This window comes from Phascolarctos cinereus, unplaced genomic scaffold, assembly GCF_003287225.1.
Source record: "Phascolarctos cinereus isolate Bilbo 61053 unplaced genomic scaffold, phaCin_HiC Scaffold_9;HRSCAF=440, whole genome shotgun sequence".
NCBI classification, from domain to species: domain Eukaryota; kingdom Metazoa; phylum Chordata; class Mammalia; order Diprotodontia; family Phascolarctidae; genus Phascolarctos; species Phascolarctos cinereus.
Window position 1 is genome coordinate 249,977,526 of NW_027556402.1, and position 144,179 is coordinate 250,121,704.

The 144,179-nt window shown below is 37.9% G+C and overlaps 7 protein-coding genes and 4 pseudogenes across 7 annotated transcripts; all 11 read right to left on the reverse strand.

The window, feature by feature from the left end:
- Window positions 1-6,471: 6,471 nt before the first annotated feature.
- LOC110200710 (olfactory receptor 5B2-like) lies at window positions 6,472-7,396 on the reverse strand (annotated as a pseudogene).
- A 9,913-nt stretch (window positions 7,397-17,309) lies between these two features.
- Window positions 17,310-18,266, reverse strand: LOC110200762 (olfactory receptor 5B2-like). The gene has a single exon (XM_020976169.1). It carries the CDS (start codon window positions 18,264-18,266, stop codon window positions 17,310-17,312), a length of 957 nt encoding a protein of 318 aa, XP_020831828.1.
- A 9,062-nt stretch (window positions 18,267-27,328) lies between these two features.
- LOC110200761 (olfactory receptor 5B12-like) lies at window positions 27,329-28,419 on the reverse strand (annotated as a pseudogene).
- Window positions 28,420-40,130: 11,711 nt separating this feature from the next.
- LOC110200714 (olfactory receptor 5B2-like) lies at window positions 40,131-41,060 on the reverse strand. Its single transcript, XM_020976126.1, has one exon. It carries the CDS (start codon window positions 41,058-41,060, stop codon window positions 40,131-40,133), a length of 930 nt encoding a protein of 309 aa, XP_020831785.1.
- Window positions 41,061-51,871: 10,811 nt separating this feature from the next.
- On the reverse strand, window positions 51,872-52,990 carry LOC110200713 (olfactory receptor 5B2-like). The gene has a single exon (XM_020976125.1). It carries the CDS (start codon window positions 52,799-52,801, stop codon window positions 51,872-51,874), a length of 930 nt encoding a protein of 309 aa, XP_020831784.1. The 5' UTR covers window positions 52,802-52,990.
- A 13,135-nt stretch (window positions 52,991-66,125) lies between these two features.
- Window positions 66,126-67,297, reverse strand: LOC144455374 (olfactory receptor 5B2-like; annotated as a pseudogene).
- A 5,088-nt stretch (window positions 67,298-72,385) lies between these two features.
- LOC144455137 (olfactory receptor 5B2-like) lies at window positions 72,386-73,522 on the reverse strand (annotated as a pseudogene).
- A 19,163-nt stretch (window positions 73,523-92,685) lies between these two features.
- LOC110200760 (olfactory receptor 5B2-like) lies at window positions 92,686-93,684 on the reverse strand. The gene has a single exon (XM_020976168.2). The coding sequence runs from the start codon at window positions 93,640-93,642 to the stop codon at window positions 92,686-92,688; it is 957 nt and encodes a 318-aa protein (XP_020831827.1). The 5' UTR covers window positions 93,643-93,684.
- A 12,663-nt stretch (window positions 93,685-106,347) lies between these two features.
- Window positions 106,348-107,304, reverse strand: LOC110200715 (olfactory receptor 5B2-like). Its single transcript, XM_020976127.2, has one exon. It carries the CDS (start codon window positions 107,302-107,304, stop codon window positions 106,348-106,350), a length of 957 nt encoding a protein of 318 aa, XP_020831786.2.
- Window positions 107,305-119,423: 12,119 nt separating this feature from the next.
- On the reverse strand, window positions 119,424-120,374 carry LOC110200759 (olfactory receptor 5B2-like). The gene has a single exon (XM_020976167.1). It carries the CDS (start codon window positions 120,369-120,371, stop codon window positions 119,424-119,426), a length of 948 nt encoding a protein of 315 aa, XP_020831826.1. The 5' UTR covers window positions 120,372-120,374.
- A 19,848-nt stretch (window positions 120,375-140,222) lies between these two features.
- Window positions 140,223-141,191, reverse strand: LOC110200758 (olfactory receptor 5B2-like). Its single transcript, XM_020976166.1, has one exon. It carries the CDS (start codon window positions 141,189-141,191, stop codon window positions 140,223-140,225), a length of 969 nt encoding a protein of 322 aa, XP_020831825.1.
- Window positions 141,192-144,179: the final 2,988 nt, after the last annotated feature.

Sequence of the window (144,179 nt, forward strand, 5' to 3'; positions counted from 1 at the left end):
CTCACAGAATTTCCTCTCATTCTGTCTCTCTGTCTTTGTCTCTGTCTCCCTGTTTCTATCTCTCGGTATACATCGGCATCTTTGTCTCTGTCTGTCTCATTCTCTGTCTTTCCTATCACTCCGATAGGAAGATGCTGTTTTACCCATTTTAAAGTTGAGGAAACAGAGACAAACAGGTTTTAAGTGACTTGCCCAGACTATGTTGGAACTACGGTCTTTCTGACTCTAGTCCCAGCATTCTACCTACTCTACCAAACCTGCAGCTTTAAAGTTTGCCAAGTACTTTAAATACATTCAGACATTTGAATCCCACAACAACTTTGTGACATACATGGCTAACAGGAAAACCAATCTGACCTTACTAAGTAGAGGGGCACAGTATCCAGGTGTACAGAGGTGATCATCCCCATTCTGCATTTAGAGCAACATGTCGAGTCGTCACTTCCACACTTTAGGAAGGACATTGACAGGCTAGAGATTCTCCAGGGGAGCTCAGCCAACATGGAGAAGGACTTTGAAATCTTGTTATATCAATATTGGTGGAAGGAACTGAGGGTACTTCATGTAGAGAAGATAAAAGATGAGTGTCAGGGAAGGGGTTGGGGTTAACATTATCTTTAAGCATCTACAGAATTAGCATATGGAGGAAGGATTTGACTTGTTCTATTTGTATGCAAAGGGAAAAATCAGGAGCAAAGGCAGAAGTTAAGAAAAAATAGGTTTAATGTAAAGAAAATATTCTAAAAATAGTGTTGTTCAGAAGTGGAAGGGATTGCTTTGACGTATGCTGCTGGTTTTCTCTGTACTTAAAGTCTTGAAGGAAGAGCTAGTTGACCACTTGTTTTACACACTCACAAGCACATAATATATATTAGGATAACACACATATTATATATAACATCTGCATATTATATAAACGTATATAATGTATGTGTATCTATGTGTGTATAATACAGGCCAGAGGAGATAAAGGCAAAAAGTGTCTGTTTCTCATTTCATGGGAAAATTTGTCTCCTAGCTGTTCTTATTGTTACTGTGACTATGGATAAGTCATCACACTTTGACTTCACTTCACTCAATCAAAAGAGGATAAAATTCAAGGTACATACATCCTAAGGCTGATCTGAGTACAGAAGTAGATAATTCTATAAAATGCTTTGAAAATCTTAAAACTCCATGTAAGTGTTATCTACTGTCATTATTTGAATTGCTAGCACTACTGCTACTACCTGTGTTATCTGTTAGAAATCCTCTTGAGGTGTTTTACTCCTAGGATACTATGCAACTCATTTGTTCATCAATAAAGAAAAGATAATAGAGCAGATTATCTTTGAGATCCTTTTCAGCTCTGAATTGATAATCCTATGATACCCTTAACCCATGTTAATTTTAAAGATTTTCATTAGTCTTCAAACACTACAGTAAAAGAACTTTTTTTTAACATAGTTAATTTTGTACTTATAATTCAGGACAAAATAAATGATTAAAACTTTATCTCATAAACTATTAGAGGAGTAGAAAAATCTATTTTTGCAACTAATACAATGAAAGACTCTCTTTTATCATAATAGGACCTATATTAAATAGAATGCAAGCAACCCACTTAGAGTCAAGATTTATAGTAATGTTGGTCTTATATGTTAGTCTTGAGCCAATTTCCTAATTAATATTAGTGAATCAAATATAGATAGACATAGTCTGACAGTCCTTCTCATTGATGTTGTCAAGAGTGGGTCCTCTTGAGTTCCCGTGTCTAGAAAGAGTTCTTCTTGGTCACAAGGGCAGAAAAAGCGATTCATTTTCTACTCAGAAATGCCCAAGTTTTGGTAGATAGTGCTATTTGGAAAGAACACTTGATTGGAAGTCTGAAGACTGAGGTTCTAAAGTTACTTGTATATGCAATAATTTTTTATGTGATTTCACAGAAGTTAAACTCTCCTGGGCTTCTGTCTTTTCATTTAGAAAACAGGATTATTTCTTTCAATATGGAGGTAACAGGGGAGTTGTGAAGAAAGTTTTTGCCAAAATCAAGTGCAATAGACATGAGAGTTACCATCATCAGCACAAGTTATTGGGCTTTTACATGATAATGGGTTAATGGGTGCTATGAAAAACACAAAGACATAGAGAAAAGAAAAGAGAGGAGCTACTCCACTCCAATGTCCCAGTATGTCAATGTGGTGTAGTGCAGAGGGCTTTGACCTTTGACTGAAGAAGATGTGGATTTAAATCCCACCTCAGACCATTATAAATTATATGCAATTGTATACCTTTGGACACATCTCTTAAGTCACTCAGCCTCAAGTTGCTTACCTGTAAATGGGCACTAAAAATATTGGTATTAATCTCACAGAGTTTTGGGGAGATTAAAATAAGAAATCATTAGAAAGTACTTTGCAAGTTTTAAGTGCATTTTTTTAGTTGTTTTAGTATTGTCCAACACTTAGTAATCCCATTTGTATATAAATATGAGCTGTTATCATTGAGGGCAAAGATTAGATCTCACCTAAACTTTGTTATTAACCCTGTCCCTCAAGAATTTAATGCAGTGCCCTGCATACAGTATCCCTTTTATCAACATTATTTAACTTAATTGTTAATAATTAATTTGTAATTTAATAATTTTAATTGCTATATATTATAATTTAATATTTACTTGCATTTAGTGGCACTACAGGGATGTCACGTTGCTCACATTGCTCCTCCAGTTACTTGAAAGTTAATGACCTTGAAAAGCTGCAAGTAGAAGAAAACAACTGGTGTTTATAGAGCACTTGGATGTCTGAACATAATTTACATGCATGAACTCATTTAAGCCTCTACACAACCATATGAGAGAAGTACAAGGTTAATTATGAGCACTTTATGGCTAAAAAAGGGATTAAGTCAAGTGACTTACCCATGCGGAAATAGTGAGTTAGCATCTGAGACTGAGAAGGTTTGTATCCTGTTCTTCCTGCCACAAGGTCCAGTGACATTTCCTCTATATCACATTGCTGTCTATAAGAGTACTATAGTCTTAGATTGGACATCCTACAGCCTAGCTGGCCTGATATGGGGAAAGGTGGCAAGGACTCCAAAGATAAGAGTTAGCCACAAACTTTAAATTCAGTTTGTCTTGACGTACAAGACCTAGGAGTATGAGATCCTATTGGGAAAAACAAACCAACAAAAACAAACAAATAAACAAAAATAAAGCTCTTCCTTAATCACTGGGGCAGAGTTCAAAGGTTCCTGGTGGCAGAGATGTCCCTTCTGTTCACTATTGCATCATGGACAGCAGTAGAGCCAGCAATGCCCACCTTTACCTTCCAGTCGGCTCAGCCTTATGAAACAGAAAAGAAACTGGATGAATGAATGAATGAATGAATGAATGAATGAATGAATGACTCAGGGAATTTGACCCACAAGCTGGCACCACAGCATTGAGCCCTATGATAACATATTTCGCTGTCAGTAGCCAGAGTCAGGGAGGAGGCTGGGACTTTACGCAGACCTGGGAGCCTTGCAACCCTTGGGAGATGGGGCTCCCTCAGAGACACCTGGCAGCTCTGCTGCCAACTCATGAACAAAACAAGCCATTAAATTCTGCCCTGGCCATGGGGAAAGAACCATTTTCTCATGGCCACGGTGTCCTTCTTAGCTTGTTGTCAGCAAAGTGAAGAAGAAAGGGGCCTGGACGGGGCAAATGACAAAAGCTGCTTCTACCAACCTTCTAGCTATGTGGCATTGGCCAAGTCACCACATATCTCCAAGTCTCAGTGTATTCATTTTTCAAATGGGTATAATAATGTCAGGCTTGAAAACAACCAAAAGGTCTTGGTGAAGATCAAATGTGATACTGAATATAAAAGAGATGTGGAGTAGTGAAAAGATCTTGATGATATGGGGTAGTGGAAACGTCATTGAAATTGGTGTTAGAAGATTTGTTATGGAATTGATGGTCATTGTGAAACTTTTGACAAATCACTTATCCTGGATGAACTTTGATTTCCTCATTTGTAAAATGCAAATAAACATATATGCATGCTCTAATATTCTCAGGACTGAAAACAGTAATTTGTAAATTACAAAGGATATTTTTACCATGAATATTATTGCCTTTTTTTTCTTCATTAGGCAATGAGGTTAAGTGACTCACCTAGGGTCACACAGCTAGTAAATGTTATGTGTCTGAAACCAGATTTGAACTCAGGTCCTCCTGAATCCAGGGCCAGTACTCTACTCACTGCACCACCTAGCTGCCCCTATTGCTCTTTTTTTTTTCTAAGCAGCTCAGAGCTCCCAAATGCCCTGTGTCCCCAAACTGAATCTTGTCCTGTCTTACTCTACTTCATAGCTATGGTCCTTGAGGACCTGTGTCTGAAATGTTCTAGTTAAATGGTAACTGGGGGGAATACTGTAGTAATCATTTGTCATCGTTTAACCTTTTGACAAGCCCCAACCTACTGTTCTTCAATATGATATGCAGAGAAAGATTGTAAAGAGTACAGTGTGGTAGATTCAAAATTTATTGAACACTGAGAACCAAGAAGGATTCAATTATGGTTCCTTGTCAACTTGGAAGGTGACCTGTCCTAATCCTATCCCTGCTAGTATCTCTCTCCCACACTGAAAAACATTTTTGCATTCAGTGTCTGTATGTTGTATGTTCCCTTACACGTGTAGATGTAGTTTTGCTCAATAGGCTTTGACTCCTAATAAACACAGTATCTTCTTTTTGTCTTGGTATAGCCAGAACTTGGCCTGGGCACAGTGAGTTTGATGTAATATTTCCACACACACCAAATTGTTGTGTTTATGATTGTGACAATTCTGAATCACTGTAGAAAAAAGCCTAAAGTGCTTCAAACACATGTATGCTTGTGGTCACTGGGGAAAAAGAGATTTGTAACAAAACTGAGTAATTATTTACTGCTTCTGGCACCAATAAGATTTAGTGAGCTCCAACTCCTTGGATTATCATTGTGAACCTCTTGATTTCTCATAAAGTCATTAGCTTTCATTTGCTCCATTCTAACTTTTAAGAAAGTATTTTTTTTCAGTGTGCTTTTAGACTTCCTTTTAGATTTCGCCAATTCTGGTTTTTAAGGCATTTTTCTCCTCATTGGCTTTTTAGACCTCTTTTGCTGTTTGGGTTAGGCTCTTTTTAAGGTGTTATTTTCTTAGCATTTTTTGGGGGGTCTCCTTTAGCAGGCTGTTGACTTGTTTTTCACGATTTTTTTTTGTATCACTCTTATTTCTCTTCTCAGTTTTTCCTCTACTTCTCTTACTTGCTTCTCAAAATCCTTTTTGAGCTTTTCCATGGCCTGGGGCTGATTCATGCTTTTCTTGGAAGTTTTGGATGTAGGAGCTTTGACTTTGTTGTCTTCTTGTGGTTGTTATGTTTTGATCTTCTTTGTTGCCAAAGTAAGATTCTGTGGTCTGACTTTTTTTTGTGCTGTTTGCTCATGTTCATAGCCAATTACCTGAGTTTCAAACTCTTTGTTAAAGTAGGAGTCTGCTTCCAATGTGGAGAATGTACTGTCTCAAGTTGGGGGGTTTTATGCAGCTATTTTCCAAGATATTTCTAGGGACCTGTGAATTTTCAGTTCTTCCAAGGTGGTATGATCAAGGGTGAGGTGTTTACTTCTTTCCTGGCCTGTGCTCTGGTCTATGAGTGACCACAAGCACTCTTTTCTGCCTTGGAACTGTGAGGAAGATTCTCTCCATACCTCCACCACAAATTCCACCATGCCAGAGCTCCTCCTTGCCCCAGGACCACCACCGAGAACTGTGACTCAGATCCAAGCATGTACAAAGCTAGAGAATCCTGCATGAGCACCAGCAAATAGAAATCCTTACATTCTCCCTCTGATCAGCCACACAATTCCCACTCTCTCCGTGGGGTAAGAGCTCCAGAAACAGCTGCCATCCTGGGCCTGTGTTGGGAATGGGGCCAGACATAAGCTCCTCTCTCACCGCAGTCACACTGACCTTTCCTACTGACCTTCTAAGTTGTCTTTGGTGTTTGTGGGTTGAGAAGTCTGGAAATCTCCAAAGCTCCTCTAGATTCAGTCCATGAGGCCTGCTCCAGGTTCATTGAGGCCTGGTCTTTGCCTGAGCTGCCACGCTGAACTTTTGCTCCCCTGCTAGCCAGGCACAATACACCTTCCCAATCAACTACCCAGGTTGTCTTGGGCTGAAACTTTGTTTCACTCTGTCTTTTTGTATGCTTTGTTGTTCTAGAATTTGTTTAAAGTCATTTTTACAGGTATTTGGAGGTGTTTGGGAGAGAACTCAAACAAGACAGAATTCAAATTCATATCCAAATCTATTACACTTTTCTGTTAAGTAATGCTAGCTTTGAAAAAGGTTGGGTTCCACTTCTCTGTGCATGTTAAATAACCTGATTTAAGGGTTGGATCCCAGAGTAGGGAAGGTTCAGATTGAATTTGCTCTCTAAGAGAAAAGATGATCCAGTTGAAGTTGTTATCCCATCAGAGCTTTCTTGAAAGCATTCTTGACCTCTTTGTTTCTAAGACTATAGACAAGAGGGTTCAACATAGGGATGACCATGGTGTAGAACACTGAGACCATTTTGTCTGTGTCCATAGAATGGCTTGAGCTGGGTTGGAAGTACATGAAGATGATTGTCCCATAAAATATGGAGACTGCTATAAGATGGGAAGCACAAGTGGAGAAGGCTTTCTGGAGGCCTTCAGAAGAATGAATCTTCAGAATGTTGATGAAGATTAAAAAGTAAGGAGTGAAGATGACAAAAAATGGGAAAAGGGCAGTGAATGACCCTATAATAAAGACTACTGACTGAATAAGATGAATATCAGAACAAGAGAGAACTAGGAGAGGGGGAATATCACAGAAAAAATGATGGATCACATTGGATTTACAGAAGGAAAGGCTAACACTGTTTCCTATGACTATGGAGGAGGTCAAAAAGCCACAGATATAAGCACCACTGGCCAGATATACAAATACTGTTGAAGTCATGGTAGTGCTGTAATGGAGTGGCTTACACACAGCTGCATGGCGATCATAGGCCATGGAGGCTAAGAAGAAATTTTCAGTACCAGCAAAGGCTCCAAAGAAGAAAAATTGTGTAGTACATCCATTATAGGATATAATCTTGTTCCCTGTGAGGAGTCCAGCCATCACCTTGGGACTAATAGCTGAGGAGTAGCCAAAATCCACCAGAAAGAGGTTACTAAGAAAAAAGTACATAGGGCTATGAAGGTGGGAATCCCAGGAGAGCAGAGCTACTATCCCCAGGTTCCCTACCAGGGTGATGAGGTAGATGAAGGTGAACATTATGAAGAGGAACCTGAAGCTCTGGGGCATCTGTTAATCCTATGAGGATGAACTCATTCACTTCAGATCTGTTCTCCATGGATGTCATTTGAGAGTGACATCAATCACCCGCAGCAAAAGAGGAACCATCAGAAAAATCCACTCTGCATGATTAATGACTCCAAGGTATAACATATGGTCAGAGACACATTTTATTTGAGGGACAGAAATACAGAATTAAGGGGCTGAAATCATAAAGGGAGTTGTCCTACCTCAGCTCCCTGAAAATCATTGATCCAGTTTCTCATACAGGGAAAGTATTAATTCCCCTCTAGTTGCTGTCTATTACAAACTTAACAGTTTCCAAAGTGGCATTTTCCACTTCAGGAAAAAAAAAATACCTTTTTATCTGGCAAAAATCAGCATAAGAAGTGTTCTTATTGTTGCTTAGGTTTGGAGAACTAGATCTTTTCTTATGAATATCCTTCACTCTGTTAACGAGAGAAAAGAGGAAGAAAGACAAGAGGGATGAATAAAATAAGAGGAAAGTTAAAAGACAGAGAAAAGAGGAAAGGATCAAAGAAAGCTGGCTGAGATTTCTTGGGATTCTACTTAGTGTAAGGTCTATGCAATGGCCTGAAGTCCCCAGTTCCTGAGGAAGAACTATTACCAGTTAACACCAGTTGCATAGTTTGGGGAGTTATTTGTCCAAAAGGCTTTTGGTGAATCACATAACAATATGATTTCTAAATCTGTTTCCTTCACACTGCCTGCCCCCTTTTCAATTCTCTACCACTGACACTGTGTAAGCTAGGTGGCCATAAACAGGGACACTTTATCCTTTCATACATTTTAAGGTTTTCAAGGTCCCAGAGAAATCATCAATCTTTGGTTTAGATTCTTTAAAGGCTGAGCTAGAATCCTGCCTACAGGAGGCCTTTCCTGATCCATCTCAATTCGAGGGCCTTCCCTCCTTTGACTATCTCCAATTTATTCCTGAATATAATTTGTTTATGTGCTTTCTATGTTCTTTAGAGATAGTGAGCACTTTGAGGGTAAGAACACTATTTCACTTTCTTTGTTTTCTCAGTCCTTAGCATGAAGCTGGGCATATAGTAGGCACTTAATAAATGTTTATGGGCTCATTGATTAGCCAATAGTAACCCTCCCTTTCTGAACTAAACTAAGGTGGCCTTTGGGCAACAGAGAAATATGTAATCCATTTCCAGACTCCTCCATAAATCTTTACAACTTGGAAGAACATGACACAGTTATGTTTCACTGACCCAGACTCAGAAAACTTAATTTCATCAGTACCACCATGACACATTAGAAGAGAGTTTTTTTTCTCTCAGAAGTTCTAGGCTGCCATATGCTTTCTATAGCAAGTTATATCATGGCAAAAACATAGCAAACATCAAAGAATCTTAAGTCATGATGGTTCTTCAGAGGTCATCTACCTCAACTCACATCTGACCAGTAATCACCTCTACAAAAGCCTGCTAAAAGGCATGAAAGATTGAAAAAGGGAAGAACTTTATAAGGAGGGAGAATGAAAGGTAAGAGTTATATAACTCTAGCAGGCTTTTGGGGTCTCCAAGGTATTATGCCTAACAAGTAAGGTGGACTAGAATCTCTAACACAAGAAATCAAATCTTGTTGCCAAGTTAACATTTAGACTAAAGGGCTAGGACTCATAATGGAAATGTGATTCTGGAAAGATTTCTCCCCTATTTGAAAGAAAAGATATGAGTAACAGCGGGCTGTTCTGTTTTTTTTTTAAAGGCCTATATACTCATATGAGGAAATACAGGAACCAGAATGAGGCAACATGATGGAAAGCATTTCTACTGTTATCAGTGTAACAGGATACTTTTAATATGCAGGATCTATATTGGAAGAGCTAGATCAGCAAGTTGGTAGACATTATAAACTTGGCATGAAGAAATAATATATTAGTGATGGAAGACTTTATCTGGGAATCTGCTAGGATGTCGTATCTTAATTTGTCTCTCTATCTCTGTAATTCTTTGTCTTTGAATTTTTCTCTTCCTCTCTCTGTCTCTCTGTCTCTGTTTTTTGTTGTCTCTGTCTTCTTGTTTATCTGTCTGTCTATCTATCATCTACCTATCTATCTATCTATCTATCTATCTATCTATCTATCTATCTATCCATCTATCTATCTAAATACCTAACAATTCTGTGTCCCTTTTGTCAAAGGACAGCTATTGAATTCTTGAAAGAAAATGATACATTTTTTTCCATCCAAAGTTCAAAAGTGAAGGAACCAGCATGAGAAAATCCTATCCTGCATTTGATTCTCAAAAAGCATGAGGAATTGTTAGGAAAGATTAAAATCAATGGGAATGTTATAGGAGTTGGAGGAAAGTAACTGAATCATCTTAAAGGAAAATTAGCATTTTTCAGTCATACGCATTAGATTTGGGGAGAGAGAGGAAGAATAAAGTAACATCCTCTGAGTTAATTCTATAGGGAGTTCAAAACTTAATATATAGAAAGATCTTAAGTATGTGATTCTAAAAATAAAAAAAGAAAAATTGTCAAATATGTAGACTTTGATATGAAAAAAATTCAGCAAAGGGAAAAAAAAGAGGTAACCAAGGCTGAGTGTAAGAGCAGATTATATGTTATAGTAATCGAGCCAGAGTTGTGCCATGGCTGAAGGTGAGGTGAGGGAAGCCCAGATATGTAAAGACTTGCAAGAGCTGGGGATTTTTGAAAAATTCGCTATTTGGGGACCAAACAGTAATAATATAAAGAATTGGACCAATTCACAAGTTGAAAAGTGACAGGACAAGTACAATGAGTGACAAAGAAAGGCAGAGATGCTCAATTTATATTTTGCTTTTCTTTTCTGTGACAAGGAGAGTGTTCTTTGGATTCGAAAGAAGTGAAAACCTATTTTTTTTTAGAGGGAATTGATACTATAGATAATAGGAATTAGCACTGATATTAGTGAAGGGAAGGAAAGAAGCATTGATATAGTGTTTAATAAATGCAAGGGCTATGCTAAGTGTGCACTTTATTAATATTATCTCATTTGATTCTCACTACAACCTTGTAGGTATTTTTATTTTAAAGTTGAGGGAACTGAGCAAACACTGATTAAGTGATCAGGGTCACATCCTAAGTATGTGAGGTTAGATTGGAACTCAGGACTTCCTGACTCCAGTCCTAATGCTCTATCCACTGTACCAGAGCTGCCTCTTTAAAGTTTACCAAGTACTTTAAATACGTCGAATCATTTGATCCCCACAACAACTTTGCGAACCGGAAAACTAATTTGACTTTACAATGAATGGAGGGGAACAGTAACCAGGTGTAAAGGGGTGGTCTGCTGTACTCTGAATTTGGAGCAACATGTTCAGTTTTGGGTTCTACTCTTTAGGAAGGACATCGACAGGCTAGAGATTCTCCAGAGGAGTTCAGTCAGCATGGAGAAGGACTTCAAAATCTTGTCATATTGGGATTGGTGGAAAGAATGGAGGGTGTTTGGTACAGAAAAGACAAAAGATGGGTGTCAAGGCAGGGGTTGGGATCCGTTATATTCAGGTATCTGCAGGACTGTCATGAGGAGAAAGGATTTGACTTATTCTGTTTGTTCTGAAAGGGAAGAACCAGGAGCAAAGTGCAGAAGTTAAGTAGAAACAAATTTAGGTTTAATGTATGGAAAACATTCCAGAAACATTGCTATTCAGAAGTAGAAGGGGCTGCCCTGACATGCGCTGGATTGTCTCTCACTGAAGTCTTGATGGAAGGGCTAGCTGACCACTTGTTCAATATGTGTCATATAAATTTACAGATATTTATGACATATATATATATGTATATATGCATGCATGAATTATATATGTCTGTATGTGTGTGTGTATATACATACATACACATACATACATATTTATGAATGAGAGGGAAGGGAGAGACCTAGCCAGAGACAGAAAATATTCATTTCTCATTTTATGGAAAAATCTGATGTTTAGTTTTTCTTTATTGTCACTGTGACCATGAATAAGTCACCTTAACTCTGAGCCTAACTTCACTCATATGTCAAAAGACAATAAAATTCATGGCACCCACATCATGGGGTTGCTCTGATCAAAGATGGAGATAACTCTGTAAATTGCTTTGAAAACCCTAAATCTTGTTATGTTATTTTACTTTTGTTATTTTAATTACTCACAACACTTCTGCTGCCTGTGTTATCTATCAGAAATCTCCTTGAGGTCTTTTACTCCTAAGACATTATGGACTTCAGTTTGCTCATCAACAAACAAAAGATATTAGACTAGATTACCTCTGAGATCCTTTCCAGTTTTAGATAGATGATGTAATGATATTTTAATCTGTATTGATTTTAAAGATTTTCATTACTCTTCATAGAGACACAATAAAAGACCTGCTTTTTTCCTAATGTAGTTTATTTGGGACTTATGGTTTAGGATAAAATGAATAATTAAAACTTTATATCATGGACTATTAGAGAAGTAAAAATAAACTCTATTTTTGCAACTAACAACAATGAAGATTTTCCTTTAACATAATAAGAGGTATACTAAAGAGAATACAAATTGCCAACTTAGAGTCAAGATTTAGAGTCATGTTGGTCAAAAGCCATTTTGGTAGTCAATACTACCAAATTAAATATGTGTAGACATAGTCTATGTCTCTATGATAATCATTATTATTGATTAGCTCAACATTGGGTCCTTTTGCTTTTCTATGTCTAGAGTGAGCCCTTCTTCATCATCAGGACAAATAAAATGATTTTTTTTTCTATTCAGAAATGTCTAGGTGTTGGTAGATAGTACTATTTTGGAAAGAACACTTGATTAGGAGACTGAAGACTTGGGCTCTTAAGTTGCTTGGATTTGGACTAATTTTCTCTTTGATTTCACAAAAGCCAATCTATCCTTCTGGGTCACTATCTCCTCATTTGAAAAATGGGATTAATATTTCTTTGGGCATGGGGGTTACATGTCGTGAATGTAAGGGAAATGTTCACCAAAAATCAAGTGCTATGGAAATGAGAGTTACCATGATCAGCACAAGTTATTGGACTTATACATGATCATGGATGAATGAGAGATCTGAGAAACACAAAGACATAGAGAAAAAAGGAAAGAGGTGCTATAATAATATGAAGTAATGGTGTGGGGATGTGTTGTAGTGGAGAGCTCTCAGATCTTTGAGTCAACAAGATGGGGATTTAAATCCCATCTCAATCCTTATTGATTGCATATGTCTAGACAAGTCACGTAAGTCATTTAGCCTCAAGTTACTTACCTGTAAAAGGAAAATAATGTTAATAGTATTTATCACAGAGTTGTTGGGAGATTAAAATGAGAAAACTGATGCAAAGCTCTTTCCAAACGTTGCACTCCTATAAAAATGGGAGCTATTATCATTGAGGGCAAGGACTATATCTCTTCTAAATTTGGTTTTCAATTCTCCTCAAGAATTTAATGCAGTGCTCTGCTCACAATATCCCCTTAATCAACATAATTTAAGGGTTCATTAGAACTTTACACTTGCCCATCCCTCAAATTCCTCCTTCAGTTACTTAAGGAGGATGACCAAGAGAAGCTCCAAGGAGAAGATAATCACTGGTGTTTAAAGAGCACCTGTTTGAACACAATTTCCATACGTGACCATATTTGAGCCCTAAGACAACTCTGTGAGAGGAATAACACCAGTGTAATTGTACATATTTGATGGACAAGGAAAGGGAAGAAGTCAAGTAACTTGCCCATTGCTAAATAGTGAATTAGTGTCTGACAAATCTTCCTGCCTTCAGGTCCAGAGATGTTTCCACTGCAGTCTTGGACTGGATATCCTAGAACATATCTGATTTGAAATGGAGAAAGGTGGCCAGCACCCAAAGGGGAGAGTTAGCAAAGAACTTTATAACTGAGGTTTGAACTTGAAGTCCCAAGCCTAGGAAGCATGTGATCCTATTGGAGAAACTTTTCACTAATCATTAAGGCAAAGAGTTCAAATGTTACTAGTACCAGAGAGGTCACTTCTGGCCATTGCTGTGGCATGGATATCAGTACAGTTAGCAATGCCCCCTCCTATGCTTCATTAAGCTTAGCCTCAGGAAACAGAAAAAGAACTGGATGAATGAATGAATGACTCAGAGAATTTGACCCACAAGCTGGTTCCCCAGTATTGAGCCCTCTAGTAGAATTTTCAGTATCAGTAGTTGGAGTTAGGTATGGATCTGGGACTTTATGCTAACATGGGAGCCCTGCAGCTCTTAGGAGATGGTTCTCCCTTAGAGATCCTAGCAGCTTTGCTGCCCAAGTCATGAACAAAACAAGTCATTACATTCTGCTCTGACTGTGGGGAAAAACCATTTTCTCATGGGTACTTTGTCAATCTTAGCTTATCATTAGCAAAGTGAGGAAGAAAGGGACCTGGACAAGGACATTAACAAAACCTGGATGCTAGTCCTTTTTCCACCATCTCCTGGCTATGTCACATTAGCCAAGTCACTGAACATCTCCAAATCTCAGTCTATTTGTCTTTGAAATGGGTATATGAATATCATACCTGAAAACAATCAAAAGATTTTGGTGAAAATCATGTGTGACATTGAACATGAAATAGATGTGGAGTAGTGAAAAGATCTCCACAAAGTGAGGTAGTAAAGAGATCCCTGAACTTGGTTTTAGAAGATATGAAATGGAATTGGAGGATGCTGTGAAACTCTAGTCAAGTAACTTATCGTAGATGAACCTTGATCTCCTCATTTGCAAAATGCAAATAAGCATATTTGCATGCCCTAATTCTCAGGTTCATTGTGAGAATGGTAATTTGTAAGGTGGTATGATCAAGGGTGAGGTGATAACTCCTTTCCTGGACTGTGCTCAAGTCTATGAGTGACCACAAGCACTCTTCTGCCTTGGAACTGTGAGGAGGATTTATTCTGCATGACCACTACAAGCTCTACTACACCAGAACTCCTCCTATCCCCAGGGCCACCCCCCACAACTGTGTCCCAGATCCAAGCAAGGGCAAAACAAGAGAATCCTGCCTCAGCACCAGCAAAGAGAGATCCCTGCAATCCCCCTCTGATCAGCCACTCAAGTCCCTCTAAGTCTGTGGCCCGAGAGCTCCAGAAGCAGCCATTACCCCAAGGCTGTGCCAGGACTGGGGCCAGACCAATCTCCTCTCTCACCACAGTGCCACAGACCTTTCCTATTGACCTTCTAAGTTGTCTTTGGTGTTTGTGGTTTAAGAAGTCTTGAAACCACCACAGCACCCCTTGATTCAGTCCTCTGAGGCCTGCTCCAGATTTGCTGAAGCCTGGTCTTTGCATGGCCCACGCTGAACTGAGCTGCTCTCCCAGTACACAAAATAGATCTTTCCAATCAACCATTCAGGTTGTCTTCAGCTGGAAATTTACTTCAATCTGATGTTTTGTGGGTTCTGCTGCTGTAGAATTTGTTTTGAGCCATTTTTACAAGTATTTGGAGGGGTTTGGAGGAGAACGCAAGCAAGTCACTCCTTTTACTTTGCCATATTGGCTCTGTCCACCCCAAAGGTGAAATCTTGAGAAGGATAAAGTGAAGGTACACAGAGGCTTAGAGTCACAGGGCTCCCAGTGGTCATTTAATTTAATTCATGCTGAAAATCATATCCAGTAAGTGTTTACCCTACGTGAAGACCTACAGTGAAGAGAATTCTTCTGCCAATTTTGAATTGCATCATTTGTTTGGAAATATTTTCCTTGCATTGAGCCAAAATTTGCCTCGGGCATTCCAGATATTACTCCCTATTCTACCTTCTAGGGCCAAGCAGAATATGTCTAATCATTCTTCCACAGGATACATCTTTAAGTACTTTACTCACTCACATTTAACTTTTCATTCTCCAAGTTGAATATACTAAATTCCTTAACTGTTCCTCATATAGAATAACATCTAGTAAATATTCTGTATCCAAAATGTGAGTCCCAGGACTGAATAAAATACTCTGATGAACTCTGAAAGGATAGCAATATCATCACCTACCTCATTTGGAGTAAAAGATTTATCAGTGTGGTTGTGTATGACATTGGCATTTTTGCTTCCGAGTCCTACTATTGATTGGTATTATACTAGTATCCCAGTAATACCAACTAGACTTTTTTTCAGAGGAACCATGCCTTCTTAATAGTAACCTCGGGCCAGTTGATTTGAGTCCAAAATAATTCAAATCCCAAAAGGGAGATGGTATGGAGTCAAAGTAGGGGAAAGAATACCAAATACATGCCAAAGTCCTTCACACACTACTAAAACTTCTGGGCTCAGATGGACCAAGTTTAATCCTAATAAAATGATTGGTAAAAATGATTTCTTTCTCTTTTATTAGCTCATTACCATCACAACAAAAAGCCACAATAAAGAGAAAGCAAGGCACAAAGGTTTGAGCACAATAAATTTATTAGCAGAACTAGCAATAATAAATAAAAGGCATATAAAAATCCTCGTTAGCCAAGGATTCATCTGAAAGTTGGAGAAGATCTTTTCTATAGTTAGTTACATAAGATATAAGATACAGTCTAGTAATTCAAACTAAAATAGGAATGTTATTGTTCACACAAAGATTAATGATTGGCTTTGCTTGCCTTGACAGAGAGCAGGAATATCTATAACCTAGGCAACAGGGAAAACACAGCATTGACTAACATCTAGAAAGTCTGGTGGTTGGCAATCATCCTGTGACCAGGTTAACTACTCTACTGCAAGGTCAGTAAAAGTTCACAGATTTGAGTCTTTGTGGCTGGACTTTAGGCCATAGGAATAGGAAAACTAAAATCTTACAACTTTTACAAATTAGGGCTGCACAATTAAGTCTACATTTGATATACAAACATTTATTCTAATGATTAGATATAATTCTCAATTAATAATTTCCAAATAACACAAAATAAAGAGGGGTATCAATTTTCAATTTCACTTTATCCTCCAAAAGGTTTAGCATAGTATGTTGCTAAGTTTCTCCTAGTATGGTCAGGATAGCTCTCCAGCTCCTATAATTCAAGTTACCATATACTAGATAGCCTTTATTTCAACTCACAGAAAAAATCAAAAGATACATTAAAAAATTCTTACAAAACCCGCATTCAGACACACAAACACATAAAGCACCCAAGAACATATTAGATAGAATGCAATTGATATTGAGGTTGGTATCAGGATTCTACACTGATATTACAGTGAAATACTTCTCAGTATTAAAGTTCTTTCCAAGCCCTACGGGGCACCTTGTGATTTGGTTTCCTTTCTAAAAGCAGTTATACTGCAGTAGTGTGCTACAGCCAGATCTAAATGGCCCATAAAGTGATCATCGAATTTAAAGTGGGAATATTGAGACCATATAAATCAGTAAATTCTATGAATCAGGATTTAATTTATTGTTTTGTTGATGATCTAGACTTTAGGAAGTGATGGAGAAAATAATAAGGCAGATTAAATTTCAAAGTATGTCATGTACACATCTTTTTTTCCCCCCAGAGACACAGTCCTTAAGCATTTAACAGCACACCTCTCATTTAGGGGATGCTGAAGAAGCAATGACATTAACATTAAACCTACACCTTCCAAGAAACTCAATGGATCTGTTCTTCAACTACTAACCTGTTCAGAAATGATGGAGCTAATCTTCCTTTTTCTAGGAGGATAACAACTAGAATCACTATATTGCACTTAGATTCTGTATGTGTAGACATAAACACTTATCATTCATTCCACATAACAATCTTACAATTTAGGAGATATTATTAAGGCCCTTTAAACATGAGGAAATAGGCTGACTTTAAATGATTTACCAAAGGTTATATAATATGAAAGTATCTGGGACAGAATTTAAATTCATGTCTCTCCTAAGCCCTAATCTATGACACTTTGGAATAATGTTACCTTTGAAAAAGTTTGGATTCCCCTTCTCTGCACATAAGAAAAATGACCTGACTTGGGGGCTGGATCCAGTGGGCCGGTACAGATTGACTTTTCTCTCTAAGAAAAAAGATGATCCACTTGAAGTCTCTGTCCCCTCACAGCTTTCCTAAAAGCATTCTTGACCTCATTGTTTCTAAGACTATAGACAAGAGGGTTCAACATAGGGATGACCATGGTGTAGAACACTGAGATTATCTTGTCTGTGTCCATGGAATGGCTTGAGCTGGGTTTAAAGTACATGAAGAAGATTGTCCCATAAAATATGGACACTACTGTGAGATGGGAAGCACAGGTAGAGAAGGCTTTCTGGCGGCTTTCAGCAGGACGGATTTTCAGGATGGTGATGAAGATTAAAAAATAAGAAGTAAAGATGACAAGAAATGGGAAAAAGACAGTGAATGACCCTACGATAAAGACTACTGACTGAATGAGATGAATATCAGAACAAGAGAGGATTAGGAGGGGGGGAACATCACAGAAAAAGTGATGGACTATGTTGGCTCTACAAAAGGAAAGGCTAAAAATGTTTCCTATGACTATGGAGGAGGTCAGAAAGCCACAGATGTAAGCACCACTGGCCAGATATGCACATATTGTTGAAGTCATGGTAGTGGTGTAATGTAGGGGCTTACACACAGCTGCATGGCGATCATAGGCCATGGAGGCTAAGAGGAAACTTTCAGTGCCACCGAAGGCTCCAAAGAAGAACAACTGTGTAGCACATCCATTATGGGAGATGACCTTCTCCCCTGTGAAAAGCCCAGCCATCACCTTGGGAGTAACAGTTGAAGAGTAGCCAAAATCCATCAAAGAGAGGTTACTGAGGAAAAAGTACATGGGGGTGTGGAGGCAGGTATCCCAGGAGATCAGAGCTACTATCCCCAGGTTCCCAACCAGAGTGATGAGGTAGATGAATGTGAACATTATGAAGAGAGGAACCTGAAGCTCTGGGGCATCTGTTAGTCCTATGAGGATGAACTCATCCACTTTAGATTTGTTCTCCATCGATGTCATTTGAGGGTGATGTCATTCACCTGCAACAAAAGAGTAACTGCCACAAAAATCCACTCTGCATGATTAATGAGTCCGAGACATAAAGTATGGTCAGCTACACATCTTATTTGAGGAGCAGAAATAATGGACCAAAAGCATAAAGAGAGTTGTCCTTGCAGTTACTCTAGCTTTCCAAAATTCATTGATCCAGTTTCTCATAGAGGGAGAGTCTCTCTCCAGTATTAATTCCCACCTAGTTTCTGTCTATTACAAACTTAACAGTTTCCAAAGTGCCATTTCCCACTTCAGGGAAAAAAAAAGCCTCTTCTCTGGTAAAAAAAAAAAATCAGCATAAGAGGAGGAGTTATTGTTGCTTAGGGCTGGAGAACTAGATCTTTTTTTATGAACATCTTTCACTCCAATAATGAGAGAAAAGAGGAATAAAGACAAGAGGGAGGAATAAAATAAGAGGAAAGTAAAAAGACAGAGAGAAGAGAGGAAAGGATCAAAGAAAGTAGGTTGAGATTTCTTGGGATTCTATTTAGTCTGGGTCTCATTGTGGCTGTAACATCTATGCAATGGCCTGAAGACACCAGTTCCTGAGGAAGAACAGTTACCAGTTAACACTCTTTGTCTAAAAGGCCATAGGTGGGTCACATAACAATATGTATGATTTCTAAATCTGTTTCCTTCACACCACCTGCCACTTTTCAATTCTCTACCACTTACATCGTGGATGCAGAGGTGGCCACAAACAAGGACACTGGACACTTTATCCTTTCATACTTTACAGTTTTTGGGGTCAAAGAGAAATCGTCAATCTTTGGTTTAGATTCTTTCAAGGCTGAACTAGAATCCTTCACAGAAGGCCTTTTCTGATCCATCTCAATTCCAGATCCTTCCATCCTTTGATTATTTCCAATTTATTACTAAATATAATTTGTTTATGTGCTCTCTATGTTGTCTAGAGATGGTGAGCACTTTGAGGGTAAGAACTCTATTTTACCTTTCTTTGTTTTCTCAGTGCTTAGCATGATGCTGGACAGATAGTAGGCACTTTGTAACTGTTTATGGGCTCATCGATTAGCCAATAGTAACCCTCCTTTTTTGAACTAAGCTAAGGTACCCTTTAAGCATCAGACAAATGCATTGTCCATCCCCAGACTCCACCACAAATCTTTACAGCTTGGAAGGACATGACACAGTTATTGGAATAGAGTCAGGGTGTGCCAAGGCTCAGGGTGAGCTGTGGGAAGCCCAGCTAGCTAAAGACTACCAGGATCTGGGGACTTTGGAAAAATTGACTATTTGGGGACCAAACAACAATAACATAAAGAATTGGAACAATTCACAAGTTCAAAAGTGACAGGACAAGTACAATGAGTGACAAAGAAAGGCAGAGATGCTCAATTTATATTTTTCTTCTCTTTTCTGTGACCAGGAGAATGTTATTTGAATTTAAAAAAAGTGAAAGGCTGTTTTTAGGGGGAGTTGATACTATAAATAATAAGAATTAGCACTGATATTAGTGAAGCATTTACATAGTGTTTATTCAGATCAAGGTCTGTGCTAAGTGTGTATTTTATTAATATTATCTTATTTGATTCTCACTACAACCTGGTGGGTATTTTTATTTTAAAGTTGAGGTAACTGAGGCAAACACTGCTTAAGTGATCAGGGTCACATCCTAAGTATGTGAGGTTAGATTGGAACTCAGGGCTTCCTGACTCCAGTCCTAATGCTCTATCCACTGTGCCAGAGCTGCCTCTTTAAAGTTTACCAAGTACTTTAAATACCTTGAATCATTTCATGCCCACAACAACTTTGAGACATGCATGACAAACCTGAAAACTTACTTGACTTCACAATGAATGGAGGGGTGCAGTAACCACGTGTACAGAGGCGGTATGCTGTATTCTGCATGTGCAGCAACATGTTCAGATGTGAGTTCCACTCTTTAGGAAGGACATTGACAGGCTAGAAATTCTCCAGAGGAGTTCAGTCAGCATGGAGAAGGACTATGACATCGTGTCATATTGAGATAGGGAGAAGGAATGGAGAGCGTTTGGCGTAGAAAAGATAAAAAAGGGGTGTCAGGGCAGGGGTTTGGATTAGTTACATTCATGTATCTGCAGGACTGTCATGAGGAGGAAGAATTTGACTTGTTCTATTTGGACCCAGAAGGAATAACCAGAACCAAGTGCAGAAGTTAAGTAGAAACAAATTTAGGTTTAATGTCAGTAAAACATTCTGGAGACATTGCTATTCAGAATTGGAAGGGGCTGCCCTAACATGCACTGAATTTCCTCTCACTTTAAGTCCTGTTGGAAGGGCTAGTTGCCCACTTGTTAAACATGCGTCATATATATTTACACTTATATGACATATATGAATACATATAGATATGTGTATATATGTGTATGTGTGTGTATTGTGTGTCTATATATGAATATATGTGTAGATATGTGTATGTGTTCATGAATATATATATACATATATGGTTATATCTTCATATATCGTTATACATATACATGCATGCACATATATACATATATGTGTATGTGTATATACATATACATGTATATATGTATACGTGTGTGTGTGTGTGTGTGTGTGTGTGTGTGTGTGTATGACATGGAAGGGGAGAAACCTAGCCAGAGACAGCATTTATTTCTCATTTTATGGGAAAAAAAATTGATACTTAGCTCTTCTTTATTGTCACTGTGACCATGGACAAGTCACCTCACCTCTGAGCCTAACTTCATTCATATATGAAAAGACAATAAAATTCATGGTATTCACATCATAGGACTGCTGTGATCATAGATGGAGTGTAAATTGCTTTAAAAACCTTAAAGCCAGTTATAAGTTATTTTATTGTTGTTATTTTAGGTAGTAGCACTGCTCCTGCTACCTGTGTTATCTATCAGAATTCCCCTTATGGTCTTTTACTCCTAGGACACTATAGACTTCATTTTGCTCTTTAATAAGGAAAAGATATTAGGCTAGATTATCTCTGAGATGCTTTCCAGTTTTAGATAAATAATTCAATGATACTTTCAACCTGTATTGGTTTTAAAGATTTTCATTATTCAAAAAAAGACAATAAAAGAATCTTTTTTTTTTCTAATGTAGTTTACGTTAGACTCACACTTTAGGACAAAATAAGTAATTCATATTTTACATCACAGACTATTAGAGAAGTAGAAATAAAATCAATTTTTTCAACTAACAACAATGAAGATTTTCCTTTAACATAGTAGCTATACTAAATAGAATAAAAACCACCAACTTAGAGTGAAGATTTATAGTAAAGTTGGTCTCATACATGACAATAATGAGCTATTTTTGTAGTCAATATTACTTAACCAAATATGTACAGACACAGTCTGTGGGTCTATGGTAATCATTCTTATTGATGAACCCTGTGTTGGGTCCTCTCACTTTTCCATGTCTAAAGAGAGCCCTTCTTCATCAGCAGGGCAGACAAAGTGATTTTTTTTTCTATTCAGAAATGTCTAGGTGTTGGGAGATAGTACTATTTTGGAAAGAACACTTGATTAGGAGACTGAAGACTTGGGCTCTTATACTGCTTGGATCTGAACTAATTTTCTCTGTGATTTCACAAAAGTCAATCCATCTTTCTGGGTCACAATCTCCTTATTTGAAAAACGAGATTAATATTTCTTTGAGCATGGTGGTTACACATAGAGAATGTAAGGGAAATATTTACCAAGAATCAAGTGCTATCGATATAAGAGTTATCATGATCAGCACGTTATTGGATGAATGGGTGCTCTGAGAAACACAAAGACATAGAGGAAAGAGTAAATAGGTGCTATTATAATGCAAAGTAATAGTGTGGGGATGTGTTGTGGTGCAGAGGGCTTAGATCTTTGAAGCAAAAAGATGGGGCTTTAAATCCCATCTCAATCCTTATTAATTGCATATGTCTAGACAAGTCACTTAAGTCATTTAGCCTCAAGTTACTTACCTGTAAAAGGAAAATAATGTTAATAGTATTTATGTCACAGAGTTGTTGGGAGATTAAAATGAGAAAACTGATATAAAGCCTTTTCCAAATGTTTCAATTGTATAAAAATGGGAGCTATTATCATTGAGGGCAAAGACTATATCTCATTTACATTTTGTTTTCAATCCCCTCTCTCTAGAACTTAATGCAGTGCTCTGCACACAATATCCCTGTCATCAGCATAATTTAGGTATTCATTAGAATTGTACAGTTGCCCGTCTCTCAAATTTCTCCTTCACTTACCAAAGGATGATGACCAAGAGAAGCTCCAAGTAGAAGATAATCACTGATGTTTAAAGAGCACTTATTTGAACATAATTTTCATACATGATCTCATTTGAACCCCAAGACAACTCTGTGAGAGGAGTATCACAAGTGTAATTGTACATATTTGATGGATAAGGAAAGGGAAGAAGTCAAGTGACTTACCGATGGGTAAGCAGTGAGTTAGTTTCTGACGTAGAGAAAGTTTTTGTCCAAGTCTTCCTTACTCCAGGTCCAAAAATGTTTCCACTGTAGTCTTGGACTGGATATCCAAGGTTTGAAATGGAGAAAGGCAGCCAGCACTCAAAGGGGAGAGTTAGCTAAGAACTTTATATTCCAGGTTTGACCTTGAAGTCCCAAGCCTAGGAAGCATGGGATCCTATTGGAGACACTTTACACTAATCATTAGGCTGAAGAGTTCAAAGGTTACTAGTGGCAGAGTGATCAATTCTGGCCATTGCTGTGGCACAGATGGCAGTAGAATTAGTAATGCCTACTCCTACCCTCCATTAAGCTTAGCTTCAGGAAACAGAAAAAGAGCTGGATGAATGAGTGAATAACTCAGGAGATTTGACACCCACAAGCTGATTCCCCAGCATTGAGCCCTCTAGTAGAATTTTTCAGTATCACTTGTTGGAGTCAGGGATGGGCCTGGGACTTTATGCAAACACTGCAGCCCTGCAGCTCTTGGGAAATGGTGCTCCCTTAGAGATACTAGAAGCACTGCTACCAACTCATGAACAAAACAAGTCATTAAATTCTGCTCTGACCATAGGAAAAGAAACATTTTCTCATGGGTACTTTGTCAGTCTTAGCTTGTTGTTAGCAAAGTGAGAAAAAAAGAGACCCAGACAAGGCCATTGACAAAAGCTGGGTGCTAGCCCTTTTTCCACCGTCTCCTGGCTATGTCACATTAGCCAAGTCACTGAACACCTCCAAGTCTCAGTCTATTCATCTTTGAAATGGTTATACTGAACTCATACCTGAAAACAATCAAAAGATTTTGGTGAAAATCATATGTGATATTGAACATGGAAGAGATGTGGAGTAGTGAAAAGATCTCCACAAAGTGGGGTATTGAAAAGATCCCTGAACTTGGTGTTAGAAAATCTGAAATGAAATTGGAGGTTGCTGTGAGACTCTAGTCAAGTAACTTATCCTATATGAACCTTGATCTCCTCATTTGCAAAATGCGAATAAGCATATCTGCATGCTCTAATTCTCTGGACCATTGTGAGAATGGTAATTTGTAAATCATAAATGATATACTTATGTTGAATATTAATGTTATTCTTTAAGAAAAGAAACTACTCAGAGCTCCCAATTGACCTGTCTCTCCAAACTCCATCTTATCTTGTCTGCTTCATAGTTCTGGTCCTTGGGGACACATGCCCTAAAGGTTCAACAGTAACTGAGGGGAATACCGTAGTAATCATTTGTCATAGTTTAACCCTTTGACAAGTTCTGTCTTCCTATTCTTCAATATAAGATGCAGAGAAAGACCATAAAGAGCACAGTGTGGAAGATTCAGAATTTGTTGACTAGGTAGACCTATGAAGGATTCAATAATGTTTATTGTCAGCTTGGAAGGTCATCTCTCCTAATTCCCTACCTCCTTTTATCTACATAATGCTGAAAAAAATCTTTTTTTCATGTACTGTTTATATATTTTATGTTTATTAACTTGCATGTGTATATGTAGTTTCATCCAGTAAAATTTGTCTCCTAAAGAACACACTCAATTCTTTTCGTCTTGTTGTAGCCAGAACTTGCACTGGGTCTAGTAAGTTTGATGTAATGTTTCTACATACGCTAAAATTGTTGCGTACGTAATCATGTCAGTTTCAGATTGCAGCATAGAAAGGCCTAAAATGCTTCATTCATGTACATGCTTGTCATGGAGGAAAAAGAGCTTTGTAACATAAATGAGTAATTGTTTGCTGCTTGTAGCACCAATAAAATTTGGTGAGCTCCAGTTCCTTGAATTGTCGTTGTGAACCCCCAAAAAGTTTGTGAACCACTAAATGGGAGACATGGCTCTAAATCATTCTACCTCTACTCTTTAGAATTATTCTGGATCCAAGTCTAGCCTCTCCCAAAGTAAGTCCTTAGTACATATTTCTTGAATTTCTAAAAAAATTGAATGGCAATTGGGTATGGAAATCTGTCTTACCCTACAGGAAAATAGGGGGAGAAGGGGACAAGAGAGCAGGGGGGTGATAGAGAGGAGGGCAGATTGGGAAAGAAGGTAATCAGAAGCAAATACTTCTGAGGAGGGACAGGGTCAAAAGAAAGAATAGAATAAATGGGGGGCAGGATAGGATTAAGGGAAATAGAGTTAGTTTTTCACAACATGTCTACTGTGGAAGTGTTTTGCATAACTGCACATGTACAACCTATACTGAGTTGCTTGCCTTTTCAATGAGGGTGGGTGGGCAGGGAGGAAGGGAGAAAATTTGGAACTCAAAGTTTTAAAAACACATGTTTTAAAAAAAATGTTTTCACATGCAACTGGGAAATAAGAAATACAGGAAATGGGGCATAGAAGTCTATCCTGCTCTACAGGAAAATAGAAGGGGAAGGGGATAAGAGAAGGGAGGGGGGAGAGATAGAAGAGAAGGCAGACCAGGGGAAGGGGTATTCAGAATGCATGCTATCTTGGGATGGGGGAAGGGGTGAGAAATTTGGAACTTAAAAACTTGTGGAAATGAATATTGAAAACTAAAAATAAATAAAAAATAAAAAAATAAAAAAATAAAAAAGACTCAAAAAAATTGAATGGAAGCTCAACTATCTCACAAATACCCAATATGTAGAGTAGTAATGATGTCTACCAAATGTATATTCTTGAAAACCTTCATATTCTCCCCTGGCAATAATGATTATGATTTTCTTCAAAGTCTATTGTGTTTATTGAAGGGAATCATGTGACTTACCCTTGTATGGTGTACTGACAACCATAAAAAGTAGCAATGAATAGCCAAATGATGAAAAAGCATCCATTACATGCAAAATACTGTTCTAGGTACTGGGGATACATATTGAAAAACAAAACAGTCCCTGATCTCAAAGTCTTACATTCCAGTCAGAGAGATGACACGTATAAGTCATTTTAGATGCAAGTATCATATGAAGGATCAACCTTCATTGACAGAGCATTTTCCCATTTGGGAACACATTTCCATAGGGATTATATTTCTGGATAATGGAACAGAATTATTTTTAATTATTATTTTATTAATTATTTCTTAAATTAATTTTGGGGCAACAGCAACAATAGAAGTAGTGGCAGGGCTGAAAATGCCGGCTGATTGGAGTCTAAAATAATTCAAATCCCAAAGGAAGATGTGGAGTCAAGGTATGGGAAGAGACATCAAATACTTTCCAAAGTCTGTCATGCCTCATCAAGACTTCTGGTTTAATTAAACCATGTTTAATTCTGGAAAATGACTTACAAAAAGTTCTTCTTTCTCTTGTTAGCTCATTACTGTCACAACAAAAATCTTTGATAAAGAGTAACTGAGGCAGAATGTTCTGAGCACAATCAATTTATTAGCGAGACTAGCAATTGTCAATAAAAGGGATCCAAGGCTTTTCACTCGCCAAGGATACATCTGCCAATCAGAGTAACTCTTTCATAGACTTGGTTACATAAGGTGCCAGAAGCACTCCAGTGATTCAAGCTAAACCGATTGTGATTGGTCACACAGAGAGGAAGGAAAGGCTTTGTTTGCTTTGACTCAGAATAGAGATTTCCATAATCCAGGGAAACAGGGAAAACAGAGAGTTGACTAACATCCCCTGGAAAATCTCATGGTGACCAAACATTCTGTGACCAAGGTGACTCATCTCACCACATGGTAAGCAAAAGCTCAGAGATGTGAGTTTTTATTGTTTGACTTTAGCCCATAGCAAGTGAAGTTAAAATCTTACAAATTTTACCAATGAAGTCTGTACCATTATGTCTACATTTGATGTAAATATATTAGTTCCAGGGATAACATATAATTCTCACAAAATAATTAATAAATACTACAAATAAAATGAAGTATCAATTTTCAATTACACATTATTACCCTTTTAATACAGATGTTCTTGGAAAATCAACAAAGAAATTGTTGGATTTTGAGTGTGAACATTTGGACCATAAAAAATCAGTAACTGCTACAAACCAGGACTTAATTAATTGTTTTGTTGATTATCTACAATTCAGAAAGTGATGAAGAAAATAATAATGGTCTTAAATTTTAAAGTGTAATGGATCCTTTTTCTTTTTTCCTTTTTCCTAAGAGTGGGTTCTTAAGAATTTAGCGGCATACCTGGTTTAAGTGCTGCTGAAAAAGTAATGCCAATACTATCAAATCTACGCTTTCTGAATAACTCAGGGGCTTTGCCCAAGTACTATGCTGTGCAAAAAATGATGTAAATGATCTTCCGCCTTCTAGGAGGATGATAGTAAGATGTGCTATATTGTGCTTGTGTGTGTTTGTATATGTTCACATACATCATTCATTCCACAGAAAAATCTTACAAGATTAGAAATACAATTAAGTCTCTTTAACATGAAAAAACTGAGGCTGAGACTTAAAGTGACTTGCCCGAGATAACAAAATATGAAAATGTCTGAGACAGAATTTAAATTTGGGTGTCTCTTAACTTCAGGTCTTTTCTACTGCATAATGTTACTTCTGAAAAAGTTTGGGTTTCACTTCTTTGTGCATAAGAAAAATAGCCTGAGTTGGGGGCTGGATCCCAGAGTGGGGAAAGAAGAGATTAGATTTTCTCTCTAAGCAAAAGGATGATGTAATTTAAGTCTTTGTCCTCTCAGGGCTTTTCTAAATGCACTCTTAACTTCTTTGTTCCTCAAACTATAGACCAGAGGGTTCAACATGGGAATGACCACGGTGTAGAACTCTGACACCATTTTGTCAGTTTCCACTGAATGGCTTGAGCTGGGTTGGAAGTACATGAATGTGATTGTCCCATAAAATATGGACACTGCTGTGAGATGGGAAGCACAGGTGGAGCAGGCTTTCTGGCGGCCTTCAGCAGAACGGATATTCAGGATGGTGATGAAGATTAACAAGTAAGGAGCAAAAATGACAAGAAATGGGAAAAAGACAGTGAATGACCCTAAGACAAAAAATACTAACTCAATGATGTAAGTATCAGAGCAAGAGAGAACGAGGAGAGGGGGAACATCACAGAAAAAGTGACGGACCACATCGGATCTACAAAAGGAAAGGCTAAATGTGTATCCTGTGACTATGGAGGAGGCCAGAAAGCCACAGATGTGAGCACCACCAGCCAGAAATGCGCACACTGTTGAAGTCATGGTAGTGGTGTAATGTAGGGGCTTACACACAGCTGCATGGTGATCATAGGACATGGAAGCCAAAAGGAAACTTTCAACTGTGGCAAAGGCAATAAAGAAGAAAATCTGTGCAGCACATGCATTATAGGAGATGACCTTGTCCCCCTGTGAGGAGCCCAGCCATCACCTTGGGGGTAACAACTGAGGAGTAGCCAAAATCCACCAGAGAGGTTACTGAGGAAAAAGTACATGGGGGTATGGAGGTGAGAATCCCAGGAGATCAGGGCTATCATACCCAGGTTCCCTACCAGGGTGATGAAGTAGATGAAGGTGAACATTGTGAAGAGAGGAACCTGAAGCTCTGGAACATCTGTTAATCCTGTAAGGATGAACTCATCCACTTCAGATCTGTCCTCCATGGATGTCATTTGAAAGTGAGGTCCACAACCTGCAACAAAAGAAGAACAGTCAGAAAAAAATGAATTTTGCGTGGTGAATGACTCCAAGACATAAAACATGATCAGAGATACATCTTATGTGAGGGCTAGAAATAAACAATTAAGGGACCAAGAATACCTAGGTCGTTGTCATGCCTGTTATACTAGGTCCCCAAAATTCACTGATGCATTTTTCTCATGCAGGGTCCCTAATGTATTGCTTCTCACCATTTTTCAATCTACTAAAAATTTGCCAATTATCAAAGTGGCATTTTGCTCTTCAGGAAAAGGAAGTGTCTTATTCTGTGGCAAAAATCAGCATGAGAAGGGAAATTGTCATTGGTCTGAGTTGGAGAACTAGATCTTTTCCTATAAATATGCTTAACTCTGATGAAGAAGAGAGAAAAGAGGAATGAAAGGGAAGAGAGAGGAATTAAATAGGAGGAAAGTGAAAAGACTGAGAGAAGGGATCAGAGCAAGTTGGCTAGAATTTCACTGAGATCCAGCTTTTTGGTGGAATTATTGTGGCTTCAAGGTCCACTCTATACAATGGACTGAAGTCATGATTTGCTGAGGAGAAGCAGCTGCCAGTGGGTACCACTTGCATAGTTGTGGGAGCTGTCTGTAAAAAAAAACGACTGGTGGATCATGTAACAGCAAATGTATGTTTTCTAAATTTGTTTTCCCCCATAACCTTTCCTTTTTCAGTTCTACACCACTGTCACTGTGGATGCAGAAGGTGGCCACAAACAGGGACATTTTGTCTTTTCATTCACCGTATGCTTTTCTGGGTCCCAAAGAAATGAGACGTCTTTGATTTAGGCTCCTTCAAGTTTGAGCTAAAACCTCATCTACAGCAAGCCTTTGTTGGTCCATCTCCATTTCAAGGCCTTCCCTCTTTTGATTATCTCCAGTTTTTCCTGGGTATTTCTCATTGGTACAGTTATTTGCACGTTGCCTAGAAATTGTGAGTTCTTTGAAGGTAGGGAGTATATTTGACCTTTCTTTTTATTCTCGGTGCTTAGCATGGTCCTGGGCACATAGTAGGCACTTGCTAAATGTTTATTGGCTCATTTATTTAAGTGGTAACCCTTCCTTTATGAACAAAGCTATGATGGCCTTTGCACATCAGGTAAATACATAGTCCATCCCCATACTCCACCATTAGCATTTACAACTTGCAAAGACCTACCACAGTTACGTTTCACTCACTTGGGGTATTTAGTTTCATCTCTATCACTAGGGAAAATTAGAAGCAAGTTTCCAGAAAATTTATAAGTAGGCTGCTACATGTTATCTGTATTACCTATCTATAATATCTTGGAAAAAATCATAGCAAACAGAATCAGAGAATCTCAAGTCAATATAGTTCCTCAGAGGTCACCTACCTTAGCTCACATCTTACCTGTAGTCATTTCTGCAAAAGCCTGCCAAAAAGCATGTAAGGTTGGAAAAGGAGGAGAGATGGTTAGGTAGGAAGAATGAAAGATAAGAGACATACAGCCGTGGTAGTCTACAGGGGTCCCCTAGGAATTATGCCTAACAAGGAAGGTCAACTAGAATCTCTAACACAAGAAAACAAATCTAGCTAACAAGGCAACATTTAGACTGGAGGGAAGAGATTCATAGCTGGATTGTGGTTCTAGAAGAGTTTCTCCCTTATTTGAATGAAATGGGATAGGTAACAGCAGGCTGGTCTATTAAAAAAAAAAGACTAGATATTAATATGAGGGAATCCAGGAACCACAGTAGGGAAATATGATGAAAAGCATCTATTCCAATAGTAGCATAACAGTATCCTGCCATAAATACAACTAATTGGAAGAGGAAACGGATCAGGAATTTAATAAACATCAGGAACTTAGCAAGATGGAATGACATATTAGTGAGGGGGGCCTTCAATTATTTGGGCATTTGCCAGAATGTTCTCCCTCTCCCTCTTTGTCTCCCTCTTCCTCCCCCTCTCTCTTTTTCTCTCTCTCTCCATATGTGTGGGTGTATATATACATGCATACGTACGTACATACATACATACATACATACGTACGTACATACATATGTGACTGTCATTGTCTTGCTCTTTCCCCATCTCTCTGTATCTATCTGCAGATTTACTATCCACCTTTCCTTGTTTGTCTGTTTTCACCTTTATCTTCTGTTTCTCTCTGTCTCTCTGTCCCTCTGTTTATCTATCTACTACCATGTATCTTTATCTACTTTTATATCTCTGTCTCTCTCCTCAAAGAATGGCTACTGATTTCTTGATGACATTTTTATTCACCAAAAGTACAAAAGTGAAGGAACAAACATAAGGAAATTGTATCCTACGTTTGATTTCACAAGGGATGAGGAATTATTAGGTAGGATCAAAATAAAAGGGAATTTCATAAGAAAAGAGGGAAAGTAATTAAATCATCCTAAAGTTTGAAATAGATAAAGAAAGGAGAACTAGCAGTTGTCAGACATACTCATTAGGTTTGGGGAGAGTAAATTCCAGGCATTCCAAATGAAGGATAAAGTAGCAACTTAGGGATTAATTCTACAGGAATTTTAAACTTGAAGGGATGGAAAGATCTCAAGAATGAAAGTTTGACAATACAAGAAGAAAAATTGACAATCAGAAAGACTTGGATATGAAAAAAACTGTAAAGAAAAAGGAGGGGTAACAAAGGATGAATGCAAAAGCACATCCTTTCTTGTAGTAAGTGTCAGAGAAGTGCCAGGATTCAGGATGAGGGAAGCCCAGAAAGTTTAAAGACTACAAAACAGTTTTAAACTGGTCATTTAGGGAAGCAAGGGATAATCAAATAAGGGGACTGATTCTTAATGTTAATAAGACAATTACAATGAATGACAAGCAGAGGCAGAGCTGCTCAATTTGACATTTGTTTATATTTTCTCTGACAGAATGATCTTTGAAATGATAAAAATAAAACAATTACAAGTAACAGGGAGTTGATAGTAAAAATAAAAGGAACTAATACCTATATTAGTGGAAAGGAGGGAAAACACATTTATATAGCATCTATTATGTGCCAGGCAATGTGCTCAGTACTTTATTATCCCATTTTATTTTCACAACAACCCTGCAACATAGATGCTGTTATTATCCCCATTTTAAAATGGAGGAAACTGAGGTGCTTAGGGTCACACAATAAGTGTATGAGGTTGAATTTGAACTCAGGACTTCCTGTCTCCAGTCTCAGTGCTCTATCCACTCTACTAAAGCTGCATCTTTAAAGTCTTTGCAAACTACTTTAAAAGCATTGAATCATTTGATCCCCACAATAACTTTGTGACATACATGATGAACAAGAAAACCAATCTCACCTTATTCTGAATGGAGGGGCACAGTACCCAGGCATACAGAGGTGTTCATCTACATTCTGCATTTGGAGGAACACATTCAGTCATGGATTCCACACTTTAGGAAGGACATTGACAGGCTAGAGGTTTTCCAGAGGAGTTCAGCCAGGATAGAGAAGGACTTTGAAATCTTGCTATGTTAGTATTGGTGGAAGGAACTGAGGGTGTTTAGCTTAGAGAAGATAAAATACGATGTCAAGGCAAGGCTTAGGATTAAAGTTATCGTCTAGTATCTGAAGGCCTGATATATGGGGGAAGGATTTGTTTTGTTTTATTTGTACCCAAAGGGAAGAACCAGGAGGAAAGATGAGAAGTCAAGAAGACACAAATTTAGGTTTAACATAAGCAAAATGTTCCAGAAATAATGTTTTACAGATGTGGAAGGCACTGCTTTCAAATATACTGGATTTCTCCTCACTTGAAATCTTGTAGGAAGGTCTAGTGGACCATTTGTTATCTACAAATTGACAAAAATTAAGTGAAATAAACATGAGAATTACCATGATCAGCACAGGTTATTGGGTTTATAAAGGACATGCACGTACATATATACATGTATACACATATGTGCATATGCACACTCACACATACACTGTGTGTATACACACAGACACACACACATTTTATATATATATATACATATATATATGTATATATATATATATACACATATATACATATATACACATACACACTTATATTATAGAGGGGAGGAGAGGCAGAGACAGAAAAGTTTTATTTCTCATTATATGGGAAATTTTGACTCCTAGCTCGTCTTATTTTCATTGTGACCATATAGAAGTCACCTCACCTCAGAGCCTCTGTTAACTCATATGTCAAAAGAGGCTACAATTCATGGCATCTGCATCATAGGATTGTTCTGAGAAGAGGAGATAATTCTGTGAAGCTCTTATTAAGTGTTATTTATTGTTGTTATTTTAATTACCAACATGACTGCTACTACCTGTGTTATCTATCTATCAGAAATCCCCTTGAGGTCATTTACTCCTAAGATACTATGGACCTCAGTTTGCTCATCAGTGGAGAAGAGATATTAGACCAGATTATCTCTGAGATCCTTTCCAGCTCTAAACTGATGATCATATGATACTTTTAACATGTATAATTGGAAGATGTTTATTGGTCTTCCTAATACTACAGTAAAATAACTTTTATTTTTCCTAATGTGGTTGATGTGGAACTTACAAATAAGGACAAAGTAAATAATTAAAACTTTATAAACTATTAGAGGATGAAAAAAATCTATTTTTACAACTAACTACAATCAAGGATTTTCCTTTAACATAATAAGAACAGTATTAAATAGAATACAAACAACCCACTTAGAGTCAAGATTTACAGTCATGTTGATCTCATATGTGATATTTTTGAACCATTTTGGTAATTGATACTATGGAATCAAATAGTGTAGACATAGTGTATGATAATCTTTCTAACTGATGTACTCAAGGTTGGACAGTCTTAAGTTCTCAAGACTACAGAGAGCATACCCAGTGGATCTGAGGAAAGAATTTGCCAAGAATCAAGTGCTGTAGACATAAGATTTACTGTGATCAGTGCAGAATATTGGGCTTTTACATGATAATGCACAAGGCACTATGAAAAACATGAAGACATGGCAAAAAAGAGGATAAAGGTGCTACTACACTATAAAATACCACTATGGCAATATGCTGTAGTAGAGAGGGCTTTGATCTTTGAGTCAAGAAGATGTGGATTTCAATCCTGCCTCAGAGCCTTGTTAATTGTATATATCTGGACAAGTCACTTAAGTCACAGCCTGCAGTTATTTAACCTTTAAAAGGGGGGTAATAATAATAGCATTTATCTCACACAGTTTGGGGGAGATTCAAATGAGAAAATTGTCATAAAGCACGTTGCAAATGTTGAAGTGCTATATTTTTGTTATTCAGTCACGTCAATTGAATCCAACACTTCGTGTGACCCCATTTGTGTATAAAGGTGGGACTATACTCAACTAAACATTGTTATCGACCCACTCCCTCAAGAATTTAATACAGTGCCCTGCACACAGTAATCAATATTATTTAAGTGTTCATTAGGGTTACACAGTTGTCCATACCTCAAGTTGCTTCTTCAGTTACTATCTGGTGATGAGCTTGAAAAACTTCAAGTAAAAGATAGTAACTGGCATTTATAGAGAACTTAGATGTTTGAACACAATTTCCATACATATTCTTATTTGACCCCCGAGACAACCCTATGAGAGAAGTACCACAAGTGTAATTTTATACAGTTTATGGACAAGATAATGGAAGTCAAGTGACTTATCCATGGGGAAACAGTGAGTTAGCATCTGAGATAGAGGCTTTTAGGCAGGGCTTCCTGCCTCAAGGTCCAGCAATGTTTCCAATATACCATGTTACTGTCTACATGAGCACTACAGTCTTGGATTGGACATCCTACAGCCTAGCGGGCTTGATATGAAGAAAGGTGGCCAGGATTCCAAAGAGGATAATTAGCCAATAACGTTATATTCAAGGTTTGGCCTGGAAGTCCCAAGCCTGGGAAGTATGTGGTTCTATTGCAGAAACTCTTCACTAGTCACTAGGGCAAAGAGTTCAAAGGTTCCTAGAGGCAGAGTGGTCACTTCTGGCCATTGCTGTGGCATGGATAACAGTAGAGTTAGCAATGCTCACTCCTACCCTCCATTCAGCTCAGCCTCAGCAAAAAGAAAAGGAACTTCATGGATGAGGGAATGACTCAGGGAATTTGACACCCAAGAGGTGGTACCACAGCACTGAGCTCTGTAATGGAATGTTTCAGTGTTGATAGCTGGAGTCAAGGAAGAGCCTGGGACTTTATGCAGAACTGGGAGCCCTGCAGCTCTTGGGAGATGGGGCTCCCTCAGAGATGCCTGGCAGCTCTGCTGCTAACTCATGAACAAAACAAGCCATTAAATTCTGCTCTGACCATGGGGAAAGAACTATTTCCTCATGGGCACTTTGTCATTCTTAGCTTGTTGGTAGTAAAATGAAATAGAAAGGGACCTGGGCAAGGCCATTGACAATAGCAGGATGTTAGCCCTGCTTCTGCTATTTCCTAGCTAGGTGATATTGGCCAAGTCACTGAACATCTCTGAGTCTGGGTGCATTCATTTTTCAACTGGGTGTAATAATCTCAGACCTGAATACAATCAAAAGGTTTTGGCGCAGATCAAATATGATACTGGACATGAAAAAGAGATAGGGTAGTGAAAAGATCTCCATAAAGTGGGGTAATGAAAGATCCCTGAATCTTGCATTAGAATATCTGGGACTGAATTGGAGGTCACTGTGAAAATGTAGGCAAATCATTTATCCTGGTTGAACCTGGACTTCCTTATTTGTAAAATCCAAATAACTATATTTGCATGCTCTAACTCTCAGGACCATTGTCAGGATTGTAATTTGTAAATTATAAATGATCTTATTATCATGAATATTACTGCCCTTTTTTTTTAAATCTACTCAGAGCTTTCAATTTATCTATTGCCTCAAACTCCATCTCATCCTGTCCCTCTCTGCTTCTTAGCTCCAAGGACACATACTCTTATGGTTCTGGTTCAGTGGTAAGTAGGGTAGTGTTGTAGTAATCATTTGTCAAGGTTTAAGTAGAGCCTTCCTGCAATTCTTGAGGACAAGATGCAGAGAAAGACAGTAAAGAGCCCAGTGTGACAGATTCAGAATTTTTTGAAGACTTAGATTCAAGAAAGATTCAGTGTTGGCTCATTGTCAACTTGGAAGGTGGTTTCTCCTAAGTTTCTGCCTTCTGTATGTTCCCCACAGTGCAAAACCAACTTTTATTTACTATCTATATGTTTTATATTCACTTATATATGTATATTTATTTTCACCCAATAAATTTGTTTCCTCATGGACAGAAATTATATTCTTTTAGCCTTGATATACCCAGATCCTACACTGGCCCTTAATTAAAGTAGTGGTCTAATAAATTATTGTGGAATTCCACTGATTTGTCAGTGGCCTGCACAAACACTTATTGTCATCCTTATCAACTTCCCAGATAGAAAAAATCCAGGCAGGACAACTAACACACCAAGCAATCTATTCAAGATTCAAAAATATCTCTGCAGGCCAGAATTTCCAATTAATCTAAAGGATGAAATTTTGAAAGGAAACATGCTTGTTACTTGTGTTACTTGCAGTTCAATATGTTGCCTCCCCAAAATTGAAGCTCATGTTCTGAACTCCCACAGACCAGATTCAGGGGTGTGTGTGTGTGTGTGTGTGTGTGCGTGTGCGTGTGCGTGTGCGTGTGCGCATGCACGTGCAAGCGTGTGTGTGTGTGTGCATGCCTTAAATAACTAAAATGATAAATTTTGCCCCCAAAACTCATAAGAAAAATTCACACCATTCAATTGCAAATTAAAAAAAAATAATCTACATGTAATTTTGAAAAATCTAAATACAAATTTCTAAAACTTCAATTATTACAATTACTTTGTGTAAGACATTATAGAAACATTAAAAGAAGGTACTCCTTTCTGAACTCCTAGGGACCTGCATCTTCATCTACATCCCTACCATTTTTGCTCTGCTGTGCCTTCTACTGCTAATGTTGCCCCAACCTAATACACACACACACCACTCACACAGACACACATGCACACATGTGAATGAATGGACACACACACACAGAATCTTCTTTCAATCTTGTAATCAGATCATTACCTCTATTATCTCTGAAAAAGCAATGGATAGCTAAATGGTTTCACTCTTTATATGTAGGAGTTCCCCAAACAAACCATTCTTCCCCAGCCCCCACAGCCCTGAAAATGTCATCTCCCCCTACAATTACACTTAAATAGAACTTTGAGGCACTTTGCACATACCATCTCATTTGATCCTAACAAAATCTCTGTGAGACAGGAGTTATTATTATCTTATTTTAGACAAGAAGAACCTGAGGCTGGGGGAGGTTAAGTGACTTGGCCGGAGTCACACAGCTAGTTAATGATGATGGAAGCAATCAAACTTGGGTCTCGTTAACTTCAATTCCAGATCTCTCTTGTCAACATGACTGAGCTGCTTATTGAGTCATAAAATTGTTGTAGTATGGACTGTCTTGCTTTTGTATTTGTTTTCCTATGGCTAAGCAGATTGCTTGGCATGTAATAATATCTAATCAATTTTTTTCATTCATTCATCTTCCATGAAGCAAACATGTTAAGGGCTGGGGAATCAAAGACAAAAGTCATAGATCCTGCCCTTCACTGGGGACTATTACCAATAGTCAACATTAAAAAAATAAGTTGGCTTCATTAGATTAATGAAGAAGGATATTAATATTGTTAAATATACCTTAATATCCTTATCATTTCACATTCCATTTAAAATTTATTGTGGCAGTGGCATAATGCTGCATTGTTTTCATGCTTTGGAATCTTGTTTATGATGGAGTGTGAGGATATAGGCAAATGAGCCAAAAGGTACAAGTTTGCTATGTCCCAATAGGGCCCCAGGTATCTGGAAGCAGTGAACTGTGAACACGAGCCAGGTATCAAACAGCCAGGGAGATTCTTGAGAGGGATAGAGGAAGGAATCACAGACTCTTAGAGTCAGAGGGCTCCAGACATCATCAAATCTATTCCATACCTGAAAAGGTATATTCTTTATGACACACCCAATAAGTGGACACACCCTATTGAAGACCTCCAGTGAAGAATTATTCAGTGTGAAGCACCAATTTGGAATTGCTCCATTTGTTAGGAAAAAATTTCCTTTTCTCAACTCAAAATTTCTCTGTGTTCTCCCTTCAAGGGCCCAGCAGAATGTGTCTAATACCTATTCTACAACACACATTATCAAATACTTGACCTCCACACACTTAAATACAACTTCTCCATAATAAATATGATAATTTCCTTAATTGTTCTGAGTATGGAATAATATCCAGTAAATCCCCTCTGTGCATCTTTCAAGTAGCAATGTGCTTCCTAAAATGTGGCAACCAGGATGGAAGAAAATATTGAAATGTTCCCTGAAAGGGGGCAGCTAGGTACTACAGTAGATAAAACATTGGGCTTGAAGACAGGAAGATTTGATTTCAAATCCAGCCTCAGGCATTTACTAGCCATGTAAATTGGCAATTCACTCAAACTCTATTTGCCTCCTCATCTGTAAAATGGGGACACACTGGAGAAGAAAGTGGTAAACCACTTTAGCACCTTTTCCAAGAAAATTTCATGAACAATGTCCATGGGGTGACACCGACTTGGACACAGTTGAACGAATGAACAACAAAAAACTCTGGAAAGGGCAGAGGATAGCAGTACCATCACCCCCTCATTTGGGAAAAATGGCTCCTCAATGTGGTTATATATGGCATTAGTATTTTTGCTTCCAAGCATACTGTTGACTGATACTCTACTAGTAGCCTGCTAATACCTACAGTACTTTTGCGTATGAACCATTCCTTCTTCACAGTAATCTGGTACCAGTTGACTTGAGCCCCCTAAATTACAATTTACAAATGGAGAGTGGGTAGTGTCCAAGGGCAAGAAGAACCACCAAAGACCTACTCATATTTGAGTGTCAGTTACCACATGTGTGAAATCTACAATTGTTTTCAACTTGAAGTCCAGGCATAAGCCATTTCAAAGTCTCTCACTACTCACCAAGACTTTTGGGCTCACATGTTTAATCTTGGGAAATTACCTTCAAAGAGGAATATTCTCATTCTCTCTCTCTCCCTCTCTCTCTCTCTCTCTCTCTCTCTCTCTCTCTCTCTCTCTCTCTCTCTCTCTCTCTCTCTCTCTCTCTCTCTCTCTCTTTCTCATTAGCTTATTACCCCTGAATAGAGTTGCTCCTGAAAAATCAACTTAGGTGCTAATAGTATAGTATGTTCCTAAGTTTCTCCCAATGTGGCCAAGATGGGTCTCCAGCACTTATAAAATAATTCAAGTTACCAAAAGCTGTCCAGACTTAATTTTATCCCACAGACAAATCAAAAGATGTTTATAAAACCTCACAGGAGCCTCTTTTTGGACACAGAAACATATAAAACACCAAAAGAACCTATTAGCTGGAATGGAATTCATATTGAAGTAGGCATCAGGATATTAAACTGACATTGCAATGAAATAAGTCTTTCCCACAGACTCAAAGTTCTTTCCAGGCTGTTAGGACCATTCTGTGGTTTATATTCCTTCCTAAAGTTAGTGATACTACAGTGGTGTTCTGAAGCCCGCTCCAAATGCCTTATAAAGAGATAATTACATTTTGAGTTTGAGTATCTGGACTGTAGAAATGAGCAAATGCTACAAATCAGGACTTACTTTATTGTTTTTATTGTTTTCAGAAAGTAATGAAGAAAATAAAAACATAGATTACATTTCTTTTTTATTATTTTTTTTAATATTTTTAAATTTTTTTTTTTTGGTGAGGCAATGGGGTTAAGTGACTTGCCCAAGGTCACACAGCTAGTACTTGTCAAGGGTTTGGTCTGAAGCTGGATTTGAACTCAGGTCCTCCTGACTTCAGGGCTGGTGCTCTATCCACTGCACCACCTAGCTGCCCCCATATATTACATTTCAAAGTATACCAGGTATACAATTTTTTTTCCTGAAGGGCTTGTTCTTAAGCATTTACCAGCTTGTCTCCCATTTAGGTGCCACCAAATAAGCAATGCCACTAACATTAAAGCTATATCTTCCAAGCAGTTCAGTGGGTTTGCTCTTGAAGTACTAAACTATTAAAAAATATAGCTGATCTTCCCCTTTCTAGGAAAATAGCTGCAATTGTGGTATTGCGCTTAGATTGTCTGTGTGTGTGCATATGTGTGTGTGTGTGTGTGTGTGTGTGTGTGTGTGTGTGTGTGTGAGGGCATCTAGATGGTGCAGTGGATAGAGCATTGGGCTTGGAATCAAGAGGGTTCTTCTTCACGAGTTCAAATAGAGCCTCAGTCGCTTGCTAGCTGCGTGTCCCTGGGCAAGTCTCTTAACCTTGTTTGCATCACTTTCTCCTCTGTGCAATGAGCTGGTGAAGGAAATAGGAAACCATTCCAGTATCTTTGCCAAGGAAACCCCAAATGAGGTCATGAAGAGTCAGGCACAAGTGAACAACAACAAGACAACACACACACACACACACACACACACACACACACACACACACACACACACACATTATTCTGTCCAAATAATAGTCTTATGAAAATAGGGAATACTATTACCATTAAACATGAGGAAATGGAGGTTGGGACTTGATTAGGGCTATACAATGTGAAAGTGTCTAAGACAATAAAAATTCAGGACTCTTCTCACACCAAGTACATGACATTTCTACTACAAAATGTTTCCTTTGAAAAAATCTGGATTATACTTCTGCATACATAAGAAAAATAGCCTGACTTAGGGACTGGATTCCAGAACGTGAAAAGTGCAGATTGGATTTTCTCTCTAAGAAAAAAAGATGATCTAACTGAAGTCATTGTCCCCTCATAGCTTTTCTGAAAGCATTCTTGACATCTTTGTTCCTAAGACTATAGACCAGAGGGTTCAACATGGGGATGACCATGGTGTAGAACACTGACACTATTTTGTCTGTGTCCATGGAATGGCTTGAGCTGGGTTGGAAGTACATGAAGATGATTGTCCCATAAAATATGGACACTACTGTGAGATGGGAAGCACAAGTGGAGAAGGCTTTCTTGCGGCCTTCAGCAGAACAGATCTTCAGAATGGTGATGAAGATTAAAAAGTAAGAAGCAAAGATGACAAGAAATGGGAAAAAGACAGTGAATGATGCAAAGATAAATAATACTGACTCACTGATGTGAATATCCGAGCAGGAGAGAACTAAGAGAGAGGGAACCTCACAGAAAAAGTGATGGATCACATTGGACTTACAGAAGGAAAGGCTAAATGTATTTCCTATGATTATGGAGGAGATCAGAAAGCCACTAATGTGAGCACCACTGGCTAGAAATGTACACACTCTTGAAGTCATGGTAGTGGTGTAATACAGGGGCTTACAGATAGCTGCATGGCGATCATAGGCCATGGAGGCTAAGAGGAAATTTTCAGCACCAGCAAAGGCCCCAAAGAAGAATAACTGTGTGGCACATCCATTGTAGGAGATGATCTTGTTCCCTGTGAGGAGCCCAGCCATCACCTTGGGGGTAACAGATGTAGAGTAGCCAAAATCTACCAGGGAGAGGTTACTAAGAAAAAAGTACATGGGGGTGTGGAGGCAGGATTCGCTGGAGATCAGAGCTACTATCCCCAGGTTCCCTACCAGGGTGATGAGGTAGACGAGGGTGAACATTATGAAGAGAGGGACCTGAAGCTCTGGGGCATCTGTTAATCCTGTGAGGATGAACTCATTCACCTCAGATCTGTTCTCCATGGATGTCATTTGAGAGTGTTGTCATTCACCTGCAACAAGAGAGGAACCACCAGAAAAATGAATTCTGCACGTTGAATGACTCCAAGACATAAAACATGATCAGGGACCTATCTTCTGTGAGGGCTAGAAATCAGCAATTAAGGGAAAATAACATCTAGGTAGTTGTCATAGCAGTTATTCTAGGTCCTCAAAATCCACTCATTCATTTTCTCTGAGAGAGAGAGAGAGAAAGAGAATCACTCATGTGTAATTTCTCACTTTGTTTAATCTACTTTAAATTTAACACTACCCAAAACGACATTTCCCACTTCAGGACAGGGAAGTGCCTTATTCTCTGGCAAAAATCAGCATAAGTGGGGGGATTACTGTTGGCCACATTTGGAGAACTAGGTCTTTGCTTATGAATATGCTTCACTCTAATAAGAAGAGAGAAAAGTGAAATAAAAGAATAGAGGGAGAAATCAAAGAAGAGAAAAGTTGAAAAACTGTGACAAGGGAGAAGAGGATCAAAGAAACTTGGCCAAGAGTTCACTGGAATCCTGATTAGTCCTGGAATCATTGTAGCTTTAAGGTTGAAGCAATGGATTGAAGTCACTGTTTCTGAGTGAACAGCTGCCGATGTACACCAATTGCTTACTTGTAGGAATCATCTGTGCAAAAGATCACTGGTGGATCACTTACAATAAATGTATGACTTCTAAATTCAATTCCATCACATGGCCTGTCTCTTTTTCAATTCTCCACCATTTCCACTGTGGAAATAGAAGGTGGCCACAGACAGGGATATATGGCCTTTCATTCACTCTACAGTTTTTTGAAATCACTAATTTTTGGTTAGTCTGTTTTGCAATTGAGCTAAAATCTCACCTACAGGAAGCCTTTCTTGATCCATTGATCTCAATATTGGCGCCTTCCCTCTTTTCATTCTCTGTAACATGTCCTGTCTATCCTGTCTATATGTGCTATTTGTAAACTAATATTTGCACATTACTTGAGTGGTGTTTATGCAATCCTTCATGGCAGTGACTGTATTTTACCTTTCTTTACATTTTCAGTGCTTAGCATGGTAGACCCTAAATAAATGTCTGTTGACTCACTGATTGGCCAGTGGTAACCTTCAATGTCTGAACTAAGTTAAGTTGGCCTTTAGGCATCAGAGAACTATGGAGGCCGTTCCCAGGCACCACTTTCAGCCTCTATATCTTGGAAGGACCTGTCACAATTGTGTATCACTCAGCCTTAGAGTACTTCATTTCATCTCTCCCACCTTGAGTTACTACAAGTTTTCATAGAAGTTATAAACAGGCTGCCACGTGCTATGCATAATGATTTGTATATATGCATATATACACTACATGTGCATATATATTTACTTTTTCTGTTATATATGTATGTATATGTATGTGTGTATATATATGTATGCATGTATATATGTGTTATTATGTATATATGTATATATGTATGTATATTTATGTATGTATATATATGTGTGTGTATATATATACATATATACACATATATACACACACACACATATATATATACACATACACACACACACACACACACACACACACACACACACACACACACACACACACATATATATATAAAACAGCACAGCATCCAGGTGTACAGAGGCTCCTCTCTGGTCTACATTTGGGGCAACATGTCGAGTCAGAATTGGTGGAAGGAACTGAGGGGGTTTGGTGTAGAAAAGATAAAAGACGGGTGTCAGGGCAGGGGTTGGGATTAGGTATCTTCAGGTATCTGCAAGACTGACATATGGAGGAAGAATTTAGTTTGTTTTATTCATGCCCAAAAGGAATACCCAGGAGGAAAGGTTAGAAGTTAAGAAGAAAAAAAACCTTAGGTTTCTTTTAAAGAAAAGATTCTAAAAATGTTGCTATTCAGAAGTGGAAGAGGCTGTGTTAATATGTACTGGATTTCCCCTCACTTAAAGTCTTGAGGGAATGGCTGGTTGACCTCTTGTTCAACATGTTGCAGACAGAGACACACACATTATATATATATATATATATATATGAAGGTCTTTGTATGTGTATGTATGTATATGTATATGTGTGTGTATATATGTATGTGTGTACACACACATGCATAATGTAGGAGTGGAGAAAAAGACAGAAAAAGCTTATTTCTCCTTTTATGGAAACATTTGACTACTATCTCTTGCTACTGTAACTGTGACCATGGACACGTCCTCTCACCTCAGAGCCTAACTTCACCCCTAAGTCAAAAAAGGATAAAAGTAATGACATCTACATCATAGCGTGTTCTGAGTATGGAAGGAGATGATTCTGTAAAATGCTTTGAAAAGCTTAAAGCTCTACAAAAGAGTTATCCACTGGTATTTTAACTAACACTATGGCTATTATTTTATTACCTTTCCCAAATCCCTTAAGATCTTTTATTCTGAAGTTATCATGAACCTCAGTTTGTTCATTGATAAAGAAAAGATGTCATACTAGATGATCTCTGAGATCCTTTCAACCCCTGAATCAATGATCTTGTGAAACTTTTAAGCTAAATTAATTTAAAGATATCCATTAGTCTTCATAACACAACAGTGAAAGAACTTTTATACTAATGTGGTTAATGTGAGACTGACAGGTAAGGACAGAAAAAATGAATAAAACTTTATCCCATAGACTTTTAGAGGAGTAGAACAATATCTATTTTTACAACTAATTACAATTAAAGATTTTCCTTAAATGTTATAGGAAAAATATAAAATAGAATACACACAACCCACTTAGAGTCAAGATTTATAATAATGTTTATCTCATACATGGCATTTGGGCCATTTTTGTAATCTATACTATTGAATCAAATATGTATATACATAGTCTAAGACAATCCTTTTCATCTGCATACTCAAGGTTGGGTGCTCTTGAGTTCCTATGTCTAAGGACGGTTCTTTTTGGTTCCCCGGGCTGACAAGGTAATTTGTTTCCTACTCCAAAAGTCCCAGGTGTTAGTTAATAATGCTCTCTTGGAAAGATAATTGATTAGAAGTCTAAAGAGTGGACTCTAATATTACTTGGATATTCACTAATTTCATCCGGGATTTCATGGAAGTTAATCAATGCTTCTGCCCCTCTGCTCATTTGGTAAATAAGAATATTTCTTTGGGTATGAAGGTCACACAGTGATTGTGAGAAAATGTTTGCCAAGAATCAAATACTATAGACATGAGATTTACCATGAACAGTGAAGGTTGCTGGACTTTTACATGACAATGGATGAGCAGGTGCTCTGAGAAACACAAAGTATAGAGAAAAGAGGATAGAGGTGCTACTACAATATGAAGTACTAGTGTGGCAGTGTGGGCTAGTAAAGATAGCTTTCATTTTTGAGTCAAGAAGATGTGGATTTAAATCGCACTCAGGCCCTTGTTAATTGGATAAGTATGGACAAATCATTTAAGTCAATCAGCCCCTGGTTACTTGTCTGTAAAAGGGGGAAGGACATTCAATAATGGTGTTTATCTCAAAGAGTTGTTGGGAGATTCTAATGAGAAAATCAATGCAAAGCTCTTTCCAAATGTTATATAATGTGAGCTATTACCATTCTGGGGAAGGATTCTATTCTACCTACATTTTCTTATGAAACTCCTCCCTCAAGGATTTAATGAATGCCTTGTGCACAGCATACCGTTAATCACATCATTTAATTGTTTGGACTACACAACCACTTGTCCCTCAAATGGTCTCTTCAGTTACTGAAGGATGATGAGCTTCAAAAGGTGCAAGTAGTGGATAATAACTGGTGTTTATAGAGCCCTTGAATGTTTGAGCACAATTTCCAAGTACAATCTCATTTAAGCCCTAAGACAGCCCTATGAAATAAGTACCACAAGTGTAGTTTTACACAATTTATGGATAAAGAAATGCAAGTCAAGTGACTTACCCATGGAGAAAGTGAGTCATTGTGTGAGACATAGAAGGTTTTTATGCAGGTCTTTCTGCCATCATGTCCAGCAATGTTTCCACTACAGCATTTTGGTGTCTATGCTGCCCTGCAGTCTTGGGATTGGATATCCTAAAAACTAGCTGGCTTGATATGGAGAAAGGTGGCCAAGACTCTGAAAAGGAAGTTAGCCAAGAACTTTATATTCAAGGTTTAGCTTTGAAGTCCCAAGCCTAGCAAACATATGATTGTATTGGAGAAACTCTTCACTAGTCACTGGGGTAAAGAATTCAAAGTTCCTAGTGGCAGACAGGTCATTCCTGGCCATTGCTGTGGCATGGATGGCAGTAGAGTTAGTAGTGCCCACTCCTACCCTCCATTCAACTCAGCCTCAGGAAACCCAAAAGAAATTAGATGAGTGAGTGAATGAATCAGGGAAATTGACCTACTAACTCATTCCCAAGCAGTGAGCCCTATAGTAGAGTGTTTCAGTGTCAGTAGCTGAAGTCAGGGATGAGGCAGGGACTTTATGCAGTCCTGGGAGCCCTGCAGCTCTTAGGAGATGGTGCCACCTTGGAGATACCTGGTAGCACTGCTGCCAATTCATGAGCAAAACAAACCATTAAATTCTGTTATGACCATGAGGGAAAACATTTTCTCATTCTCAACACTTTGTCATTCCTAGCTTGTTGTTAGCAAAGTGAGGTAGAAAGGGACCTGGATAAGGCCTTCTATCATCTCTTAGCTAGGTGACTTTGGCCAAGTCACTGAATATCTCCAAGCCTCAATTTATTCTTCTTTGAAGTGGGTGTAATAATCTCAGGCCCAAATATGATCAATAGGTTTTGGTGAAGATCAAATCTGATACTGAACATGAAAGACATGTGAGTTATGAAAAAAAAATTCCAAAAAATAAAGTAGTGAAGAAAATCACAGAACTTGGTGTTAGAAGATCTGGGATGCAACTGGAGGTCACTGTGAAACATTAGGCAAGTCACTGATCCCAGATGAACATTGATTTCTTCATTTGTAACATGCAAATAAGCATATTTGCATGATCTAATTCTCCTGACCATTATCAGGATAATAATTTTTGAATTACAAATGATGGTATTATTATGCTGAATAGTATTGCTATTCTTTTTTTTAAAATCTACTCAGAGGTCCTAATTTACCTATTATCCTGAATGTAATCTCTTCCTAGGTACTAATTCAGTGGTAACTAGGTGAATGCTGTGGTAATAATTTGTCAAGGTTTAAGTAGAGCCTTTGACAGGCTCCCTCCTGCTATTCTTGAGGACAAGGTGCAAAAGAAAGGCAGTGAAGAGCCCAGTGTGGCAGATTCAGAATTTTTTGAAGACTTAGATTCAGGAAAGATTCATTGTTGGCTCATTGTCTCCTTGGAAGGTGGTCTTTCCTAAATCCCTGCCTGCTCTATCTCCCCCCCCCAATGCAGAATCAACTTTTATTTGCTGTCTATATATTTTTGTTCTCTTATATGTATATATTTTCACTCAATAAAATTTGCTTCCTCATGGACAGACACTATATTCTTTTTGTCTTGTTATACCCAGAACTTGTATTAGGCCTTAACAAAAATAGTAAGCCTAGTAAATTATTGTGGAGTTCAACTGATTTATCAGTTACCTGGACAAACAAATACTGGCATCTTTATCAAATTCTAAGATGGAAAAAATCGAGCAGGGACAACTGTCACACTGCGTGATCTATTCAAGATTCAAAAATATCTCAGCAGGCCAGAATTTCCAATTAAATCTAACAAGTTGAAATTCTGAAAGGAAACATGAAAAGCTTTACACTTGTGTTACTTGCTGTCCAATGTATTCCCTCCCAGAAATTGAATCTGGTGTTTAACCCACACAACTAGTGCCAGGACATGTGTGTTAATGTGTATGTGTTTGTGCATGTGTGTGTGCAGCTTTGCATTCTTCTAATTGTTAATTTGGGTATTTATAATAGTCAAAGTAACTTATTTGCTCAAAGTTATTGTTAGAACAATATTGCTATTACTGCATACAATGTTCTCCTGGTTCTGCTCCTTTCACTCTTCATTGTTTTGTGTAAGTCTTTTCGTGTTTTGCCTAAGATCATTGAGCTCATCATTTCTCATAGCACAGTAGTATTCCATCACAATCACGTACCACAGTGTGTTCAGGCAAGGTTTTTATCCAGATCTTTCTGACCTGAGGTCCAGCAACATTCCCCCCTCTGCCCTGCTGCTTTCTATGTGAGCCCCTTAGCCTTACATTACACTTCCCAGAACCTGCCTGGCATGTGGACATAGGTGGATGGTACAGCAAAGGGGAGAGTTGGCCAAGTACCTTCACATGAGTATCTTGCATGTACAGTCCCAACCTTAGTATGTACTTGGTGCTTTTCAAGAAACTCCTGCCTAGTCCCTGCTGCTGGCTATTCCAAAGGCCTTAAAACAGGAGAGGACGTTCATGGTCATTGCTACTGCAAGGATGGAGGCAGAGTAAGTGACCTTCCTTCCTGCTCTGTCTCAGGATGAAAAATGGAAAGCAGATGATTGAGTCAGTGACTCCAGGGACTGCTGTCTCCAGGTTGGTCCCATGTCAATGAGCCCCAGTAGTGAAATACTTGGAAGTCAATAGCTGAAGTCTTAAGTTGGGCAGGATCTTTATACAAACCTTGGAGCACAGCAGCTCTTAAGAGACTATGTTCCCTTGGAGACAACTGGCTGCTCTACAGTTGCTATATACAAAACATGCCATTAAACTCTGTTCTGGGTATGGGGACCAAGCTGGAGTCCTCCAGGAGACCATTTTCTTGGCTGTGTTCCTTTGTTAAGCTACCTCGTTGTTAGGAGGAATCAAAAGAGCTCTTGACATGGCAGTCAAGGCCTAGTTTCTAGTCATGGCATTTACTCATTGTGAGGCCTCAGGAAAGACACTGAATTTTTCCAAGTTCTAGTCTACTCAACTGTAAAATAAGGCTAAAAATCCCAGCTCTGTCTGTCTTGAAGCAATGTTATGAGAATCAGTGTATCCTTAGACGTGAAAGATGTAGTGTGCTGTAGAGAAAAGATTATTGGACTTCAGGGGGAAGATCCAGGTTTGGAATGCTTGCTCTGCCACTTTTTAGTAGGTACCAAATGCACATTGATAAAATTGAACTGAATCAAACCATCAATGACATGGGTAAAGGTATCAGGCTTACACATCTTCAAATGACTCATGTCTAAGAAACTTAGCTAACATTAGAGTATTTTTTCATTCTTTGCAATCCACATTCATGATGGCATATGAGGATTTAGACAGACAAAGGAGAAGGTACATGTTCAATATGTCCCAATAAGGTTACAGGTATCTGGAAACAGTGACATGTGAAAACCAGGCCAGGCACCAAACATCTAGAAGGAATTGTTTTGTTTTGTTTCGTTTTGGTGGAGAGTAGGGTGGAAGCAATCAGGATTAAGTGATTTATTCAGTGTCACATAGCTAGTAAGGGTCTGAGGTTGGATTTTAACTCAGATACCCTAAGTCCAGGAATGGTGCTCTATCTACTGGACAACCTAACTGCCCTACAGGAAGAATACTTGAGAAGGAGAGAATCAGAGAATGTTAGAATCAGAGGTCTCTCAGATGTCAAATCTAATCCATGCCTAAAAAGGAATATTCTCTAAAGAACACCCAATAAATGTATAACCCTACAGTAAAGGATTATTCAAGATAGGCTTCCATTTGTGAAGTGCTCCATTTGTTAGGAAAACTTTTCCTTGCTTCAAGTCAAAATGTGCCTCTGAACATTCCAGCCGCTCCTCCCTGTTCTGCCTTCTAGGGACCAGCAGAATGTGCCTAATCTCTCTCCCATGAGAGACATCTTCAGATACTTCACCCAGCCACATTGAAATCTTCATTCAAGATAAACATACTCATTTCTTTAACTGTTACTTATATGGAATCATCTCCAGTAAATCTCATCTTTACGTGCTGCAGGTATCAATATCCTTCCTAAAATGAGAGAACCAGGACTGAAGAAAATACTGAAGTGTGCTCTGAAAGGGGACAGCTCAGTGGCATAGCGGATAAGGCACTGGGCCTGGAGTCAAGATAATCTGAATTCCAATTCAGCCTCAGACATTTACTAACCTAGTAATTCACTTAGCCTCTATTCGCCTTAGCTTCTCATCTATAAAATGGGAACACTGGAGAAGGAAAAGATAAATCGCTTCAGGATCTTTGCCAAGAAAACCTCAAGAATAATAGCCATGAGGTCACAAAGAGTTGGACATGGACATGGAATGACTGAAAAAGAACCAAAAATCTGAAAAGGGCAGAGGACAGCCATTCCATCACCTCTTTCATTTGAGACAAATGATTTCTCAGTGTGGTTATATATGGCATTAGGATTTTTGTTCCCAAGTATACCACTGACTAATATTATATTGGTAGCCTACTAATACCCACAGTTCTTTTACAGGTGAACCATACCATCTTTATAGTGACCTAGTGCCAATTGATTTGAGCCCTTTCCCACTCCCCTCCCCCTCATTCAGTTCACAAATGGAGAATGGGTAGTGCCAAAGTGTGGGAAGAAACACTGAAGACCACAGTTGGGCCTTAGTTACTTCCTCTGTGAAATCTATGATTGCTTTCAAATTGAAGTCCAAATGTAACCCATTTCCAAATCCCTCTCTCTCTACCAAGACTTCTGGGCTCACATAAACCAGGTTTAATCCTGGATGCTGACAAACAGAAATGATTGCTCCCTCTGTCTTTGTTGGCTTATTACCCCTGAATAGAGTTGTCCTGAAAAATCAACTTTCGTGTTGAGAATGTATCTTGTTCCGAACTTTCTCCCAGTGTGGTCAAGATGAGTCTTCAGCTTTTATAAAATAATTCAAGTTATTAAATCCTGGCCAGCCTTTATTTCATCCCACAGAAAAATAAAAAGTTGTAAAAAACAAAACAAAACAAACAAAACCTCATTTGGAACTATGCCCAAAGGGCTATAAAAATGTGCATACTCTTTGACCCAGCAATAGCACTTCTAGGGCTATATCCCAGAGAGATCATACAAATGGGAAAAGGACTCACATGTACAAAAATATTCATAGCAGCTCTTTTTGTGGTGGCAAAGAACTGGAAATTGAAAGAATTTCCATCAATTGGGGAATGGCTGAACAAGTTGTGGTATATGAATGTAATGGAATACTATGGTGCTATAGGAAATGATAAACAGGCTGACTTCATAAAAAGCCTGGAAAGACTTGTATGGTCTGATGCTGAGTGAAGTGAGCAGAACCAGGAGAACGTTGTACACAGTAAGGGCCATGCTGTGCGATGACTAATATTGACAGACTTAACCCTTCTCAGCAATACAAGGATCTAAGAAGTCTCCAAAGGCCTCATGATTGAAAATGCTATCCACAAAGAAGAAAGAATTATGGAGTATGAATGCAGATCGATGCATACTATTTGCTGTTTTTTTCTTCTATTGTGTTTTGTTTCTTCTTCCTGGTGGTTCCTTCTATTGGCTCTAATTCTTACTTACAACATGACTAATGTGAAAATATGTTTAATAGGAATGTATATGTATAGCCTATATCAGATTGTGTGCCATCTTGGGGAGGGAGGTGGGCCGGGAGAGAGAGAAAAATTTGAAGCTCAGAAGATTATGGAAGTGATTGTTGATAATTCAAAATAAATTAATTTTAAAAAATTTAAAAAAAACCTCACAGGAACCTCCATTCAGAACCAGAAACATATAAAGCACCAAAAGAATCTATTAGCTGGGATGGAATTGATATCGAAGTAGGTATCAGGATATTACACTGACATTACAATGAAATATGTCTCTCCCACAGGATCATTGTTCTTTCCAGGCCTTTAGAACAATCCTGTGGTTTTATTGATTCTTAAAGTTAGCCATACTGCAGTGGTGTTCTGGAGTCAGCTCCAAGTGGCTCACAAGGAGATAGTTACAGTTTGAGTATTAGCACCTGGATTGTAGAGAACAAGAAATGCTACAAATCAGTACTTTATTGTTTTGTTGATGATTTTGATTTCAGAAAATGGAAGAGAAAATAACAACACAGATTACATTTTAATGTACGTCATAAATGCATTATTTTCTGGAGACCTGGTTCTTAAACATTTACCAGCTTATTTCTGCTTTAGGGGCTGCTGTATAAGCAATGCCATTAACATCAAAGCGATATCTTTCAAGCAGTTCAGTGGGTTTGCTCTTGAAGTAATAAACGGTTCAAAATTATGTAGCTGATCTTCTACTTTCTATGAAAATTGCTACAATTGCTATATTGCACTTAAATGTGTGTGGGGGGAGATATCTTGGTGGCACAGTGGATAGAACACTGGGCTTAGAATCAAGAGGAGTCATCTTCATAACTCAAATAGAACCTTAGTCACTTACTAGCTGTGTGATCCTGGGCAAGTTTTTAACCCTGTCTGTTCAGTTCCTCAACTGTGAAATGAGCTGGAAATGGAAATGGGAAAACACTCCAGTGCCTCTGCCAAGAAAACCCCAAAATGGGGTCACAAACAGTCAGACACAACTGAACAGCAAGAAGACCACACACATATTATTCATTCCACATAACAATCTTACAAAATAGAGGATAGTATGAAGGCCTCTTCATCATAAGAAAACTGAGATTGGGACTTGCCTAGGTCTATACAACATGAAATTATCTAAGAAGACATATATTAAGTTCTATATTAACCCCAAATACTTGAGACTTTCTACTACATACTGTTGCCCATGAAAAAGTTCAAATTACACTTCTATATGAATAAGAAAAATAGCCTGACTTGGGGGCTGGATCCCAGAGTAGGGAATGTACAGATTAGATTTTCTATCTAAGAAAAATAATGATCTAATTAAAGTCACTGCCCCCTAACAGCTTTCCTAAAAGCATTCTTGACATCTTTGTTCCTAAGACTATAGACCAGAGGATTCAACATAGGGATGACCATGGTGTAAAACACTGACACCACTTTATCTGAGTCCATGGAATGGCTTGAGCTGGGTTGGAAGTACATGAAGATGATTGTCCCATAAAATATGGACACTGCTGTGAGATGGGAAGCACAGGTGGAGAATGCTTTCTGGCGGCCTTCAACAGAATGGATATTTAGGATGGTGATGAAGATTAACAAGTAAGAGGTAAAGACGACAAAAATTGTGAAACAGGTATTTAGTGACCCTAAGATAAAGACTAGTGATTCTGTGATGTGAATATCAGAGCAAGAGAGAACTAAGAGAGGAGGAATATCACAGAAAAAGTGATGGACTATGTTGGACCTACAGAAAGAAAGGCTAAATATGTTTCCTATGACCATGGAGGAGGTCATAAAGCCACAGATGTAAGCACAGCTGGCCAGATATGTACAAACAGTTGATGTCATGGTGGTGGTGTAATGTAGGGGCTTACACACAGCTGCATGGCAATCATAGGCCATGGAGGCTAAGAGGAAACTTTCAGTAACAACAAAGGCCCCAAAAAAGAATAACTGTGCCGCACATGAATTATAGGAGATGACCTTGTCCCCTGTGAGGAGTCCAGCCATCACCTTGGGAGTAATAGCTGAGCAGTAGCCAAAATCCACCAGGGAGATGTTACTGAGGAAAAAGTACATGGCGGTGTGGAGGCAGGATTCACTGTAGATCAGAGCTACTATCCCCAGGTTCCCTACCAGGGTGATGAGGTAGATGAAGGTGAACATTACGAAGAGAGGGACCTGAAGCTCTGGGGCATCTGTTAATCCTGTGAGGATGAACTCATTCACTTCAGATCTGTTCTCCATGAATGTCATTTGAGAGTGTTGTCATTCATCTGCAACAAGAGAGGAACCATCAGAAAAATCCTCTCTGCATGATTAATGACTCCAAGGCATAAAACATGGTTAGAGACCTATCTTCCGCGAGGGCTAGAAATAAACAATTAAGGGACTAAGATCATCTCTGTAGTCTTCTAGCAGTTACTCCAGGTCCCCAAAATTCACTCATCCGTTTTCTCATTAAGAGGGAGAATCTTGCACGTATAACTTCTCAGTTTGTTTAATCTACTAAAAGTTTAACAATTCCCAAAGCGGCATTTCCCACTTCAGGAAAGGGAGGTGTCTTATTCTCTGGCAAAAATAAGTATAAGTAGGGGGATTACTGTAGGTCGGGGTTGGAGAACTAGAACTTTTCTTATTATTATGCCTTATTTTAATGAAGAAGAGAGAAATGAGGAATAAATGAGAAGAGGAAGAAGCCAAATAAGAGGAACGTTAAAAATAAAACTGCAAGAAGGGAGGAGAGGGTCAAAGAAAGTTGGCCAAAAGTTCACTGGGATCCTGCTTAGTCCTGGAATCATAACTTTAAGGTTTATGCAATAGACTGAAGTCACCAGTTCCTGAGTAGGAACAGTTGCCAATGAACAATAGTTGTCTAGTTGTGAGAATCATCAGTACAAAAAACGACAGGTGGATCACTTAACAATAAATGTATGACTTCTAAATTTGTTTCCTTTACACAGCCTGTCCCTTTTTCAATTCTCACCACTGCCACTGTGGAAACAGAAGGCAGCCACAATCAGGGATGTTTTGTCCTTTTATTTATTATATGGGGTTTTTTTGGGTCCCAGAGAGATCACCAATTTGGGGGTTACCGTCCTTCAAGTTTAAGGTAAAATCTCATCTAGAGGAAGCCTTTCTTGATCCATTCATCTCAATTTCAATGTCTTCTCCATTCTGATTAAATCTAATTCATCCTGGATATAGCTTGTTTGTAAAATGCTATTTACATGATATTTGTATAGAAATTATGGACTCTTTGATAGCAGGGGCTATTTACTTTTCTTTGTGTTCTCATTGCTTAGCATGGTGCTGGAAACATAGTAGGCATTAATAAACATTTATTAACTCACTAATTGGCCAGTGGTAACTTTCAACATCTAAACTAAGCTAAGCTGGCCTTTAGGAATCAGACAACTACATAGTCCATCCCCAGGCACCACTTTCAGCCTTTAGATCTTGGAACAACCTGCCACAGTAGTGTATCACTCACTTAGTCTTAGAATACTTTGTTTCATCTCTACTACCATGAGTTACTAAAAGTTTTCATAAAATTTATAAATAGGCTGCCACATATTATCCATAACAATTTGTATCTTTAGAAATGTATACATAAATATATGTATGTGTATATATACTGCATATATGCATGCAGTGTATATAGTACATATATATAGGTATGTGTATATATAGTGTATGTGTATATATAGTGTATATATGTATACAGTGTGTATGTATGTGTGTGTGTGTGTGTATGTGTGTGTGTGTGTGTGTGTGTGTGTATGAAACAGAAGTAGAAAATATCAAGTCAGCATGGTTCCTTAGAGGTCATCTACTTCAACTCATATCTGACCAGAAGTCACCTCTATCAAAGCCTGCCAAAAGACACGAAAGAGTGGAAAAGGAGAAGATCTGGTTAAGCAGGAAGAATGAAAGATAAGAGCTATACAGCTCTAGGAGCACATTGGAGTTCCCAAGGAATTATGCCTCACAGGCATAATTAATAAAATGTCTAATATGTGAAAACTAATCTGGCTGCCAAGGTACCATTTAGACTTTAAGGATAGGACTCATAACTGGAATATGGTTCTCAAAAGGTTTTTCTCTTATTTAAATGAAATAGGATAGATTACAGCAAGCTGTTAAAGTATTTTTAAGCTGAAAAAATATACTCATATAAAGAAATCCATTAACCACAGTGGGAAAATATGGAAGAAAACATTTATATTATTATCAATATGTTACCAATGGGAGTCTTCAAGTATCTGGGTGTCTGCCAGAGTATTATGTCTCTGTTTCTCAATGCCTTTCTCTGTCTCTATCTCTGTATCTCTGGAAATTTGTCTCTGTCTCTCCCTGTCTCTGTTTTTCCTTTTTCTTTCTCTGCCTGCTTCTCCCCGTGTGTCTCTTTCTATCTGCATATCTGTCTATCTAGCTAGCTAACTGTTTCTGTCTCTCTCCTCAAAGAACAACTATTGATTTCTTGATGAAAATGATATTTTTATTCATTAAAAGTGCAAAATGAAGGAACAAATATGAGAAAACTCTATCCTGCATTTGATTCTCATAAAGCATGAGGAATTAGTAGATAGTATCAAAATAAATGGGAATGTTACAGGAGTAGAGGGAAAGTAATTACATCATCCTAAAGTTTGAGATGGTTAAAGAAAGGAAACCTAACAATTGTCAGAAATGCATATTAGACTTGGGGAGAGTCAATTCCAGACATTTTAGAGGAAGGATAAAGTAGGATCCCATGGATCAATTCTATCAGGAGTTCAAACTTGAATGCATAGAAGGATCTCAAGAATAAAATTTTGAAGGTACACGAAGAAAAATTGACAATTAGGCAGACTTAGATATGAAAAAATAATTATAGAAAAGAAAAAATTCAAAGGTAACCATTGTGAACCAAAAGCAGATCCTATCTCATAGTAATAGATTTGGAGGAGTGCCAGGGCTCAAGGTGAGCTGAAGGAAGTACAGAAAGCTAAAGACTACAAAAAGGTGTGTTTTTTTTTCATTGAAAAAAAGATTATGTTGGGAAACAAAGGATAGTCAAATAAGGAACTGCACTGACTCTTAAGGCTGATGAGAGAAATACAAGAATGACAAGGAAAGGCAGAGCTTCTGAGGTTGCATTTTGTTTTTATTTTTTCTGAGAAAAGAGAATGATCTTTGGATTGAGGAAAAACAGAACAGCTAAGAGTTGATACCAAAAATAATAAGAACTAAAACCTATATTAGTGGAGAAGCAGGAAGAAGCGTTCATATAGCATCTGTTGTGTGCCAGACACTGTGCTATACTTCATAAATGTTATTTGATCCTCACAACAACCCTGTGAGGTTGGTACTGTTATTATCCCCATTTTAAAGTTGAGGAAACTGAGGTAAACAGGGGCTGAGTGATTTTTCCAGGGTAATATCTTAAGTGGAATTCCTGAGTCTAGTCCCAGGGCTCTATCCACTCTACCAGAGTTGCAGTCTTTAAAATACATCGGATCATTTGATTCCCACAACAGCTTTGTGATGTGCATGGCAAAAAAGAACACCAACCTGACCTGGCACTGAATGGAGAGACACAGTATCCAGGCACACAGAGGTGTATTTGGAGCAACATGCTCAGTTGTGGGTTCCACTCTTTAGGAAGGAAATTGATAGACTGGGGATTGTCCAGAGGAGTTCAGCTGGGATGGAGAAGGACTTTCAAATCTTGTCATATTGGGATTGGTTGAAGGAACTGAGGGTGTTTGGTGTAGAAAAGATAAAAGATGGGTGTCAAGGCAGGGCTTGGGATGAAAGTTCTCTTCAAGTATCTGCAGGACTAACATATGGAGGAAGAATTTGGTTTGTTTTATTTGTACCCAAAGAGAAGAACCAGGCGGAAAGGTGAGAAGTTAAGGGGAAACAAACTTAGGTTTAATGTAATGAAAATATTCCAAAAATATTTCTATTCAGAAGGGGAAGAGGCTGTCTTAACATGTGCTGGATTTCCCCTCTCTTAAAGTATTGAGGGAAGATCTAGTTGACCTCTTGTTCAATATAGCACAGATGCACAGGGACACATACAGACACACAAACACAGACACACATAGACACACACAGAGAGACATTTGAGGGGTGGAAATAGAGACAGAAAATGTTTATTTCTCATTTCATTGAAAAATTTGACTCTTAGCCCTTCTTTTTGTCACTGTGTCTGTGGAAAAGTCCTCTCACCTCAGAGCCTCAGTTTACTCATAAGTCAAAAAATGATCAAAGTAATGACATCTATATAAGAGGGCTATGCTGAGTATAAAAGGAGATAGTTCCATAAAGTCCTTGAAAACCTTAAAGCTTAAAGAGTTGTCTACTGTTATTTTAATTAACACTACTGTTACTATCTGTGTTATCTTTCCCAAATCCCTTAATGTCTTTTACACCTAGGATGTCATAGACCACAGTCTGCTCATAGATAAAGAAAAGATATTAAACTAGATGACCCCTGTGATCCTTTCCATCTCTGAATCAACGATCTTATGCCACTTTTAACCTGTATTAATTTTAAAGATATTCATTAGACTTCATAACACTATAGTGAAAGAATTTTTTTTCTAATGTGTTTAATGTGAGACTGATAGGTAAGGACAAAGTAAATAAATAAAACTTTATCTCATCGACAATTAGAGGAGTAGAAAAAAAATCTATTTTTACAACTAAATGCAATGAAGGATTTTCTTTGAACTAAAGAGGAACTACTTTAAGTAGAAAGCAAACAGCCAAATTTAGAGTCAAGATTTATAGCAATGTTTGTCTCAGACAGGCATGTGTGTTATTTTTGTCATTGATACTATTGAATCAAGTATGTATAGATATGGTCTATGACAATTCTTTTCACTGATGTACTCAAGGTTGGGTCCTCTTCGGTTCTCATGTCTAGAGAGAACCCTTCTCCATTGCCAGGGTTGACAAAGTAATTGATTTTTTACTTCGACATGCCCAGGTATTGGTGAATAGCACTGTCTTGGAAAGATAGTTGATTAGGAGTCTGAAGACTTGGGCTCTAATATTGCTTAGATATTCATTGATTTAATCTGTGATTCCATGGAAATTGATCAATCCTTCTGCTCTTCTGTCTACTCATTTGGAAAATCTAAATAATACTTTTTGGGTAGGGAGGTCATACAGTGATTGTGAGAAAAGTGTTTGCCAAAAATAAAATACCATAGAGATGAGATTTACCATGACCAGTAAAGGTTATTGGGATTGTGCATGATCATGAATGAGGGGTGCTGAAAAACACAAAGTCATAGAGAAAAGAGGATAGAGGTGCTACTGCACTACAAAGGACTAGTGTGACAATGTGTCATAGTAGTAAGAGCTTTGATCTTTGAGTCCAGAAGATGGGGATTTAAATTCTACCTCAGATCTTATTAATTGTATATATCTGGACAAATTACTTAAGTAAATCAGCCACAGGATTTTTATCTGTAAAAGGGGAAAGGACATAATAATAATGACATTTATCTCACATAGTTTCAGGGATATTCAAATGAGAAAATTGAAGCTCTTTCCAAAAGTTATATAAATGTGAAATATTATCATGCAGGGCAAACTTTATCTCACCTAAATTTTCTTGTCAAACCACTCCCTAAAGTTTTTACTGCAGTGCCTTGCACACAGTATGCCCTTAATTAACATTATTAAATTAGGGGTTCTTTTGGACTACTCAATCACCTTTCACTCAAGCGGTTCCTTCAGTTACTGGAGGATGATGAGCTTGAAAAGCTACCAGTAGTGGAAAACAGATGTTTATAGAGCCCTTGGATGTTTGAACACAATTTCCATCCACAATCTCATTTTAGCCCTTAGAGAGCCCTATGGAATAAGTAAAGTGTAGTTTTGCACAGTTTATAGATAAGGAAATGGAAATCAATTGACTTACCCATGGGGAAAGTGAGGCACTGCTGGAGATATAGAAGGTTTTTATTCAGGTCTTCCTGCTACCAAGTTCAGCAATGTTTCCACTATACCATTTTGGTGTCTACACTGCACTGCAGTCCTGGGATTGGATATCCTATAGCCTAGCTGGCTTGATTATGGAGAAAGGTGGCTAAGACTCCAAAAATGAGTTAGCCAAGAGCTTTATATTCAAAGTCTGGCCTTGAAGTCCCAAGATTAGGAACCATATAATCATATGAAATAAACTATTCACTCGTCATTGGAGTAAAGAGTTCAAAGGTTCCTAGTAGCAGACAGATTACACCTGGCCATTGCTGTGGCATGTATGAATTAGTGATGCCAACTGCTACTCTCCATTCAGCTCAGCCTCAGGAAACAGAAAAGAAAATGCATGGATGAGTGAATGACTCAGAGAAAGTTACCTACCAGTTTGTTCGCCAGCACTGAGCCCTATAGTGGCATGTTTCAATGTCAGTAGCTGAGGTCATGAAAGAGACATAGGCTTTATGCAGATCTAAAAGTTCTACAACTGTTGGGTGATGGTGCTCCATTGGATACACTTAGCAGCTCTTCTGCCAACTTGTGAGCAAAAGAAACCATTAAATTCTGCTCTGACCATGGGGAAAATCCATTTTCTCATGGGTATTTTGTCATTCTTAGCTTGTTGCTAGAAGAATGAGGTAGAAAGTGTCCTGGGCAAGACCATCAACAAAAGCTGGCTTCTAGTTCTGCTTCTACCATCTCTTAGCTAGGTGACATTGGCCAAGTCGTGGAATGTCTCCAAGTCTCAATTTATTCTTCTTTGAAATGGCTATAATAATCTCAGACCCAAAAATAATCGACAGGCTTGGTGAACATGAAAGAGATGTGCGTTATTGAAAAGATCTCCACAAAATGAGGCAGTGGGATGGAATTGGAGGTCACTGTGAAACATCAAGCAAGGTGCTTACACTAGATGAACCTTGATTTACTCATTTTAACATGAAAATAAGAATATTTGCATGCTCTGATTCTCATGACCATTGTCAGGATCATAATTTACCAAGTATAAATGATATTTTTATTATCCTGAATATCATTGCTATTCTTTTAAAAAATCTACTCAGAGTTCTCAATTTACCAGTTTCCTTAAACTCCATCTTATCCTGTCCCTCTCTGCTACTTAGGGATGAGGACACATGCCCTTAAGGTTCTAGTCTGATGGTAACTAGGGGAATGTTATTATCATCATTTGTCAAGGTATAAGTAGAGCCTTTGACAAGTACCCTCATGCTATGCTTGAGGATAAGATGCAGAGAAAGACAGTGAAGAGCCCACTGTGGCAGACTGAGAATTTTTTGAATACTTAGATTCAAGAAAGTTTCAATGTTGGCTCATTGTCAACTTGGGAGGTGGTCTCTCCTAAGCCCCTGCCTACTGTATCTCTTCCACAGTTCAAAACCAATCTTAATTCATTGTCTATATATTTTATGTTCACTTGTATGTGTATTTTTATTTTCACCCAATAAAATTTGTTTCCTTATGGACAGACACTACCTTCTTTTTCTTTTTCTCTTCGATACCCAGGAATGACACTAGGCCTTAATTAAAGTAGTGGTCTAATACATTATTGTGGAATTAAACTTATTTTTCACTTACTTGGACAAATTAATGTTGGCATCCTTATCAAATTCCCAGATAAAAAATTCAGGAGATACAACTAACACACAGAGTGATCTATTCAAGATTCAAAAATATCTCAGCAGGCCACAATTTCCAATTAAATCTAACATGTTGAAATTTTGAAAGGAAACATACAAAATTTTACACTTGTTTTATTTGCTGTCCAATGTGTTCCCTCCCCAAAATTACACCTTATGTTCTAACTCACACAATCAGGTTCAGGGCACATGGATATATGTGTAAGTCTGTGTTTGTTCATATGTGTGTGTGCTTCTATGCATTCTTTTAATAACTATTAAGGGTAGCTTTTGCCCCCAAATCTCATAAGAGTGCATGTTATTCAATATCATTATAAAATTCATAATTTTACCTACTCATAATTCTAAACAAAACTCTAAGCACAAATTTATAAAGCTTTAATTATTGCAATTATTTTATGTGGCACATTCTGGAAAGATTAAAAGAAGTAATCCAGGAAGAACTCAAATGTTTAAGCTTCTCTGTCAAATTTCCTAATTAATTTCTTTGTTCTCTTCATTTTGTTGAATTGAAATAGCATTTTAATAAATTGAGAAATTAGAGTATATTATCATGATATACATATATATGTATATTTATACGTATCTAATTAAAACTAAATGATTGACTTTTAATTTGAACAAGGGAGTATATTTGGCTTATCACTAGACACTGTCTTAAACTTGGTTCCATATAAAGTTTATGGCTACATTTTTATTTAAACCTAGAACAAAATGAAAATGCTGGCTCACATAAATATGAAGTGGAAATGATAGGAGAATTTATAACTATTTTTGTGGAGCAAAAATATTTTTTATTTTAGCCATGTAGCCAATCACTGAAAATGACTAGTTATGATACGGATTATTTGCTTTTTTACTGGCAAAAAATCTTTCAGGCAATAAAAATTTGTTAAGCACCTGCTAGATACCAGTATTGTTCTAAGTGCTGGAAATACAAAAAGGAGAAAAAGACAGTAACTGCTCTCAAGTAGAAGAGTATTGAAAAATAAATGTTCTTGAAATTCAATTGTATATATAGCTTTTCATAAAAAAAACTTTTTAAAAAAACATATGAATATATGTATGTGTATATGTGTATATATGTGTGTATGTGTATATGTGTGAGTATATATTTATGTGTACATATGTGTATATATATATACATATATGCACACACATATATACATATATACATATATGTATATATACATACTAACTTTGGTAGGGAAAGACTTTCTTCAGTTATTGCTTTGTTCTCTTAGAGGCAGCTTTTTGGCACATTGGAGAGAGCACTGGGCCTGGAGTCAGGAACTCCTGAGTCCAAATCCATCCACAGACACTAGCAATGTGACCTTGGCCTAGTTATTTAATCTCTATTTGTTTTAGTTTCTTCAACTATAAAATGTAGGTCATAATAGCACCTTTCTTCCACGCTTATTATGAGAATCAAACATAATAGTGTTTGTAAAGCATTATGCCCAGTGCCTGGCGTATGATAAGCACTATATAACTGCTGGCTATCACCATCATCATCATCATCACTATACTAGCACTGGTATAGTGGCTATACTGTTTTAGAAACTTTGTTGAATGACTGACCAGTGTTGCCAACCATGTCTTTTGAATATTCACCAAGTGAAAGAACATATGCAGGGAATGTGGTTAAATTGGCAAATTTTAGCCTTAATACTGAAATGAGAGGCAATAAAAGGTCTGTTTCTGTAGAACACTTATTATGGTCCATGATGGCTTTAAGAAGTATTGTAATGAGACTGTGTAGTCAACGTGCCTGATGATTTGGCTTCAAGATTTCACAGCTACTGAGGTGCAATTGTATAGGGAGAGAAGGAAACAAGGGAGCTGCTCTTGGACAGGATGAAAACGAGGGAATGCGCCTGTGTGTGGCCATCCATTGAGAATGAATTTGCATTCAAATGTAGAACCCTTGTGGTACTTTGGAAACAATTTGAGACACTGAAACACTGGAAGAAGCCCTCACATTAATCAGGAAGAGTACAAGAGCAGGATGTAATATTTGCACTTGTTGTGCACGTGATCCTGTAAGCTTCACATTGTGGAAGAAACAAGCCTAAAATACTTCAAATGTATGCGTGCTTGTCACAAAGGAAAAGGAGATTTGTAACATAATTAAGTAATTATTTAGTTCTTATGGTACCAATAAGATGTGGTGAACTCCACCTCCCTGGACTACTATTACTTGCCCCTGACATGTTTGTGAACCACTAAATGAGAAGCATAACATTGAACCATTCACCCTGTAATCTGTGGAAGTATTCTGGGCCTTAGCCCAGCTTTCACAGAGGAGATGCTTAGAAGGTACTTGTTGAATTTCATTGAGAAAAGTGAATGGAATCTCAACTCTAAACTGAATACTCCATGGGTAGATGTCAGTGATGTCTATAGAATGTATGTTCTTCAAAACCTTCAATTCTCACCTGGCAATAATGACTGTGATTTTCCTGGTCAGTGAAGCCTGTTGTGTTTATTGAAGGGAGTCATGTGGCTTGCCTTGTGTGATGTACTGGCAGTCATAAAATGTAGTAATGAATAAGTGAAGAATGAAAAAGCATTTATTAAGCACCTCCTCTGCAAAGTACTGTGCCAAGTGCTTGGATACATAGTGAAAAGCAAAACAGCCTTTGCTTTCAAGGGCTCACATTCTTAAAAAGAGAGATGAAACCTTTAGAACATTTCAGACACAAAGGTCATGTAAAGGACCAAGCTGTATTGACAGAATAAATGGTAACACATCTCCCACAATATCATTTCCATTGATATTATTATCAATTTACTATTTCAATGATAAAACCTATGTCAATATCTTATGGTTACCCATTTGACAGTGCCAATGCCTCTCGTCGCAAGAATACCTACTCCCTTAAGTTTTTGGTAGGACTGACTACAAAGAAGACAGTAGAATTAGAGAAACAGGTGCCAGATTACAGGAGCTACTCCCCTGGATGGTGGTATCAAGGAATGAGCTGCTGGAAGCAGGGTTGGTAGTCTCAGGGTTCCTGCTATTTCCAAGACTTTAGTTTCACCTGCGTTTTAATTGGAATTGTTTAATGATAGGTGCTGGTGGTGAGGGGATATAGTAGGCTCCCTACTTCTCAGGTAGCACACACTTTCTAGGATTATTGTGACGATTAAATGAGATTTTATATATATATATATATATATATATATATATATATGTATATATATATATACACATATATATATATACATATATATAATCTTATATATGTATATATGTAGTGTCATATATATGTTATCTCATTTAATTTTCACAACTATATTCATCTATCTAGCTATATCTATATCTATCTATATGTCTATATTTATCTATCTATCTATCTATCTATATCTATATATCTATATCTATATCTATATCTATATCTATATCTATATCTATATCTATATCTATATCTATATCTATATCTATATCTATATCTATATCTATATCTATATCTATATCTATATCTATCAAAGCACAGTGCCTGCACATATTGGGTACCATACAAATTTTAGTTATAATTTTTTATTACTATTCAATAGTAATAGTACCATTCATTTCATTTTCCACATGAGTTTCTTTTATCAATTGTGAATATTAGGCAAAGGCTACATACAGGACTCTAGTTTATTGGCTGTTTCCACCAGGTTCTAAGAGGTGGTGGTGTTCAAGATGGCAGTTAAGGGGAGTTTGACCTACCTGCTACCTCATCTGTCTTCCTTAGATAGCTTTGCTGCTTCATTTAGGCTGACTTGCCTGTCCCAGTATAGAGGCCTGGTCAACAGTTTCTTTTCATGGTAATGATAGGGATGGCAGGCACCCTTTCCACAGGGAATGTACTCCTGGATAATGACTACAGAAGCTGGGCTGGTAGTCTGGAGAATAGTCCTTGAAGAAGGCTTCCATTACACTGTGTTGTTGTTGATCAGAGTTTTTAATCACGTCTGATTCTTCATGACCCCATTTCAGTTGTTTTTGGCCAGCATGCTGGCATGGTTTGCAATTTTCTTCTCCAGCTCATTTACATATGGAGAACTGAGACAAACAGGGTTAAGTGACTTGCTGAGGTTCACACAGCCAATATGTGTCTGAAGCCAGATTTGAACTCAGGAAGATGAGTCTTCCTGATTCCTAGCCCAGTGCTTTATGTACTGTGCCCCATTAATGCATTATATAACTTCTAATTTCTAAGGTTTATGGGAGTAAATGGACAAAAATACTATAGGATGAGAAGGTGTGAATGTGCTGTCATCATATGGAAAGAAGATTCTTCAACCACTCTAGAACATCAAAGAATTTTTTTTAGGTGAGGAATTAGAGAATCTGACTTGAAAAATCTGAGAAGAGAGATAGCTTTTATATGAATTACAATGAAACTATCTGCCTGTCCTGAGTTAAACAAGTACATTTTTATAGGCTAGAAACTTGGATGTTCTTTCCAAAACAAATACCAAAAAACTAGACAATAATGTTTATTCTGACTATGGAATCTCAGGCTGAATTTTGCTCAAGACACGTTGTATTCGGAAATACTGTATACTCCTTTCTCTCAAGTATCTGTTGCAAAGGATATCCACAAGCAGAAACCAAATCTGATGATAGACGATGGATATATATATAAAATAAAATATACATGAATTATGTGTATCAAGGGTTTGGTTCTTTGTGGTTGACTATAGGACCATGGAAGTTAAACTCTTACTAATTTTACCAATGAGTCCTATGCAATTAAATCTATGTTTTCTCCACAAATATTGATTCCAGTGATTAGATACAATTGTCAATCAATAAATAATCAACAACACAAAATAAAATGGTCCATCAATTTTCAATTTCACCTTTCCCTCTCAATAGAGCTGTTACTGGAAAATCAACTCACATGCTGATGGCAAAGCATATTTCTAAGTTTCTCCCAGTGTGGTCAAGATGGACCTCCAGCTCCTAATAAAGAATTCAAGTTACCAAGTACCAGACATTCTTTATTTCACCCCACAAAAAAGTCAAAAGACAAGAAAAAACCCAACAACAATGCACAGAAACAGATAAAGCACAAAAAGAACCTAAGAGTGAGAAAGGAATTGATGTCGAGGTTTATGTCAAAATACTGCACTGACATTATAATAAAATTCTCTCTCTCAAGATCAATCAAAATTGTTTCCAGTTCCTTAGGACCACCTTGTGGTATGTATTCCTTCAATACAGGCAGCTATACTGCAGGGGTGTGCATCGACCAGCACAAATGGGCCCACAGAGACATAATAGAATTTTGAACATAAACATTTAGATTGTAGAAATCAGTAAATGCTACAAATCTGGACTGAATTTATTGCTTTGTTGAGGATCTAGACTTCACAAAATGATAGAGGAAATAATAATGTGGATTAAATTTAAAGTATTTAATGGATACATTTTTGCCCACCTGCTCTGAAGCATTTCCCAGCACACATCTGCTTAGGAACTACTCACTAAGCAGTGCCATTAACACCAAACCTGCACGTTTCAAGCAGCTCAGTAGCTTTGCTTTCTCCAAGTATTACACTGTTCAGAAGTTGTGGAACTGATTTTCCTCTTTCTAAAAAGATAATATCTAGAGTTGCTCTAGCAGCATCTGTGTGTGTCTGCATGTACACAGGCATCATTCATTCCATACAGCAATCTTATAAGATAGGAAAAACGATTAAGACCCTTCATCTACAAGGAAATGGAGGTTGAAATTTTATAGTGACTTGCCTAAGGTTACACAACATGAAAATGATCAAGACGGAATTTAAATTGAGCTCTCTCTTAATTCCAATCTGTGATACTTTCTATTATATTATATTGCTCTGGAAAAGTTTATTTTAGACTACTGTGTACATAAAAAAGAATATCCAGATTGGGAGACTGACTCCTAGAGTGGGGAAAATGCAGATTGGATTTTCTAAGAAAAAGGATGATCTAATTTAGGTTGTCTTCCTCTCACAGCTTTCATCAAAGCATTCTTGAACTCTTTGCTCCTCAGACTATACACCAAAGGATTCAACATGGGGATGACCATGGTACAGAATACTGACACCAGTTTGTCAGAGTCTATGCAATGGCTTGAGGTAGGTTGGAAGTACATGAAAGTGATTGTCCTAAAAATAGAGACACTGCTGTGAGATGGGAAGCACAGGGGGAGAGGGCTTTCTGGCGGCCTTCAGCAGAATGGATCTTCAGGATGGTGATGAATATTAACAAGTAAGAGGTAAAGATGACAAGAAAGGGGAAAAAGAAAGCAAACGACCCTATGATAAAGACTAGTGACTTGATGATGTGAATATCAGAGCAAGGGAGAGCTAGAAGAGGAGGAGTATCACAGAAAAAGTGATGGACTATGTTGGACCTACAATAGGAAAGGCTAAATGTGTTTCCTATGACTATGGAGGAGGTCATAAAGCCACAGATGTAAGCACCACTGGCCAGATATGCACATATTGTTGATGTCATGGTAGTGACATAATGTAGGGGCTCACACACTGCAGGATGATGATCATAGGCCATGGAGGCTAAGAGGAAACTCTCTGTAGTAGCAAAGGCTTCAAAGAAGAACAACTCTGTTGCACAACCACTACAGGAGATGACTTTGTCCCCTTTCAGGAGCCCAGCCATCACCTTGAGGGTAACAGCTGAGGAGTAGCCAAAATCCACCAGAGAGAGGTTACTGAGGAAAAAGTACAAGGGGGTATGGAAGCAGGATTCAGTAGAGATCAAAGCTGCTATTCCCAGGTTCCCTGCCAGAGTGGTAAGGTATATGAAGTGAACATTATGAAGAGAGGAATCTGAAGCTCTAGAAGATCTGTTAATCCTGTGGGGATGAACTCATTCACTTCAGATCTGTTCTCCATGGATGTCATTGGAGAGTGTTGTCATTCACCTGCAACAGAAGAGTAACTCACAAAAATCCCCTGTGTATGATGAATGAGTCCACTACTCCAAACATCATTAGAAACATGTATTATGTGAGGGGCAGAAATGAGGAATTAAGGAAACAAGAGCACCTAGGTATTTGTCATGGGAATTTCTCTATGTCCCCAAAATTTATTGATCCAATTTCTCATAAAGATAGAAAGTTCCCCATCTATTACTTGCCTTTTTTCTGTTTTACATAGTTTTCCATACTACACACTTAATTTTCAAAGCGGAATTTCCAACTTTAGTAATTGTAAATGTCTTATTCCCTGGTAAAAATCAGAATAAGAACGGGGGTGAATATGCTTCACTTTGACGAAGAAGAGAGAAAAGAGGAATAAAGGAGAAGAAGGCAGGACCAAATGAGAGGAAAGTTAAAAGATTGAGAATGGAAAAGGAGATTTAAAAAACTGGGTGAGATTTCATTGGAATCCTGCTTGCTCGGTGAATCATTGTGGGTGTTAAGTCTATACAATAAACTGACTTCACCAATTCCTGAGGAGGAACAGTAGATACCAGTTGCCTAGTAGTGGGTTCTGTCAAAAAAGCCACTGATGGGTCACATAACAATATGTATAACTTCTGAATCTGTTCCCCTTAAACTTTTGGTCCCTATCTCAGTTCTCTACTCCTGCCACTGTGGAAGAGATGGTGGCCACAAACAGAGTCATTTTGTCCTTTCATTCACTAAAGTTTTCTGGGTCCCAGAAGTCACCAGTCTCTGATTTAGCCTCCTTCAAGTTTGAGCTAAAATTCCACCTCCAGGATGCCTTTCCTGATCCACCTCAGTTCCAGGTCATTTCTTCTTTTGATTTCCTCCATTTATCCTTGATATAGTTTGTTTGTACGTAGTTACTTGAATGTTGTCTAGAGATAGTAAGCACCTTGAGGGCAGGGATTCTATTTTGCCTTTCTTTGTATTCTCAGTGCTTAGCATGGTGCTGGGCATATAGTAGTAGTTAATAAATGTTTTTTGGCTCCCTGATTGCCTAGTGGTAACCCTCCCTGTTTGAGCTAAGCCAGGGCAGTCTTTGGGTATCAGACAAATACGTAGTCCATCCCCAGACTCCACCATCAGCCTTTACAGCTTGGAAGCACCTCCCACAATTATGTTTCACTAACTTAGTTTTAGAATACTTAGTTTCACTTCTATATACCCATTAGACATTAGAAGAAAATTTTCATAGAAGTTATAAGTGGGCTGCCATGTGTTATATATAATGACTTGCATTGTGAAAAAAAACATAGAAAACAGAATCAGAGAATCTTAAGTCAGTATATTTCCTCAAAGATCATCTATCTCAGCTCACATCTGACCAAGAGTTACTTCCACCAGAACCTACCAAAAGTCAATTAAGATTGGAAAAGGAGAAGAGTTGGTTAAGTAGGAAGAATGAAAGATAAGAGATCTATAGCTCTGGTAGCCTATTGGGTTCCTGAGGAATTATGCCCAACAAGCAAGATGAACTAGAATCTCTAACAAAAGGAAAAAATATGGCTGATAAGATAAAATTTAGACTTGAAATATGGGACTGATAATTGGAAAGTGGTCCTGGAAAACTTTCTGGCAGCTTACCTGGTGTTGGGCTAGAATCAGCAACACTGGAACTCGATGGGTAAGATAGGATAGTGTGGCCCCTGGAGATTTCCTGCTTACCTGGGCCTTTCCTTCTTTGGCTTTCTTCAGCTACTTTCAGATGGATGTTGTGGGATGTTTATCCACCTGGGGTCCCTTGGAGCACTGCTTCCCAGAGTTTTGCTCAGCCACTGAGAGACCCAGTTGCTGTAGATTGCTGAGGTACCTGGTGGTTTTCCAAACTGGTTTCCACTGGTTGCCCCACCCTCACTGAGGCACTCAGGAGTGCTGGTATTGGTGTTTGCCTGCTCCACCACCTGTATTTCAGGATTTCCTCCTGATAAGGTGAGGTAGGGCTTTACCCAAGCTTTCTGGGATGCCTCCTGTCCTGTACTGCTCCTCTTGCCCCAGGACAAGAGGGGTCTTTCCCATTAATCCCTCAAGCTACTTGGGCTATTGGACTGCTGCATCCTGTCTTTCTTCTGGTTCACCTGTTCCAAGGTTTTTCCTGGGGCAATATTTTTTGGGCTTTCAGAGGTTAATAAGGGAGGGTAAGAGTGACTTACTTCTTACTCCGCCATCTTGGCTCCAGGAAGTCCAAAGTCATTCTTAAAGCAATATTGCTATTACTACATACAATGTTGTCCAGGTTCACCTCACTTCACTCTTCATTATTTTATGTAAGTCTTTTCATGTTTTTCTAAGATCATTGAGCTCATTTCTTATAGCACAGTAGTATTCCATCATAATCATATACCACAACTTGTTGAGGCAACGTTTTTATCCAGATCTTTCTGACCCCAGTCCATCACTTTCCCCACTCTGCCCTGCTGCTCTCTATATGAGCACCTTAGCCTTACGTTATATTTCCCAGAACTTACCTCACATGTGGACATAGGTGGATGGTACAGCAAAGGGGAGAGTTGGCCAAGCACCTTCACAAGAGTATCTTGGCTGTGAAGTCACAACCTTAGCATGTACTCTATGCTTTTCTAGAAATTCTTGCCTAGTCCCTGCTGCTAGCTATTCCAAAGGCCTTAAATCAGGAGAGGTCATCCATCGTCATTGCTGCTGAAAGGATGGAGGCAGTGTAAATGACCTTCCTTCCTGCTCTGTCTCAGGATGAACAATGGAAAGCAGATGATTGAGGCAGTGACTCCAGGGATTGCTGTCTCCAGATTGGTCCCATGTCAATGAGCCCTAGTAGTGAAATACTTGGAAGTCAATATTTGAGGATCCTTATGCAAACCTTGGAACACAATAGCTCTTGAGAGACTATTTTCCCTTGGAGACAACTGGCTATTCTATAGTCACCATATAGAAAACGTGCCACTATACTCTGCTTTGAGCATAGGCACCAAACTGGAATCCTCCAAGAGACCATTTCCTTGGCTATGTTACTTTGTTAAGCTACCTCATTGTTAGGAGGAATCAAAAGAGCTCTCGACATGGCAGTCAAGGCCTAGTTTCTAGTCATGGCATTTCTTCATTGTGAGGCCCTAGGAAAGACACTGAACTTTTCCAAGTTTTAGTCTATTCACCTGTAAGATAAGGATAAAAACCGCAGTTCTGTCTGTCTTGAAACAATGCTGTGAAGATCAATGTATCCTTAGACATGAAAGATGTAGTGTGGTGTAGGGAAAAGATTATTGAACTATATCTATTTTCCAGGTCGGTTGTTTTTCCAATGAGATATTTCACACTGTCTTCTATTTCTTTATTCTTTTGAATAGTGTCTAGATTTCTCATAAATTCACTAGCTTCCAATTGCTCCATTCTAATTTTTAAGGAAGTATTGTCTTCAGTAAGCTTTTCAACTTCTTTTTTCCATTTGGCCAATTTTGGTTTTTAGGGCATTCTTTTCTTCATTGGCTTTTTGGACCTCTTTTGCCATTTGGATTAGACCATTTTTTAAGGTATTATTCTCTTCAGTATTTTTGGGGGTCTCCTTCAGCAAGCCATTGACTTGTTTTTTTTTTGTGATTTTCTTGCATCACTCTCATTTCTCTTCCCAGTTTTACTCTACTTTTCTTACTTGCTTCTCAAGATCCTTTTTGAGCCCTTCCATGACCTGTGAGTGATTCAAGTTTTTCTTGGAGGCTTTGGATGTAGGATCTTTGACTTTGTTGTCTTCTTCTGGTTGTATGTTTTGATCTTCTTTGTTACAAAGAAAAATTTTATAGTCTGACTTTGTTGGACCTTTGTTTATTCATTAATGTAGGGGTCTGTTTCCAGTGTGGAGAATGTACTGTCCCAAGCTTCAGGGATGTTGTGTAGTGATATAATAAGGGACCAGGTGTTTACTCCTTTCCTGTCCTGTGCTTTGATCTATGAATGACCACAAGCACTGTTTTCTACCTTGGAACTGTGAAGAGGATTCCTCTCTACCCTCACTACAAGCTCCATCACACCAGTACTCCTCCTCTCCCTATGATTGTCACCCAGAGCTGTGACCCAGATCCTAGCATGAGCAGAGCAAGAGAATTCTGCACCAGCAGAGAGATCCCTGCAATCCCCCTCTGAACAGCTATGGGATTCCCCTTCAGTCTGTGGGCCAGAAGCTCAGGACACAGCTGCTACCTCGGGGCCAAGCTCAGGGACTGGGGCAGGAACGATGCTTCTTTCTCTCACCACAATCTGACAGACTTTTCCCACTGGCCTTCCAAGTTGTCTTTGGCATTCATGTGTTGAGAAGTCTGGAATCCATAACAGCTGCCCATGATTCATCTTCTAAGGCCTGTTCCAGGTTTGCTGAGGCCTGCCTTGCCTGCGCGCAAATGCTGAACTGCGCTCCTCTCCCAACTTGGCATGCTATACCTTTCCAATCAACCATCCAGGCTGTCTTGGGGTGTAAATTTGTTTCACTCTGCCTTTTTATGGGTTCTGCTGCTTTAGAATTTGTTTAGAGCCATTTTTATACATATTTTGAGGGGTTTGGGGGAGAGTTCAAGCAAGTCACTGCTTTTACTCCCTACAGGAGGAATTATTGAGAAGAAGAGAATCAGAGATTCTTAGAATCAGAAGGCTCTCAGAGGTCATCAAATCTAATCCACATCTGAAAAGGAATATTCTCTATAGAACACACAAGAATTGGATAACCCTACAGTGTAGGAAGACTGACAGTGAAGGATTATTCAAGAAAGGCTGCCAATTGTGAAGTGCTCGACTGGTTAGGAAAACTTTTCCTTGCTTCAAGTCAAAATGTGTCTCTAAACATTCTAGCCATTCCTCCATGTTCTGCCTTCTAGAGCCCTGCAGAATGTGCCTAATCTTTCTTCTATGAGACACATCTTCAAATACTCCACTCAGCCACATTGAAATTTTCATTCATTAAGATAAATGTACCCATTCCTTAATTGTTCCTTACATGGAATCATCTCCAGTAAATCTCACTTTTGCATGATCCTGGTGTTAATGTATTTTCTATGATGTGACAACCAGGATTGAAGAAAATACTCAGATATTCTCTGAAAGGGGACAGTGAGGTGCTACAGTGGATTAAGCACTGGGCCTGGAGTCAGGAAGATCTGAGTTCATATCCAGCAGGAAAGTATTTAAGACAACATAAATTCAGTTCTCTCCTCATTCAAAATCTATGATACTTTCTACTAACAAATGTTACCTTTGAAAAAAGTTTGAATTCCACTTCTCTGTGTTTAAGAAAAGTAGCCTGACTTGGGGTGTAGACCCCAGAGTGAGGAAGGCACAGGTTGGATTTTCTTTCTAAGGCAAAAGATGATCCACCTGAAGTCCTTGACCCCTCACAGCTTTCCTAAAAGCATTCTTGACATCTTTGTTCCTAAGACTATAGACCAGAGGGTTCAACATGGGGATGACCATGGTGTAGAACACTGACACTATTTTATCTGTGTCCATTGAATGGCTTGAGCTAGGTTGGAAGTACATAAAGATGATTGTCCCATAAAATATGGACACTGTTGTGAGATGGGAAGCACAGGTGGAGAAGGCTTTCTGGTGGCCTTCAACAGAATGGATACTCAGGATGGTGATGAAGATTAACAAGTAAGAGGTAAAGATGACAAGAAATGGGAAAAGAGTATTTAGTGACCCTAAGATAAAGACTATTAACTCAATGGTGTGAGTGTCAGAGCAAGAGAGAACTAGGAGAGGGGGGAATATCACAGAAAAAATGATGGACTATGTTGGACCCACAGAAAGAAAGGCTAAAAGTGTTTCCTGTGACTATGGAGGAGGAAAGAAAGCCACAGATGTAAGCCCCCACTGTCCAGATGTGCACAAACAGTTGCTGTCATGGTGGTGGTGTAATGTAGAGGCTTACAGATAGCTGCGTGGCGATCATATGCCATGGAGGCTAAGAGGAAACTTTCAGTTACAGCAAAAACCCCAAAGAAGAACAACTGTGTAGCACATCCATTATAGAAAATGACTTTGTCCCCTGTGAGGAGTCCAGCTATTACCTTGGGAGTAACAGCTGAGGAGTAGCCAAAATCCACCAGAGAGAGGTTACTCAGGAAAAAGTACATGGGAGTGTGGAGGCAGGATTCACTGTAGATCAGAGCCATTATCCCCAGGTTCCCTGCCAGGGTGATGAGGTGGATGAGGGTGAGCATTATGAAGAGAGGAACCTGAAGCTCTGGATCATCCGTTAATCCTGTAAAGATGAACTCATTCACTTCAGATCTGTTCTCCATGGATATAATTTGAGAATGATGTCAATCACCTGCAGCAAAAGAGGAACCATCAGAAAAATCCACTCCGCATGATGAATGACTCCAAGACATAAAATATGGTCAGAGATCTATCTTATGTGTGGGCTAGAAATAAACAATAAAGCGACCAAGGACATCTAGGTAGTTGTCATAGCTGTTATTCTAGGTCCACTGAATCCCCTCATCCATTTCCTCATAGACAGTGTCACTCATGTATTAATTCTCATATTTTAAATATCTACTATGAATTTACCAATCCCAGAGTAACATTTTCCACTTCAGGAAAGGGAAGTTCCTTATTCTCTGGCAAAAATTAGAATAAGAGGGGGATTACTGTTGATAAGGGTGGAGAACTAGAACTTTTCTTATGAATATGCTTCATTTCTGATAAAGAAGAGAGAAAAGAGAAAGAAAGGAGTTGAGGGAGAAATCAAATAAGAGAAAAATTGAAAAAACTACAAGAAGGTGGGAGAGGATCAAAGAAACTTAGCCAAGAGTTTACTCGGATCCTGCTTAGTTCTTGAATCACTGTGGCTTTAAGGTTGAAGCAATGAACTGAAGTCACCTGTTTCTGAGTGGGAACAGTTGCCAATGGACACCAGTTGCTAAGCTGTAGGAATCATCAGTGGGAAAGATCACTGGTGGATCACTTAACAATAAATGTATGATTTCTAAATTCTATTCCATCCCATGACCTGTCTCTTTTTCAACTCTCCACCACTGCCACTGTGGAAATTGAAAGCGACCAGAAATAGGGATATTTGGTCTTTCATTCACTCTATTGTTTTTTTGAAATCATTAATTTTGTAGTTAATCTTTTTCGAGTTTGAGATAAAATCTCACCTAAAGGAAGCCTTTCTTGATCCATTGATCTCAATATTGGTGCCTTCCCTCTTTTCATTTTCTCTGGCTATCCTGGCTATCCTGACTATATATGCTATTTGTAAACTGATATTTGCACATTATTTGCATGGAGTTTATGCATTCCTTAATGACATTTGACTGTATTTTACCTTTCTTTGCATTTTTAGTGCTTAGCATGGTATTGTACACTTGGTAGACCCTTAATAAATGTCTATTGACTCACTTATTGGACAGTGGTAACCTTCAATGTCTGAACTAAGCTTGGTTGACCTTTAGGCATCAGAAAACTATGTAGGCCATTCCCAGGCACCACTTTAAGCCTTTACAATTTGGGAGGACCTGCTATAGTTGTGCATCACTTAGTCTTAGAGCACTTTGTTTCATCTCTCCTACCATAAGTTACTATAAGTTTTCATAGAAGTTATAAATAGGTTGGCAATTGCTATGTATAATAATTTGTATATATGCATGTGTATATACTATATATTCATATAAATGAATACATATATATTTGTATGAACTAAGTACATATATATGTATATATGTTTGTGTGTGTGTGTGTGTGTGTGTGTGTGTATATATATATACATAAAACAGAAGCAAAGAATTTCAAGTCAATATCTTTCCTCTCAGAAGTCATCTGTCATCTACTTCGACTCAGATGTGAACAGGAATCACCTCTACAAAAACCTGCCATAAGGCGTGAAAGGGTAGAAAAGAAGAGCTGGTTAAAGAGGAAGAAAGATAAATGATATAGCTCTAGTAGCACATTGGGATCCCCAAGGATTTACACAGGCCTCACAGGCAAGATGAATGAGAATCTCTAATACGTGAAAACAAATCTGGCTGCCAAGGTACCATTTAGAATTGAGGGATAGGACTCATAACTGGAATTTGGTCGCGGAAAGGTTTTTTTTTTACCTATATTTTCAAAATTAGAAAATATACTGATATAACGAAATCCAGGAACCACAGTGGGAAAACTTGGTGGAAAGCATTTGTATTGTTATAAGTATATTACCAATGGGAGTCTTCAAGTATCAGGGCATCTCTTAGAATGTTCTGTCTTATTCTTTCTCTTTGTCTCTCAATGCCTTTTTCTGTCTCGGTTTCTCAGTATTTCTACATCTCTAAATATTTGTCTCTATCTCTTCCTCTATTTTTTCCCCCTTTGTCTGCCTGCTTATCTCTGTTTATCTCTCTCTCTCTCTCTCTCTCTCTCTCTCTCTCTCTCTCTCTCTCTCTCTCTCTCTCTGTCCCTAAGAGTTATCTACTGGTATTTTAATAAACACTACTATTACCGTTTGTATTATCTTTCCCAAATCCCTGAAGATCTTTTACTCTGAGGTTATTTTGCTCAGTTTGCTCATTGATGAAGAAAAGATGTTAGACTAGATGATCTCTGAGATCCTTTCAATCTCTGAATCAGTGATGCTATGACACTTTGAAGTTTAATTAATTTTAAAGATATCCATTAGTCTTCATAACAACATTGTGAAAGAACTTTTATTCTAATGTGGTTAATGTGAGACTGACAGGTAAGGACAGAGTACATAAATAAATTTTATCCCACAGGCTTTTAGAGGAGTAGAAAAAAAATCTATTTTTAAAACTAACTACAATCAAAGATTTTCCTTTAATGTGATAGTAACAATATAAAATAGAATACACACAATCCACTTAGAGTCAAGATTTATAGTAATGTTTCTCATTCATGGCATTTGTGACTTTTTCAAATCTATACTATTGAATAAAATATGTATAGACATAGTCTATGACAGTCATTTTTACTGATGTACTCAAGGTTGGATCCTCTTGAGTTCCCTTATCTAGAGAGAGTCCCTTTAGGTCCCCAGGGCTGACAAGGTGATTTGTTTTCTGCTCAGAAACTCCCAGGTGTTGGTGAATAGCACTCTCTTGGAAAGATAAGTGATTAGAAGTCTAAAAACTTGGGCTCTAATATAACTTGGATATTCACTAATTTCTTCTGTGCTTTCAAGGAAGTTAATCAATGCTTCTGCCCCTCTGTTCATTTAGTAAATAAAAATATTTCTTTGGGTATGAAGGTCACACAGTGATTGTGAGAAAAGTGTTCACCAAGAATCAAATGCTATAGACATGTAATTTACCATAATCAGTGAAGGTTATTGGGCTTTTACATGACAACAGATGTTCAGGTGCTCGGAGAAACACAAAACCATAGAGAAAAGAGGATAGAGGTGCTACTACAATATGAAGTACTAGTGTGGCAATGTGGTGTAGTAGAGACAGCTTTAATCTTTGAGTCAAGAAGATGTGGATTTAACTCAGACCCTTATCAATTGTATATATCTGGACAAATTACTTAAGTCACTCAGCCTCAGGTAACTTATCTGTAAAAGAGGGAAGGACATAACAATAATGGCATTTATCTCAAGGAGCTGTTGGGAGATTCTAATGAGAAAATTAATATAAACTCTTTCTGAATATTATATAACATGAACTATTACCATTCTGGGCAAGGACTCTATCCTACCTAAATTTTCTTATCAAACTCCTCCCTAAAGTTTTTAATGAAGTGCCTTCTGCACAGTATGCTCTTAATCAACATTATTTAATTAAGTGTTTGTTCGGACTACACAGTCACCTGTCCCTCAAATGGCTCCTTCAGTTACTGAAGGATGATGATCTTGAAAAGTTGCAAGTAGTGGATAATAATAGGTGTTTATAGAGCCCTTGGATGTTTGAACACAATTTCCATCCACAATCTCATTTGAGCCCTAAGACAGACTCATGAAATAAATACCACAAGTGTAGTTTTGCACAGTTTATAGATAAGGAAATGGAAATCAAGTGACTTACCCACGGGGAAAGTGAGTCACTGTCAGAAATACAGAAGGTTTTTATTCAGGTCTTCCTGCCACCACATTCAGCAATGTTTCCACTATACCATTTTGGTCTACACCGCACAGCAGTCCTGGGATTGGATATCCTACAGCCTAGCTAGCTTGATTATGGAGAAAAGTGGCTAAGAGTCCAACAAGGAAAGTTAGCCAAGAACTTTATATTCAAAGTTTGGCCTTGTAGTCCCAAGCCTAGGAAACATAATTGTATTGGGGAACCTCTTCACTAGTCAAGGGGCAAAGAATTCAAAGGTTTCTAGTGAGAGAGAGGTCACTCCTGGTCATTGCTGTGACATGGGTGACAGTAGAGTTAGCGATGCCAACTGCTACTCTCCATTCAGCTCAGCCTCAGCAAACAGGAAAGGAAATGCATGGATGAATGCATGACTCAGGCAAAGTGACCCACCAGTTTGTTCGCCAGCACTGAGCCCTACAGTGGCATGTTACAATGTCAGTAGCTGAAGTCATTAAAGAGACATGGACTTTATGCAGACCTTGGGAGATGGTGCTCCCTTAGAGATCTAAGCAGCTCTGCTGCCAACTCGTGAACAAAACAAATCATTAAATTCTGCTCTAACCATGGGGAAAACCATTTTCTCATGGCTACTTTGTCATTCTTAGCTTGCTGTTAGCAAAGTGAGGTAGAAAGTGACCTAAACAAGGTGATAGGCAAAAGCTGGCTTCTAGTTCTGCTTCTACCATCTCCTTAGCTAGATGACATTGGCCAAGTCACTGAACATCTCCAAGTCTCAATTTATTCTTCTTTGAAATGGGTGTAATAATCTCAGACCTAAAAATAATCAACAGGTTTTAGTCAAGATCAATGTGATGCTAAACATGAAAGAGATGTGGGTTATTGAAAAGACCTCCACAAAATGAATCAGTGGGAAGGAATTGGAGGTCACTGTGAAACTTCAAGCAAGGTGCTTACACTGGATGAACCTTAATTTACTCATTTTAACATGAAAATAAGAATATTTGCATGCTCTGATTCTCATGACCATTGTCAGGATCATAATTTATCAAGTATAAATGATATTCTTATTGTCCTGAATATTATGGCAATTCTTCTTAAAGATCTGTTCAGAGTTCCTAATCTACCTGTTTCCTTAAGCTCCATCTGATCCTGTCCCTCTCTGCTACTCAGCTATGAGGACACATGCCCTTAGGATTCTAGTCTGATGGTAACTAGGGGAATGTTGTTATCATCATTTGTCAATGTAGTAGTAGAGCCTCTGACAAGTACCCTCCTGCTATTCTTGAGGATATGATGCAGAGAAAGACAATAAAGAGCCCAGTGTGGCAGATTCATACTTTTTTGATTACTTAGATTCAAGAAAGTTTCAATGTTGGCTCATTGTCAACTTGGAAGGTGGTCTCTCCTAAGCCCCTGACTGTTGCATCTCCCCACAATGCAAAACCAAATTTTATTCATTGTCTATATATTCTACATTCACTTGTATGTGTATATTAATTTTCACCCAATAAAATTTGTTTCCTCATTGACAGACACTATATTATTTTTGTCTTAGTATATCCAGAACCTACACTAGGCCTTAATTAAAGTAGTGGCCTAATACATTACTGTGGAATTCAAGTGATTTTTCACTTACTTGGACAAACCAACATTGGCATCTTTATCAAATTCCCAGATAAGAAAAATTCAGGAGGGACAACTATCGCACTGGGTGATCTATTCAACATTCAAAAATATCTCAGCAGGCCACAATTTCCAATTAAATCTAACAAGTAGAAATTTTGAAAGGAAACATGCAAATTTTACACTTGTTTTACTTGCTGTCCAATGTGTTCCCTCCCAAAAAGTGCAACCTATGTTCTAACTCACACAATCAGGTTCAGGGCACACGGGTACATGTATGTGCATGTTTGTTCGTGTGTGTATGTGCATCTTTGCATTCTTTTAACAACTATTAAGAATAGCTTTTCCCCAAAAATCTCATATGATGCACAATATTCAACTTTAATTGTTAAATTTATATGTTTACTCTACCCATAATTCTAAACAAAACTCTAAACACAAATTTATAAAGCTTTAATTATTGCAGTTATTTTATGTGGCACAATGTGGGAGGATTAAAAGAAGTAATACAGGAAGAGCTCAAATGCTTAAGCTTCTCTGTCAGATTTCCTAATAAATTTCTTTGTTCTCTTCATATTGTTGAATTGAAATAGCATTTTAATAAATTAAGAAATTAGAGTGTATTATCATTATATACATATATATACATATTTTTATACATACCTAATTAAAATTCAATGTTTGACTCTTTTAATTTGAACAAAGGAATATGATATTTGGCTCATCACTAGACACTGTCTTAAACTTGTTTCCATGTAAAGTTTATGGCTACATTTTGATTTAAAACTAGAAGAAAATGAAAATGCTTGCTCACATAAACATGAAGTGGATATGGTCGGAGAATTTATAAATATTTTTGTGGAGGAAAATATATTTTATAATTTAGCCATGTAGCCAATCACTGAAAATAACTAGTTACGATATTAATAATTTTATTTTTTACTGGCAAAATAATCTTTCAGGCAATAAAATGTGTTAAGCACCTACTAGGTACCAGGTGTTGTTCTAAGTGCTGGGAATACAAAAGAGGGCAAAAGACAGTAACTGCTTTCAAGGAGAAGAGTATTGATTAATAAATGTTCTTGAAGTTCAGTTGTATATATTGTTTCCTTTTAAAAAGTTATATATATTTATACATATATGAATACATATGTGAATATATGTGTGTACATGTATATATGTATGTCTTTATATGTATGTGTATATATACACATATTATATATATGCGCATGCACACACATATATTTATATGTACTAACTTTGGTAGGGAAAGACTTTCTTCAGTTATCACTTTGTTCTCTTAGAGGCAGACTTTTGGCACATTGGAAAGAACATTGAGCCTGGAGTCAGGAACTCGTGAGTTTTAATCCATCCACAGACACTAGCTGTGTAAACTTGGGCTAGTCATTTAACGTCTATTTGTTATGAGAAACATGATAGTATTTGTAAGGCATTATGCCCAGTCTCTGGCATATGATAAGTGCTATGTAGATGCTGGCTATCATCATCATTGGCATCACCACTTGCCTAGCACTGGTATACCGGCTATGTCATTATAGAAACTCTGTTGAATGACTGACCAGTGTTGCCAACCATGTGGTTTGAAAATTCACCAAGTAAAAGAACAATAACATATGCAGGGAATGTGGTTAAATCGGCAAATTTCAGCCTTAATGCTGAAATGAGAGGCAATAAAAGGTCTGTTTCTGCAGAACACTTATCATGGTCCATGATGGTTTCAAGAAGTATTGTAATGAGAATATCTAGTCAACGCGCCTGGTGATTTGGCTTCAAGATTTCACAGCTACTGAGGTACAATTATATAGGGAGAGAAGGAAACAAAGGAGTTACTCTTGGGCAGGATGAAAAGAAGGAAATGCACCTGTGTGTGACCATCCGTTGAGAATGAATTTGCATTCAAATGCAGAATGCTTGTGGTACTTTGGAAACAATTTGAGACATTGAAAAACTGAAAGAAGCCCTCACACTTACCAGAAACAGTACAAGAGTAAGATGTAATATTTGCACATGCCTCTAAATTGTGCATGTGATCCTGAGAGCTTCAAATTGTTGCAGAAACAAGCCTAAAACATTTCAAATGTGTGCATACCTGTCACAGAGGAAAAAGAGATTTGTAACATAATTAAGTAATTATGTAGCACTTAGGGGATGACCACCAATTGGGGAACTGCTGAACAAGTTGTGGTATGTGATTATGATGGAATACTATTGTGCTGTAAGAAATTATGAATAGAATGCTCTCAGAAAAACCTGGAAAGACTTACATGGGCTGATACAAACTCGAATGTACTATGTACAGAGTAACACCAAAATTGTAAGTCAATCAGCTGCGAATGACTTCGCTATTAACAGAAACACAATGATCCAAGGTAATTCTGAAGGACTTATAATGAAAAATGCTATCCATTCCCAGAGAAAGAACTGATAATGTCTACATACAGGTTGAAGCATACTTTTTTTTGCTTTATTTTTCTTGAGTTTTTTTTCTCTATATTTTATTTCACAATATAACCTATATCAAATTGTTCGCATTCCCAATGAAGGAGTGTAGGAAGGAAGGAAGGGAAAGAATTTGGGATTCAAAGTTTTTTAAATGAATGTTAATTTTTTTACATATAATGGGAAAAATAAAATACTAAATAAAAAAATTAAAAAATATTTTCATTAGTCTTCACAATGCTACAGTAAAACAATTGTTGTTTTAGTGTAGTTAAATGTGGTGCTTGTAGGTAAGGACAAAATAAATAATTAAAACTTTATCACACAAACTATTAGAGGTGTAGAAAAAAAATCTATGTTTATAACTTAAGACAATGAAGGATTTTCCATTAACATAATAGGAACCATATTAAATAGAATACAAACAAACAACTTAGAGTCAGGATTTATAGTAACACTTGTCTCCTACATGGTACTCTTTTAAAAAAATAAATTTACTTATTTTTAGTTTTTGACATTCACTTCCATAAGAATTTGAGTTCCAAATTTTCTCCCCATCCTCCCCTCTCCCCACCCCAAGGCAGCATGTAAATCAATATAGGTTCAACATATACATTCATATTGAACCTATTGTAACATTAGTCATGTTGTAAAGAAGAATTGAAACCGATGGCAGAAACCATGGGAAAGGAGAGAGGGAGGGAGGGAGGGAGAGAGAGGGAGGAGAGAGAGAGAGAGAGAGAGAGAGAGAGAGAGAGAGAGAGAGAGAGAGAGAGAGAGAGACAGAGAGAGAGAATAATATCCTTGATCTGCATTCTGACTCCATAGTTCTTTTTCTGGATGTGGACAGTATTTTCTACCTTGAGTCTTCTGCAATTGTCTTAAATCTTTGCATTGCCAAGAAGAGATAAGTCTATCAAAGTTAGTGATCACACAATGTGGCTCTTACTGTATACAATGTTCTAGTTCTGCTCACTTCACTCAGCATTAGTTCCTATAAGTCTTTCCAGGTTTTCTTAAGTCTGCTGGCTCATCATTTCTTATAGCACAATAGTATTACATTACATTCAGATACCGCAACTCCTATGTGGTACTCTTGAGCCACATTGGTAATCAACAATATTGAATACATGTAGATACAGTCTTTGACAATCTCACCGATGCACTAAAGGGTGTGTCCTCTTGTGTTGCCATGTCTAGAGAGAGCCCTTCTTGTATGCTGGGGCAGATCAGAGGGTTCATTTTCTACTCAGACATGCTGAGGTGTTGGTAGATAGAACTATTTTGGAAAGAGCACTTGATTAGGAGTCTGAAGACTTAGGCTCTAATCTTGCTTGGATTTGAACTAATTTCTTCTGTGATCTCACCTAAGTTAATCAATCCTTCTGGGCCTTTGTCTCCTTATTTGGAAAATGGGAATCATATTTTGCAAGTATGGGCATGAAACAAGTTACTTTGTGAAGGTAGCTTCGTGAAGAAAATGTTTACCAAGAATCAGATGCTATAGACATGAGTTACCATGATCAGCAAAAGTTATTGGGCTTGTACATGATAATAAATGAGTGAGTGCTCTGAGAAAAACGAACACAGAAGGGAAAGAGGATAGAAGTGTTACTACACTATGAAATACTAGTACGGTAATATGGTGTAGTGGATGAGCTTTGTTTGATCTTTAACCCAAGAAGAAGTGGATTCAAACACCACCTCAGATCCTTGTTAATTGTATATGTCTGGACAACTCATTTAAATCATTCAGCCCTAAATTATTTCTCTGTGAAAATGGAATAATAATCATATTTATCCTTCCTCTATATGTCAGGCCTGCACATAGCTGAAGATAACTAATTCCAACCCCAGCCCTGACACCCATCTTTTATCTTCTTTACACCAAACACCCTCAGTTCCTTCCATTAATCCCAATGTGACAATGGTATCTAACAGCTATTGGGAGATTCAAATGAGAAAATCAATGATAAGCTCTTTGCAAATATTTAAGTCTTATATAAATGTGAACTATTACCATTGCAGGCAAGGACTTTTTATTATCTAAATTTTGTCATCAGCCCCCCTGTTAATATGGTGCTCTGCACACAGTATCCCCTTAATAACCTTTACTCAATTAAGCATTCATTAGCACCACATAGACATCAGTTCCTCAAATTGTTCCTTCAGATATTTGAAGGATAATGACCCAAAAAGCTGCACTTAGAAAGTGACAACTGGTGTTTATAGAGCACTTGGATACTTGAATACAATTAACACTCATGAATTCATTTGAGCTCCTACACTACCCTATGAGATAAGTACAACAGTAATTATGCCCAGTTTGTGAATAAGAAAAGGAAAGAAGTCAAGTGACTTACCAATGGGGAAACAGTGAGTCTGAGAGAGAGCTTTGTATCAGGGTCTTCTTGCCTCCAGGTTCAGCTATGTTTCCACTATACCACGATGCTGTATACATAAGCACTGCATCTTTGGATTGGATATTCTAGAATCTAGCTGTGTTGATATGGAGAAAGGTGGACATGACTCCAAAGAGGAGAGTTAGCCAAGAACTTTATGCTCAAGGTTTGACCTTGAAGTCCCAAGCCTAGGAAGCATGGGATCCTATTGGAGAAACTTTTCAGTAGTCACTGGGGCAAAGAGTTCAAGGTTCCTGTTGGCAGAGAGTTTACTCCCGGTCATCATTGTGGCACAAATGGCAATAGGGTTAGCAATGCCATCCCTACCATCTCTTCAGCTCAGCGTCAGGAAACACCAAAGAACCTAGATGGGTGAGTGAATGACTCAGGGAATTTGACCTACAAGCTGGTTCCCCAGTCCTGATCCCTAGAGTGGAATGTTTCAATGTCAGCAGCTGAAGTCAGGGATGAGGCAGGGACTTTAGGCAGTCCTGGGAGTCCTGCAGCTCTTGGGAGATGGGGCTTCCTCAGAGATACCTGGCAGCTCTTCTGCCAACTTATGAACAAAACAAACCATTAAATTCTACTCTGAACATGGGGGGAAAACTAAGGGTACCCACAGAGATTGTTTCCTCAGGTGTACTGTGAGAGATAATCTCTCAGAAGTGAAGCCTCCTCAGGGGGTCAATGGTTCTTGTTAACAGCTCTTGATTGTTGCTTTCCAAACCCTCCCCCACTCAGACCCTGTTTCTAAGTACTTAGCAGAAAGAATAGCCCTGCTCCCAACCTAAACTGCTTGCCCTTGAACAGCTTCCCACCTTTTCTAGTCTATGGGCAAACCTGTGTCTCCTTGAATAGATTTTACCCCTTGAAAGCCCAGCCAATGGGATAAGGGGAATGGGAATTAGGGAGGAGGAGCTCGAGTTAGGGTATAAATAAGCCTTTATTTCTGTAAGGAACTCATACTCTCCTGGCCAAAAATGGTGACCAGGGACCACACCCTTTCTCATAAGAAAGCAATAAACTCCTTTCTACTTTCAAGGTATCTAAGTCTTTGGGTTTGTTTGGTTTTTTGAGTAAGTGGTCTCTGTCCCACAGGGTACTTTGTCATTCTTAGTTTTTTGTTACCAAAATGAAGTAGAAAAAGGCCTGGACAAGGCCATTAATAAAAACTGCATTCTATTCCTCCAGGCTATGTGACATTGGCTAAGTTACTGAAAATCTCCAAGTCTTAGTTCATCTTTGAAATGGGTATAATAATCTCAGCTCTGAATAAAATTAGAAAGGTTTTGTGAAGATCAAATAGGACACTGAAGATGAAACAGATGTGGCATTAGAGATCTATAAGGATGTAGAGGGCCACAGACTGTTCAAGAGGTCTCACTGATGGGTGAAGGCCCCTCTCGGGTGCTGATCGTTGAGCAAAGGTCGCCTGGTTCGGTGCTCCATTGTATGGATCTTGAACAATCTTTAACTCCCCTAGTTATTGTACGGTCATTAGCAGTCTATTCTGGGATTGGAGTCAGATCAGTGCACAGGACGTGCACTCACTGTCCTTGAGCACAACATGGGCTATACGTCATTGTATCTTGAGAAAGAGTTCCTGTTATTTTACTATATAAGTAAGTGCTTTGCTAAAAATAAACAGAGTTGCCTCCATCTTGTCTCCCACCTCATCAATGTGCATTCGAGATAGAAGGTTAAGCTGGTCTTATCCCTTCAAAGTTAGGTTCCTGGCTCTAGTGGCAAGCTGAATTAGTTGTGCACAACAATGTGGGGTAGTGAATAGATAGTGAAAATGGGGTAGTGAAAAGATCCCTGAACTGGGTTTTGAAGATCTGAGATGGAATTAGAGGTCTCTGTGAAACTATTGCCAAGTCACTTATCCTGGATGACCCTTGTTTTCCTCATTTACAACATGCAAAGAAGCCTAATTGCATGATCTAACTCTCAAAAATTATTGTGAGGATAGTAATTTGTAAATTATAAATGATTTTTTTATTAATCTGCTATTTTTCTTTTAATCTACTCAAAGTTCCCAATTTCTTGATCTCCCCAAACTCCATCTTACTCTGTCCCACTCTGTGGGTAGCTCTGGTTCTCAAGGGCACAGCCCCTTAAAGTTCTAGTTCAATGGTAACTAGGAGAATCCTGTAGTAATCGTGTGTCAATGTTTGAGTAGAGCCTTTGACAAGCTCCCTCCTGCTATTCTTGAGATTAAGATTCAGAGAAAGACAGTAAAGAGCCCAGTGTGGCAAATTCAGAATGTGTCAAATACTCAGACCCAAGAAAATTCAATAGTGGATCACTGTCAACTTGGAAGGTGGTCTATCCTAATCCCCTGCCTGCTAATATCAAATGCAATAATATTTGTTAAGTACTTAACCCAGAACCTGTAATATAGTAGGTGCTATATAACTGCTAGCTAGCATCATCATGATCATAATCCTAGCACTGGTACCCTGGCTATATTCACAGACACTCTATTGAATGACTGAGCAGTGTTACCAACCAGGTCATTTGAAAATTCACCAGGTAGAAGAACAATAACAAATCCAGAGGATGAGTTTAAATTGGAAAATTTCAGCCTTGATATTGCAACAAGAGGCATTATAAGGTTTATTTCTGCAGAACATTTTTGATGGTCTTTGATGGTTTCAAGAACGCTTATTTGTTTAAGGCAATTTGGGTGAAGTGATTTGACCAGGGTCACACACCTAGGAAATGTGAAGTGTTTGGTCTGCTTGTGGTCATAGAAAGAAAAAAAAAGAGATTTGTAATATAATTGAGAGATTATTTATACTTATGGTGCCAATATTTGCTACTTATGGTACCAATGTGATTAGCTATAAACTCCAAAGAGTTTGTGAACCACTAAATGGGAGACACTGTGCTGACTAAACCATTCTACCTCTGACCTGTGGAACTATTCTGGTTCCTAGTCTAGCCTTTCGCAAAGTAGGTACTTAGAAGGTACTTGTTGAATTCCATTGGGAAAAGTGAATGGAAGCTCAATTCCAAATTGAATACTCCATGGGTAGGGTGTTAGTGAAGTCTATGGGATTTACATCCTTCAAACCTTCAGTTCTCAACTGACAATAATCACTGTGATTTTTCTGGTCATTGAAGCCTATTGTGTTTATTGAAGGGAGTCATGTGTCTGCTTTCCTCAAATATCTACTTTCCTACTTGTATGCTCTGCTGGCAACCATAAAGCATAGTAATGAATAAGTGAAGGATGAAAAAGCATTTACTAAGTGTCTACACAGTACAAAGAACTGTACCAAGGGCTAAGGATACATGTTGAAAAGAAAACAACTCCTGCTTTCAAGGGCTCACATTCTAATCTGGGAGATGGCACATGTAAGATGTTTCAGATGTAAGTGTCATATAAAGAACCAGACTGCATTGACAGAGCAAATGGCACCCGTCTACATTAATATCCTTTCTATTCATATAATTATCTATTTATCATTTCCTTGATTAAAAACTATATCAATGACTAATGGTTAACCACTTTACAATGCCAATACCTTTGGTGGCAAGAATATTTTCCCCTGGTGCAGCTAGGTGGCACAGTGGATAGATCACCAGCCCTAGAGTCAGGAGGACCTGAGTTCACATCCAACCTCAGAAACATCATACTTACTAACTATGTGACTTTGGGCAAGTCACTTAACTTCAATCGCCTTGCAAATATAATAAAAAATTAAATAAAAAAATACAAATAATAATATTTCCCCTTAGGTCATCAGTAGCACTGGTTACAGAGACGGCAGGGGATGTAGACCTTGGAGAATTAGTTGCCAAATTACAGGAGCTACTGCCCTGGACAATGCCTTCAAGAAAGGTGCTAGAAGCAGGGTAGGTGGTCTCAAAGTTTCTACTACTCCCAGGAACTTTAGGTTCACCCGTCCTTTAACTGGAATTGTTTAGTGATAGATGCTGCTGGTGAGGGACATAGTAGGTTCCGTACTTCTCAGGTAGCATATACTTTTTAGAGAATGAAGTGAGATGTTATACACACACACACACACACACACACACACACACACACATACATATATATATATATATATAATTTAACTCTCACAACTATATAGTTTTGAGAATATATATACACACACACACACATATACATACATACATATGCATATATACATATGTGTATGTATAATCTTAACATAATGCCTGGCACATAGTAAGTACTATATGAATTTTAGTTATAAATGATGATGATGATGATGATGATGATGATGATGATGATGATGATCTAATATTCAACCTGTTCTCCACATGAGTTTCTTCTATCCATTATGAATTTTAGGTAAAGGCTAGATTCTGGACTCTGGTTTATTGGCTATGTCCACCAGATTCTAAGAGCTGGTGGGGTTCAAGATGGTGATTATGGGGGCTTGACCCACCTGCTACCTGCTGCCTCTCTCTTCCTTGAGTGTCCTTGTTGCTGAGCTGACTTGCATGTCCCAGTTGTGACACCTGGTCAACAGTTTGTTTTGATGGTAATAATAGGGATGGTGGGCACCTTTTCCACATGGAATTTATTCCTAGATAATAGCTGCAGAAGCTGGGCTGGCAGTCTAGGAAATACTCCTTGAAGAAAGCTTCCAATACATTGTGTTATTGTTGTTCGGTTGTTGCAATTCTGTCTGATCATCCTGACCCCATTTGGGTTTTTCTTGGCAAGCATACTGGAATATGCTTATGCTTACTATTTCTCTCTCCAGATTATTTTACATATGAAGAACTGAGACAAATAGGGGTGAGTGACTTGCTGAGGGTCACACTTCTAATAAGCATCTGAGGCCAGATTTGAATTCAGGAAGATGAGTCTTCCTGATTCTAAGCCCAATGCTCCATCTACTGTGCCATGTAAGAGTCCTACCAATGCATTATGTAACGTGTAATATGTAAGATTTACAGGAGGAAATGGACAAAAATGCTACAGGATGAGAAAATGTGAAAGTGTTGCCATCTGTATTGGTAGAAGATACTCTGACTCTGAGAATATCAAAACAATTTTTCAGGTGATGAATTAGAGAATCTGTGTTTAAAAAAAACTGAGAAAAGAGAAAGCTTTTATGTAAATTACAATGAAATTATGTGCCTGCCTGCCCTTATTTAAACAGCTTCATTATTATAGGATAGAAACATGGATGTTCTCTCAAAACAAAACAAAACTAGACAATGATGTTTACTCTAGTTGTGGAATTTGCAGCTGATTTCTTACTCAAGACATATTTTAAGACCCTCAATATTGATGCTTCAGGGTATCAGACATGAGGAAAGTGGGAGCAGGTAGGATTTGGAAACACTGTGTACTGCTTTCTCTCAAGTATCTATTGCAAATGATACCCACAAAAAAAAAAAACAATCTGAAGAAAGACAACATATATGTGCATATACACACATGCATTTGTGGATGGATAGATACATTTACGTGTGTGTGTGTGTGTGTGTGTGTGTGTGTTTGTATGTGTGTGTAAGAAATGAGGTCTGTTCTTAAGGAATCAGGAAGAGCATGTTTGAGGCAGAAGAGATCATAGAGAACAGAGATTCATTCTGGGCAAGTACTCCATTTATAATTCTCTTTCTTTGGTCTTTTTTGCCTTTATCTAGAGTTAACTCTATGAAAACTTCCAATGTAGTTTAAACACAATTCATGTTTAAGTTTTCCCCAAATTTAAGTAATACATCCCCTGACTCCAATAGCACTCAATGTATCCATAATATATGGTGGAGAATAGCCTTTTTCTCTCCCCAAAATGTATCAGATACATTCAACCAAATGTAGAAAACACAAAACAAGATTTCCAATAGCTCACAAATAAAACAATTCTCCTCCTTCTTATATGGATATTGCTCAGTTGTTTTCTTGGAAGAGTTAATGGAATGGTTTGCCATTTCCTTCTCCAATTCATTTTACAGATGAAGAACTGAAGTCAACAGGGTGAAATGACTTGCCCAAGGTAACATAGTAAGTGCGAGATTTAAACTGAGAAGGATGAGTCTTCCAGACTTCAGGCCTGGCGCTCTACCACACTGTGGTACCTAACTGCCCTCCCTTCAGAGTTACTTCTTTAATTTTGAATGTAGAGGTATTTCCTGCATGGTAATGCAGAGGCTCCATATGATAGGGTCTGGAGTAGCTCCCCAGAAAGGACCTTCATTCATAGTCTAATTATGTTAGACTCATTCAGATTACTGAGTGTCTTCTCTGAGACCTTCCTAAGTGAAGTGATTCACTGAAGCAGAGGAGTTTTCCCAGAGGCTCACCTCTAATGATAGTTAACTAAAGATTGGGAAAACCTTTTCTGAGGTTAAGGACAACCAAGGAAAGGTCAAGGAAAGTCAGATCCTCCCACATGTGCTAGGTGGAGCTCACAGGGGTTGTATGTGGACCAGGAGGATGGACTCTCATTTCCTTCAATTCAGGTATCTGGAATCAGTGGTGATATGCAAACAACAGACCAGGCACCAAAGGTCCATAGAATTTTTGAGAGGGATAGAGTGAGGGAATGACAGAATTGTAGAGTCAAAGGACTCCCAGAGGTCATCAAATTTAATCGATGACTGAAAAGGAATATTCTTTCTAACACACCCAATAAGTATATATGCCATTGAAGCCTTCCATTGAAGGAGAGTTCTTCTGCCAATTGTGAATTGCTTCATTTTTTTCAGGAAATTTTTTCTTGCATTGAGACAAAATTTGCCTCTGAACCCTGCAGCCATTACTCCCTGTTTTGCTTTCTAGGGCCAAGCAGAATATGTCTAATCTCTCTTACATAAGACACATCTTCAAATACTTCACCTACCCACACTTGAATTTTCATTCTCCAAAATGATTATAATCCATTTCTAAACTGTTTCTGCTATGGAATAGATGCCAATAAACCTTCTGTGTGCATGCTCCAGCAATAAAGATTTTTCCTAAAATGTAACATCCAGGGCAGAATAAAATACTCAGGACAGAGGAGAGCAGTACCATCACCTTTCTCATTTGGGGCAAAAGATTTAATATTAATGAAAGATGTTATATTAGCAGCCCACTAAGACCAACTGAACTTTTTTGAACTAATCATGGTTTATTCACAAAGACTCAGTGCCAGTTTGAGTCCAAATTAACTCAAATCCCAAAGGGAGAAGATGTGGAGTCAAAGTAGGGAAAGGAAAGACCTACCTAAGTCCCTCATGCCTCATAAAGACTTTTGGGCTCAGATGGATCCTGTTCAATCCTGGAAAATGACTTTCAAAAAACCTCTCTCTCTCTCTCTCTCTCTCTCTCTCTCTCTCTCTCTCTCTCTCTCTCTCTCTCTCTCTCTCTCTTCTCTCTCTCTTTCTCTCTTTCTTTCTCGTCAGCTCATTACTATTGCAAAAAATTATGATAAAGAGAAACTGAGGCACAAATGTCTGAGCACAGAAAATTTATTAACAAGGTTAGCAACTACCAATAAAAGTGGTTCCTCAGTAGCCCAGGATGCACCAAAAATCAGAGCAGCTCCTTTACATAGTTTTTTACATAAGGTTCCAGAAGCTATCTAGTGATCTAAATTACATAAATCCGTGATTGGTCACACGGACAAGAAGGATGGGATTTGCTTGACTTGACTCAGAGAGCATTTTTCCATAACCCGGGTCAACAGGGAAAATACAGAGTTGATTCACATCTCCTGAAAAATCTTATGGTGGATAAGCATTCTATGACCCAGTTGACTCATCTCTGCCAATGGTCAGCAAAAATTCAGAGACATGAGTTGGCCTTAAGCCTAGAGAACAGTGAAGGTAAACTTTTACAAATTTTACCAATGAGTTTTATACAATTAAGTCGATGTTTGATCTACAAATATTGATTCCAGTGATTAGATACAATTGTTAATCAATAATCAACAATACAAAATAAAGTGTGCCATCAGTTTTCAATTTCGCATAACCCTCCGAATAGAGCTGTTCTGGAAAATCATGCCAATAGCAAAGCACATGCCTGAGTTTTTCCCAGTGTGGTCAAGAGATAGATCTCTAGCTCCTAGTAATAATTTGTTACCAAATACTGGAAAGCCTTTATTTCATCCCACAGAAAAATCAAAAGATGTGAAAAATCCAGCAATGGAAGACCTATTCAAGCACAGAAATAAATAAAGCACCAAAAGAATGGATTAGCTAGAAAGGAATTGATGTTGAGGTTGACATCAAGATACTACGCTAACATTGCAAAGAAATTTATCTCTCCCACAGTATCAATAAAAGTTCTTTCCAGATCCTTAGGACCAACTTGTGGTTAATATTCCCTCAATATAGTCAGCCATACTGCAGGAGTACTTAGGAACCAGCACAAATGGGTTCACAAAGACATAACTGAATTTCAAGCATGAGCATTTAGATTGAAGAAATCAGTAAATGCTATGAATCTGTACTTAATTTATTGCTTTATTGATGATTTAGACTTCACAAAATGTTTGAGAAAATAATAATATGGATTAAATTGAAAGTATGTAAAGGATACATTTTTCCCCCATCTGGTTCTGAAGCATTTCCCAGCACACCTCTACTTAGGAATTATTGTATAGGCAACATTATTAACATCAAAGGTACATTTTTGAAGCAACTCAGTGGCTTTACTTTCCAACTACTATACTGTTCAGAAGTTATGGAGCTGATCTTCTTCTTTCTAAAAGGATAAAAAATAGAATTGCTAAAGCAGCAGCTCTCTCTCTCTCTCCCTCTCTCTCTCTCTCTCTTTCTATCTGTGCGTATAGGTGTGTGTGTGTGTGTGTGTGTACCCCCACATAGCATTCATTCCCTACAACAATTTTACAAGAGAGAACATACTACTAAGGCCCTTTAAATATGAGGAAACTGAGTCTGAGATTTTAAATGATTTATCTAAAGCTAAAAAAACATGAAAGTATCTGAGATAGAATTTAAATTCATGACTCTCTTCAATCCAGGTGATGGTGCCTCTGACAAAAATTTTGTATTATACTTCTGTGTGCATAAGAAAAATATCCTGACTCAGGGACAGAATCCCAGAGTGGGAAAAGTGCAGATTGGATTTTCTCTCTAATAAAAAGGATGGTCTAATTTAGGTTGTCTTCCTCTCACAGCTTTCATCAAAGCATTTTTTATCTCTTTATTCCTCAGACTATAGACCAGAGGGTTCAACATAGGGATGGCCATGGTGTAGAACACTGACACCACTTTGTCTGAGTCCATGGAATGGCTTGAGCTGGGTTTAAAGTACATGAAGATGATTGTCCCATAAAATATGGACACTGCTGTGAGATGGGAAGCACAGGTGGAGAAAGCTTTCTGGCGGCCTTCAGAAGAATGGATATTCAGGATGGTAATGAAAATTAACAAGTAAGAAGCAAAGATGACAAGAAATGGGAAACAGACAGTGAAGGATCCTAAGATAAAGAGGACTAACTCAGTGATGTGAATATCAGAGCAAGAGAGAACTAGAAGAGGGGGAATATCACAGAAAAAGTGATGGACTATGTTGAACCTGCAGAAGGAAAGGCTAAAAGTGTTTCCTATGATTATGGAAGAAGACAGAAAGCCACAGATGTGAGCACCACTGGCCAGATAGGCACATACTGTTGAAGTTATGGTAGTGGTATAATGTAGGGGTTTGCACACTGCAGCATGGCGATCGTAGGCCATGGAGGCTAAGAGGAAACTTTCTGTAGTAGCAAAGGCCCCAACAAAGAACAACTGTGTAGCACATCCATTATAGGAGATGATCTTGCTCCCTGTGAGGAGCCCAGCCATCACCTTGGGGGTAACAGTTGAGGAGTAGCCAAAATCCACCAGAGAGAGGTTACTGAGGAAAAAGTACATGGGGGTGTGGAGGCAGGATTCACTGGAGATCAGAGCTACTATCCCCAGGTTCCCTACCAGAGTGGTAAGGTAGATGAAGGTGAATATTACGAAGAGAGGAACCTGAAGCTTTGGAACATCTGTTAATCCTACCAGGATGAACTCATTCACTTCAGATCTGTTGTCCATCGATGTCATTTGACAGTGTTGTCATTCACCTGCAAGAAAAGATAAAAATAAAAAAAAATCCACTCTGCATGATGAATGAGTCCAAGACACAAACCATGGTCAGAGCCTTATCTTATATGAGGGACAGAAATTAGGATTTAAGGAGTCAAGAGAATTGAGGTGTTTGTCAAAGCAATTATTCTATGTCCCCAAAATTCATTGATCTAGTTTCTCATGTAGATAGTTCCACATGTATTACTTCCCATCTTTTTTTTTCAATCTATTACACACTTAACAATTCCCAAAGTGTTGCGCCTATCTTTAGGAATGAGAAATACCTTAATTTCTGGTAAAAAATTAACATAAGAAGGAAGATTGTTGTTATTTAGGGTTGGAGAGTGAGATCTTTTCCTATGAGTATACTTCACTCTGATCAAGAAGAGAGAAAAGTGGAATAAAGGAGAAGAGGGAAGAATAAAATAAGAGGTAAGTTAAAAGACTGAGAGAATAGAGAAGGGAATCAAAAAGAGTTGGCTGAGATTTCACTGAAATCCTGCTTAATTGTGGAATCATTGTGGCTGTGAGGTCTACACAACGGACTGAAGTCACAATTTCCTCGGGAGGAGCAGAAGTCAGTGGACACCAGTTGCCTAGTTGTGAGAGTCGCCTGTCAAAAAGGCCACTGGTGGATCACATAACAATATGTATGATTTCTAAATCTGTTTCCTTCACAGCCTGTCCCTTTTTGATTTTCTCCCCCACTGCCACTGTGGAAGAAGAAGGTGTCCACAAACAGGAGCATTTAGTCCTTTCATCCAATATACAGTTTTCTGGGTCCCGGGAAAATCCCCAATCTTTGGTTTAGCCTCCTTCAAGCTTGAGCTAAAATGTCACCTACAAGAAGACTTTCCTCATCCATCTCAACTCCAGGGCCTCCACTCTTTTGATTATCTCCAATTTAACATGGATACAGTTTGTTTGTACAGTTATTTTCATATTATCTAGACACTATGCACTCTTTGGGAGCAGGGACACTGTCTTACCTCTCTTTGTATTCTCAGTGCTGAGCATATAGTTGGCACTTAAATGTTATTGGCTCCTTGGTAACACTCCATATCTGAACTAAGCCAAGGTGACCTTTGGACATCAGACAAATGCATAGTCCATCCCCAGACTCCACCACTAGCCTTTGCAACTTGGAAGTACCTTCTACACTTATATTTCACTAATTTAGTCTTAGAATAAACACTCAGTTTCATCTGTACAACCATTAGACATTAGGGGAAAAAAAATTCATAGAATTTATAAGTAGCCTGCTGCTTGCTATTTATAACAAGTTGCATCTTGAGGGAAAAACATAGAAAACAAAATCAAAGGAATTTAAGTCAGTATATTTCTTCAGATGTTACCTACCTCAGCTTACATCTGACCAAATAGTATTGTGCTATACGAAATGATGAATAGAATGCTCTCAGAAAAACCTGGAAAGACTTACATGCGCTGATATAAACTCAAATGCACTATGTACAGAGTAACAGCAAAATTTTAAGGTGATCAGCTGCAAAAGACTTAGCTATTCACAGAAATACAACAATCCAAGACAGTTCTAAAGGACTTATGATGAAAAATGCTATCCATCCCCAGAGAAAGAACTGAATGTACCTGAATACAAGTTGAAGCATACTTTTTTTTGCTTTTTTTTGAGGGCTTTTTGTCTATATTTTATTTTGCAATATGACTATTATGAAAATGTTTTGCATGCCTACACATGTATAACCTATATAAAATTGTTTGCATTCTCAATGAGGGGATGTAAGAAGGGAGGAAGGGAGAGAATTTGGAATTCAAAGTTTTTTAAATGAATATTAATTTTTTTACATGTAACAGGAAAAATAAAATACTAAATAAATGAAAAAACTAATATTTCAAAAAAGATATTCATTAGTTTTCACAATGCTACAGTAAAATAATTGTTGTTTTAATGCAGTTAAAGTCGTACTTGTAGGTAAGGACAAAATAAATAATTAAAACTTTATCTCACAGACTATTAGAGGTATAGAAAAAAATCTATGTTTATAACTTAAGACAATGAAGGATTTTCCATTAACATAATAGGAACTATGTTAAATAGAAGGCAGACAACCAACTTAGAGTCAGGATTTATAGTAATGCTTGTCTTCTACATGGTACTCCTTTTTTAAAAAAAAATTTAGTTTTTGACATTCACTTCCATAAGATTTTGAGCTCCAAAATTTCTCCCCATCTCTCCTCCACCCCACCCACAGACAGCATGTAAATTGCTATAGGTTCACCAAATACACTCATATCGAACGTATTTTAACATTAGTCAGGTTGTAAAGAAGAATTAAAACCTAAGGGAGAAACCATGGGAAGAGAGAGAGAGAGAGAGAGAGAGAGAGAGAGAGAGAGAGAGAGAGAGAGAGAGAGAAGAGAGAGAGAGAGAGAGAGAGAAAACAAATATCCTTGATCTGCATTCTAACTCCATAGTTCTTTTTCTGGATGTGGACAGTATTTTCTGTCTTGAGTCTTTTGCAATTGTCTTAGATCCTTGCATTGCTAAGAAGAGAGAAGTCTATCAAAATTAGTGATCACACAATGTGGCTGTTACTGTCTACAACATTCTCCTGGTTCTGCTCACTTCACTCAGCATGAGTCCAGACAAATCTTTCCAGGTTTTCTGCAGTCTACCTGCTCATCATTTCTTATAACACAATCGTATTCCATTACATTCATATACCACAACTCCTACATGGTACTCTTGAGCCAAGTTGGTAATTGACAATATCGAATCACATAAATGTAGATAAAGTCTATGACAATCTCACTGGTATACTAAAGGGTCTGTCCTCTTGTGTTGCCATGTCTAGAGAGAGCCCTTCTTGTATGCTGGGGCAGATCAGAGGGTTCATTTTCTACTCAGACATGCTGAGGTGTTGGTAGATAGTACTATTTTGATCAGGAATCTGAAGACTTAGGCTCTAATCTTGCTTAGATTTGCACTACTTTCTTCTGTGATCTCACAGAAGTTAATCAATCCTTCTGGGCCTTTGTCTCCTTATTTGGAAAATGGGAATTATATTTTGCAAGTATGGGCATAAAACAAGTTACTTTGTGAAGGTAACTTTGTGAAGAAAGTATTTACCAAGAATCAGATGCTATAGACATGAGTTACCATGATCAGCAAAAGTTATTGAGCGTGTACGTGATAATAAATGAGTGAGTGCTCTGAGAAAAACAAAGACAGAAGGGAAAGAGGATAGAAGTGTTACTACACTATGAAATACTAGTGTGGTAATGTGGTGTAGTGGATGAGCTTTGTTTGATCTTCAACTCAAGAAGAAATGGATTCAAACACCACCTCAGATCCTTGTTAATTGTATATGTCTGGACAACTCATTTAAATCATTCAGCCCCAAATTACTTCTCAGGGAAAAAATGGAATAATAATAATAATATTGATCCTTCCTCCATATGTCAGTCCTGCAGACACCTGAAGGTAACTAATCCCAACCCCAGCCCTGACACCCATCTTTTATCTTCTTTACACCAAACACCTTCAGTTCCTTTAACTAATCCCAATATGACAATAGTATCTAACAGCTATTGGGAGATTCAAATGAGAAAATTAATGATAAGCTCTTTGCAAATATAAGTCTTATACAAATGTGAGCTATTACCATTGTGGGTAAGGACTTTTTATCCTCTAAATTTTGTCATCAGCCCCCTTTTCAAGAACTTAATGTGCTGCTCTGCACACAGTATTCCCCTTAATAACCTTTACTAAATTAAGCATTCATTAGCACCACAGAGACATCAGTTCCTCAAATTATTCCTTCAGATGTTTAAAGAATAATGACCCAAAAAGCTGCACTTAGAAAGTGATAACTGGTGTTTATAGAGCACTTGGATGCTTGAATACAATTAGCACTCATTAATTCTTTTGAGCACCTACACAACCCTATGAGATAAGTACAAGGGTAATTATGCACAGTTTAAGAATAAGAAAAGGAAAGAAGTCAAGTGACTTACCCATGGAGAAACAGTGAGTTAGCATCTGAGAGAGAGAAAGTTTTTATTAGAGTCTTCCTGCCTCCAGGTCCAGCTATGTTTCCACTATACCATGATGCTGTATTCATAAGCACTGCATCCTTGGATTGGGTGTTCGATAACTAGCTGACTTGATATGGAGAAAGGTGGCCATGACTCCAAAGAGGAGAGTTAGCCAAGAAGTTTATATTCAAGATCTGGCCTTGAAGTCCCAAGCCCAGGAAGCATGGGATCCTATTGGAGAAACTTTTCACTAGTTACTGGGGCAAAGAGTTCAAGGTTCTTGTTGGCAGAGTGTTCACTCCTGGTCATCATTGTGTCAGGAATAGCAATAGGGTTAGCAATGCCATCCCTACCATCTCTTCAGCTCAGCGTCAGGAAACACCAAAGAACCTAGATGGGTGAGTGAATGACTCAGGGAATTTGACCCGCAAGCTGGTACCACAGAACTGAGCCCTATAGTGGAATATTTCAATGTCAGTAGCTGAAGTCAGGGATGAGGCAGGGCCTTTATGCAGTCCTGGGAGCCCTGCAGATCTTGGGAGATTGAGCTCCCTCAGAGACACCCGGTAGCTCTTCTGCCAACTCATGAACAAAACAAACCATTAAATTCTGCTCTGAACACGGGGGAGGGGGGAAACTATGGGTACCCACAGACATCATTTCCTCAAGGGTACTTTGTCATTCTTAGCTTGTTACCAAAGTGAAATAGAAAGGGGCCTGGACAAGGCCCTTAATAAAAACTGGATTCTATTCCTCCAGGCTATGTGACATTAGCTAAGTTACTGAAAATCTCAAAGTCTTAGTTAGTTCATCTTTGAAATGGGTGTAATAATCTCAGTGCTGAATACAATTAAAAGGTTGTGGTGAAGATCAAATATGGCACTGGAGATGAAGGAGCTGTGGGCTAGTGAATAGATAGTGAAAGTGGGGTAATGGAAAGATCCCTGAACTGGGTTTTGAAGATCTGAGATGGAATTAGAGGTCTCTGTGAAACTATAGCCAAGTCACTTATCCTGGATGAAACTTGATTTCCTCATTACAACATGCAAAGAAGCCTAATTGCATGATCTAACTCTCAAGAAGTATTGTGAGGATAGTAATTTGTAAATTATAAATGATGTTTTTATTAATCTGCTATTCTTCTTTTAATCTACTCAAAGCTCCCAATTTCTCGATCTCCCCAAACTCCATCTTACTCTGTCCCACTCTTGGTAGCTCTGGTTCTCAAGGGCACAGCCCCTTAAAGTTCTAGTTCAATGGTAACTAGGAGAATCCTGTAGTAATCATGTGTCAATGTTTGAGTAGAGCCTTTGACAAGCTCCCTCCTGCTATTCTTGAGATTAAGATTCAGAGAAAGACAGTAAAGAGCCCAGTGTGGCAAATTCAGAATGTGTCAAATACTCAGACCCAAGAAAATTCAATAGTGGATCACTGTCAACTTGGAAGGTGGTCTATCCTAATCCCCTGCCTGCTAATATCAAATGCAATAATATTTGTAAAGTACTTAACCCAGAACCTGTAATATAGTAGGTGCTATATAACTGCTAGCTAACATCATCATGATCATAATCCTAGCACTAGTACCCTGGCTATATTCACAGACACTCTATTGAATGACTGAGCAGTGTTACCAACCAGGTCATTTGAAAATTCACCAGGTAGAAGAACAATAACAAATCGAGAGGATGAGTTTACATTAGAAAATTTCAGCCTTGATACTGTAGTATGGGGCAATTATAAGTTTTGTTTCTGCAGAACATTTTTGATGATCCGTAATTGTTTTAAGAATGCTTTTAAAGAAAATGCCCAGTGAATCTGCTTTCCAAACCTCTTGATTCTTCAGCTTTAAGAATACCAAAGTTCATAAAATCTTCATAATATAATGTCAAATGTTTCCTAGTTGATGAGACACAATTACGTGGTGATTGAAGGAAACAAGGGAGATGCTCTGGGACAGCGGACAGAATGAAAGATAGGGAATGCACCTGTGTGACCTCCATTCTGAATAATATTGTATTTAAATGTGCAATCCTTGTGGTAGTGTGGATATAATGCAAAATGTTGAAAAACTGAAATATCTCATATTTATGAAGAAACAGTCCAAGAGTTTGATGTAATATTTGCACATATTCTTAAATTGTTTTGCTTATGATCATGACACTTCCAAATTGCTACAGAAATAAGCCTAAAACGTTTCAAACTTTTTCATGCTTGTGGTCATAGAGGGAAAAAAAAAATTTTGCAATATAATTGAGAGATTATTAATACTTATGGTACTAATAAAATGTGATTAGCTACAACCCCAAAGAGTTTGTGAACCACTAAATGGGAAACACTGTACTAACTGAACCATTCTACCTCTAATCGGTGGAACTATTCTGGCTCCTAGTCCAGCCTTTCACAACGTAGATGCTTAGAAGGTACTTGTTGAATTTCATTCAGAAAAGTGAATGGAAGCTCAACTCTGAACTGAATACTCCATGGGTAGGGTGTTAGTGATGTCTATAGAATGTACCTTCTTCAAACCTTCAATTCTCAGCTGACAATAATGACTGTGTTTCCTGGTCATTGAAGCTTATTGTGTTTACTGAAGGGGATCATGTGTCTGCTTTCCTCAAATGTGTACTTTTCTACGTGTATGCTATACTGGCAAACATAAAGCATAGTAATGAATAAAAGAAGCATTAAAAAGCATTTATTAAGTGTCTACACAATACAAAGAACTGTACCAAGGGCTAAGGATACATGTTGAAAAGAAAAGGACCCCTGCTTTCAAGGGCTCACATTCTAATCTGGGAGATGACACATGTAAGATGTTTCAGATGCAAGTGTCATATAAAGGATCAGGCTGAATTGATAGAGCAAATGGAACATATCTACATTAATATTGTTTTCACTCATATTATTATTTATTTATCATTTCATCGTTTAAAGACTATATCAATGACTAATGGTTAACCATTTGACAATGCTAATAACCTTGGTGACAAGAATATTTTCCACCTGGGCCACTAGGTGGTGCAGTGAATAAAGCACTAGCCCTAGAGTCAGGAGGACCTGCTTTCAAAAGTGACCTCAGACACATCATACTTACTAACCGTGTGACCCTGGGAAAGTCATCTAACTCCACTTGCCTCTTAAAAATAATAAAATTTAAAAATTTTTAAAAAGTAATTTAAAGAAGAATATTTCCCCCCCCAGGTCTTCAGTAGCACTGGCTACAGAGAGGGCAGGGGGTGTAGAACTTGGAGAACTAGGTGCCTAATTACAGGAGTTACTCCCCTGGATGATGCCTTCAAGGAAGGTGCTGGAAGCAGGCTGGGTGACCTCAGAGTTTCCACTACTCCCAGGACCTTTAGGTTCACCTGTCTTTTAATTAGAATTATTTAGTGGGCTGATTGATTCCAGCCCAACACCAGATAAACTGCCAGAACCCTACAGCCTCCAACTGCCAACATTGGAGGCCCTTGCACACAAAGTCAGTGACCAGGCCCTAGGCTCCCGACAGAAGAAGCTTGGGTCAGTGCCCTCTGCTCCCCAGCAGGAGAGATCAATCTCTTTAAAGGTCAGGAAATTAGCAAACATCATGAGCAAAAAGAAATGTGCGATAGATTCTTATTATGGAAAGAGTGAAGATCAAGGCAGAAATTCTGAAGAGGACAACATTGTCAACAAACCCACATCTGGAACTTCAAAATGGAATATGAACTGGTCTGAAGATCAAAAAGCCTTCTTGGAAGAGCTCAAGAAGGATTTGAAAAGTCAGATGAGAGAAGCAGAAGAAAAAATGGGAAAAGAAATCAGAGGTGTGCAAGAGAGTCAATAGCTTGGAAAAGGAAAGACAAAAATTAGCTGTAGAAAACAAGTCCTTAAAAAATACAATTGGCCAAATGGGGAAGGAGGTACAAAATTTAATAGAAGAAAACAATTTGTTAAAAATTAGAATCAGGCAACTGGAAGCTAATTACTCCATGAGAGAGCAAGAATCAAACAAAAACAAAAAAATGAAAAAATAGATGAAAATGTAAAATACCTCACTGGTAAAACAACTGACCTGGAAAATTGATCTAGGAGAGACAATTTTAAAATTATTGGTCTACCTGAAAATCATGATGAAGAAAGAGCCTAGACAGTGTCTTCCAGGAAATCATAAAGGAAAACTGCCCTGAGGTCCTAGAACCAGAAGGTAAGATAGCTATAGAAAGAACCCACCAATCACCTCCTGAAAGAGATCTCAAAATGAAAAAAAACAAGGAATATAGTAGCCAAATTTCAAAATTACCAAGTCAAAAAGAAAATACTGCAAGCAACCAGAAAGAAACAATTTAAATATCATGGAGTCACAGTCAGGATTACACAGGACCATGCAGCTTCTACATCAAAATACCATAAGGCATGGAATATGATGTTCTGTAAAGCAAAGGAGCTTGGATTACAACCAAGGATCAACCACCCAGCAAAAATGAGCATGATCTTTCAGGGCAGGATATGGATATTCAATGAAATATGGGACTTCCAAACCTTCCTGATAAAAAGACCAGAGTTTAACAGAAGATTTGGTCTTCAAATACAAGACTCAAGAGAGACATAAAAAGGTAAATGGGACAGAAAGAAACATGTTATTAATAAGGGCAAACTGTTTACATCCCTTCAAGGGAAGATGACAATCGTAACTCTTGAGAACTGTATTGTTATTATAGCACATTAAAGGGTTATCCATAAAAGGGGTTGGTATAAATTGACTTTGATATAATGCTAAAAAGAAATCTAATCAGGTGGGTTAAATGGATCCAAATAAGTGGATTAATCTGATCTAAGAAAATGTACTGAGAAAGGAGGAGGCAGACAAGGGTAAATTAAGTTACAGGAAAAGACACAAAAGCCTATTAGGGCAGGGAGAAAGAAGGGAGTGAGATGAGTATTGTTTGAACCTTACTCCCATCAGACTTGCTCAAAAAGAGAATAATATAATCAGTTAAGTATAGAAATCTAACTTGCCCTATAGACAGTAGGAGGAGAAAGGTGAAAGAAAAGGGAGGGGGGATAGAAGGGAGAGAATAAGTAGTAAGGGTAAGGAAGAAGAAAAAAGAAGGGGTCTAACAGAAGGGAGGTATGACTGAGGGAGGTGGTGGTCAAAAGCAAACCATTAGTGAGGAGGGAAAAGGAGAAAGGAGAAAGAAAAACAACCAGGAGAAAAAAGATGGAGAGAAAGACACAGAAAATAATCATAACTGTGAATGTGATATATGAATATAATTGAATACTATTGTGCTATAAGAAATGATGAGCAGGCAGAGTTCAGAAAAACCTGGAAAGATGTATGGTTTGAAGCTGAGTGAAGTGAGAAGAACCAGGAGAACATTGTACACAGTAACAGCCTCGTTGTGTGACGACTAATTTTGATAGACTTAACCCTTCTCAGCAATACAAGGATCTAAGACATCTCCAAAAGCCTCACGATGGACAATCTATCCACATCCAAAGAAAGAACTATGGAGTTTGAATGCAGATTGAAGCACACTATATGCTATTTTATTTCTTTGGTTGTGTTCTGTTTCTCTTTCTGGTAGTTCCTCCTATTAGTTCTAATTCTTACTTACAACATCACTAATGTGCAAATATGTTTAGTAGGAATGTTTACATATAGCCTATATCAGATTGCATGCTTTCATGGGGAGGGAGATGGGGGGGAGGGGGAGAAAATTTTAAACTCAAAAGCTTATGGAAATGATTGTTGGTCAATCAAAATAAATTAATAAAGAAAAGAGAATTGTTTAGTGATAGATGTTGATAGTGAGGGACATAGTAGGTTCCCTACTTCTCAGGTAGCATACACTTTTTAGAGAATTAAATTTTATATGTATATATGTGTGTGTGTGTGTGTGTGTGTGTGTGTGTATGTATATATGTATATGCATGTATATATATATATATACACATGTATATATGTATATGCATGTATATATATATATACACATATATATTCATATATGCATATGTGTGTGTACAATGTTAGCACAATGCCTGGCACATATTAAGTACTACATAAATGTTAGTTATAAATTATGATGATGAGGATGAGGATGATAATATAGTATTCATCCTGTTCTCCATATTTCTTCTAGCAATTATGGATTTTAGATAAAGGTTAGATTATGGACTCTAGTTTATTGCCTGTTTCCACCAGGTTCTAAGAGCTGGTGGGGTTCAATATGGTAATTATGGGAGTTTGATCTACATGCTGCCTGCCTGAGTGTACTTGTTGCTTCCTAGCTGTCTTCACTTTTGAGTTACTTCTCCTTTAATTTTGAATGTAAAGATATTCCCTGCATGGTAATACAGATGCTCCATATGGTAGGTTCTGGAATAGCTCCCCAGAAAGGACCTTCATTCGTAGTCTACTTATATTAGATTCATTCAAATTACTGAATATCATCTCTGAGATCTTCCTCAGTGAAGTGATTCACAGATGCGGAGGAGTTTTCCCAGAGGTTCACTTCTAATGATAGCTAACTAGAGATTGGGAAAACCTTTTCTGAGGTTAAGGACAACCAAGGAAAGGTCAAGGAAAGTCAGATCCTCCCACATGTGCTAGGTGGAGCTCACAGGGGTTGTATGGGGACCAGGAGGATGGACTCTCATTTCCTTCAATTCAGGTATCTGGAATCAGTGGTGATATGCAAACAACAGACCAGGCACCAAAGGTCCATAGAATTTTTGAGAGGGATAGAGTGAGGGAATGACAGAATTGTAGAGTCAAAGGACTCCCAGAGGTCATCAAATTTAATCGATGACTGAAAAGGAATTTTCTCTCTAACACACCCCGTAAGTAGATACCTCATTGAAGCCCTCCAGGGAAGGAGAGTTCTTCTGCCAATTGTGAATTGCTTCATTGTTTTCAGGAAACTTTTTCTTGCATTGAGACAAAATTTGCCTCTGAACCCTGCAGCCATTACTCCCTGTTTTGCTTTCAAGGGCCAAGCAGGAATATGTCTAATCTCTCTTACATAAGAGACATCTTCAAATACTTCACCCACCCACACTTGAATTTTCATTCTACAAAATGATTATAATCAATTCCTTAACTGATTCTCCCATGGAATAGACAGCAATAAATCTTCTGTGTGCATGCTCCAGCAATAAAGATTTTTCCTAAAATGTAACATCCAGGACAGAATAAAATACTCAGGTGTACTCTGAAAATGACAGAGGAGAGCAGTACCATCACCTTCCTCATTTGGGGCAAGATTTTGTACTATTGAAGAATGTTATATTAGCAGCCCACTAAGACCAACTGAACTTTTTTGAACTAATCATGGTTTATTTGGAGGGACTCAGGGACAGTTTGAGTCCAAATTAATTCAAATCCCAAAGGGAGAAGATGTAGAGTCAAAGTAGGGAAAGGAAAGACCCACCAAAGTCCCTCATGCCTCACAAAGACTTCTGGGCTCAGATGGACCTTGTTCAATCCTGGAAAATGACTTGCAAAAAACCTCTCTCTCTCTCTCTCTCTCTCTCTCTCTCTCTCTCTCTCTCTCTCTCTCTCTCTCTCTCTCTCTCTCTCTCTCTCTCTCTCTCTCTCTCTCTCTCTCTCTCTCTTTTTCTCGTCAGCTCATTAGTATTGCAAAAAAAAATGATAAAGAGAAACTGAGGCACAAATGTCTGAGCTCAGTCAATTTATTAGCAAGGTTAGCAATTACCAGTAAAAGAGGCTCCTCAGTAGCCCAGGATGCACCAACAACCAGAACAGCTCCTTTCATTTAGTCACGTAAGGTACCGGAAGCAATCTAGTGACGTAAATTACATAAATTTGTGATTGGTCACACAGAGAAGAAAGGTGGGCTTTGCTTGTCTTGACTCAGACAGCCTATTTCCATAACCCAGGTCAACAGGGAAAATATACAGAGTTGATTCACAACTCCTGAAAAATCTTATGGTGGATAAGCATTCTATGACCCAGTTGACTCATCTCTGCCAATGGTCAGCCAAAACTCAGAGATATGAGTCTTTGTGGTTGGCCTTAAGCCTAGAGGAATAGTGAAGTTAAACTTTTCCAAATTTTACCAATGAGGCTTATACAAGTAAGTCTATGGTTGATTTACAAATATTCATTCCAGCAATTAGATACAATTGTCAATCAATAAATAATCAACGATGCAAAATGAAGTGGGCCATCAGTTTTCAATTTCTGAATAGAGCTGTTCCTGGAAAATCAACTTACATGCTGATGGCATAGAATATTCCTAAGTTTCTCCCAGTATGGTCAAGATGGATTTCTAGCTCCTAGTAAATAATTCATTACCAAATACTGGAAAGCTTTCATTTCATCCCATAGAAAATATCAAAAGATGTGAAAATTCCAGCAGTAGAACACCTATTCAGGCACAGAAATAAATAAATCACCAAAAGAACAGATTAGCTAGAAGGGAACTGATGTTGAGATTGACATAAAGATACTACACTGACATTTCAGAGAAATTCTTCTCTCCCACAGGATCAATTAAAGTTCTTTGCCAATCCTTAGACCTTGTGGTTAACATTCCCTCAATATAGTGAACCATACCACAGAGGTGCTTGGGGACCACCATTTGGATTACACTTCTGTGTGTATAAGAAAAATATCCTGAATCCCACAGTAGGGAAAGTTCAGATTGGATTTTCTCTCTAATAAAAAGGATGGTCTAATTTAGGTTGTCTTCCTCTCACAGCTTTCATCAAAGCATTTTTTATCTCTTTATTCCTCAGACTATAGACCAGAGGGTTCAACATGGGGATGACCATAGTATAGAACACTGAAGCCATTTTGTCTGTGTCCATTGAATGACTTGAGCTAGGCTGAAGGTACATGAAGATGATTGTCCCATAAAATATGAACACTGCTGTGAGATGGGAAGCACAGGTGGAGAAAGCTTTCTGGCGGCCTTCAACAGAATGGATATTTAGGATGGTGATGAAGATTAACAAGTATGAAGCAAAGATGATGAGAAAAGGGAAAAAGACAGTGAAGGACCCTAAGATAAAGAGGACTAACTCAGTGATGTGAATATCAGAGCAAGAGAGAACTAGAAGAGGGGGAATATCACAGAAAAAGTGATGGACTATGTTGGACCTGCAGAAGAAAAGGCTAAAAGTGGTTGCTATGACTATGGAGGAGGTCAGAAAGCCACAGATGTAAGCACCACTGGCCAGATAGGCACATACTGTTGAAGTTATGGTAGTGGTATAATGTAGGGGTTTGCACACAGCAGCATGGCGATCATAGGCCATGGAGGCTAAGAGGAAACTTTCTGTAGTAGCAAAGGCCCCAACAAAGAACAACTGTGTAACACATCCATTATAGGAGATGATCTTGTTCCCTGTGAGGAGCCCAGCCATCACCTTGGGGGTAACAGTTGAGGAGTAGCCAAAATCCACCAGAGAGAGGTTACTGAGGAAAAAATACATGGGGGTATGGAGATGAAAATCCCAGGAGCTCAGAGCTATTATCCCCAGGTTCCCTACCAGAGCAGTAAGGTAGATGAAGGTGAACATTACGAAGAGAGGAACCTGAAGCTTTGGAACATCTGTTAATCCTACCAGGATGAAGTGATTCACTGTAGATCTGTTCTCCATAGGTGTCATTTGAGAGTGTTGTCATTCACCTGCAGCAAAAGAGAAAAAAAAAGTTCACTCTGTATGATGAATGAGTCCAACATACAAACCATGGTCAGAGACTTACCTTCTATGAGGGACAGAAATAAGGATTTAAGAAATCAGCAGAACCGAGGTATTTCTCAAAGTGATTACTCTATGTCCCCAAAATTCATTGATCCAGTTTCTCATATACATAATTCCCCATGTATGACTTCCCATCTTTTTTTTTCAATCTATTACACACTTAACAATTCCCAAAGTGTTGTGCCTATCTTTAGGAATGAGAAATACCTTAATTTCTGGTAAAAAAATTAACATAAGAAGGAAGATTATTGTTATTTAGGGTTGGAGAGTGAGATCTTTTCCTATGAATATACTTCACTCCGATCAAGAAGAGAGAAAAGTGGAATAAAGGAGAAGAGAGAAGAATAAAATCAGAGGAAAGTTAAAAAAGACTGAGAGAATGGAGAAGGGAATCAAAGAAAATCCAGGATTTCACTGGAATCCTGTTTAAGTGTGGAATCATTGTGGCTGTGAGGTTTATACAATGGACTGAAGTCATCATTTCCTCAGGGGGAACAAAAGCCAGTGGACACCAGTTGCCTAGTTGTGGGAGTTGCCTGTCAAAAGGGCCACTGGTGGATCACATAACAATATGTATGATTTCTAAATCTGTTTCCTTCACAGCCTGTCCCTTTTTGATTTTCTCCCCCACTGCCACTGTGGAAGAAGAAGGTGTCCACAAACAGGAGCATTTAGTCCTTTCATCCAATATACAGTTTTCTGGGTCCTGGGAAAATCCCCAATCTTTGGTTTAGTCTCCTTCAAGTTTGAGCTAAAATGTCACCCACGGGAAAACTTTCCTGATTCATCACAACTCCAGGGCCTCCACTCTTTTGATTTTCTCCAATTTATCCTGGATATAGCTTGTTTATACAGTTATTTGCATGTTATCTAGAGACTATGCACTCTTTGGGAGCAGGGACACTATCTTACCTCTCTTTGTATTCTCAGTGCTGAGCATATAGTTGGCACTTAAATGTCATTGGCTCCTTGATTGAACAGTGGTAACCCTCTCTATCTGAACTAAGCCAAGGTGACCTTTGGACATCAGACAAATGCACAGTTCATCCCCAGACTCCACCACTAGCCTTTACAACTTGGAAGTACCTTCCACAGTTAAATTTCACTAAATAGTCTTAGAATAAACACTTAGTTTCATCTGTACAACCATTAGACATTAGAAAAAAAATTCTTCATAGAATTTATAAGTAGGCTGCTGCACGCTATTTATAACAAGTTGTATCTTGGGGAAAAAAAAACATAGAAAACAAAATCAGAGGAACTTAAGTTAGTATATTTCCTCAGATGTCACCTACCTCAGCTCACATCTGACCAGGAGTCACCTCCACCAAAACGTGACAAAAGTCGTGTAAGATTAGAAAGGAAGAACATTGGTTAAGAAGGAAAAATGAATATATAGCTCTAATAGCCTATTGGGATCCCCAAGGAATTAAGCCTAGAAAGCAAGATGAAGTAGAATCTCTAACAGTAGAAAACAAATCTGGCTGCTAAGATAACACTCAGAGTAGAGAGATTGGACTCATAACTGGAATGTGGTTCTGGAAAAGTTTCTCCCTTATTCGAATGAAATGATACATTATCATACATTGTTATAATTTTTTTTTAAAACAGAGAATATATATTCATATGAGGATATCTAGGAATCAGAAAGGGAAAGCATGGTGAAAAGCATTTATACTGTTATCAGCAAAAAGTATACTTTTTTAGTGATCATTTATATTGAAAGAACTAGATCAGGAATTTAAAAGACATTACAAGTTGACATGAAGGAATGATACATTAGTACTAGGAGACTTTAATTATCTGGCCATATGCCAGAATGTTCTTTCTCATTTTGTCTCTCTCATTCTATTTCTTTGTCTCTCTCTACCTCTGTGTCTCTGTATTTCTCTTTCTCTGTCTCTATATCTCTGTTTTTATCTGCATCTCTGTCTCTCTCTATGTCTTTCTCTACTTGTCTGTCTCTGTTTTGACTTTGTCTCAGCCTGGTTTTCTCTGTGTCTCTTCCTGTGTCTCTATGTATTATCATCTGTCTGCCTAGCCAGATAGCTAGCAGCTCTCTTTCTCTCATCTCAAAATACACTTATCCATTTCTTGATGACAATGATATTCTTTCCAAGTTCAAAAGTGAAGAAACCAAGATGAGGAAATTCTATTCTGTATTTGATTCTCAAAAATGATGAGGAATTGTTAGGCAGGATCAAAGTAATGGAGAATGTTACAGGAATAGGAGGAAAGTAAGTCAATCATCTTAAAGACTGAGATAGAGAAACTAAAACTTGCAGTTGTCTGACATGCACATTAGGTTTGGGGTGGGTCAATTCCAGGTATTTCACAGTCAGGATAAAATAGAATCCTATGAATTAATTCTATGAGAAGTTCACACCTGAAGGAACAGAAAGATCCCATGAACAAAATTTTAAAAATACAAGAAGAAAAATTGTCAACTAGGCCAACTTATATATGAAAAAAAAATTGCAGTAACGAAATTAGAAAGGTAACAAAGGCTGACTGAAGAAGCAGAACTTACAGTAATAGAATCAGAGCAGTGCCAGGCCTCAGGGTGAGTGGAGGGAAGCCCAGAAAGCTAAAGAGTATAAAAAGATTGGGAGTTTTTTGGTGGGGGGGGTGGGATTGGCCATTTAGATAAATAAAAGATATAGAATTGGGTTGATTCCCAAGATTGACAAGAAAAGTACAGTAAATGACCAGCAAAGGTAGAGAAGCTCAAATCTATTTTGGTTCTGTTTTCCCTGGCAAAGGAATGATCTTTGGAGTTAGAAGGGAGAAAAGGGAAGAAGCATTTATACGGCAACCATTAAATGCCAGGACCTGTAGTAAGAAATTTAAAAATATTATTTCATTTGATTCTCACAACAACCCTGCAATGTGGGTGCTATTATCCCCATTTGAAAGTTAAGGAAACTGAGACAAACAGAGGTTAAGTGACTTGCTTAGGGTCACATCCTAAGTATCTGAGGTTGGATTTGTAGTCCAGAATTTCTGACTCCAGCCAGCCCCAGTGCTCTATCCCCTGTGCCAGAGATTCCTCTTTAAAGTTTGCCATATATTTGAAATACATTGATTCATACGACTCCCCAACAACTTTGTGACATATATGGCCAATAAGAAAATCAATCTGACCTTACACTGAGTGGAGGGACACAGTATCCAGGTATACAGAGGTGGTCATCCCCATTCTGTATTTGGAGCAACATGTTGAGTTGTCACTTCCACACTTTAGGAAGGACATTGACAAGCTAGAGATTCTCCAGAGGAGTTCAGCCAGCATGGAGAAGAACTTTGACATCGTGTCATATTGGGATTAGTGGAAGGAATGGAAGGTGTTTGGTGTAGAAAAGATAAAAGCTGAGTGTTGGCAGGGGTTTAGAATTAGTTACCTTCAGGCATCTGCTGGACTGGCATATGGAGGAAGGATTTGACTTGTTCTATTTGTATCCAAAGAGAAGAACCAGGAGGAAAGTGTAGAAGTTAAGAAAACACAAACTTAGGTTTGAAGTAAGGAAAACATTCTAAAAGTACTGTTACTCAGATGTGGAAGAGAATGCTATCACATACACTGAATTTCTCCTCAATTGAAGTTTTAAGGAAAGAACTAGGGGACCACCCATTCAGTATTTTACATAAGTATACACACACAAATGTATATCTATGTGTATATGTACAGCCACATCAATACTAGAAATACGTGTGTGTGTGTGTGTGTGTAAAATACCAAGGGGAAGAGAGACAGAGAGAGAAAACTTTTATTCTTTTATGGGAAGGTACAACTCCTAACCTTCTTATTGTCATGACATCCATAAAAAAGTCATCTCACCTCAGAACCTCCATTCACTCATGTGTCAAAAAAGGATAATATTCATGGCACCTACATCATAGAACTGTTCTAAGATCAGGAGGAGATAATTCTGTAAAGTGCTTTGAAAACCTTGAACCTTTATATAATTGTTATCTACTGTTGCTACATTAATTAGCTGTAATACTATTGCTATCTGTGTTGTCTTTGATAAGTTCCTCAAGGTCTTTTGCTTCTATGATATTTATGAGGCCTAGTTTCCTCATTGATAAAGAGACAATATTAGACTAGATAACCTCTGAGATCCTTTCCAGTTCTAAATCAATGATTCAGTGACACTTTTAACCTGCATTAATTTCAAGGGTTTTCATTATTCTTTATAATTCTACAGTAAAAAGATTATTATTCTAATGTGGTTAATGTGGGACTTAAAGATAAAACAAAAATTTTAAGAGTTTTCATTATTTTTCATAATTCTACAGTAAAAGGATTATTATTCTAATGTGGTTAACATGGGACTTAAAGATAAAGACAAAATAAATAATTAAAATTTCATCTCATAGACTATAAGGAAAGTAGAAAAAAATCTCTCTTAACAACTTAAGACAATGAAGGATTCTCCTTTAACATAAAAGGAACTATATTAAATAGAATACAATCAACTCAGAGTCAAGATTAATAGTGATATTGGTCTCCTACATGGCACTCTTGAGCCATGTTGGTAATTGATAGTATTGAATCAAATAGTTGTAGATATAGCTTATGGCAATCTCACTGATGTACTAAAGGGTGTGCCCTCTTGTGTTGCCGTGTCTAGAGAGAGCCCTTCTTGGATGCTGGGGCAGATCAGGGGATTTGTTTTCTACTCAGACACACTGAGGTATTGGCAGATAGTGCTATTTTGGAAAGAGCACTTATCAGGAGTCTGAAGGCTTGGCTCTAATCTTGCTTGGCTTTGAACTCATTTCTTCTGTGATTTCACAGAAGTTAATCCTTCTGGTCCTCTCTCTCTTGGTTTGGAAAATGAGAATCATGGTTTTCAAGTATGGAGGTCACACAGTGGTTGTGAATTAGATGTTTGTCAAGAATCAAGTGCTATAAACATGAAACCATGATCAGCAAAAGTTGGGCTTGTACATGATTATGAATGAGTGAGTACTCTGAGAAAAAAAAACGAAAGAAAGATAGAGGGAAAAGAAGATAGAGCTATTACCACTGTATGAAATACTAGAGTGGTAATGTGGTGTAGAGGATAGAGCTTTGTTTGATCTTTAACTCAAGAAGGTATGAATCTAAACCCTACCTTAGACCCTTATTAATTGTATATATCTGGACAACTCCTTTATGTCATTTTGCCTCAAATCATTTCTCTGTAAAAATGGCATAACAAAAATTACATTTATCTCCACTGTTGTTGAGATTCAAATGAGAAAATCAGTGTAAAGCTTTGCAAATGTTTAAGTTGTGTATAAATGTGAGCAATTGCCATTGCAGGCAAGGATTTTATCTCATCTAAATCTTGTTATCAGCCCCCCTCTCAAGAACTTAATGCAGTGCTCTGCACACAGTATTCCCTTAATCACCATTACTCAATTAAGTATTCATTAGCATCACAGGGCTATCAGCCCCTCAAATTGCTCCATCAGTTACTTGAAAGATAATGACCCAAAAAGCTGCACTTAGAAGGTAATAACTGATGTTTATAGAGCACTTTGGGTGTTGGATCACAATTAACATTCATGAATTTGTTTGAGGCCCAACACACCCATATAAGATCAGTACAATAGTAATTATAAACAGTTTATGGATATGAAAAAGGAAGAAGTCAAGTGACTTACCCATAGGAAAACAGTGAGATAGGGAAGGTTTTTGTCTGTGTCTTCCTGCCTCTAGATCCAACCACGTTTCCACTATACCATTTGTTGTATACATAACCACTGCATCCTTGGATTGGATATCCTAGAACTTAGCTGACTTGATATGAAGACAGGTGGCCATGACTCCAAAGAGGAGAGCTAGCCAAGAACTTTATATTCAAGGTTTGGCCTTGAAGTCCCAAGCCTAGGAAGCATGAGATCCTATTGGAGAAACTTTGCACTAGTCAGTAGGGCAAAGAATTCAAGGTTCCCATTGACAGAGGGATCTCTCTTGGTCATCATTGTGGCACGAATGGCAATAGAGTTAGCAATTCCCATCCCTACCTTCCATTTAGTTCCTTCTCAGGAAGCACAAAACAAATTAGATGAGTGAGTGAATGACTTACGGAATTTGACCCATAAGCTGGTTCCCCAGCACTGAGCCCTATAGTGGAATGTTGCTATGTCAGTAACTGAAGTCATAGAAGAGACAGGGACTTTATGCAGACCTGGGAACCCTGCAGCTCTTGGGAGATGGGGCTCCCTCAGAGACACCTGGCAGCTTTGCTGCCAACCCATGAACAAAAACAACCATTACATACTGCTCTGAACACGGAGGGAACCATGAGTACCCGCAGAGGCCATTTCCCTAAGGGTACTTTGTCATTCTTAGCTTGCTGTTATCACAGTGAAGTAGAAAGGGACCCAGACAAAGCCATAATTATTGTCATCATTGTCATCATCATCATCATCATCCTAACACCGGTACACTGACTATACTCTCACAAGAACTCCATTGAATGACTGACCCTTGTTATCAACCAGGTCATTGGAAAATTCACCAAGTAGAAGAATAACATGCAGATGATGAGTTTAAGTTGGAAAATTTCAACCTTGATACTGCAATGAAAGGCAATCTATATTTTGTTTCTGCAGAGCATTTCTGATGGTCCACTATGGCTTCAAAAATGCTTTTATTGAGAATACCTGGTGAACCTGCTTTCTAAACCTCCTGATATTTTGGCTTCAAGAATACAAAAGTTCATAACATCTTCATAATGTAACGTTCCAAAGTTTCCTAGCTATTGAGGTACAACTGCATGATCATATAAGGAAACAAGGGAGCTACTCTGGGGCAGTGGACAGACTGAAAAGTAGGGAATGCACTTGTGTGATAATTCACTGAGGATCAGATTACATTCAAATGTGGAACCCATGTGGTAATGTGAAACTAACCCCACATGTTGAACAACTGAAAGAATGACTCGTACTTATGAACAAACCATCTGAGTTCGATGTAATATTTGAACGTACACCCAAAATGTTGTGTACGTGGTTATGACAGTTCCAAATTGCTACAGAAACAAGGCTAAAATGTTTCAAACTTGTGCATGTTTGTGGTCATAGAGGGGAAAAAAAGATTTGTAACATAAATGAGTAATTATTTACAGCTTATGGTACCAGTAAAATATGGTTAGCTCCAACTCCTTGGACTATCATTACAAACCCCAAAGATTTTGTGAGCTATTAAATGGGAAACAGTGCACTAATTAAAGCATTCTACCTCTAATCTGTGGAAATATTCTGGCTCCTAGTCCAGCTTTTCAAGAAGTAGGTGCTTACAAGGTACTTATTGTATTCTTTTGAGAAAAGTGAATGGAAGCTCAATTCTGACCTGAACACTCCATGGGTAGGGTATTAGTGATGTCTGTAGAATGTACATTCTTCAAAACCTTCAATTCTCACCTGACAATAATGACTGTGATTTTCTTGTTCATTGAAGTCTATTGTGTTTATTGAAGGGAGTTATATGTCTACCTAGTATTCTATACTGGCAACCTAAAATGTAGTAATGAATAAGGTAAGGATGAAAAAGCATTTATCAAGTGCCTACAAAGTGCAAAGTATGTGCTAAGGGCTGGAGATACATATTAAAAACAGCCCCTTCTTTCTCCTGCTTTCAAGGGCTCACATTCTGCTCTAAGAGATGACACATGTAAGATGTTTCAGATGCAAGTGTCATATAAAGGACCAGGCTGCATTGACAAAGCAAATAGTAACAATCTTCCTTAAAATCATGTCCATTGATCTTATTATCTATTTATCATTTCATTGATTAAAAACAATATTAATGTCTGATGGTTAACCATTTCAAAGTGCCAATACCTTTGGTGGTAAGAATATTTTGCCCCTTAGTAGCACTGGTTACAGGGAGGACAGGGAATGCAGAATTGAAGAAACAATTGCCAGATTACAGCTCCAGAAGAGCTACTACCCTGGATGATGGCTTTAAGGAATATCCTGGAGGACAGGGTGGGTGGTCTCTGAGTTTCCAGTATTCCCAGGGCTTTGGGTTTATCTGTCTTTCCAGGGCAATTGTTTAGAGATCAGTACTGGTGGTAAAGGAGATGGTAGTCTATCTACCTCACAGACAGTAAATACCTCCCAGGGTTGTTGTGAGATTCTAATGAAATTATTGATGTACATAATCACATATAGATGTATATGTATATATACACACATATAATATGTATATATATATATATATATAATATATACATAATGAGATAATATTGTGTGCGTATGTATATATATCACTTAGCACAGTGCCTGACATAATAGCTGCTATTTAAATCTTAGTTATTATTATTGTTATAATTTCGTAGTAGTAGTAGTCATCCTTCTCTCATATAAGTTTCTTCTCTCAGTTATGAATGTTAGGCAAGGGCAAGACACTGTATTCTAGTTTATTGCCCATCCTCACCAGGTTCTCAGGGTGTTTAAGATGGCTGTTATGACCCATCTGCTGCCTGTTGCCAGCTAGTAAGTGTCTAAGGCCAGATTTGAATTCATGAAGATGAGTCCTCCTGATATGAAGTCCAGCGTTCTATCCACTGTACCATATGGCTGCCCCATAAATGCGTTATTTAATTCCTAATTTGAAGGTTTATGGGAGGAAATGGATGAAGTGTTACAGGATGAGAAAGTGTGGATGCATTACCATCTATATTTATAGAGAGAATATTTTCCAACCACGAGAATATCAAGGTAATTCTTTAGGTAAAGAATAAGAAAATCTGATTAGAAAAAGCTGAGAAAGGAGAAAGCTTTTCTTTAAATAACAATGAAACTATCTGCCCCACTCCCTTCTCATCTTTCCTTAAAGAGTTTCGATATCATAGGATATAAACTTGGATGGTCTCTTATTCAAATAAAAAAAAAACTAGACTCAGTGATATTTACTCTGATAGTTAAATTTTAAGCTAATTTCTCACTCAAGACTTTTAGCATTGGGATTTTTAACATCGGTGCTTCAGGGAATTAGACATGAGGGAAGTGTGAGCAGAGAGAATTTGTAAATACAGTGCAAGCCTTCTCTACTATCTGTTGTAAATGATATTCAAATTTAGAAACTCAGTCTGAATATATACTATAAATATACATATATGAATGTGTACATATACAGGTGTATATATGTGCATTTGCATATATAGACATGTGTAGATATATATTTTATATGTATGTATAGAGGGCATTTGGGTGGTGCAGTGAATAAAGCGCTGTGCCTACAGTCAGGAAGACTTCAGTTCAAATTCAGATTAAAATGTTTATTAGCTGTGTGATCCTGGGCAAGTCAGTCAATCCAGTTTGCCTCAGTTTCTTCCACTGTAAAATAAGCTGGAGAAGAAAATGGCAAACCACTCCAGTATCTTAGCCAAGAAGACCCCAAATGGGGTCATGAAAAGTCAGAGATGACTGAACAACAACAACATATTTGTGTATAAATATACACATATATAAACATGTATGTATGTATGTGAGTGCATGGAATAGGTGAACTTCGTCCTTAAGAAATAAGGAAGATTGAATTTAAGATGGAAGGGACCATAGAGAATAGAGATTCATTCCAGGCTGCTACTCCATATCATGAATTTTTCTCTCTTTGGGTCTTTGTTGCCTTCATTCAGTTAACTCTATGAAATCTTCAAATTAATTTATATACAGATCATGTTTAGGTTTCTTCAGGCCCCTGACTATGATGTAAGCATTCAGTGCATCTATAATAACTGGTAAAGGATAGTCTTTATGTTTCCCTAAAGAAAATGTAAAAGATGTTGTGGATTCATGGGATTCACTAACCAAGTGTAGAAAACACATCAAGATATTTACAAGAACCCACAAACTACATAATTCTGCTTCCTCTTCTGTTAATTCTTTTATTTCTTTAATTAAAAATTCCTATGTGGTACTACAAAGGCTCCATATTTCAGAGTCTGGAGTATCTCCCCAGAAAGTATCTCTTCATAGTCCTTTTGCACTAACCTTATCCAGATTACTTAGCTTCCTCTCTGAGATTGTCCTTAGGGAAGTGATTCACTGATGCAGAGTTTTCCCAGAGGCTCATTTCTAATGTTAGTTAACTAGAAATTGAACAAAAAAACCTCTCTGAGCTGCGAACCACTAAGGAAAGGTCAAGGGAGGCCATTCCCTCTCACATGTGCTAGGTGTGTGACTCTGAGCAGGAATGTCCATAATCCAGAGCAACAAGGAAAACACAAAGTTAATTAACATTCCCCAGGAGAGTCTTATGATGGGCAAACATCTTAGGACAAAGGTGAATCTTCCCCATCAATGGTAAACAAAAGTTCAAAGATGTGAGTCTTTGTGGTAGGACTTAAGCCCATACAAATAAGGAAATTAAACTCTTACAAATTTTATTAATGCAGCCTACACAATTAAGTCTACATTTGATCCACAAATATTAATTCCAGTGACTAGATAAAATTATCAATCAATAATTAATAAGTAGTCCAAAATGAAGTGGGGTATCAATTTTCAATTTCACATTACTCTCTGAATGGAGTTGTTTCTGGGAAATCAACTTACATGTTGATAGTATAACATGTTTCTAAGTCTCTCTCAATATGACAAAGATGTGTCTCCAGCTCATATAAAACAATTAAAATTCCCAAATACTGAACAGCCTTTATTTCATTACAGAGAAAATGAAAAATATTTTTAAAAATCACAGGAACCCTTATTCAGATACAGAAACATAGAAAGCACCCAAAGAACCTTTTAGCTAGAATGGAATTGGTTGTCATCAGGATACGACACTGACAATACCTTGAAATACTTCTCTCCCGCAGGATCATTGAAAGTTCTTTCCAGGCCCTTCCAACCACCCAGTGGTTTATATGCCTTCCTAAAGGCTGCAATGTTACACTGGTGGGCTGGTGCCAGCTCCAACTGGCTTGAAAAGAAATAATTGAAGATTGAGTGTGAGCATTTAGAATAAAGAAACCAGTAAAGGCTACAAATCAAACCTTACTTTATTGTTTTGTTGATTATCTAGACTTCATGAATTGATGGAGAAAATAATAATGAGAATTAAATTTTAAATGTGTCAAGGAGAAAGTTTTTGGTTTGTTTTTTCCTCAGAGAGCTGGTTCTTAAGCATTTACCAGGATACCTCTTGTTTAGGGGCTGCTGAATAAGGAATGCCAATACCATGAAAGCTGCAATTGCCAAGCAACTTAGCTCTCTAAAAAAATTATGTTGTTCAAAAATGGCTGAGCTTATCTCCCTCTTTCTAGAAAGACAATGGCTAGAATCTCTATATGGTGCATGCCTCTGTGTGTGTGCGTATGCATATGTACCACCCATTCCACACAACAATCTTATAAGATAGGTGATACTATTAAGGCCCTTAATACATGAGTAAATGTAGGCTGAGATTTGAAGTGACTTCCTAAGGATAAACAACATAAAAGTGTCTCAGACAGAATTTAAAATTCAGTGCTCTCAACTTTAAGTCTATTACACTCTACTAAGTGATGTTGCCTCTAAAAAAGTTCGTATTGCACTTCTGTGTGGCATAAGAAAAATAGCCTGACTGAGGGGCTGGATCCCAGAGTGGGGAAGGTACAGATTAGATTTTCTCTCCTTGTAAATTTTTTTTTTTGGAAAGAGTATTTAATTTTTTCCAATTACATGTAAAAATAGTTTTCAATATTCTTTTTTATAAAATTTTGAATTCCATTTTTTTCTACTTCCTACTCTACTATCACTCTTCCCCAAGATGGCAAGCAATCTGATATAGGATATACATGTACAGTTCTATAAACATATTTTCATATTAATCATGTTATGAAAGATGAAACCGAACAAAGGGGAAAAGCCAAAAAAAGTGAGTACATTATGCCTTCATCTGCATTCACATGCCATCATTCTTTCTCTGGATGTGTATGGTATTTTCCATCATGTGTGTTTTGGAACTGTCTTGGATCAATTTGTTGCTGAGAAGAGCTAAGTCAATCATAGTTGATCATTGAACATGGATTTTCTGTCTAAGAAAAAAGATGATCTAATTGAAGTTCTTGGTCCCTCAGAACTTTCCTGAAAGCATTCTTGACCTCTTTGTTCCTCAGACTGTAGACCAGAGGATTCAACATAGGGATAATCATGGCATAGAATACAGACACCATTTTGTCTGCATCCATTGAATGACTCGAGCTGGGTTGAAGGTACATGAAGATGATTGTCCCATAAAATATAGACACTGCTGTGAGATGGGAAGTACAGGTGGAGAAGGCTTTCTGGCGGCCTTCAGAAGAATGAATATTTAGTATGGCGATGAAGATTAACAAGTATGAAGCAAAGATGACAAGAAATGGGAAAAAGACAGTGAAGGACCCTAAGATAAAGAGGACTAACTCAGTGACGTGAATATCAGAGCAAGAGAGAACTAGAAGAGGGGGAATATCACAGAAAAAGTGATGGACTATGTTGAACCTGCAAAAAGAAAGGCTAAAAGTGGTTCCTATGATTATGGAAGAAGTCAGAAAGCCACAGATGTGAGCACCACTAGCCAGATAGGCACATACTGTTGAAGTTATGGTAGTGGTATAATGTAGGGGCTTGCACACAGCAGCATGGCGATCATAGGCCATGGAGGCTAAGAGGAAACTTTCTGTAGTAGCAAAGGCCCCAAAGAAGAACAACTGTGTAGCACATCCATTATAGGAGATGATCTTGTTCCCTGTGAGGAGCCCAGCCATCACCTTGGGGGTAACAGCTGAGGAGTAGCCAAAATCCACCAGAGAGAGGTTACTGAGGAAAAAGTACATGGGCGTCTGGAGGCAGGAATCCCAGGAGATCAGAGCTACTATTCCCAGGTTCCCTACCAGGGTGATGAGGTAGATGAGGGCAAATATTATGAAGAGAGGAACCTGAAGCTCTGGATCATCTGTTATTCCTGTAAGAATGAACTCATCCACTCTGGATCTGTTCTCCATAGATGTCACTTGAAAGTAATGCCATTTACCTATAATAAAAAAGTAACCATCAGAAAAATCCACTCTGCGTGATGAAAGACTCTTAAGACAAAAAATATGGTGAGAGACACATCTTATGTGAGGACTAGAAACAAAGACTTAAGGGACGAAGAGCATCTAGGTAGTTGTCATAGGAGTTATTCTAGGTTCCCCAAATTCATAGAGAATCCTTCATGCATTACTTCTTACTTTTTTCCATCTTGCTACATATTTATCAGTCATCAAAATGGTGTTTCCCACTTCAGGAAAGGAAAGTGCCTTATTCTCTGTCAAAAATCTGCATACAAAAAAATTATTGTTTGTTAGGGTTGGAGAATGAGATTTTATTCCTATGAATACATTTGTTCCTGATGAAGAAGAGAGAAAAGAGGAATCAAAGAGAAGAGAGAGGAATAAAATAAGAAAAAAGTAAAAAGACAGAGGAGGAAGGAGAGGATAGAAGAAATTCGGCTGAGGCTTTTTGGGATCCTGCTTGGTCCTAGAATAATAATGGTCCTAAAGTTTATGCAATGGCCTGAAGTCACCAGTTCCTGAGGAGGAACAGCTGCCAATAGACACCAGTTGCATAGTTGTGGGAGTTGTCAGTCAGAAATGCCAACGGTAGATCATGTAATAATAAATGTATGATTTGTGGATCTGTTTCCTTCACACAGTCTTTCCTTCTTTCAATTCTCCACCCCTGGCACTGGAAGCAGAAGGTGGCCACAAACAGGGACATGTAGTGCTTTCATTCACTATATAATTTTCTGGGTCCTAGAGAAATCACCAATTCTTCAAGTTTCAACTAAAATCTTACCTACAGGAAGACTTTCCTGATCCACCTCAATTCCAGTGCCTCCATTCTTTTGATTATGTCTTATTTATCATGGATATAGCTTGTTTGTACACAATTATTTGCATGTCATCTAGAGATTATGCACTTCTTGAGGACAGGGGACTGTATTTTACCTTTCTTTTGATTCTCAGTGCTTAGCATGGTTATGGACACATAGTAGCCACTTAATAAATGTTCATTTACTCATTCATTGACTGATGGCAATGCTCCATGTCTGAACTAAGCCAGTGTGACCTTTGGGCATCAGACAAATGCATAGTCCATTCCCAAGCACCGTGATAAGCCTTTATAGCTGAGAAGAATCTGCCACAGTTGTGCATCACTCCCATAGTCTTAGAGTACTTCATTTCATCTCTACCACCATGAGTCATTAGAAAAAGTTTTCATGGAAGTTATAAGTAGGCTGCCACATTCTATCTATTACAGGTTGTACCTTTAAAATGTATATAGTAAATAAAATCAGAGAATCTCAAGTCAAGATAGTTCCTCAGAGGTCATCTACATCAACTTACATATCACCAGAACTCACCTCTGCAACAACCTGCCAAAAGACATGTAAGGTTGGAAAAAGGGAAGAGCTGCTAAAGTAGGAAGAATGAAAGATAAGAGATATATAGCTGTAGTAGCACATTGCAATCCCCAAGGAATTATACCTAACAAGCAAGATGAACTAGAATTTCTAATACATTAAAACAAATCTGGCTCTCAAGGTAACAATCAGAATTGAGGGATAGGACTCATAACTGGAATATGGATCTGGAAAGGTTTCTCCCTTATTTCGGTGACAAAGGGTAGACAACAGCAGGCTGTTATAATATTTTTTTAAAAAACTGAAAAATAATACTCATATGAAAAAATCCAGGAACCAGCTTAGGGAAGCATGGTGGAAAGCATTTATGCTGTTATGAGTATTACTGATGAGAGTGTTCAATTATCTGGTCATCTGCCAGAATGTTCTCTCTTATTTTATGTCTCTCAGTGTCTTTCTCTTCTTTTTCTCTTTTGCAACTTTGCCTCCATCTGTCTCTGTCTCCCTGTCTCCATTTTTCTCTTTTCCTTTGTCTGCTTACTTCTCTGTGTATGCCTCTTTCCCTCTATCTCTCTCCCTATGTACCTGTCTCTCCTCAAAGAACAGCTGTGGATTTCTTGATGAAAATGATAATTTTAATTCTTCAAAAGTACAGAAGTGAAGGAATAAATATGAAGAAATTGTATTTTGCCTTTGATTTTCATAAAGGAAAAGGGATTGTTAGGATAAAAAAAAATTGGGAATGTTACAAGAAAAGAGTGAAAGTAATTAGATTATCCTAAAGTTTGAGATAGACAAAGAAAGGAAAACTAGTCATTGTCAGACATGCACATTAGACTTATGAAGCATCGATTTCAGGCATTTCAGTGGAAGGATAAGTCAGGATCCCACTGATTAATTCTACAGGGAAGTCAAACTTGAAAGGCATAGAAAGCTCTGAAGAATGAAAATCTGAAGATGCAAGAAGAATCAAAAATTAGGCAGATTTAGATATGGAAAAAAAAATTCAGAAAAGAAAAAAAAGGAGAGGTTTCCAAGGATGAATGCAAAAGCAGATCCGATCTTATAGTAATAGAGTCGCAGGAGTGCTAGGACTCAGTTTGAACTGAAAGAAGACCAAAAAGCTAAAGACTACAAAAAGGTGGGGATTTTATTGAAAAACTGGACATTTAGGGAAACAAAGATAATCAAATAAGGAACCATAATGATTCTCAAGGCTGATGAGATGACTAAAATTAATGATGAGCAAAAGCAGAAGTGCTCAATTTGTATTTTTCTTCTATTTTTTCTGAGAAGGAGAATGATTTTGGGCTTTAGAAGAGCAGAACAACTATAACTAATAGGGAGTTGATACCAAAGATAATAAGAACTAACATCTATATTGGTGGAGAGGAGAGAAGGAACATTCATATAGCATCTATTACATGCCAAGCACACTGCTACACCTCATAAATGTTATCTTATTTGATAGCAACGTGAAATATCTCATTGGAAAAACAACTGACCTGGAAAATAGAACCGAGAGAGAAAATTTAAAAATTATTGGACTATCTGAAAGCCATGATCAAAAATAAGAGCCTAGATATCATCTTTCAAGAAACTATCAAGGAAAACTGCCCTTATATTCTAGAACCAGAGGCTAAAATGGAAATGGAAAGAATCCACTGATCACCTCCTGAAAGAGATCCCCAAAGGAAAACTCCTAGGAATATTGTAGCCAAATTCCAGAGTTCCCAGGTGAAGGAGAAAATATTGAAGCAGCCAGAAAGAAACAATTTAAGTACTGTGGAAACACAATCAGTATAACAAAGGATGTAAGCTTATACATTAAGGGACCACAAGACTTGGAATATGATTTTCTGGAGGGCAAAGGAGATAGGATTAAAACCAAGAATCACCTACCCAGCATAACTTAGTATAATCCTTCAGGGAGAAAAATGGATATTCAGTGAAATAGAGGACTTTCAAGCATTCTTGATGAAAAGATTATAGCCAAATAGAAATTTTCACTTTCAAATGTAAAACTCAAGAGAAATGTGAACAGGTAAACAGGAAAGAGAAATCATAAGGGACTTAAAATTGAACTGTTTACATTCCTGCATGGAGAGACGATATTTGTAGCTCATAAGACCTTTGTCAGTATTAAGGTAGTTGGAGGGAAAAAATTATATGTCTGGATAAATTGATATATAGAGGGCACAGGGTGAGTTGAAGATGAATGGGTGATATCTGGGTAATAAAATTAAGGGGTGAGAGAGGATTATACTGGGAGAGGGAGAGAGGGAAATGAAGAACGGAGTAAATTATCTCACATAAAACAGACAAGAAAAAGCTTTTACAGTGGAGGGGAAGTGGGGGAAGGTGAGAGGGAATAAGTGAATCTTATTCTCATAGGATTTGGCTTAAGGAGGGAATAACACACACTCAATTGGATGTGGAAAGCTATCTTACCCTACAAAAAAATAGGGGAGAAGGGGATAAGAGAGCTGGGGGATCATAGAGGGGAGGGCAGTTTGGGGGGAAGGGGGAATCAGAAGCAAACACTTCTGGAGAGGGACAAGGACAAAAGAGAGAATAGAATAAACAGGGGATGGGATAGTATGAAAGGAAGTATAGTTAATTTTCCACAGCATGACTGCTATGGAAGTGTTTTGCATGACTACACAAGTATAACCTGTATCAAGTTACTTGGATTCTCAATGAGGGTGGGTGGGAAGGGAGAAAGGGAAAAAATTTGGAATCCAAAGTTTTAAAAACAAATGTTAAAAAATTGTTTTCACCTGCAACTGGGAAATCAGATATACAGGCAACGAGGTATAGAAATCTATCCTGCCTCATAGAAAACAGAAATAGAAGGGGATAAGAGAAGGGAAAGAGATAGAAAGGAGGGAAGAGTAGGGGAAAAGGTGTTCAGAATGCCTGCTGTCTTGGAACTGGAAGAGGGATGAAATGGGGAGAAAATGTGGAACTCAAAATTTTGTGGATGTGAATGTTGAAAACTAAAAAATAAATAAATTGATGAGAAAAAATAAAGGCAAAGAAAAAATAGAGCATGAGAAGCTAAGAAAAATAATGCCTAGGTTTTGTGGATAACGCCATTTTAGAAAGCGTACTTGATTAGGAGCATGAAGACTTAGGTTCTAATCTTGCTTTGACATGAATTAATTTCTTCTGTGACTTCACAGAAATTAATCAAACCTTCTGTACTTCTCTCTGCTCATTTGGAATAATATTTCTTCGGATATGAAGTTCAAGTGTTTGGCGAGGATCAAGTGCTGCTATAAACATGAGAGTTACCATGATTGGCATAAATTATAGAGCTAGTACACAATCCTGGATAAATGGGTGCCCTGAGAAACACAAAGATATAGAGAAAAGAGGGTAGAGGTGCTACTACACTACAAAGTACCAGGATGGCAATGTGTTGTGGTGGTAAGATCTTTGATCTCCAAGTCAAGAAAATGGACTTACATCCCAACTCAGACCCTCATTAATTGTGTGTGTCTGGATAAGTCACTTAAGTCACTCAGTCTCAGGTTACTAATCTGCAAAAGTAGGGGAGCTGTAATAATGGTATTTATCTCACACTGTTGTTGGGAGATTCATAGAGAAAATTGATATAAAGCACTTTGCAAATGTTGAAGTACTATCTTTTGGTTAAGTTGTTGCATTCAGGTCCAACCTTTTGTGGCCCCATTGGTACACAAATGTGAGCCATTATCATTGTGGGCATGAACTATACTCATCTAAACATTGTTATAAACCCTCTCCCTCAAGAATTTAATGCATTATCTTTCACACAGTATGCCCTTAATCAACATTATTTAATTAAATGTTCATTAGGACCCATCCTTCAGATAGCTAATTCAGTTACTGAAGGATTTTGAGCTTGAAAAGCTGTAAGTAGTGAATAATAACTAGTATTTATAGAGCCCTTGGATGTTTGAACACAATTTCCATACATGATTTCATTTGAATCTGGAGACAATTATATAAGTACCACAAGTGTAATAATATACAATTTCTAGATAAAGAAATGGAAGTTAAGTGACTTACCCATGGCAAGAGTGAGTTAGTGCCAGATTCAGGGGAGGTTTTTATCCAGGTCTTCCTGCTTCCAGGTCCAGTGATGTTTCCTTTATACCCTTTTGCTGTGGACATGAGCACTATAGTCTGGGGTTGGACATCCTGGATTATAGGGAAATGTAGCCAGGACTCCAGAGGAGAGATAGCCAAGAACCTTGTATTCAATGGTTGATCTTGAAGTCCCAAGCCTAGGAAATATGTGATCCTATTCACTGAGGCAGAGTTAAAGTGTTCCTAGTGGCAGAGTGGTCACTCCTGGTCATTGTTGTGCCATGGATGGCAGTAAAGTTAGCAATATCCACCCCAACCCTCCACTCAGCTCAGCCTCAGCAAACAGAAATGGAACTAGATGAATAAATGAATGATTCAGGGAATTGATCCTCAAACTGGTTCCACAGAACTCAGCCCTATAACAGAACGTTTCAGTGTCGGTAGTGGAAGTCAGGGATGACACAAAGACTTTATGCAGACCTGGAAGCCTTGCAGCTCTTGAGAGATGGTGCTCCCTTGGAGATATTTGGTAATTCTGCTGCCAGCTCATGAACAAAACAAGCCATTAAGTTCTGCTCTCACCACTGGGAAAAAACTATTTCCTCATGGGTACTATGTCATTCGTAGCTTGTTGTTAGCAAAATGAGGTAGAAAGGGACCTGGAGAAGGCCATTGTCAAAAGCTAGATTCTAGTCTTGCTTCTACCATCTCCTGGCTATGTGACATTGGCCAAGTCACTGAACATCTCCAAGTCTCAGTTTATTCATCTTTTAAATGGGTATAATAATTTCAGACCTGTATATGACCTAAAGGTTCTGGTGTAGATCAAATATGATACCGAACATGAAAATGAGACAGAGTAGTAAAAAGATCTCCATGATGTGGGGTGGTGAAAAAATCACTGAAGTTGATGTTAGAAGATTTGTTATGGAATTGATGGTCATTTTGAAACTTTAGGCAAGTCTCTTAACCTGAATGAACCTTGATTTCCTCACTTGTAACATGCAAATAAGTATATTTACATGCTCTAACTCTCACCACCATTGTGAGAAGAGTTTTTATTATCCTAAATATTATTACTTTTCTTTTAAAATATCTACTCAGAGCTCCCAATTTACCTCCCCAACTTCCATCTGGTCCCCTTATTCTGCTTTGTAGCTCTGGTCTTTGAGGACACATGCCCTTAAGGTTCTAGGTCAGTCATACTTGATGGGAATGCCATAGTAAATCATGTTTCAAAGTTTAGGTAGAGTTTTTCACAAGCTCCCTCCTGCTATTCATGAGGACAATATGCAAAGAAAGACAGAAAAGAACACAGTGTAGGAGATTCTGAATTTTTTGAATACTTAACCCTCAAGAATGATTCAATAATGGCTCATTGTCAACTTGGAAGGTGGTCTATCCTAAGGCCTTGACTCCTAGTATCTCCCCACACTGAAAAATCAACTTTTATTTACTGTTTATATATTTTGTGTTCACTTATATGTTCATATTTATTTTCAACCAATAGGATTTGGTTTGTCATATGATGCACACTGTATATATTTTTTTTGTCTTAGAATACTCATAATCTACGTTGGGCCTTAATTTAAGTAGTGGCCTATTGAATTATTGTGGAATTCAACTGATTTACCTTATCATATTTCCAAATGGAAAAAATCTAGGGGGGAAAACTAACTCACTGAGTGATCCATTCAAGATTCAAAAATATCTCAGCAGACCAGAATTTTCAGTTGAATCCAATAGGGTGAAATTTTGAAAGGAAACATGCAAAATTCTATACTTCTCTTACTTGCTCTGCAATGTGTCCCAGACAGTGTACCTCATGTTGTGTATTCAGATGACCAGGTTTAGGATGTGTATGAATGTTTGTGTTTGTGCATGTGTTTATGTATATGTTCTTTTATAACCACAGTGCTAACTTTCACCCAAAAATCTCATAAGAAAAATGTATATTCTTCAATTATAATTACAAAATTCAAAATTTTACTCTAGCAATTATTCTAAATAAAACTTTAAATGCAAATTTATAAAACTTCAATTAATTGCTATAAATATTTTTATGTGGCACATTCTGGAAGCATTAAAAAAGCAACTTAGGAAGAACTCAAGTACTTACTATTATATTCAGGTTTCCTGATAAATTTGTTTGCTCTACAGATTTTGTTGAATAGAAATAACATTTTAATATATCAAGTGACAAGTAGGAATACGTTTAACATTATATAACACATACGTGCACTTATATGTCTATGTAATTAAAATTCAGTGCTAGACTTGAGTTTGAAGAAAAGATTACGATATTTAGCTGAACATCTGACACAGTTTTAAACCTGGTTACATATCAAATTTATGTCTGCATTTTGATTAAAAACACGAAAAAAATAAAAATGCTTGCTCGCATAAATACGAGGTGGAAAACAGTAGTAGAATTTTATAAATTTCTTTTGTAAAGGAAATTTTTTTTAAAATTTAGCCCCCTAACTAATCACTGAAAATAACTAATTGTGACATGAACTATTTGCTTTTATATTTACTAAAAACCAGGAAGTCAATAAATATTAATTAAATACCTACTAGGTGCCAAACACTTTTTTAAGTTCTAGGAATATAAAAAGAGGCAAAAGGTGGTGCCTGATCTTAAGGAGAGGAATATTGACTAATAAATGAACTTGAAGTTCAATTGTATATTTTGTTTTATATATATAATATATATATATGTGTGTGTGTGTGTGTGTGTATACATACATACATATATAGATATGTACATACACATCTGCATATATATAGATATATACATATATATATATACATACATATATGTGTGTGTGTATATGTGTGTGCTATATATATGTATGTATGTATATACATATATGTTAACCTTGGTAGGTAAAGAATTTCTTCAGATATTACTTTGTTCTCTTAAAGACTGCTTGTTGGCAAAATGTAAAAAAGCATTGGGCCCGAAGTCTGGAATACTTGAGTTCAAATCTATTCTCAGATACTAGCTGTGTGACCTTAGGCAAGTCATTGAACCTCTGCTTCAGTTTCCTCAGCTGGGAAATTGGGATAATGATAGCACCTATCTCCCAGGGTTGTTGTGAGGATCAAACACAGTGCTTTTTGTAAAGCACTTAGCCCCATGCCTGGCGTATGGTAAATGCTACAAAACTGCTAGTTTTCATCACCATCACCACCACCATCATCATCCTCATCTTCATCATCATCATCATCATCGTTACACTAGCACTGGTATACTGCCACTCTCACAGAAACTCTATTGAATGACTGACCATGTTACCAACCGGGTCATTTGAAAATTCACCAAGTAAAAGAGCAATGACATATACAGAGAATGAAGCAAAATTGGCAAATTGCAGCCTTATTACTGCAATGAGAGACAATATAAGATTTGTTTCTTTTTTAATTTAATATTTTATTATTCCATCAATTACATGTAAAACCATTTTAACAATCCTTTAAAATTTTTTTGAGTTGCAAATGTTGTCCCTCTGTTCCTACCTTACTTCCCTTCATTGAGAAAGTGAGCATTTTGATACAGCTTATACACGTTCAGTCATGCAAAATATATTTCTATGCTAGTCATGTTGTAAAAAAAAACAGACAAAAAACAAGTAAAATAAAGAAAGTAAAGAAAATGTATGTTTCGGTCTGCATTCAGACTCTATCTGTTCTTTCTCTGGAGATGGATAATATTTTTCATCATAAGCTGTTCAAAACTATCTTGGATCATTGTATTGCTGAGAACAGCTAAGTCATTCACAGTTGATCGCACAAGATTGCTGTTATTATATACAATGTTGTCCTGGTTCTGCTCATTTCACTTTGCATCAGTTCATGTAAGTATTTCCAGGTTTTTCTAAGAGCACCCTGATTGTCATTTCTTATGGCACAATAATATTTCATCACAGTTATATACAACTTGTCCATTCCCCAATTAATGGACATCCCCTCAATTTCCAGTTCACTGCCACCACTAAAAAATGGCTATAAATATGTTTGTATGTAAAGGTCATGTCCTTTTTTTTTTATGTCTTTGGGATGCAGACCTAGTAGTAGTACTGCTTGGTCGGAGGGTATGCATGGTTTTATTGCCCTTTCAGCATAGTTCCAAATTGCTCTTCAGAATGGTTGAATTAGTAAACCACTTCAGCAACAGAGAATTAGTGTCTCAATTTTCCTGCATGTGCTCCAACATTTATCATTTTCCTGTTCTCTCATAATAGCCAATCTGATAGATGTGGGATGGCAGTTCAGAGTTATTTTAATTTGCATTTCTCTAATCAACAGTGATTTAGAGTATTTTTCACATAACTATAGATAACTTTGAGTTCTTCTGAAAAATGCCTGTTCATATCCTTTAATCATTTATCAATTGGTGAATGGGCTTTTATTTGTATAACTTTGAAGCAGTTCTGAATATAGTTGAGAGGTAAGGTTTTTATCAGAGAAACCTGCTGTAATTTTTTTCCATGTTATGATTACTATGTATTTCCCTCCACCCTATTTTTCCTCTGTTTATCCTACTCTCTCTCCTTTCACCCTGCCCAGTCTCAAAAGTGTTTTGCTTCTGACTTTTACCTCCCCTAGTCTTCCCTCCCTTCTATCAACACCCCTCTTCTCTTATCTCTTTCCCCTCCTACATTCCTGTATGGAAAGATAAATTTCTGTACCCAATTGCATTTCTTATTGCCTCTTTGAGCCAGTTCTGATGAGAATAAGGTTCATATGATCCAACCAACTTCAACCAAGATCCAAATATGGGCAATGCAGCACAGTCCTAACCCAACCCTGCTGCCAAAACAGGGACCTCTGCAATCTCCTTCTTACCAGTTGTCTGACGCCTTGTTGTCTGTGGCCTGAGAGGACCAGAAACCACCACTGCAGTCACTGATTGAGTCACTTCCAAGGCCTGGGGCAAAGCCTATTGTTATGCTGGAGTCTGGCCTCTGCTGGACTTCAATCCCCTCCTACACTGGTGCAAAAGACGTTTCCTGCCTACCTTCTAAGTTGTCTTGGGCTGGAAAATTGTTTCACGGTATCCTTATATGGGCTGTGCCACTCCAGAAACTGTTTTGAGATATTAAAGTTGTTTAGAGGGGTTCAGGGGAGACCCCAACTGAGTCTCTGGCTTTTCTCCACCATCTTGCCTCCACCTCCTTGAGGTTTGTTTTCAAAGAATATTTGTGATGGTCCATGATGATTTCAAAAGGCTTGTAATGAGAATGCCCAGTGAAACTGCTTTCCAGACAGTCTGATGATTTGGTTTCAAGAACATGAAAGTTCTAAAAATCTTTATAATATAACGTCACAAACTTTCATAGCTACATTTACATAATAGAAGGAAACAAGGAGGCTACTCTGGGGCATTGGACAGAATGAAAAGGAAAGGATGCACTTGTGTGTGACCATCCATTGAGAATCAGTTTCATTCGAATGGAGAACCTTTGTGGTATTTTGGAAATGGTTCTGCATATGGATGATATTGAATGGGATGCCCCAGTGAAGACTTCTCAGTGTAATTAAGGTTTGGGATAAGGCTGAGTGGGATGAAGGGTCCTGTGAAGACTTTTTAGAAGAATAAATATAAATAGTATTGTGAATCAAGGCAGGCATAGCAGCCCGACACGCCTAAGTTTTGATTTACTAGAAATCACCTGATTTACGGGAATCTAGCCCCTTATGCCATTGCTATCTCAGTAGTTAAAGTTTTCCAAGCCTGAAACCCTTGAAGACCCCCATATCTTGTTGTACATTCCACTCATGGTGACCTGGCTATACAGTACAATGTATCTCAATAGTTAAAGTTTGAAACCTCTCCCTCCCCCACCATATTTTGTTGTTACACCTGTTGCTATATTTTGGTCACGATGACCTGGCTACACAGCATAGTGTCGAGCTTGACTGCACATCTTTAATTGCTTCTTTGATATTACTTCAGCAAACTAAGAAATACAGATATGTATATAGTTTCTTTGTTACGTTTTCTGTTTCTATAGATTGTGAGGCAAACCTTGGCCAGTTGGTGGGAGGGGAATTTACCAGTTAGGGTTATTTAATCTGGGTCTTTGTTTCTGTAGTCCTCTCCCCTCATCAGAGAATCCTGGTGGAGGGACACCCTATTCTCAAGAATAGCAAATAAAATTAACTTTCTGTTTCTCCTTGAAAAAACCTCTAAATGTGTTTTTTTTTTAATGAGTGGCATCCCACACAATATGATGCTTTCTAGTACAGAACTTATGTTTTCTTGGTGTTAATTGTTAAGCCAAAATTAGCACAAGCATCAGAGATTCAATCCAGACTTTGTTGCCTTTTAGCTTCAGAAGCTGCATTGAGTGTGCAATCACCTGTGCAAAAAAAAAAAATCATGTAGCGACCTCCCTCCACTTTAGTCTTGGCTTTGTAGATTTTCATGTTAAATAATTTATCATCAGTGAGGTAGCTTACCTTGCTGATCTTTTTGTCCCCATTGAATGTGTTTGACAACATTGCTGAAAACATTATACTTAAAAGTATCAGAGAAAGCACACAGAGCAAATGAAGCCCTGCTCTACTCCACTGGAGACTGGGAAAGTAAAAGCATCATCCATTATCTAAAATGTGTGCAAGAGTTCCATCATAAAAGTAATGTAAAATACTGATGAGCTTCTCCAGGCAACCAAATTCTGACTAACTTTTCCACAAGCCCTCATGACTAGCAGTATCAAAGGCCCCTGTTCTACTCCTGGCATTTTCACTGGAATTGCAGGGCAGCAAACACCATATTGATCATTAACTCGTTTAATCTGAAGACAAGCCTCTGAGATAAGTCCATAGATGTTATTAGGCACATTTTCTGGAGGAGCAAGCCAGGGCTCAGAGAGATAAAGCAACTTCTCTATGGGGAAACAGCTAGTAAATTTCAGAGTCAAAGTCAATAAGCATTTATTAAGCACTTACGGTATGACAGGCACTGTGCTAAGTGTTGGGGATATAAAAAAGTGAAATCCAAGGTCTCTGCCCTCCAGAAGCTCACATTCTAAATGAGAGATAAGCAAATCACCACGTGCACACAAGTCCATAGAATATCAATGGAAGGAAATCTCAAAGGCAAGTTTTTTTTCTTTTAATTTTTAATTTATGGAATAAAACAAGCATTTCCAGAACATAGTATAATTTTTAAAAGATGATTGCTCACAAAACTGCAAATCCACTATGTATGATATGCAGTTTCTTTTAAATATACAACAAAGTTATTGTCTAAATTTGTTTTCCTTTTTTTGTCTCTCTCCACCCTCAGAGATGGCCATCATTACACACACACACACACATACACACACACACACACACACACACACATCTTTACGTGTAAAATTTTTATACTTATATTTATTAATTTTCTTTGAATGCAATATTGCTATTACTATATACAATGTTCTCCTGGTTCTGCTCATTTCATTCTTCATTATTTTGTGTAAGTCTTTTCATGTTTTTCTAAGATCATTGAGCTCATCATTTCTCATAGCACAGTAGTATTCCATTACAATCATATACTACAACTCATTCAGGAAAGGTTTTTATCCAGATCTTTCTGACCCCAGGTCCATCCCTTTTCCCTACTCTGCCCTGCAGCTCTCTACATGAGCACCTTAGCCTTACTTTGCACTCCTCAGTACCTACCTGGCATGTGGACATAGGTAGTACAGTAAAGCGGAGAGTTGGCCAAGCACCTTCACATGACTATCTTGGGTGTGAAGTCCCAACCTTAGTATGTACTTGATGCTTTACAAAAAACACTTCCCTAGTCCCTGCCGCTGGCTATTCCAAAGGCCTTAAATCAGGAGAGGTTATCCATGGTCATTGCTGCTGCAAGGATGGAGGCAGAGTTAGTGACCTTCCTTCCTCCTCAGTCTCAGGATGAACAATAGAAAGCAGATGATTGAGGCAGTGACTCCAGGGACTGCTGTCTCTAGGTTGGCCCCATGTCAATGAGCCCTAGTAGTGAAATACTTGGAAGTCAATAGCTGAAGTACTAAGTTGGGCAGGATCCTTACGCAAACCTTGGAGCAAAGCAGTTCTTAAGAGACTACATTCCCTTGGAGAAAACTGGCTGCTCTACAGTTGCCATATACAAAACATGCCTTTAAACTCTGCTCTGAGCATGGGGACCAAGCTGGAGTTCTCCAGGAGACCATTTTCTTGACTGTGTTCCTTTGTTAAGATACCTCATTGTTAGGAGGAATAGAAAGAGCCCTTGACATGGCAGTCAAGGTCTAGTTTCTAGTCATGGCATTTCCTCATTGTGAGGCCTCAGGAAAGACACTGAACATTTACAAGTTTTAGTCTATTCACCTGTAAAAAAAGGTTAAAAATCACTGTTCTGTCTATCTTGCGGCAACATTGTGAGGATCAATGTATCCTTAGACATGAAAGATGTAGTGTGGTGTAGGGAGAAGATTATTGGACTTCAGAGGGAACATACAGGTTTGGAATCCTTGCTCTGCTCCTTTTTATTTTTATTAACATTTTTAATGAATAATTTATTTTATTAATTTATTTTGATTTATCAAGTTACCTCCATAAGCTTTTGAATTTCAAATATTTCTTCCCCTCCCTTCCCAACTCCCTTTCCAAGATGGCATGCAATCTGATATAGGCTATACATATACATTCCTATTAAACATATTTTCACATTGGTGATGTTGTAAGGAAGAGGTAGAACCAATAGGAGGAACCACCAGAAAGAGGAAACAAAACAAAACAGAAGAAAAAATAAAAAATAGTATGCTTCGATCTGCATTCAAACTCCATAGGTCTTTCTTTGCATGTGGACAGCATCATGAGACCTTTGGAGATGTCTTAGATCCTTGCATTTCTGAAAAGGGCTATGTCTATCAAAGTTAGTCATCACACAATGTGGCTGTTACTGTGTACAATATTCTCCTGGTTCTGCTCATTTCACTTAGCATCAGTCCATGATAGTCTTTTCAGGTTTTTCTGAAGTCTGTCTGCTCATCATTTCTTATAGCACAATAGTATTCCATTACATTCATATACCACTACTTGTTCAGCCATTCCCCAATTGAAGGGCATCCTCTCAATTCCCAATTCTTTGCCACCACAAAAAGAGCTGTTATAAATATTTTTGTACATGTGGATCCCTTTCCCGTTTGTGTGATCTCTATGGGATGCAGCCCTAGAAGTGGTATTGCTGGGTCATAGGGTATGCACAGTTTTATAGCTATTTGGACATAGTTCCAAAATGGTTGGATCATTTCATAACTCCACCAACAATGCATTAGTGTTCCAATTTTCCCACATCTTCTCCAACATTTATCATTTTCCTGTTTTGTCACATTGGCCAATCTGATAGGTGTGATGTGGTACCTCAGAGTTGTTTTGATTTGCATTTCTCTAATCAATAGTGATTTAGAGCATTTTATAATATGACTATAGATGTCTTTAATTTCTTCATCTGAAAACTGCCTACTCATATCCTTTGACCATTTATCAATTGGGGAATGACTTGTATTCTTGGAAACTTGACTTAATTTTCTATATATTTTAGAAATGAGGCCCTTATCAGAGACACTGGTTATAAAAATTCTTTTTCAATTTTCTACTTTCCTTCTAATCTTGGTTGCATTGGCTTTGTTTGTGCAAAAAAAATTTTTCAATTTAATGTAATTAAAATTATCCATTTTGCATTTTGCAATATTCTCTATGTCCTGTTTGGTCATGAATTCTTCTGTTCTCCATAAATCTGATAGATAAACTATTCCTTGTTCTCCCATTTTGCTTATAGTATCAGCCTTTATATCTAAATCATGAACCCATTTCGACTTTATTTTATGGTGTGAGATTTTGGTCTATGCCTACTTTCTGCCATACTCTTTTCCAGTTTTCCCAGCAGTTTTTTTTTCAAATAGTGGGTTCTTATCCCACAAGCTGGGGTCTTTGGGTTTATCAAATAATAGATTACTATAGTCATTTACTTCTGTGTCTTGCATACCTAACCTATTCCACTGATCCACCTCCCTATTTCTTAGCCAGTATCAAGTAGTTTTGATGATTGCTGCTTTATAATACAATTTAAGATCTAGAATGTCTGCCCATTTTTAGTAGGTACCAAATGCACGTTAATAAAATTGAATTGAATCAAACCATCAATGATATAGATAGATGCACAGGTGTCAGGCTTATCACATTTTCAGATAACTCATATCTAAGAAGGTTTGCTAACATTAGAGTATTGTATTGTTTCATGCTTTGCAATCCACGTTCATGATGGCATGTGAGGATTTAGACAGAGAAAGCAAAAGGTACAAGTTTGATATGTCCCAATAGGGTTACAGGTATCTGGAAGCAGTGAAATTACTTGAACACTAGACCAGGCACCAAAGGTCCAGAGAAAAAACTTGGGGTGTTTTTGAGGGGTGGGAGGTGGGAAGGCTCATTGTAAGTGACTTGTCCAGGGTCACACAGCTAGTAACTGCCTGAGGCAGCTGGATTTTAACTCAGATCCTCCTAGTCCAGGGATGGTGCTGTATCCACTGGGCCACTTAAATGGCCCTCCAGTGGTAATTCTCGAGAAGGATAGAGCAAGGGAATCACAGAATCTTAGAGTCAAAGGGCTCTCAGAGGTCATCAAATCTTATCCATGCCTGGAAAGAATATTCTCTGCAACACACCCAATAAAAAGATAACGCACCTAAAAACCTACAGTGAAGAATTATTCAAGGCAGGTTGTCAATTGTGAAGTGCTCCATTTGTTAGGAAAAATTTCCTTGCTCCAAGTCAAAATATTCCTCTGAACGTTCCAGCCATTACTCCTTGTTCTGCCTTCTAGGGCTCAGCAGAATGTGCCTAATCTCCCTCCCATGAGACACATCTTCAAATCCTTCACCCAGGCACACTGACATTTTCATTCACCAAAATAAACATAGTCATTTCTAATTGTTTCTTATATGGAACAATCTCCAGTAAAACTCTTCTTTACATGCTCCAGGTGTCAATATCCTTCCTAAAACATAACCACCAGGACTGAAGAAAATACTCAGGTGTACTCTGAAAGGAGACAGCTAAATGCTACAGTGGATTAAGCATTGGTCCTGGAGTCAGAAAGATCTGAGTTCAAATCTAGTCTCAGACCTTCACAAACCGTATAGCAATGGGCAATCCATTTAACTTCTGTTTGCATTAGCTCCTCATCTGTAAAATGGGAACACAATGGAAAAGAACATGAACTACTTTGGTGCTTTGCCAAAAAAAAAAAGAAAGAAAGAAAGAAAGAAAGAAAGAAAGAAAGAAAGAAAGAAAGAAAGAAAGAAAAAATCTTGCAAACACTCACCATAGGGTTGCAAAACTCTGAAAAGAGCAAAGGATAGCAGTACCATCACCTCCCTCATTTGGGACAGATGTTTTCTCAAAGTAGTCATACACGGCATTAGCATTTTTGCTTCCAAGTATACCACTGACCGATATTATACCGGTATCCCACTAATATGCACTGTACTTTTATAGATGAACTATTCCTTCCTCACAGTGACCTACTGTCAATTGATTTGAGCCCTCCCCCCCCCATTCAAATCAAAAATGGAGAACAGGTAGTGCCAAAGTGTGAGAAGAAACACCAAAGATCCATTACGTAGTTGGGTCTCAGTTACTTCTTCTGTGAAATCTGTATTTGCTTTCCACTTGAAGTCCAACTGTAACCTATTTCAAAGTCCTTCATTACCCACTGAGATTTCTGGGCTCACAGGGACCATGTGTAGTCCTGGATAACGATGTACAGAAATGATTGCTCTATGCCTTTTTTGTTAGCTCTTTACCCTTGAATAAAGTTATTCCTCAAAAATCAACTTACATACCGAGAGTATAGCTTGTTCCTAAGTTTCTCCCAGTGTGGTCAAGATGGGTCGCCAGCTCATAAAATGATTCAAGTTATTAAATATTAGCCAGGCTTTATTTCATCCCACAGAAAAATGAAAAGCTATAAAAAGCAAAACAAAATAAAACCTCACAGGAACCACTATTCAGATACGGAAACATATAAGGCAGCAAAAGAAACTATTAGCTAGAATGGAATTGATGTTGAAGATGGTATGAGGATAATACGTTGAGAATATAATGAAATATGTGTCTCACACAGGATCAAACTCTTTCCAGGCCTTTAGGACCATCCTATGGTTTATGTTCCTTCCTAAAGGTAGCCATACTGCAGAGGTGTTCTGGAGCCAGCTCCAAGTGGCTCACAAAGAGATAATTACATTTAAGTATTACCTGGATTGTAGAGATCAATAAATACTGCAGGCCAGGACTTAATTTATTGTTTTGTTTATAATCTAGATTTCAGAAAGTGATGAAGAACAGAACAGGTTAAAAATAGATTTAAAATAAAGGTCATATATACATTTTTTTCAGGAGAGTTGATTCTTAAGCATTTACCAGCTGATCTCTGCTTTAGGGAGTGCTGTGTAAGCAATGCCATTAACATCGAAGCTATATCTTCCAAGCAATACAGTGACTTTGCTCTTGAAGTAATAAACTGTTCAAAATTATGTAACTGATCTTCTTCTTTGTGGGAAAATCACTACAATTGCTGTCTTGGACTTAAATATGTGTGTGTATGTGTGTGAGCACACACATCTAGGTGGCACCATGGATGGACTACTGGGCTTGCAACCAAGAGGAGTGATCTTCACAAATACAAATAGAGTCTCAGACACTTATTGGCTATATGACACTGGGAAAGTCTCTAAACCCTGTTGGACTGAGTTTCTTATCTGTGAAATGAGTTGGAGAAGGAAATGGGAAACCACTCCAGTATCTTTGCCAAGAAAACCCCAAAATGGGATCACAAAGAGCCAGACACAACTGAACAACCAAAAGAAAACAACACACACATATTATTCATTCCACAATTGGGAGATTGGGTGTAGCCACAAAAAAAGGTCAGCCTATAGGATCATAGCCTGAGGTTTAAGCCAGAGATTTGACCATGTGGGGAAGTTCAGGGCCTTTCCCATCAGGAGTCCAGATTAGAACTCTATCATTCCCCACTCAAACAAATGGGAAACAAATTCTTTTGGAGTAAGGGGTGAAGGTCTCAGCTTCTGAAACTGCTTCCTGCTGGCAAAAGGCATAGAGCTGTCCCTGCCTCCAGGGGGTACCAAAGAGGATGTTGAGCAGAACCCAGCACAGGCTGCATCCATGGGGGGGGACACCTACTGGCACCCCCTGTTTGCTGTTGATGTTGAGTTGATGTTGAAGTTGGCATCAGAATATTGCATTGACATTACAATGAAATATGGCCCTCACACAGGATCAAACCTCTTTCCAGGCCTTTAGAACCATCCTATGGTTTATATTACTTCCTAAAGTTAGCCAAATTGCAGTGTGGTTCTGGAGCCAGCTCCAAGAGGGGAACAGACATATTTACATTTTAAGTGTGAGCACCTGAAATGTAAAAAATCAATAAATACTACAAATCAAGGTTTAATTCATTGTTTGTTTTATAATCTAGAATTCAGGAAAGTGATGGAGAAAATAATATGCTAAAAATAGGTTTAAAATACAGGTCACATATATATATATATATATATATTTTTTTTTTTTTTCAGGAAAGGTGGTTCTTAAGCATTTACCAGCTCATCTCTGCTTTAGGGGCTGCTGTATAAGCAATGCCATAAACGTCAAAGCTATATTTTCTAAGCAATTCAGTGGCTTTGCTCTTAAAATAATAAACTGTTCAAAAACATGTAACTGATTTTCTTCTTTCTAGAAAAATCACTACAATTACTGTCTTGAATTTAAATAAGTGCGTATGTGTGTGTGAGCACACACATCTTGGTGGCACCATGGATGGACCACAAGGCTTGGAATCAAGAGGAGTCATCTTCACAAATACAAATACAGTCTCAGACACTTACTGGCTGTATGACCCTGGGTAAGTCTCTTAACCCTGCTTGCCTCAGTTTCTTATCTGTAAAATGAGTTGGAGAAGTAAATAGGAAACCACTCCAGTATCTTTGCCAGGAAAACCTCAAAATGGATCACAAAGAGCCAGACACAACTAAACAGAAAAAAGAAGACAATATACACGTATTATTCATTCCACATAACAAGCTTTTAAGAGAGAGGATACTATTAAGGCCCTTTAAATATGAGGAAACTGAGATTGGGACTTGCCTAGAGCTATACAACATGAAAGTGTGTAAGACCATATAAATTCAAGTCTCTCCTACCTCCAAAACTATGATACTTTCTACTATATATGTTATCTTTGAGAAAGTTTGGATTATATACTTCACTGTGTGTAAGAAAAATAGCCTAATTTCAGGGCTAGATCCCAGAGTGGGGAAGGTGCAGATCAGATTTTCTTTCTAAGAAAAAATATGATCCAATTGAAATCATTGACCCTCACAGCTTTCCTAAAAGCATTCTTGACATCTTTGTTCCTCAGACTATAGACCAGAGGGTTCAACATAGGGATCACCATGGTGTAGAACACTGATACCATTTTGTCTGTGTCCATGGAATGGCTTGAGCTAGGTTGGAAGTACATGAAGATGATTGTCCCATAAAATATGGACACTGCTGTGAGATGGGAAGCACAGGTGGAGAAGGCTTTCTGACGACCTTTAGTAGAATGGATGGTCAGGATGGTGATGAAAATTGACAGGTAAGAGGTAAAGATGACAACAAATGTGAAAAATGTATTGAGTGACCCTAAGATAAAGACTACTAATTGACTGATGTGAATATCAGAGCAAGAGAGAACTAGGAGAGGGGGAATATCACAGAAAAAGTGATGGACTATGTTGGACCTACAAAAGGAAAGGCTAAATGTGTATCCTGTGACTATGGAGGAGGCCAGAAAGCCATAGATGTAAGCATCAATGGCCAGATGAGCACATACTGTTGATTTCATGGTGGTAGTATAATATAGGGGTTTACAAATAGCAGCATAACGATCATAGGCCATGGAGGCTAAGAGGAAACTTTCTGCAGTAACAAAAGACCCAAAGAAGAAAAGTTGTGTAGCACATCCATTATAGGATATAACTTTGTTCCCTGTGAGGAGTCCAGCCATCACCTTCAGAGTAACAGCTGAGGAGTAGCCAAAATCCACCAGAGAGAGGTTACTGAGGAAAAAGTACATGGGAGTGTGGAGGCAGGATTCGCTGGAGATCAGAGCTACTATCCCTAGATTCTCTACCAGGGTGATGAGGTAGATGAGAGTAAACATTATGAAGAGAGGGACCTGAAGCTCTGGAACATCTGTTAATCCTGTAAGGATGAACTCATTCACTTCAGATCTGTTCTCCATGGATGTCATTTGAGAGTGACACCAATCACCTGCAACAAAATAGTAACCATCAGAAAAATGAATTCTGCATGTTGAATGACTCCAAGACACAAAACATGGTCAGAGACCTATCTTATGTGAGGGCTAGAAATGGCAATTTATAGAAAAAGAACATCTAGGTAGTTGTCACAGCAGTTACTCTAGGCCCTTAAAACCCACTCATCTATTTTCTCATAGAAAACAGAGAGAGAGAGAGAGTCACTCATGTATTACTGCGCACTTTGTTTAATCTACTACACATTTAACCATCCCCAAAGTGACATTTCCCACTTCAGGAAAGGGAAATGCCTTATTTTCTGGCAAAAATCAACATAAGAGTGGGGATTACTGTTGGCCAGGTTTGGAGAACTAGATTTTTGCTTATGAATATGCTTCATTCTGACAAAGAAGAGGCAAAAGAAGAATAAAGTAGAAGAAGGTGGAATAAAATAAGAGGAAAGCTTAAAAAAAACTGTGAGAAGGAAGGAGAGGATCAAAAAAAGTTGGCAAGGAGTTCAATTTCTGAGTAGAAACAGTTGCCAAAGGACACCAGTTGCACAGTTGTGAGAATTAACTGTACAAAAGACCATTGATGGCTCACTTAACAATAAATGTATGACTTCTGAATGTGTTTCCTTCCCACAGCCTGTCCCTTTTTCAATTCTCCACCAAGGCCACTGTAGAAACAGAAGGTGGCCAGAAACAGAGATATTTGTCCATTCATTCCCTTTATGGTTTTTTGGGTCCCACAGAAATCACGAATTTTGGGGTTAGTCTGTTTCAAGTTTGAGCTAAAATCTCACCCACAGGAAGCCTTTCTTAATCCATTGCTTCAATTTCAGTGACCCACTGATTTCAGTGCCTTCTATCTTTTAATTGTGTCTAAATTGCCTGGAATATAGCTTCTTTATAAACAGATATTTGCTGTTATTTGCATGTAGATTATGGACTCCCTGATGGTGAGGACCATATCTTTCCTTTCTTTGTATTCTCTCTGCTTAGCTTGGTGCTGGACATACAGTAGGTACTTAAATGTTTATTGACTCACTGATTGTCAATTTGTGACTTTCAATGTCTGAACTAAGCTAAGTTGGCCTTTAGGCACCAGACAGCCACTTTAAGCCTTTATAGCTTGAAAGGACTGGACACAGTAGTGTGTCACTGACTTAGTGTTAGAGTACTTCATTTCATCTCTCACCATGAGTTGCTAGAAGTTTTTGTAGAAGTCATAAGTAGGCTGCCACATGCTAATTATAATAATTTGTATTTTTGAATATATGTATGTGTGTTTGTATACACACACACATAAACAGACACACACATACACATATATATATATATGTATATATGTGTATGTGTGTGTGTGTGTGTGTGTGTGTGTGTGTGTGTGTGTGTATGAAAAGCAGAGACTCTCAAGTCAGCATGGTTGGTTTCTCCGAGGACATCTACCAGTCACCTCTATTAAAGCCTGCCAAAAGGCCTGAAAGAATGGAAAAGGAGAAGAGCTGGTTAAGCAGGAAGAAGGAAAGATAAGAGATATATAGCTCTAGTAGCACATTGGGATCCCCAAGTAATTATGCCTCATATACAAGATGAATTAGAATCTCTAATGCAGAAGAACAAATATGGTTGCCAAGGTACAGTTTAGACTTGAGGGATAGGACTCATAACTGGAATTTGGTTCTGAAAAGATTTCCTCTTATTTTAATGAGATAGGATAGGTTAAAACAGGCTGTTAAAATATTTTTAAACTGAGAAAATATACTCATATAAAGAAATCCAGGAACCACAGCTGGAAAACATGGTGGAAAGCATTTATATTGTTATCAGTATATTACTGATAAGAGTCTCAATTATCTGGGCATCTATCAGAATGTTCTCTCTTATTCTCTCTCTCTTTCTCTCTCTCAATGCATTTCTCTGTCTCTATCTCTGTATCTCTGCATCTACACATATTTGTCTCTGTCTGTCTCTTCCTGGCTCTTTTTTCCCCCTTTTTCTTTGTCTGCCTGATTCTCCCTGTGCCTCTTTCCATCTGCATATCCAGCTAGCTATCTGTCCATCTTTGTTTCTCTTCTCAAAGAAAAGCTATTGATTTCTTGATGAAAATGATATTTTAATGCATCAAAAGTGTGAAATGAAGGAACAGATATGAGAAAATTCTATCCTACATTTAATTCTCATAAATTATGAGGAATTATTAGGCAAAATAAAAATAAATGGGAATGTTACAAGAGTAGGGGGAAAGTAATTACATCATTTTAAATTTTTATATAGATAAAGGAAGACAAAGGAATCTTCAGACATGCATATTAGACTTGGGAAGAGTTAATTCTAGACAATTTACAGGAAAGATAAAGGACCATTCTGTAGGGAATTTAAACTTGAAAGGAAAGAAATATATCAAGAATAAAATTTTGAAGACACTAGAAGAAAAATTGACAATTAGGCAGACTGATATGTAAAAAATAAGTTCGCAGAAAAGAAAAAAAATGAGAGATAATCAAGGATAAGTGCAAAAGCAGATCTTATAGTAATAGAGTTGAAGAAGTGTCAGTATGCAGTTTGAACTGAGGGAGGCCCAGAAAGCTAAAGACTTTAAAAGATGTGTATTTTTATTACAAAATTGACTATTTGAAGAAACAAAGGATAATCAAATCAGGAACTGGACTGATTCTCATAACTGATGAGACAAGCATAATGAATGACAAGGAAATGCAGAGGTACTCAATTTGTATTGTTTCTATTTTCTCTGACAGAGAGAATGATCTTTGGATTTAGAATAACAGAACAACTAGGAATTGAAGGGGGAAAGCATTTATCTAGCATCTATTATATGCCAAGAACTGTGCTACACTTTCATAAATATTATCTTATTTGATTGTCACAACAACCGTATGAAGTAGGTACTGTCATTACTCCCACTTTAAAGTTGAGGAAAGAGCGGTAAATGGGGGTTGAATGACTTGCTCAGGGTCA

Bases quoted from the DNA above. Each gene is read 5' to 3' on its own strand.
- LOC110200762 (XM_020976169.1), bottom strand. From the start codon at position 18,266: ATGACATCGATGGAGAACAAATCTAAAGTGGATGAGTTCATCCTCATA.
- LOC110200714 (XM_020976126.1), bottom strand. From the start codon at position 41,060: ATGACATCCATGGAGAACAGATCTGAGGTGAATGAGTTCATCCTCACA.
- LOC110200713 (XM_020976125.1), bottom strand. From the start codon at position 52,801: ATGACATTCATGGAGAACAGATCTGAAGTGAATGAGTTCATCCTCACA.
- LOC110200760 (XM_020976168.2), bottom strand. From the start codon at position 93,642: ATGACATCGATGGACAACAGATCTGAAGTGAATGAGTTCATCCTGGTA.
- LOC110200715 (XM_020976127.2), bottom strand. From the start codon at position 107,304: ATGACACCTATGGAGAACAGATCTACAGTGAATCACTTCATCCTGGTA.
- LOC110200759 (XM_020976167.1), bottom strand. From the start codon at position 120,371: ATGGAGAACAGATCCAGAGTGGATGAGTTCATTCTTACAGGAATAACA.
- LOC110200758 (XM_020976166.1), bottom strand. From the start codon at position 141,191: ATGACATCCATGGAGAACAGATCTGAAGTGAATGAGTTCATCCTTACA.